General features: G+C 38.3%; 2 protein-coding genes across 2 annotated transcripts; both read left to right on the top strand.

The window, feature by feature from the left end:
• The first annotated feature begins 29,713 nt into the window (after positions 1-29,713).
• On the top strand, positions 29,714-53,779 carry LOC583692 (solute carrier organic anion transporter family member 2A1). The gene is made up of 11 exons (XM_783591.5): positions 29,714-29,935; positions 40,208-40,792; positions 44,201-44,359; positions 45,479-45,892; positions 46,930-47,094; positions 47,888-48,116; positions 49,124-49,274; positions 50,998-51,227; positions 51,849-51,913; positions 52,319-52,527; positions 53,647-53,779. Exons 2-11 carry the CDS (start codon positions 40,225-40,227, stop codon positions 53,719-53,721), a joined length of 2,265 nt encoding a protein of 754 aa, XP_788684.4. The 5' UTR covers positions 29,714-29,935; positions 40,208-40,224; the 3' UTR covers positions 53,722-53,779.
• A 9,051-nt stretch (positions 53,780-62,830) lies between these two features.
• LOC100888482 lies at positions 62,831-69,249 on the top strand. Its single transcript, XM_011669096.2, has 4 exons — positions 62,831-62,916; positions 65,694-66,340; positions 66,706-66,927; positions 67,554-69,249. Exons 2-4 carry the CDS (start codon positions 65,770-65,772, stop codon positions 69,083-69,085), a joined length of 2,325 nt encoding a protein of 774 aa, XP_011667398.2. The 5' UTR covers positions 62,831-62,916; positions 65,694-65,769; the 3' UTR covers positions 69,086-69,249.
• Positions 69,250-106,285: the final 37,036 nt, after the last annotated feature.

Genomic DNA, 106,285 nt, shown 5'->3' with positions numbered 1-106,285 from the left:
AAATTGTTAACCAAAACGCACGAATCCAGTTTCAAAAATCCAAAAAAATGTCAGCTTCAGAGGGGGGCACATCACCCATCAGACTCCCTCTAAAAGTATTAACCGAATCGCACGAATCTAGGTATAAAAAAAAATCAGCTTCAGAGCTAGAGAGGAACCCCCCCCCCCCCCCCACACACACACACACCCTGTGCGCGCCAGCGTGAAATTAACGCTGGCGCTAATGCGTAAGCAGGGGCGGAGGAGCTATTTCCAAAGTGGAAAGCACCAACAAAAAGGGCACCTACAAAGCGAAATCTCAAAGCGAAAATATACATTTTTTTAGACATTGGTATATACCCTTTCATTGTGATCCCATTATCAGGGACGATTTCAATATTTGTTTTTCTTTATATATCATACAAGTTATTGCTTAAGCATCACACTTTCGGCTAAGTGTGATTGTCTGAATATTCATTTGCGAGCGAGCAAAGCGAGCGAGAAAAAATGTAAGATCTGTGAGGTCGTAGAGTAAAAAATTACATCTTATAAAGAGGGGGGGGGAATCATGATGGGGTTATAAGCATCACGGAAGACTAAAAAACATTTGTTTTAAAGTGACATAATTATAATTGTATCATCTATAAATGCGAGCGAGCGAGCGAGCTATAGGGGAAATTACTCTTAGTCGCTTTAAATTTGGTGCAAGACTAATGATGAGCAGGTTATGGGGGCACGTGCCCCCCCCCCCCCCCGATGATGAGAGGTTAAGGGGACACATATCGAAAGGGATAAAGACACTTATTAGAAAAGAAAAGGAGCATGTGTCAAGGTACAAAGAGTAATTATCAAAGGTTCAAACTGGGCACTTCTTACACCTGAAAGGAGGCACTCACCAGAAATGAGATAGGGCACTTATGAGTATGGGAAATGGGCATTTGTCGACGGAAAAGAGGCATCCATCAGAAATTGATTTATCAGAGGTGAAAAGGGGCATTTATGAGAAGGGGATAGGTCCCTATATAGAAAGGAAAAGGGGCACGATTCAAAATTAAAGGGCAGTTAGCAAAGGTGAAAATGGGCACCCATCATAGATGAAAAGAGTACTTATCAGGAGGGGAAGGGGTACTTTTCAAGGTAAAATGAGCATCTCTCAGATTCGAATAGGGGCAATTATCGGAGGTGAAGAGCGCACTGAAGTGAAACGAATTAACTTCATATATATGAAAATGGTCATTTACCAGAGATGAAAAGGGACACTTTTTATTTATGAAGGGCCTCATTTTTTTAAATAGCCCTTATCAGATAGGAAAGGGGGCACATGTGTTGATGAAATGTGCGCTTATCCGAGTTAAAAAGGGGAAGGGGCACTTCTTTACAAAGTAAAAGTGGCCCTTTTAGGGGGGGGGGGGTACTTGAAGAGTGGGGCGAACTTTGCCCCCTACCCCTGCCACCCGCCCCATCATCTGAAAATCCAAAATGATGTTGTAGGGGCCGGGCGCGGCTTTATCATGAGTGCTTTTATGTGAACCTCTTTTTTTATAAATATATTATGCTGGATTCTGACCCAGATTGCACACTCTAAAATGATAGTATGATCATCCCCAATACGCTTGTAGTTCACGTATGCACCCCTTCCTCCTAATTCGTCGTTACCGTCACTGCCATTTACGTATGGCCGGTGTGACCGCGTAGAATGTAACCCGCACCGATCGTCCGACTATTAGAGATCGATCGAGAGCGGACGATCGGTGCGGATTTTATCCGCGCAGAATGTCCGTGTCGGACATTCCGTGTGCGCCTCAAATGTCTGACGGACAATCCATGCGGAAGAGGTCTCGCACCAATAGTCCGCCTGCCGCACCGAATGTCCGTACTCTAGTCCACACATATACATAGTCAATATAGTGGAGGCTGTTAGGGCTAAATAGGGGTTGTTTGGTGCAGATTCTTCTAAAAGCACCAAATTTGCCCCAGAGGTAGATTATACCATACTTTTACGATTTCTTCCGGACGCCAAGAAGGGTACCCTCTGGGTATGCCATATTAGGCAAATTCAAAATGGCCGCCATCTGAGTTAAAGGTCAAGCGTAGTTCGGAAAAGCGGTTGTATGATAATAGTTTATATATTTATGGGGTTTTGGGGGTCAGAGAATCTGATTATGATATTTTTTTATCAATTTAAGATCTCCTTGGGGCTGCCATACTGGTCATATTGGTCAAATCCAAAATGGCCGCCATCTGATAGTTACAGGTCAAGTGTAGTTACGAAAGAAAATGGGCTAGTATGATAAAAGTTTATATATTTATGGGGTTTTCGGGGTCAGAGAATCTGATTATGATATTCTTTCATCGATTTGAGATCTCCTCGGGTCATACTGGTAATATTGGTCAAATCCAAAATGGCCGCCATTTGATAGTTCCAGATCAATAGTAGTTCCAAAAGGAAAAGAGCTAAAATGATAAAAAAAAAAATTATATAGTAAGGGGGTTTTCTGGGTCAGAGAATCTGATTATGATGTTGCTTGTATCAATATTGCAGGTCTCCTTGGGGCTGTCATGCTGGCCATATTGGCCAAATAAAAAATGGCCGCCATCCGAGTTAAAGGTAAAGCGTAGTTTCAAAAGGAAAAGGACCAGTATGATAAAAGTTGATGAATTCATGGGGTTTCCGGGGTCGGATAATCTGATTATGATGTTCTTTTATCAATTTTATTTCACCATCCTGTCCTAAGGCTACAATGAAGTCCATTTCCTAGTTGAAGAAGATGAGTGAAGATGCGCCAAATTCACACTTGAGTGGGTTTAAATCTTGGCCTGCGCCCATATGTTTCATCAATATGCAAACTTTCCTCTGTGAAATGCATAATACATTCGTTTTCGAGGATTGGCAAGGAAAAAAGATAAACAGTAAAAACAGACCATGAATAAAGAAATAAACAGCTTGTTCGATTTGTTTTGAAGCATTATATTCAAAGACCCGGACAGCTTTATCTTTATTATCCATATAAATAACGTCTCTAATCACTGTCAGACGGGAGATAATACCAATACGAAATGCATTAAGCAACGTCTAGACATAACGGTCGAATCTCAACTTTAGTTTTCTCATTCTTCTTTACATTTCGAAGCGTTACATGGGATCTTAATCCTTAATCTTAATTTAAGCATGCTTTGAATCTGGTCACGCTTCGAAAAGTTCGTGGCCTAGCATTTTGCTTCTGTTGATGATCAAATAGAGAAAGCACCCTTTATAGATCAAGGAGAGATTGAACAAAGCACGAAGTAGGAGCAGTGCAATTTAAATATCAAGGGATGGATTAGAGTTTATTTCTAAAATGAAATGAAAGGGCTATTTTATTTTCATGAGTCCTTTCACTTCATTGAAGAAATAACCTCTCTTTATATCTTAGAGACACTTTCTCTTAAAAAGTCAAATAAACTCGAGAGCATCCTAGGGCTCCGCCCTGGAACCCCTGGTAGGGGCTCTTCCAGGCCCCTAAAGCTGTGCCATAGTGTACGGATCCATTAGAAAGCAAAATAAGCCCAATAAATAATTTGTATATATATATATATATATATATATATATATATATATATAGTTCTCCTATGCAAACTTCCTCTGTGAAATGCATACTAAATTCGTTTTCGAGGGTTGGCAATGAAAATAGATAAACAGTAGAAACAGACCATGAATAAAGAAATAAATAGCTTGTTCGATTTGTTTTGACGCATTATCTTTAAAAACCCGGACAGCTTTATCTTTATTATCCTTAAAAAATAACTTCTATAATCACTCTGAGATGGAATAAAATACCAAAACGAATTGCCATATGCAACGTCTAGACATAAAGGTTGAATCTCAACTTTATTTTTCTTATTCTTCTTTTAAATTTCGAAGCGTTGCATGGGATCTTAATCCTGTTTTTTTTTTCTACATACATTAATGCCCCCATTTAAGCATACTTGGAATCTGGTCACGCTTCGAAAAGTTCGTGGCCTAGCCTTTCGCTTCTGTTGATGATCAAATAAAGAAAGCAGTCTTTATAGATCAGGGAGAGTGTGAAAAAGCACACAGTAGGAGTAGTGCAGTTTAAATATCAAAGGATGGATTAGAGTTTATTTCTAAAATGAATTAATAATAATAATAATAATATGACAAATTTATATAGCGCTTGTGACAAAAGTTTCAAAGCGCTGTACATGTACACAAATCAAAATTACTTCAAACAAAATCGATATTACTAATGGAATTAACATTACTCAAATTACCAAGAAAACAAAATACTACCTACATAACAACTAATTATCATTACTTATATTAACAAGAAAATCAAATATTTCTATCATAACTTAACAAATTGACATTACTCAAATTACCAAGAAGATCAAACATTACTAATATTACTAAAGAAATTAACAAAACATGTAAATTCCTTGGAAATTAACACATTATATCAGTAATAGTAATAATTTGAAAAGACATAATGAAGGCATGGTAATATTTATTCGAACTTATTTTAGAGTTATTTGGGTTGCTTTTGGAATAGATGAGTTTTTAGATTCTTTTTGAAAATGTCAATGGTGGGTGAGTCCTGGATATGGGCGGGGAGAATGTTCCAAAGAGTGGGGGCACAGACTGAGAAGGCCCTGTTACCATAGCGGTTGTGGGTGCGAGGACCAAGTGCGAGCTGGGGTCTGGATGATGATCTAAGGTTCATGCCGGTAGTCTGTTTGGGTGAGATCAGTTCAATCAGGTATGATGGTGCGTGTTGATGGATGATGTGGAACGTGAGAAGAAGAATCTTGAATTGGATACGTTGGGGAATTAAGAGCCAATGTAGGGTGCGGATGACTGGAGTGATGTGATCGTGCTTTCTGGTGCGAAATGAAACTGAAAGGGCTATTTTATTTTCAAAAGTCCTTTCACTTCATTTAAGAAATAATCACTCTGAAATGGAATTAAAATACCAAAACGAATTGCATTGTGCAACGTCTAGACATAAAGGTGAAATCTCAACTTTATTTTTCTTATTCTTCTTTTAAATTTCGAAGCGTTGCATGGGATCTTAATCCTGTTTTTTCTACATACATCAATACCCCCATTTAAGCATACTTATAATCTGGTCACGCTTCGAAAAGTTCGTGGCCTAGCATTTTGCTTCTGTTGATGATCAAATAGAGAAAACACCCTTTATAGAACAGGGAGAGTGTGAACAAAGCACGAAGTAGGAGCAGTGCAATTTAAATATCAATTTAAAAACCCAGACAGCTTTATCTTTATTATCCTTAAAAAATAACGTCTATAATCACTCTGAGATGGAATAAAATACCAATACGAATTGCATTATGCAACGTCTAGACATAAGTCGAGTCCCTGGGGACTTGGATCACGATAATGCCGATAATACTTTACCGATGACCAGATTTCAAGTAAAGTTTACTATAAAGAACCAATTCCGACATTCAGAAATGATTTTCGGTGACTGATGTGTCAGATGTGATCATTCACAAAGGAAAGGCCAGCACACAAAAACAAATTACATTTCCTCTCTCAGCTCTCTTTATGTTCATGTAATCTTTGTAAAAGTTCGTTCCCGATTTTGGCGCATGCGGAGTGTGCAATTACGAACTCGCTAATGGATAAAAGAACATCATAATCAGATTATCCGACCCCGAAAACCCAATGAATTCATCAACTTTTATCATACTAGCCCATTTCCTTTCATAACTATACTTGACCTGTAACTCAGATGGCGGCCATTTTGGATTTGACCAATATGACGAGTAAGGCAGCCCCAAGGAGACCTCAAATCAATGAAAGAACATCAAAATCAGATTCTCTGACCCCCAAAACCCTATAAATATATAAACTATAATCATACAAGCGCTTTTCCTTTTGGAACTACGCTTGACCTTTAACTCAGATAGTGGCCATTTTGGATTTGCCCAAGATGGCAGTCCCAGAGAGCGCCCTTCTTGGCGTCCGGCAGAAATCGTAATAGTATGGTGTAATCTACCTCTGGGGCAAATTTGGTGCTTTTAGAAGAATCTGCACCAAAATATCCCTAACAGCCCCCACTAATACAAGTATAATTATACTTAATGAATGAAACGACTGGATAACCCATATTCAGCTTTGCCAGCTAGCTAGGGACTACACTACAGGTCTTCCCGGCGCGGGTCCATGGGGGAGGGGGGGGGGGGGGGGGGCGGGAGAGGGTCTTGACCCCAAACCGCCAAAAAAAAAAAAGAAGAGAGAGAGGGAGAGAGAGAGAGTCAGAGAGAGAGAGAAGGTAAAGCGGAGAGTAAGGGAAAGGAAGAAGAGGAAGAAGAAAAGAAAAGGGGGAAAAGAAGGAGATCGGGGGCGAAAGGCCTTTGCCACCCCCTCCCCCCTCCCCTCAGCAAAAGAGAGAGAGAGAGAGAGAGAGAGAGAGAGAGAGAGAGAGAGAAGAGAGAGAAAGAAGGAAGGAAAAATAAAGGAAAGGGAAAGAAGAGACAAAGGGAAAGGAAGAAGACAAGAAAAGGGGAAAGAAGGAGATCGGGGAGCCGCCGAAAGGGCTTTGCTTCCCAGGTTGTTGCCCCCCCCCCCCAAGCAAAAAGAAAGAGAGAAGGAAGAGAAGGAAAAGAAAAAAGGGAAAAGAGGAGATAAAGGGAAAGAAAGAAAAGAAGGGGATATCAGTTGCAGTTTTCCCGCCAACAAGTTGGGGATCGGGGGGAGGGCAAATGGCCCTTGTCCCCCCCCCCCCCCTTCTACAGCAAACTTAAAAGAGAGAGGAAGGAAGAGAAGGGAAAGGGAAAGAAAAGAAAGGTACGGGAGATCAATTGTGATTTTTCCCATCACGCGGTGTGGATCGGGGGCGAAAGGCCTTCGCCTGCCCTCCCCTGGCAAACAAAGAGAGAGAGAGAGAAGGAAGGAAAAGAAGGGAAAGGGAAAGAAGAGAGAAGAGGAAAGGAAGAAGAAAAGAAAAAGGGGAAAAGAAGGAGATCGGGGGGCGGAAGGGCCTTGCCGCCCATGCTGTTGCCTCACCCCCCCCCCCCCCCGCAAAACAAGAGAGAAGGAAGGAAAGGGTAAGAAACAAAAGAAGAAAAGAAAAGAAGGGATATCATTATCAGTTGGGAAAGAGGAGAGCTAAAATGGAACACAAAAGAGGAAGAAGAAAAGAAAAGGGTGAAAAGAAGCAAAGATCAGTTGCGATTAATCCCACCAAATTCGTGTGGATCGGGGGAGGGGGCGAAAGGCCCCTGCCTCCCTCAGCAAACTTAAATGTGTGAGAGAGAGAGAGAGAGAGAGAGAGAGAGTAAGGGAAGGGAAAGGGGGAAAAAAGAGGAAGAAGAAAGGTAGGGAGATCAGTTGCAATTTGTCCCGATTTATACCCCTCCCCCCCCCTTAGCAAAGAGAGAGAGAGAAGGAAGGAAAAGAAGGGAAAGGGAAATAAGAGAAAAAGAAGAAGAGAAGAAAAAAGCAAAAAAGAAGGAGATTTGGGGCCGGAAGGGCCTTGCCGCCCATGCTGTTGTCCCCCCCCCCCCGCGCCAAACAAGAGAGAAGGAAGGAAAGGGAAAGAAACAAAAGAGGAAAAGAAAAGAAGGAATATCAGTTGCAATTTTTCTGCAAACAAGATGTGGATCGCGGAGAAAGGCCTTTGTCTCTGCCCCTCCCCTCCCCGACCACCCCACCCCCTCCCCGCCAAAAAAAAGAGAGAAAGAAGGGAAAGGGAAAGAGGAGAGCTAAAATGAAACACAAAAGAGGAAGAAGAAAAGAAAAGGGTGAAAAGAAGCAGAGATCAGTTGCGATTAATCCCACCAAAATCGCGTGGATCGGGGGGAGGGGCGAAGGGCCCCTGCCACCAGGGCTCAAATTAATTTTTTGTCCACGGGGGCTCTTCCCCCCCCCCCCCAAAAAAAAGAGCCCCCGTGAGCCTTCTCACGGGGGCTCTTTTAGTACTGACGGGGGCTCTTTTTTATACAAATATCCATTGAATTGGTACCTATGATACTCCTCAATTATTTGCTATTTCATCATTATCATTCCAATCAGCATTTTCCCTCTTACAAATTTACAAGCTACATAGCTGTTACTGGCCTGTGTATATAATATATACGCATACAACACTGATCTTTATGATGTCTTTAACGTGACATATCTTCTTCTCCCCTTGCAAACGAGAAAGAAAACAAGGTCATTAAAAGGGATTAAGCGACAAATAATGATTGTGATTCAAATTGATGCGAATATTTGTTTGAATAAGCACTGCTATTCACCCGAATCTTCTTTGTAAAAACAACTTTTACAAATCTCAGTCATGCTTACTGAGTTGAGACGTTCCATTCAATGTAAAATACTCATTAAAGAATACACTTCTCCTAATCTGAAAGTGATCTTACAACACAGTGGCAGATTTGCATGGCTGAGATTTGTAAAAGTCGTTTTTACAAAGAAGATTCTGGTGAAAAGCATTGCTTATTCAAAAAAAATCCTTGCATCAATTTGAATCACAATGATTATTTGTCGCATGATCCTTTTATTAAATAACCTTGTTTTCTTTTTTGTTTGCAGGGGGAAAAGAAGCTATGTCACGTTAAGAAATCATAAAGATCAGTTGTATTATGCGTATATACATTATGATACCAGAACAAATGTTGATTATCAGAATGTCATTTTGGAATACCTCTAAACAAATACCACATTGTCTTTAGCCCGTATCAGTATTAGTATCATGCAATATAAAGCTATTATTCTTTATTTAATTCAGTATAATGCTTTTCCTCAAAAATAGTTTTGCCATTTTGTTAGGGTTGAGACGCTAAGAAATGGTTTCAAATGTACATTACACGAACCCTGAACCATTGCAAAATGATGGTGGTTCTCTCTCTCTCTCTTTACTTTAATCATGCATTATCAACTACATATAAAGCAGCAACCAAAAACTTAGGGTTATCTGAGATAGGTGAAAGTAAGAGTTAAAAAGAAAGTCATGCTAAAACGGCGCTTCACTCCCCCCCCCCCATGAAACAAATAAAATAGATTAGTAGTCCTCCTCTCCAGCACCCCCCCCCCCCCCCGCTTTAATATCACATTTTCACTTGGCAGCCCAAGGGGGCCGGGGTGGGAGGAGGGGGTTAAACCCCTAACCCCCCCCCCGTAGATCTGCCCATGTTACCATATCATTCCACGACATCTTGGTCTTCCTCTTCTTCTCAATAGGGACTTTTAGATTTGCGTGGACGTGGACGTGTTACGTCCTTTTAAGGCACTGGCAGTCACATGTCACGTCCTTTTAAGCACTGGCACTGCCTTAAAAGGAGGTCACACGTTTCAGTCCACGTTCCCATCGTGCAAATCTAAAGGTCCCTAATATTGATTTACTGGTCGAGGTTCATTATTTGCTAGTCATTTGAAATCACCAGATTTCAGCGGGTTAACGCTTTCACAACGAAAAACTTCTCCATGACCATGTTTCTGCCCTTGCGCGAGCGCAGTAGGCCTATAACCACTGCTGACGGCGGCACTGCACTGTGAGCTGAATCGGTAATAATAGGCCTACTCATAAAACAAGAAATCTTGCACGCTAATCTAAGTTCCATTTCATTTGAAAATTGAAACTCAATATCGTGTTAAAGTTATACCAGAAAAGAAAATCTTTATATTATAATTCCACGGGGGCGATTTTTAATTTTGCAATCGCCCCCGTGAGCAACCTGACGGGGGCGATTATGTAGCTCACGGGGGCGAATCGCCCACCGCCCCCGTGTATTTTGAGCGCTGCCTGCCACCCTCAGCAAACTTAAATGAGAGAGAGAGAGAGAGAGAGAGAGAGAGAGAGTAAGGGAAGTGAAAGGGAAAGAGGAGAGAAAGGGACAGAAAACAAAGAGGAAGAAAAGAAAAGTAATTAGGGAAGATCAGTTGCGATTTTCATTGGTTCTTCTATCATCAATTTGCAATTATCATTGTACAAATGTATTTATATATTCATTTATTTATTCTTGTTTGATAACAAAAATATGAATATAAACTCATAAACTCATAACAGCAACAAAATTAAATGTAGAAGGAAACTATCTTGCTGGGAGCAAGAAGTGCAAAAATTATCATGCATTTGCATGTACATGTCAGTGTATCATTAATATAATTCATATTGTTTAATTACATCTTGTGAAATAGTATGCATTCAAGCTTTGGGGATTTTTTGTTGGTGTATTTGTTTGAAAGAAAGCGTTTGGAGCTTATAATGCACATGTTGCAATTTCAGGTGCAACTTAGTGTTCAAATATGGAACACGCACGGCCAGGCACTAGTGTAGGAAATCTTCAAATGTTAATCAGGTATATGACTAAATTACTTGTCTGTTGCCTTACGAAAAAGTTTATATTTAGTCAGGCCTGAATTGAGTCGCAAAACAATTATTATGTTAAAAGGAAAAAAAACATATGTGATGACATTCGAAATTCCCCAATAACCAATACGATTGGAGAGCGAGTACTCGTTTTTGTTTTTCTTCAAAACTTACTCAACTATAAATAGCTGGCCCGGATACTTGAGCCTCTCACAAAACGCAAGTATAGGCCTGATGTGTCGTCAGTGGCGTCGCTAGTCCTTTTTCAGTGGGGGGGGGGGGGGGGATAGAGGTCAACGATTCCCGACAAAACAAGCCACCAATTAATTACCGACAAAATCAAATGTTCCAATATCTACAAATTTAACCCTATAAACCCGGGGCCAAAGGCTAAATTGTTATGCGCAAATGGTCATTGTCGTCGACGACATCAATATACAAATTATTTCGTCAACTTAGTAAGCATCATGGCTATATATTTTAATGCAGGCGCGTAGCTAGGATCTTATTTCAGGGATGGGCGGTATTGAGCAAGCGAATCACTTAAAGAGTGCGCAAAGCGCTCCCTAGGTGGGGGAGGGGATGGGTGAAAGGCATCCCGCGCGAAGCGCAGTAGCTTAGACGTTCCATTAAATTATTATGAAAAGAAGACGATTTGTTGTACCGTTCTCGACTCTTAATCCTTGTCTGAATTCAGTTTCCCCATCCCACACGAAGCGCGGAGGCTTAGACGTTTCATTAAATTATTATAGAAAGAAAACAATTTGTTGTATACCGTTCTCTACTCTTAAGCCTAATTGTCTGAATTCAGTTTCTCCCCCTCTCGTGCGAAGCCCGGGAGCTTCGACGTTTCATTAAATTATTAGAAAAAGAAGACGATTCATTGAACCGACTCTAAATCATTGTCTGAAGTTTCAAAAATGTTTCTTTGTCCGATAAAAAGTCACAGCTTTAAGGGGAACAAATTGCTGGCCGACCGACATAAAAAATACCACCGACTTCAACCCCACACCCCCCCCCCCCCTTTAGCGACGCCCCTGAATGTAGAGTGGCCTGAGCAGGTAGGCACAGGGCGTGGTTCTAAACTTACAGAGACACTTCGATGAAGACACCTTTATTTCATGATTGCGTGTGTTGAACTGCCATGGGCTTTACAACTTTAAACCTCCATGGTTTATTTTGCATATATAGGGATTTACATGATCATTTATATAATAAAAGGAAATAATGAATATTCAAATATCATAGGTAGCAAATAAAGGATGACTAACAGAGGAATGAAAACAAACAGATAGGAGAGGATGATCAAGCATAATGATGTGCACCAATCTATACATGTGAATTACTAAGTAGCCTGTTCACACTACAGCTCTACAATAACAAAGCATTTGTAGCCTTACTTTTAAGCAGTTGAAGAAATTAATAAAAGTAGGCCTACTTGAAGAAATCGTTGAATTATAAGATATTCAGTTTATTTTATTAAGTATGACAAAACACACATTTAACACCTTTGGAAAAAATAATACCCCAGGAACGTGAAAAACAAAACTTTTATTGTCACACATGCCTATAATCGGACATATTTAAAAACGGAAATGTGGCACTTTGTCTTTGTCTTTAATTTGCACCTGAAAATAAATTCTTTGTTCCTCGTCTATGTCATCGCGGCGAAAATTTCAGACTTTTCTTCTTTTCATGCAGCCTCAGACAAATGTGCCAAAGAAGTTCTGTCTTCTTGTATTCCTGAAAACAAAGTTTGGGCAATAGTTTTCAAGTTCAGTTTATCTTTACGAGATTTCGTGTAATATTAAGCTTTGGTTGAGATTTCTTTGGGTCATTGTACTTATCGGAGAAGTTTTGATCCGTTTCAAGACAGAGAATGTTCTCTCGCAAGTTGCCGTTGTAACCGGGATTGTAAGGTAAATGAGAAGAAGGATGTGCACCTCTGAGAATGATCTCTGATAGATTGGACTGTTGTTGAAAATCTCACAGATTGTTTTAATGTATATTTGATAGGTTTACTCTCATCGTCGCACACGTCTTGGAGGCTTGTTAGCTGCCGAGTTAATGCTACAAAGTCAATATCTCCGGCATACACTTCCCTCAACTCATCAGCACGAACAAAATATTGGGGAGGGGGCTCATGATAACCGAGCCCGGCTGAAATATATATATATATATATATATATATTTTTTTTTTTTTTTTGGGGGGGGGGTGGTTCAATGATATCCGGGCCCCTCAAAAATATTGGGGGGCTCCGTGATGTTATCCGAGCCCCCCACAAATATCGGGGGGCTCCGTGATTTTATCCGAGCCCCACCAAAAATACTTGAGGGGGGGGGGGGCTTATGATATCTGAGCCCCACCAACATATGGGGGGGGGGGCTCAATGATATCAGAGTCCCTCCAAAATATTTGGGGGTTTAAATGATATCCGAGATCTACCAAATATATTTTTGGGGTCAATGATAAGCGAGATCCGATGTCTGAGCCCCCCTCTCTCCTCCCTAAATAAATATTTATAAAATGTTTATATTTGAATGGTACGTCTGTAGATTATAGGTATACATGAGTTTCATGCCTAGAATATAATCATTGGGGAGGAGGGGGTTCATGATATCCGAGCCCCGCAATAAGTCTCGGGGGCGGCTCAATGATATCTGAGCCCCACTTAAAATATTGGGGGCTCAATGGTATCTTAGCCCCTAAGGACTCAATGATATCTAAGCCCCACCAAAAGATTGGGGGCTCAATTAATGATATCTATATGCCCCGCCAAAAATATTGGGGGGGGGGGGCTCAATGATCTCTGAGCCCCCCCCCCCCCAATATTTTTTTTCTGCGCCCCCCAATCCCCCTCCCCCCGATTCCTAAGCCTAATTACAGTTCAATGAAGTCTATTTTTTAAACTTAAAGGGATTGGGTAACTTTGTTTTAGGTTCTGAATCAAAAAATCCTGGAATGATAGTTAGGGCTAGTTCTGATCGGAAAACGACCCAAATATCGGAGTATGGCAAGCTGCCCCAGGGCCTTTTCCTATATACGGATCAGAGAAAAAATACTTTAAACATTTCGGGGGTTACTTTTTTGACTTTCGGGGCTCTTTTTGGCATTTCGGGGGCTAATTCACCCCGAGCCCCCGTGTATTTTTCCTCCTGATACGGATAAGTGAGTGCCCTGATGGGTCTACTTCTAACTCGTGTTTTTAGCCCTTCTTTCTTCACTTTTTCCTTTCCTTTCTCTTTTCTTTCCTTTCATTTCTTATTTTTTCAAAGAGGGGGGGGGGGGGGCGGGTCCATCGCCCCCCGTATATCCGCGCCTGAGTGACACCCACACAACTAACCTTATTTATTACCGAATAAAAAAATGAAGAAAGAGCCCCTCGACACCATAGGTGTAAGTATTCAGCCAGTTCCTACCCCCCCCCCCCCCCACCAATATAAACTTTAAAAGTGATTATTTTTTTCTAATTTGATACCAGTGATATACAGATGTTGCTGAATACTTTTTATGCGTTTGTTGGAGAATGACATATATCACAATTTACAGTCAGGCAAAAAATGTGCTTATTTACTATTTAGAGGCCGACATGTCAGGTCCCGCGGAACGGCGGGCTTGGGGGGTTCAAGCCCCCCCCCCCCTCCCACCCCCACACTTTTGAAAAAGTATATTAAAGAGAATTAAATAGAAAGAAATAGAAAAGAAAGTATGCTCATGTAACCGTAATTAAATGCCAATACCCCTGAGCTAATTCCGGAGGCTCTGCCCCCTGGACCCCATCTTGGGCCCTAAGGCTGGCCCCTGGATGCTAATCTGACCTTAATTGTAATGTCTAAAACCCCTGCGCTTCCGGGGGCTCCGCCCCTTGGACCATCCGCCAATTAGTGACCTGCCAGTGTCATGAATATGGTATTAAAATATGCTCATCTGACCGTAAGTACGAAGCCACGTACAATCGATTACAACAGTAATTGTGGGGCCAATATCACGAGTATGCCTTCATAGAATAAATGTTTTAAAGAAAATATTCACTTCTACTTTCAAAAGGACTGGCCCATTTGCTTTAAAAAATTGTAAAGAGTTATTATTATGTAATTTCTAGAAAAAATGCCAACCACATGATTTACAATGAGTCTAAATACATTGATTTGCCAAATTTCTTCCTTTTTATCAAATATACACGTAAAGCAATGGGGGGACAGACTGCGCGGATAGCAATCCGCACGGATCGTCCCTCGGACGATCCGTGCGAGCAGAAAACCCGCATATTATGTCCGACGGACAAACGGCGCGGTCACACCGGCCGGCGTATTTTTTATTTACACGCTAGCGAGGGGAATTTCTCGATTAATTCCAATGAAACCGCTTAAAATTCCAATTTACATCCAGGAGAAAGTTTGCTTAACTTTTTCTTGAAACACTTGAACGGTTATGGAAACTGTTTGTGTTTCTAATCTTCAAATATTAATATTATTCTGCATCAAATATAAAACATTGATTTCTACTGTGATATGTAAAGGCACGAACTTACGTTAATACATACACATATTTTTTTTGTAACCAAGAAGGTGCACCATGGTAATACATTTAACAAACACATCAACATGTTACCTAGACAACTCATCACCATAGCCATTGTAAAACCATATATTAATGATACATGTAAAATATAGATTGAAGCAATTCTCGTCGATTGGCTGTATCCTGAGTGTGATTTATATAATGGATTTTGAGTAACATTTGCATCTACCTGTAGTTGAAGAAAAGATACAGTGTATAACATCAATTAAGTTGGAGTTCAATTAGAAGGAAGTAACGAGGAATATTGAAGCAAGGGAGACTGGGAGATGAGGAAAGCAGGAAGTTAGAAATTGAGAGATTACTCGCGTGATAGCCTTGCATTAATGAATCCTTTATATAATGTTGTCTTGAGAGAAAGTAGACGATTTTTTTTTTAAATTGGAGATTAGTGCAAGTATTAGATATATTGGAAATAGAATTAATGAGAAAGTTATTTTTATCGAGATCAATACATGGGGGGGGGGGGCACCATCAAAATAGGGCACTTTCTGGAATATAAGGTGCACCTACAAAGGGAAACATCAAAATGTAAATCTACCATATTAAGACATTGATAGACGTACGCGTAACGCATGTCACACACAGAAAAATGAGAAGAAAAGAAAGAATTTTTTTTTTTAAAGAAGATAGAGGAAAAGGAGAGAGACAGAGAGAGGAAAGAAAGAAAGAAAGAAAGAAAGAAAAAAGGAAGAACATGAAACTTAACTTTACACTTAGGCCTACATATTATTACATTTCCGACTGAGTTGGCTCGACATGTGCTTAAGTAGTCTGCGGACGAAAGTACAACAATACGAAAACAGAAGTTATATGAAATTGTCTTTAAGAGAGAAAGAGAGGTTAAATTCTAAAATGAAATGAAAGGGGTTATGTGACTTTCAAGGAGGAAATTACAATTTCTATCGCTCATGACGACTATTTGGAATTTCCTAATTTTTTTTAAAGTTCAAGAACTTCCTGGGGCTCCGCCCCATGCAAGACTCTCGGCAACAGCAAATTATTTACACAATTTCTTGCTGTCTGCTGCCTCGAGATCACTGGAGCGAAGAAAGGTAACATATAGCAAGAATCCCTATTCAGTGAAGGATTTATCCCTTTTATTATTAAAGACTCCCGACAAAGGCTCTCCCCCTGCAAAATTGGAGAGAGTTTTATGTAGTTTAAGCTTCTAACAACCACGCCCGTGGACCTTTTATTAGTTACACAAAGGTAAAAGTGTATAGCAAGAATCCCTATTTAGTGAAGGATTCATCCTTTTTATGCAGATGCTTCTTCTACCATTCTTGACCAGAAGTGCGTTTCAAACTCAATGATATGGGCATCATCCCATTGAATGTTGTGTCCAGTGTTACGGGTTTGTTTTGCTACTTGCTGCCTAATCTGAGGGCTCTGTTGTGCTCTTTAAAAAGATGACACAATAGGGGCGGCGCAATTTAAATATCAAGGAATGTATTAGAGTTTATTTCTAAAATTAAATGAAAGGGCTATTTGACTCTCAATAAAAACTCTAATCCATCCCTTGAAATTTAAATTGCACTGCCCCCATTCAGTGTGCCATTTTCAAAGAGCACAAAAAGGCTTCAGATTGAAGATTCCATCTCATAAAATCGTCTATAAGAGAGAAAGAGAGTTTATTTCGAGAGAAAAAATGAAATGAAAGGGCTATTTGACAAGAGCCCTTTCATTTCATTTTAGAAATAACCTCTCTTCCTCTCTTATGCTATGGTCACATTACCCAAAAGTAGCCTGCTCGGCGGCCGAGCGGCGAGTTTTTAACCAATTCTGCCCGGCGGCTGCCCGGCCACCGAGCGGGGACCGGCCAGTCACCGCTCGTTGTTAGGGCATCGCTCGGTCGCCGCTGAAGTTTTAGCGCGGAGTTAAAATTTGGGCGGCGCCTGCCCACTTTTCACCCGCCGCCCAAAATACGCTCGGTGCCTGGGCGGTCGCCGCCCGGGCACCGAACTAATCGCTGGGCGATGCCTAATTCCAGCAGCGACCGAGCAGGCTACTGATCGGTCGGTCGCTGCTCTAATTTGTGACCATAGCTTTATAGACAATTTTCTCTCTTGAAAGTCAATAACCCTTTCATTTCATTTTAGAAATAACCTCTTTTTTCTCCTAAAGACAATTTCTCTCTTGAAAAGGCTCTGCCATGTTGTATGGATCCATTAGAAAGCAAAATAAGCCCACTCAATAATTGATATAAATTATATTAAAACGTCATAGCCAGGGCTCAAATTAATTTTTTGTCCACGGGGGCTCTTCCCCCCCCCCCAAAAAGAGCCCCCGTGAGCCTTCTCACGGGGGCTCTTTTAGTACTGACGGGGGCTCTTTTTTATACAAATATCCATTGAATTGGTACCTATGATACTCCTCAATTATTTGCTATTTCATCATTATCATTCCAATCAGCATTTTCCCTCTTACAAATTTACAAGCTACATAGCTGTTACTGGCCTGTGTATATAATATATACGCATACAACACTGATCTTTATGATGTCTTTAACGTGACATATCTTCTTCTCCCCTTGCAAACGAGAAAGAAAACAAGGTCATTAAAAGGGATTAAGCGACAAATAATGATTGTGATTCAAATTGATGCGAATATTTGTTTGAATAAGCACTGCTATTCACCCGAATCTTCTTTGTAAAAACAACTTTTACAAATCTCAGTCATGCTTACTGAGTTGAGACGTTCCATTCAATGTAAAATACTCATTAAAGAATACACTTCTCCTAATCTGAAAGTGATCTTACAACACAGTGGCAGATTTGCATGGCTGAGATTTGTAAAAGTCGTTTTTACAAAGAAGATTCTGGTGAAAAGCATTGCTTATTCAAAAAAAATCCTTGCATCAATTTGAATCACAATGATTATTTGTCGCATGATCCTTTTATTAAATAACCTTGTTTTCTTTTTTGTTTGCAGGGGGAAAAGAAGCTATGTCACGTTAAGAAATCATAAAGATCAGTTGTATTATGCGTATATACATTATGATACCAGAACAAATGTTGATTATCAGAATGTCATTTTGGAATACCTCTAAACAAATACCACATTGTCTTTAGCCCGTATCAGTATTAGTATCATGCAATATAAAGCTATTATTCTTTATTTAATTCAGTATAATGCTTTTCCTCAAAAATAGTTTTGCCATTTTGTTAGGGTTGAGACGCTAAGAAATGGTTTCAAATGTACATTACACGAACCCTGAACCATTGCAAAATGATGGTGGTTCTCTCTCTCTCTCTTTACTTTAATCATGCATTATCAACTACATATAAAGCAGCAACCAAAAACTTAGGGTTATCTGAGATAGGTGAAAGTAAGAGTTAAAAAGAAAGTCATGCTAAAACGGCGCTTCACTCCCCCCCCCCCATGAAACAAATAAAATAGATTAGTAGTCCTCCTCTCCAGCACCCCCCCCCCCCCCCGCTTTAATATCACATTTTCACTTGGCAGCCCAAGGGGGCCGGGGTGGGAGGAGGGGGTTAAACCCCTAACCCCCCCCCCGTAGATCTGCCCATGTTACCATATCATTCCACGACATCTTGGTCTTCCTCTTCTTCTCAATAGGGACTTTTAGATTTGCGTGGACGTGGACGTGTTACGTCCTTTTAAGGCACTGGCAGTCACATGTCACGTCCTTTTAAGCACTGGCACTGCCTTAAAAGGAGGTCACACGTTTCAGTCCACGTTCCCATCGTGCAAATCTAAAGGTCCCTAATATTGATTTACTGGTCGAGGTTCATTATTTGCTAGTCATTTGAAATCACCAGATTTCAGCGGGTTAACGCTTTCACAACGAAAAACTTCTCCATGACCATGTTTCTGCCCTTGCGCGAGCGCAGTAGGCCTATAACCACTGCTGACGGCGGCACTGCACTGTGAGCTGAATCGGTAATAATAGGCCTACTCATAAAACAAGAAATCTTGCACGCTAATCTAAGTTCCATTTCATTTGAAAATTGAAACTCAATATCGTGTTAAAGTTATACCAGAAAAGAAAATCTTTATATTATAATTCCACGGGGGCGATTTTTAATTTTGCAATCGCCCCCGTGAGCAACCTGACGGGGGCGATTATGTAGCTCACGGGGGCGAATCGCCCACCGCCCCCGTGTATTTTGAGCGCTGGTTCATAGCGATTCATCCAAATAAGAAATCCAAGTAAGAGGCATTTTGAAAGTTTTAAGAAAATTCTTTCAAATTCCAGGATATTGGGTGTTCTTTTTCAGGAAACTCTATTTAAACGAGTGGAAGCACTGGCGGTTCTGTTTTTTTAAACTGTAACAATTCTCCTTGGATCAGATATAGACCAAAAACAAGCCTCATTATCTTCAGTATACAAGTGTCATTTCGGACCTTACAGCTTTCATAGAAATCGCTTCTGGACCGTCAAAGAAAAAGTTTGAGAACCCCTAGTCTACGCATTATACACATCAGGACCAACTTGACAAAAATTTGAGGGGGGTTCGACCCCCCTCCCCCCTCCCCCCTCCCCCTCCCCCCTCCACCCCTGCGTATACGCGCCTGCATGTGCATCCCTTCCTCCTTATTCCCTTATCCATCGTTACAGTCACTACCATTTGAGTAGGGCCGGCCCCCTCCTTAATAACGACTCCAAAGCCATCAAGAATGACCCCATAATTTATAGATTACCATTCTGCCGTTCTTTGGAGGGGCCGGGCGCGGCCTTTTCAGAAGTGTTTCTACACTAACCTTTTCATGCACTCCGGCTTAACATAAACAAGCATGCTAAGATTGTTTTGAAAAGAAGCATAATTTCGACTCAGTTTCGCATAACCTAAAAATAAGAATACGGCCAGTCACCCCTTCCCCCCCCCCCCTCTCCTCAATGCATCCGCCTTCACGCACCCCCTTCCCTTTGTCTTTCCCTTATTCGTCGTTACTGCCATTGTCACTAATTTTTAGTGCCATTTCGTTGTCTTTCTTTCTCCCCGGCTCCTCTCTTCTTTTTCTTTCCTCTTTTTTGAACTCTCTCTTTCTTTTCTTTACTTTTTTGTTCTCTTTTCTTTTATCTTCTTCTTTTCCCCCCTTTTTTTCCTTCTTTTTTTCTTTCTCTTTTTTCCTTCTCAATTTTTTTTGCTTCGCCAATAGGGGGGGGGGGGCCGCGGCCGTTTCGGCCCACCCCTGGATCCGCCACTGTCATGAAAACACCACTTTCGTAAGGTTGACACATCAATATATATTGTGCACACATGTAACAATGTGACAATATTTTTTCTTGGGGGGGGGGGGGGGGGAACGGGAGGAGGGCAATCCAAAAAGGGACTGATATGTGAACATTAATATTGATAGGTCGCTTCACAAAAGGAGCATACATAGTCCTTTTTTGTGGATAGTTTTTTGAGCAAAACACAAAATAGGTGGAAGGACGGGGTACACGTCTTCCTTCAATTTTCTGAGGGGGATCGTCCCCCATGGATAATTTGAAAAAGTGCACACCAACAAAATGTATAGCAAATACTGACTAAAGACTGCAACACGCTTTAAGGCTCTGGTGGGCCCAAGAGTACAGCGTTTAGACTAATAGAAATGCTAACATCTTCTCGCTCGGTCGCTACGCTCCTTCGCATAATATACTAAAAATATACAAGTAAATATTGAAGAAAATATGTATTCTGTTGGTATCACGTATGTACAAATTACACTGTATGTTAACAAGATTAAAAGTTATAGAAATAGATCAGTGTTCCAAAAATGAATATTCAGCTTGCTCTTTTAAGAAGTCCCTTCCTGCTCAGTCAAACTAAAATTTACCTAGTAAATATTTACAACCCTTCGGACTGCACACTAGATATCGGCAAAGTAAAAGTGAAGCGTGAAAAAAAGTATATTGCTTGTTTTTATGCTGTAGTTTTGCTATAGAATGTAATTTTGTAACACAACAAGACTTCAAAAACCTGTGAGGGGTTTACATATAAGACTTATCATACAGCTTTATGGGTTAGTCCCTTCCGTCACCTCCGCCTCTTTCACTGGCGTACTGATGGATGGGGGGGGGGGGCAGTAACCCCCACCCCCCCCCCATACAATTTAAACGTGGGTTATTTTTAATTTGATACCAGTGATTTACAAGTATTGCTAAAATGGCAGTATTTTTCCATGAGCTCCCGGGGGCTCTACCCCCTGGAACCCACCAAGGGCCCTAAGGCGGCCCCTGTTTGCTCATCTTGCCGTAATTAAATGCCTAAAGTCCTTGAGCTTTCGGGGGCTCTGCCCTCTGGACTCAACCAAGGGGCCTAAGGCGGGTCCCTAGATGCGTAATTTGGTGCCTAAAAGCCCTTCCGTTATGTATTTCTTATGTATTTCTTTGTCTTTCTTTCTCCATATCCTCTGCACTCTCCTTATGTATTTTTTTTGTTTTCCCTTTTCTATTACCTTCTCTTCACTGGGTATACGTGCTTGCACATGTACTATATATGGCTAAACAGTTTTGTAAAAAAAAATATGCGCGAACGGTCAAGGAGTAAGAAGAAGGCAAAAAGAGAACAAAGACGGCATCCATTGAAGCCATGTAAGAGTGTCCACTTTTTTCGCTTTTACTTTCACCCTTGCATTCTTTCCTGAATCAGAGTTTTCTCACACCTTGTAGACTCGTGCAGGTTATGATCTTGTGTGTGTGTGTGTGTGTGCGTGTGCGTGTGTGTGTGTGTGTGCGTGCGTGTGGGTGTGTGTGTGCGTGGGTGTGTGTGCGTGTGTTTGTGTGTGTTCGTGTAACGAAATGACGTATACAATAGCTTGGCAATTCTCATGGTTATGAGATACAATGTGAAAGGAAATGAGAGAATAATGGTCGCGTAGCTTAAATCAAAGTTCCCCATTGCAGTCATCTCTTTTTGGATATTTTTGCATTTTGTTTTTGTAAGAGTTGTAGCGCCAGAAGAAAGAAGAGGAAGAAGAAAAGAAACGGGTGAAGAAGGAGATCGGTGGGGGGGGGGGAGCGAAAGGGCCTTGCCTCCCAGGCTGTTGCACCCCCCCCCCCCCCCACTAAAATAAAAAAAATAAGAGAGAAGGAAGGAAAGGGAAAGGGTAAGAGGAGATAAAGGGAAGGAAAAAGAAGAAAAGAAAAGAAAGGGGATATCATTTGCAATTTTCCCGCCGGTGGATCGAGGAGGGGCAAAAGGCCCTTACCTCCCCCCGCCCCCGCTATAACAAAGAGAGAAAGAAGGAAAAGGGAAAGAGGAGAGGAAGAAGAAAAGAAAAGGGTGAAAAGAACGGGAGATCAGTTCCGGTTAATCCCGCCAACAACGTGTGGATCGGGGTGGGGGCCGAAAGGCCCTTGCCCCCCCCCCCCCCACCCCCTCGGCAAACCTTAAGGAGGAGAGAAAGGGAAAGAAGAAAAAAGAGAAAGAAGAAAAGGGGGGCACTGGCGTACTGATAAGGGGGGGGGGGGTTGGGGGAATTCAAATTCAAATGTGGTTTATTTCTAATTCCATAACGGTGGTTTACAAATAATGCTGAATTCTTTCCGAGATTTTTCCTCAGTTTTTAGTAAATTATACTTTTGTATGCGTTTGTTGGAAAATGACAAATTCCTAAATTTACAGCCAGGCAAGAAATATGATTCTTGAGAAAAGTTAGGGCCCGGGGATCGGCAAGCCTCGAGCTCCCCCCCCCCCCTCCACTTTTTTTGGAAAAGGTATAGTAAAGAGAAATAGAAATAAAGAGAGCAAGAAAGAAAGAATAGTTAACTAGCTGCTCATCTGACCGAAATTAAACGCCTAAAAACCCCTGAGCTTCCGGGGTTCCGTCCCTTGCACCCCGCCTAGGGCCCTAGACTCCCCTGGATGCTAATCTGACGGAAATGTAATGCCTAAAAGCCCTGTTTTCTGGGGGCTTCGCCCGCTGGACCTCACGCCAATTAGTGTCCTGCCAGTGTCACAAATAAGGTATAAAAATATGTTCATCTGACCGTAATCAAATGCCTAAAACCCCTGAGCTTCTCGGGTCGGACAAGGTATCAAAATTTGTTTATCTGACCGCAGGCGCGTAGCCAGGGGGAGGGGGGATAGAACAAAAATAGAGAGGAGAGGAAAGGAAGAGGAAGTAGGGAGAAAAAGGAGCAGACAAAAAACATCTTTGAAATTCAGACAAGAATTAAGAGTATAGAGAACGGTGCAACGGATCGTCTTCTATCTCTAATAATTTAATGAAACGTCAAAGCTTCCGCGCTTCGCGGAGGGGGGGGGGGGACTGAATTAAGACAAGGATTAAGAGTATAAAGAACGGTACAACGAATCGTCTTCTATCTCTAATAATTTAATGAAACGTCAAAGCTTCCGCGCTTCGCGGAGGGGGGGGCTGAATTAAGACAAGGATTAAGAGTCGAGAACGATACAACGAATCGTTTTCTTTCTCCAATGATTTAATGAAACGTAAAAGCTTCCGTGCTTCGCGCGAGACGGGGGGGGGGGGGCTGAATTAAGACAAGGATTAAGAGTCGAGAACGGTACAACGAATCGTTTTCTTTCGTCAATGATTTAATGAAACGTAAAAAGTTTCCGCGCTTCGCACGGGAGGGGAAAATTGCATTTAAACGAGGATAATTTTCGAGAACGCTATAACGAATCGTCTTCTTTCAATAATAGTTTAATGAAACGTCAAAGCGTCCGCGCTGCGCGGAGGGGGGGGGGGCTGAATTAAGAGAAGGATTAAGAGTCGAGAACGGTACAACGAATTGTCTTCTTTCTCTAATACTTTAATGAAACGTCATATATAGCTTCCGCGCTTTGCAGAGGAGGGAGGGGGAAACTCGCCCCTCCCTACATCCCCCTGCATTACGTCACTGCTGGTCACCATTACGTACCAATATTTGGCTCGCATAATTTCAAATTTGGCCCCCCCCCCCCTAAGAAATCCTGGATCCGCGCCTGCTGGGTTATGAAACAAAATTTTGACCTTTCTTTCTATTTTTTTTTCTTTTTTCTTTCTTGCTTTCGTTCATTCTTTAGGTTCTTTTTTCTTCTTTATGTTATTTTTTCTCTTCAGTTTCCTTTTCTCTGTCTTGTAGATTTTATATTTAAATGTTTTAATCTTTTTAAATTCTCGATAATGTCTTTCTTTCAAAAGATACCCGCAATGTTATTAAATATCTTTGTAAATATTTTAGATTTGTAAATAAAGCAAATATTCAAGATGTTCATAATGCAGTGTAGTACTAATAATCAAACATGTTACAAAGCGCTTGTGACATAAAAGTTTCAAAGCGCTGTACACAAATCAAGATTACTTCGAAAAGAAAAAAAAAATGTTCTTATATTGTACATCTCCCCCCCCCCCCCTTTTTTATGTCTTTTAATTGTACCGTACTATTTTTATTTTAAGTAAATTTGAGCTTGACAAATAGAAATGCTTCTTCTTCCAATAATTTTTCCAAGTTCTTCTTCTTCTTCCAACCCTTCTCCATCTCTTCCTCTCCTACATTCTTCGTCTATTCTCCCCAGTTCCTTCTGCTGCTTCTTCTTCTTCTTCTTCTTCTTCTTCTTCTTCTTCTTCTTCTTCTTCTTCTTCTTCCGCTTCTTCTCCTATTTTTTCATCTTCCTCTTCTCCTCCTCCTTCTTCTCATTCTTCTTCGCCGAGAGAGGGGTAAGGGGGGGGGGGGGACGCATCTCCTTGAGCTTTTAAATTGCCAGTATTTTGGCAATACAACATTTAGGCACAATATCGCCATCCAATATTTCGGGCAACCAACAAATCATTTGCAGATTGTTTATTAGTTTGTAAACTGAACAGATGTTTATTTGTAAACTGAATGGTTTGTTCCGCTTTTTGACATGTTGAAAAATTGAAAGTTTTACAATGTTATAAAGATGAGAAATATGTTGTATGTCTATCTGGAATGAAAAGACATTTTGCTGTAAAGTGGCAGTTGCTATTGTTGTAGAAAGATTATTTTGAATGTGTTTAAACATGCACATAGTTATAATTGATTTGTTTATTTTTGTGAAGATATTTCAATGAATAGCATGTATAGTACTCAACAATTGGAGAACAAAACACATATCATTTGCAGGGACTCGAAATTATGTTATTTTTATTATGAAGTTTTACATCTTATCTCGTGTATTCATTATTTATTTATTTAGTTATTCCGTTTTATTTAAACAGGGTAGCCCCGTCAGTAAGCAAACCACTGTTTCCATGGGGCCCTGTAAATAAATGCAACATATATGAAGATACAAACTACTTGAACAATATATATAATATAAACTTCATCGACTGACATCAAAATATAGTTACATATAACAGAAAATAAGTAAAGAATAAGAGTGGATAATGAACTAAGCAGGAGTGAGAATGATAAATTTCAATGAGAAATTTCAAATCGATGAAAATAACAAATACTCTGATTATTATCAATGATCTGTTCAGATTATAGCATATTATCATAATGAGAAATTTATGTGGATATTCACGAAAGAAAGAAAGAAAGAAAGGCAAATCTATCTTTAACATCTCTGCTTAAAATCGAGGGAACAAAATATATGATCATTGTGATCATATATTAAACAGTCTCATGATCATTTCCTTATTCCTCCCTTTGAAATGAAATTATTCATATACAAATAAATATATATAATAAATATAATGAGAAAATTGATTTAGTACAGTGTTTTAGGTCAATCGCAGGATCTAGTGCTCTTGTGCAGGCCTTTATAGTACAATTTTTACCATTTTTAAAGAAATTAATCATTTGGAAGAATAATCAAAGTCAAAGTTCTGATAAGCATTTATTTCTTGAGTGTAGATTTGGAATACTAAAACTGATCAAATGTAATCGTATAGGTGACTTGAAAATATATGATGATAAATTTTAGTTTTCTTTAGAAAAGAGCAAGAGGGGACAAAACAAATAACCAACCAAAACATTTTACATCATCTCGACAACTGGTTACTCCTTGATGTTAACAGTATTTCGGGTGAACTAATCATTCATTTTGTATTTTGAGGTTCAGGAAATATTGCTGTGTGGTCTCCACTGTCTAGACAAATAACAGAAAACGAAAAACTGAACTACACCTTGTGAATTTTGACCTCCGATGATCGAGGTCAATGTATCCCAGCTGCCTTCAGAGGAGATTGATCTTCTAGCCTTCAACAAATACTTTTATTTATGAATGTTATTAGTCACCTTTCTTGTTAATATTTGTATTTTACTATTTCGAAAAAGGGGCATCGAAATTTTCATTCATTTCCTTTGAAGTAGATGATATAGAGACCTAGTATTAAACATGAAGGAATAGTGGGGGCTGTTAGGGATATTTTGGTGCAGATTCTTCCAAAAGCACCACATTTGGCACAGAGGTAGATTATACCTTACTATTACGATTTCTGCCGGACGCCAAGAAGGGCGCTCTCTGGGACTGCCATATTGGGCAAATCCAAAATGGCCGCCATCTGAGTTAAAGGTCAAGCGTAGTTCCAAAAGGAAAAGCGCTTTAATGATAATAGTTTATATATTTATAGGGTTTTGGGGGTCAGAGAATCTGATTATGATGTTCTTTCATTGATTTCAGTTCTCCTTGGGGCTGCCTTACTGTTCATATTGGTCAAATCCAAAATGACCGCCATCTGAGTTACAGGTCAAGTGTAGTTATGAAAGGAAATGGGCTAGTATGATAAAAGTTTATATATTTCTGGGGATTTCTGGGTCAGAGAATCTGATTATGATGTTCTTTCATCGATTTGAGGTCTCCTTGGGGCTGCCATACTGATCATATTGGTCAAATCCAAAATAGCCGCCATCTGAAAGTTACAGGTCATGTGTAGTTTCGAAAGGAAATGGGGTTGTATGATAAAAGTTTATATATTAAGGGGGTTTTCGGGGTCAGAGAATCTGATTATGATGTGCTTGTATCGATTTGAGGTCTCCCTGGGGCTGTCATGCTGGTCATATTGGCCAAATAAAAAATTGCCGCCATCCGAGTTAAAGGTCAAGCGTAGTTTCAAACGGAAAAGGACCAGTATGATAAAAGTCGATGGGGTTTCCGGGGTCGGATGATCTGATTATGATTTTCTGTTATCAATAACCGAGTTCGTAATTGCACACTCCGCATGCGCCAAAATCGGGAACGAACTTTTACAAAGGTCACATGAACATAAAGAGAGCTGAGAGAGGAACTGTAATTTGTTTGTGTGCTGGCCTTTCCTTTGTGAATGATCACATCTGACACATCAGTCACCGAAAATCATTTCTGAATGTCGATATTGGTTCTTTGTAATAAACTTTACTTGGAATCTGGTCATCGGTAAAGTATTATCGGCATTATCCAAGTCCCCAGGGACCCGACCTTTATGTCTAGACGTTGCATAATGCAATTCATATTGGTATTTTATTCCATCTCAGAGTGATTATAGACGTTATTTGTTAAGGATTATAAAGATAAAGCTGTCCGGGTTTTTAAAGATAATGCTTTAAAACAAATCGAACAAGCTGTTTATTTCTTTATTCATGGTCTGTTTCTACTGTTAATCTTTTTTCATTGCCAACCCTCGAAAACTAATTTATTATGCATTTCACAGAGGAAGTTTGCATAGGAGAACTATGTATGTATACATATATATATATATATATATATATACAAATTATTTATTGTGCTTATTTTGCATTCTTATGGATCCGTACAATATGGCACAGCTTTAGGGGCCTGGAAGAGCCCCTACCGGGGATTCCGGGGCGGATACCCAGGATGCTCTCGACTTTATTTGACTTTCAAGAGAAAGTGTCTCTAAGATATAAAGAGAGGTTATTTCTTAAATGAAGTGAAAGCCCCTTACTATATACACTTTTATCATACGAGCCCTTTTCCTTTTGGAACTACACTTGACCTTTTACTCAAAGGTGGCAGCCATTTCAGATTTGACCAATATGACCAGCATGACAGCCCCAAGTAATCCTCAAATTGGTAAAAGAACATGATATCCAGATTCTCTGACCCCGAAAACTCCATAAATACATAAACTGTTATCATTTTAGCTCTTTTCCTTTTGGAACTACTATTGACCTGTAACTATCAGATGGCGGCCATTTTGAATTTGACCAATATGACCAGTATGGCAGCCCCTAGGAGACCTCAAATCGATGAAAGAACATCAAAATCAGATTCTCTGACCTTCAAAACCCCATAAATATATAAACTATTATCATACAAGCGCTTTTTCTTTTGAAACTACGCTTAACCTTGAACTCAGATGGCGGCCATTTTGGATTTGCCCTTCTTGGCGTCCGGCTGAAATCGTAAAAGTATGGTATAATCTACCTCTGGGCCAAATTTGGTGCTTTTAGAAGAATCTGCACCAAACAACCCCTATTTAGCCCTAGCAGCCCCCACTAGAATTTGTCCCTTTAAAGTTGTTATTTTTTTTCAGAAAAAAAGGAAAATTATACTGATATCTTTCAAATTATGTGTCATTTTGTTTCATAAAATAAAAAAATAAGAAATTGTAATTTCAGTTTTATTTCATTGTTGATTCAGGCATACCATGGAAAAAGTGAAAGTAATCAATTTTTGGTGCATATTTATCAAGGCACAACGTGAAGGAATATTCCATGCAGAAATAGACAACTTTGGTCATAAAGATTGAATTGGTTCTAAAATTGTGGTCCATTTGACATTTCAAAGGGGAAGTAACGCAACTATATTTTCACATATAAACGTGTACAAACATGGGTCGATTGATATAAATGCTTTTAAATATAATAAACAACTACTTGAATTCTAAATGTTGTTATGGCAAAAGATAATACTTAATGTAATTTAGAACTGTATAACCATTTTTTAATGTGTGGTCCGGTGGATAATCTTTGCTAAAAGCATAACAAAGGAAACATTGTGAGAGTAATAGAGAGTAGAGAAGATTGGAGCAGACAATCCATTTGCATGAGTGGCTGCTGAACTTTCTGTTAATTTACACGTTAAACCACAAAAATTGATACTGCGGTGATTTGTGGGGTTTTAATGGGTTTGCCTCGAAAGTTTAAAGTTTCCAGCCATTGGAATGTCAATCTCAAAACGACTGTTGGTCTTTTGAAAGCCACTTCCTTACTGACAAGTATAGGTCATCAACCTTTCCTGGGCTAAAACACTAAAGAACTAAATCACACATATCACTTAAAATTGAGCTCTTTGTACGATGTTTCTTTACGTTTTTCTAGTCTGTACGCTCCTTGCGTTATACGGTTATTCTTTATCTGATCGAGTTTCGTATATATATATATATATATATATATATATATATATATTTATGCATTGCCATATTTCCATAACTGATTGAAATAAGTAAGTGTACGTATTCCATTGTCATATACTTTCTTGTTTTAATTATCTTAGTAACTAATCAGTCTATGTAATTATCCCACAAAAGTCTGTTACATTGCTTTTGGATTAGCGCATAGAGAGGGCAACGTAGTATATAATATATAAGCATGCATAAATGTTTGTATTATTGTTTACGTTTGTATTATTATATTCTGAACAGGCTGTACGTTTCATGGAGCGTGCAAGAAATCCTTGCTCGCAGATCGAGGCCGCTGGCAAACGGAAACACTCCGCCCACGCAGTGTTTTTAAATAAATAAACAAAACAATGCAATATGGCTTAAGCCTCGAACTTTTGGCGAGTTAACACAAACTTTCAATTGACAAAAGGCCTTCTCAACTTTGCACGCGATTAGTACTACATGTAGTACCATCGGCCAATTTTGCTGTTTCATAATTTCCATTGTTGAAAATTGAACCAAGGTACTTCTCGCACAGACAAAAGCGTCTCCCAGGCGAGTCAATCGCTGGAGCAGAAAGTTTTGTCTCGTATAGAAATGAATCCTGTTCCCAGCTTGTTCACCTCCTTACAAGTCACTTTGCACAAGGCCAGTGTGCACTGGAGTTTTATATAATATTGAGTTCTGCTACAGTTTGCAGTGTGCAGGAGAGACTCGGCCGGTGAATCAGGGAATTTGGTGATCACTGTTTAGCGAAACCATCAACCTTGGGAACGCTCGATCTCCTATAGGCGTGAGTATACATATTTTTATGAGTTCGATAACTATATCAAATTTGATTAGGGACTCGTTAAATATCCATGATTAAATATTATAAACTGAGCTGTAATTGCATCGCATGTAGATTTGAGATATTGTGATTTTCAAGTATCATGCAAGGGTATACTATAGACATTTAGTCGAATTAGATCATTATTCATAATATAATGTACTCGGAATAATAGCGTGTCAGTGTAATTATAATTCAGTCAGGCTCCCGTTTTAGCCATCAACTATATATATATACTGGTTTTATATACAAACTCCCGTTTTCAAACACTAACCAAATTCAACACTATACGAACCCTGAACCAAGGCAATCTCTACCACCGGCATGGACCACTGGTCAACCTACCTGTGGAGTAGGGGCCGGGATGCTAATTGGGGGCAGTCCCCCTCCTCATAATTAAGAAGCTTCGATCATTACCCCAAAATGGACTTTTTAACCATTATATTAAACACCATAAACAAAAGAATCCCATTTTACTTCTTTATTTCTTCCTTTCAATGTTAATTTTTTTATTGATTTATTTTTGTCCTTTGTCTTTTCCACTGGGAAAGACAGAGGACGAAAAAGCTTCACGATAACAAAAATTACAGAAAGGGTATATAAATGGCATATACCCTTTCTGTAATTTTTGTTATCGTGAAGCTTCTTCGTATGGGGTGTATGGGGAGGAGGGAGGGGCGGGGTGGGCTGTAGCTCCCAGATACCAGTAATGCTCTCCTGTGTATTAACGTCAATCCAATACTTCATACTTTGGGCCTTGCAATTACGAATTGCGATATAGGCCTACATAATGAAATGGTATATTATATGTGTTACTTATGTGTTTCAGCAACGCGCGGTCAATATATTACCCACTCATATTTGATGTAGATTTTTGTGAGTGCAATATTGCATGTGATTGTATTATTTGTATAAGATTCCGCGTCACTTGTGTCATAACAATCAACAGTACAGTGAGAAACGATTCACAACAATGTCTCCATCGGGGTCTCCATTGAATCCCCGACATACTGTGAGCTACTTAGCTAGTTGTGTCCCTTTTTGGATAGCTATTCAACTATACCAAGGGCCGACCCTGGCCCAGTTTTCATGTCAGACGTGATCCATTTGTACGAGAATAGTTTCAGTGGTTTTTATATTGTGTTGGGCAAAATGGTTGACTCATGGTTGACTTTTTTTTCAAATTATTTCTCGTTCGCTTATTTTTTTCCTCCAAAGAGGATAGTGGTAGCCAGGTATGCATCGCTTTAAAAATGCAAATAATTTCTTGGTCTAGTCACCATGGTAACCGGATAGACCTTTCAAACACCTTTCACATTACTGGTTATAACTTTGACAACTTTGTATCTACTGCATGGTCCGGTTGACCGAAACAGCGGCTGTCTCTCTTCTTCTGCCCTATTAATTTAATTAACACTTTGGATTTTTTAAAGACGGACTGTACTTTATGTTCTAGATCACCTTTTATTTTTCTTCCAAATTATTAATTCTTCAAAAGTGGACCTTAATATAGTAAAGGGCCTGCTCAAGACGGAGAATTTCGTTATTTTGTATCATTAATATTGTATTCATTAATTTATTTACTTATTCATTCATTTATATATTTAGTTTTACTAACTTTTACCCACTTATTTGTACGCACAATATCTTTCAAAAAAAGGCTTGTCGGTTCCAAGGTACTTAAGTTTGGTGCAATAGCTTATTGTCTCGGTACCGAAATGGCGACTTTCATTGCAAATTAACGATTCTGTCGGATGATTGGAGAAAAAAACCCGCATGAACAAAAACAAGGATTACAACTTTAAAAACAAAAATAACAACCCTGGAACATGTCAACGGACAGAATGCCACATTCATCTATCACGTGTTTTTAAAAGTAAAATCAGAAGAAGAAAAAGCCATCACAAGAATAAAGAGAAGAATTTTATGCGGAGTATATATATATATATATTTATAAAATGGCTCTAGTATTTTAAGCATCGTGATTGGTCAATACGCGTCACATGACATTGAAAAAAATTTGATGCAAGCACGATTTTGCAGAAATGAGTGCAGAAAAAGCGCAGTAAAAAGTTATATTGCACGGTGCGTACGCGTGACCATGGAGATCCAGTGCGCGCGCGTACGTGTAGTACGCGCTCCCTCGAGTTGCATTGCAATTATTGTAGGCTACGCGTAGCTAATATTGTACGCTCCACCATGATCCCCAGCGCAACGTACGCGTAGCTAGCTAGCTAGAGCGGCCAGCGGGGTATTATTAAAAAGCAAATTTTTATTTTACTTTTGCCTCGGATTTAGGCCTGTTTTGACTTTTGGATTTTACAATGAAGCCAGGAATTTCAGCTGTCTGATGTAGACTCGTCTCTAGACCCACTGTATGGATTTTATTTTTAATCAAGGCAATGAATCCCATTGACTTTTTGGTAAGCCTGCAAGGTCTTAGTCTAATTAGAAGTAGAACCAACATAACTCGATCTAGATCTAACTGTTAGATCTAGATCGAACTCTCGTAGACTCTAACTTATTAGATCTAAAGTTTCGTTTTTGATATTTGTGTCGCTATTTTATAAAACAAATAACGCACTTGACCCTGTTGTGCAAAACGTAAATGCAGTAAACGCTCGGTTTCTTCAGATGGTTCGCACTGTCAACTCGCCGCAAGCGGCTCGTTGCACAGAGCGGCACCAATCTAAAGAAACCTCGCGCGTACTGCATTCACCGCTATTGCACTCTGGGACGTGCGTTATTTGTATAATATATATATATATATATAAGAAAGCCAAAACGAGGATAGACTAAAAGAAAACTATTTTAAGATAACGCGCGTTACACCTGAAAAGCAAGCGATAGCAAGAGTAATTCAGCCAAACCTCAGAGATGAAAACACTTTTCTTTATCAAGAATTTGAAGAAAAGTTTAAAGTTAAAGGTCTTCATTTTTTACACCTTAATGTGAGGTCCATTCTAAACAAGATATCGGAACTTAGAATTCTTTTTAAAAGAAAAAGGCTGTCTATTATTGCTTTCACTGAAACATGGTTAAACAATTCCATAAATGATGAAGAAATTGAAATAGACGGATATAAAATCATACGCCATGATCGATCCTCTGGCTCTGGAGGTGGTGTATGTTTCTATATCAGAAATGATATTGCATTTAATATTATGGATGCTATAAGTACTGGAGATACGGAATCCCTGTGGATAAATTTGCTTATACCAAGATCAAAACCAATTGTTGTTGGTGTTCTGTATCGACCTCCGAAAAACAATTTGTTTATCCAGAAATTGTCCAATATTCTTGATACATTAAAGAAGGATGACGAAATAATTCTTTTAGGAGACATGAATATTTGTCTTCTTCGCAAATCGCCACTGGCTAAAAAATATATTGACTTGTTGAGTCTTCATGGGTTTAGTCAACTCATTAAAGAGGCAACACGCGTTACACCTACATGTTCTTCTCTATTGGATCATGTTGGTTGTACCAAAGAAAATAAAATAAGTCAAAGTGGTGTCATTGATCTAGGTATTAGCGACCATTATTTTACTTTCTGTACACGGAAAAATGTTAGACTGGCTATAGGTCATCACAGGACTAATGATATCAGATCCATGAAAAAATATACAGAAGAGTCTTTCAATCTTCAACTATCTGTTGTTGATTGGTCACGAATAACTGACTGTACAGATGTAAATGAGGCATGGTCAATATTTCAACATGTTTTTATCTCAAATTTGAATATGATAGCGCCACTGAAACGGATAAGAATAAAACAAAGATCAGAAACTTGGGTGACTAAAGATATTCTTTCCCTAATTCAAGAGAGAAATATAGTATACAAAAAATGGAGGAAAAGAGCAAAAGATGAGAAGCTCTATAAAAGATACAGAGTATTAAGAAATATGGTCCAAAGAGAGGTGAAAAAGGCTAAACTCGATTACTTACAAAACAAGATAGAAGAAAATAAACAAGATTCGAAAAAACTTTGGCAGAATCTAAAAAGCTTAGGATTGAAAAATAAGAAGCGAAAAGAACAAGAATCTGTCATTAAAATTGATGGGGAATTATGTCATGATAAGATGGCCATCGCTGATGAATTCAATTCTCATTTCACAAATGTGGCTGCCAAATTAGTAGACAAACTCCCCCCTTCCAAAGACTTTTTCAGCGCAGACAATGATTGTATTCGTGACTTTTACGAAAGAAAAGGTGTACGTGAAAACAGCTTCGAGTTATTACCAATCAGTGAACAATTTGTTTTCAAAGAGTTACGTAAGTTGAATGTATCAAAAAGTACTGGGTTAGACTTGATTCCAGCTAAATTTCTAAAAGATGGTGCGAAGGTTTTATTTAAGCCTCTAAGTTACTTAATGAACCTATCTATCTTGACGAGTACTTTTCCAGAAGATATGAAAATAGCAAAAGTGACTCCACTTTATAAAAAGAAAGATAAAACTGATGTTAGCAACTATAGACCTATTAGTGTTTTAAGCGTAGCATCAAAGATTCTAGAAAAATCGGTCTGTGTTCAAATTGAAAGATACTTCAAAGAAAATGATATAATTTATGAATTTCAATCTGGTTTTCGACATGATTATTCGACTGAAACATGTCTAATTCATTTGACTGATTATTTGAGGAGAGAAACTTCCCAAGGACGCTTTGTTGGTATGGTGCTCCTTGATCTGCAAAAAGCTTTTGATACAGTTAATCATTGCGTCTTATTGAAGAAGTTACAACTAATGGGTTTTGATAAGGCAAGTTTAGATTGGTTCAGATCCTACTTATCTAATCGGCACCAAGTAGTGGCCATTCATGATATTCGTTCCAAACTAATGCCTATAACATGCGGTGTTCCTCAGGGAAGTATTTTAGGCCCAATTCTATTTTCAAGTTATATAAATGATATGTGTATTTGTATAAAAGACTTCAAACTATTATTGTACGCAGATGACAGCGTACTACTCTATTCAAATCCTGATCCTAAATATATTGAGGAAAAGCTCAGTGAACAGCTGTCTACGTGTGTCGATTGGATGACTGATAATAAGCTTTCTTTACACTTGGGAAAAACAGAAAGCATTTTATTTTGTTCTAAAAGTAGTTCTAAAAAGTCATTTGAATTCAAAGTGACACACAATAATCAAGCAATCAAGAGAAAAGAGTCTGTGAAGTATTTAGGCATTGAGTTGGCTAGCGCAATTTCATTTTCATCTTTAGTAGAATCAGTTGTAAAAAAAGCAAATTCTCGTCTGAAATTTTTGTACAGATATCAAAGTTGTATGGATTTAAAAGCAAGACGTACACTCTGTTTTGCTCTTATTCAATGTTTATTTGACTATGCTAACCCTGCATGGTACAGTAACATAAACAAGTCAGATCAAAAGAAGTTGAAGATTATACAGAACAAAATGGTGAGATTTATCAACTGTTCTGGTCCAAGAACTCATGTTGGCTATAGCGAACTTTCTAAAGCTGGTTTTCTTGAAGTCGACCAAAGATCAAAACAACTCGCATTGCATCACGTGCATAAAATATATCATACTAGGGCGAATCATTATATTCGATCCAACTTCGATCTTGTTACTGACGTACATGATTATAATACAAGAAATAGACGATTCAACTTTAACTTACCAGAAAGAGTAGGTAGTATTGGAAATTCGTTTTATTACAATGCCATAAAACATTGGAATTCCCTTCCCAATGGTGTAAAAGAAATAGGAAACTATGATCATTTTAAGAGGAAATTAAAGGAATACCTAATACTTGACAGTCAGAGAAGAGAAGTGAATGACATGTTATATGATTGAAATTGTTATTCTTCTGTCGGTTCATACTTTTTCATGTTGTATATACTTATGTTTTCGTACGTTATAGAAATTCTACAAATTCATCATTATTTTCCTCTTCTTCCTTCTCCTCTTTTTCTTCTTCTCCTTCTTCTTTTTCTTCTTGTACTTAATATCATTTCTATCATCAGTTTAATGTTGTTATTATTATCTTTAATAAGTAGTTCTTTTAATTTTCTTATCTGTCTGTAAATATTACTATTTTAATTTATTAATTGTATACATGTCTGTAAGGGACCCCACTGGAAATAAGCTCTCGAGCTTTCGTGGGTTATCCTGTTCAAGCTGACTTATTTTTGATCTGTTATTATTGTATATTGTTGTATATTGGAAGCTTGTCGAATAAAAATCAATCAATATTATACAGTTATTGACTGGTAGGGGGTGTAATATAACATTCTTTGGACCTGAAGGGAGTTATATTTCCCAAGTGGTTATATTTTCCCGAAGCGCGCAGCGCTGAGGGAAAATATGGTCACGAGGGAAATATAACTCCCTTCAGGTCCAAAGAATGTTATATACCTCCTGCCAGTCAATAACTGTTATATTAGATAGCCCTTTTTTGTGGGGGGGGGGGGGGGGGGGGGTCCAAAAATAATTTGCCCGAAAAAAAATATTCCCCTTTTTTTCGGAAATTACGGCAAAATAATCTGTCAAGATAGTTCAAGAAAGAAAAAAAAACCTTAAAAAAAAAAAAAATTATAAACAAATTTTGGGGAAAAAAAAAAAAAAAAAAAAATCGAAAAAATAAAATTCTTACCCAAAAAAGCATTTTTCGAGAAAAAAAAAAAAAATTACCCAAAAAAGCATTTTTTGGGGAAAAAAAGAAAATCTGGAAAAAATAATTTCAAGGGAAAAAAAATTCATGAAAAAAAAAAATTGAAAAAATTAAATGACCTCGGTAATGGTGTAATGTGTGTAATTGGTGACATACAGTCCTCAAGAGGGCGACATGCATTGATTAAAAATATATTCATTTCACCAGCTGGTTAATATAACACCGAAAAGTGACCGGCCAGGAAAATATAACAATTTGGATCCTCACAATTGATATCACGTGACGAGCTCTGGACCAATCACATCTCGGTATCTGTCTAAGCTATCTAATATATATATATATATATATAGGCGATACAAATACCGAAGTTGCGAAAGGAGATTATGGAAATTATTCTTTGGATCTCTGACGTAAAAGAGAATAAGGGGGTGGGGGGGGGGGGTGGTAGAAATTGTGAAAGATCATTCACCCGTCAGATGCCCTTGCAACTGCATCTGCTACCAGATCTCATCCACTGTTTACTCGGGGAATAACTAAGTCAACAGACAACATATTCAATATTATTTCTTAGCGTTGTAATAATGTTCATTTGTATGAAAGCAGAAAAAGTAAGAGAAATAGAATGCTGAAGATGATCTATAGGCCTATGAAAGTTTGAAAAATGAGATCACTCAATCATTATGAATCTCAAATTGGTAATTTGGTTAGTGGATTGTGACAGACAACTCTCCCGTATTAAACTTGTCATTTACTTAAGTTCCTTTTTTCTCCTAAGTACCTTATCCATTGGGGCACTATTCAAAGTATATGTATATTCTGGAGAGCAAATTATTGTTCTCTAAAAGGAAAGACCCTCCTGAGTAAGACATTGTGAAATATTTTTATTTTGGTGATTACGTGTGTTGACAAAAAGGGAAAGTTGTCCGACTCTACGTCACAGCAGTAACTTTACTGATTGTTTCTGTCCGATTTCGTTCATACTTTCACTTTTGCATCTTTTTCGTATTTAATTATATATATCTTATGTCATTTATGAATATTGTATATAGTTAAGTATTACAAAATCAACTAATAAGGAGAGCCTCCTACAGAAACTCAGTTTATGTTGGTAATCCTCAGGTATTAGTTGATGGCCTTTTTTCCTGTTATTATATTTAATATTGTAATTCGTTTTCTTGTGTTCTTCGTTATTGTTATACGCCTTTATGTTCCTGGAAATGAAATAAAATGAAATAGATAAATAATAAAATTGTCTGCTCCTCATCATGGCCCCGTCTTATGTAATATTGCGATTGATCCAAATTAATCACAAGTCCTCCAAACAATCCGAACTTTGCTCTCCTATCTTTTATATAAATGCAGTGGCGTAATGAACAAAACATGTTTATGTTTTTGGAGGGATAAAACAAAATCCGCATCACAACCACTCTTACATGTTAAATACAGGCTCCGCGGATCGTTTTTCAAAGCTAAAATATTTATGATAAGGTAGAGCGAAGCAAGTGGAGCGTAAATTGGCGTGGGATCCATGGGAAATTAAGCTCAGGGGTTTTAGGCATTCAATAACGGTCAGATGAACCGTCAGGGGCCCGCCTAATTAGGGCCCCTGGAAGCTCAAGGCTTTTAGACATATTTATTTACAGTCAGATCACTCAGATTTTTGATACCTTATTTGTGACACTGGCAGGTTACTAATAGAGTGAGGTCCAGGGGCGGAGCCCCCAGTTGCTCAGGCGTTTAAGGCATTACATTACGATCAGATGAACAGTCAGAGGCCCGCCTTAGGGGCCTTGGTGGGGTCCAGGGGGCAGAGTCTCCGGAATGTAAGGGGTTTTATGCATTTCATTACCGTCAGATGAGCAGTCAGGGGCCCGCCTAAGGGTCCTTGTTGGGTACCAGGGGTGGAGCCCCCGGAAGCTCAGGTAGAAATCATGCCATTTCAGCAACATTTGTAAATCACTGGTATCGCATTAGAAATAAACCACGTTTGAATTTTATTTGGGAGGTCAACTGCCCCCCCCCCCTCCCCCGACCATCAGTACGCCAGTGTACCCAACGTACATAATTGCGATTGGTGTCAATCGCAAATAAGTTACGATTACTAGACGGGGCCATCATAAGGTCTCATTTCCCTGCTTTCTTTTATTGAAGTTTACTTTCAAGTCTTGATCTTCTTTCAAGAAGAATTGGACCTTGTAGTGACTAGTACCGTGTTTTTGTTGTATTCGCACGCCATGGACGTCAGTGATGTTTTCAAACAATGACACGCAGAAGTCTCATAAGGCAGTGATTTGAATCACAAGTTCAAAGTCCCACTAGACCCTTGTTTGGCGATGTTCAATACCTTCAATCACTAGACCTGTTTATTGCCCATTCTTAAAATTGCCTTCATTCGTCTCGAACTATGCATCCTTATCCACGTTTCAATGGGAGGCTAATCCTATTATTGTAAAGTTTTCTACTGAATAGATCACTTTAGTACAAGGTTATACTTCAGTCATGTTTTGCCCCGCTGCGTGTATATAATCAAAGAATTATTTCATATCGATCGTCATTCTGGTTATGACCACAAAAACAAGTTTTCCGGTCATTGATGCAGTCATGTATTGCAGCCGGGTCCTGAAGCATGTCAAATAGAAAGTTCAAATGCAGGGTTAACTATATAACGCTGCTTGTGATGTAGGTCTACATTTACATTGGTCCGTTTCCATAATGTTAAAATGTTGTTAAAATGGGTACCCGGTAGGATGCGACCGTCATTGTTGGTTTCCACAATGCCTGTAGGCCTTACTGTTCTTGGCACATCATTTTACTCTGACATAATGAAGCATGCAGTAAAAAAATAATGTAGAGATAACATTTTTGTCATCTCATTCTCCTCTCTTTCTACTTTTCTTTTTCTACTCTGCCCTTCTTTATCCCTCTCCTCCAATCTTTCGTATAGTCTCTGATCAAATGTTCTTTCTTTCTTCTTCTTCCTTCTATTCCTCTTGCTAGTTCCATCTTTCTCCCTCCCTCTCTCTCTCTCTCCTTTTTGTTGGTAACCTTTGATTGCACATTATTTTGTTTAATGTTTTTAATATTTGTAATATATTTAGATTCTGATGTAATATTTGAGTTTCATTTTATTTCATTATGCATGATTTATGGTTGTACATTTTAGTCACTCATATTTTGATCGTTTATCATTGTGTTGTACATTGACTTTGTTAATTGAGCAATTTCAGCTTCCCAACTGCATGTTCTATTATTGCAATAAACCGAATTAAATCAAATCAAATCAAATGTTTTAAAAGGGTTTATTGATAAATAATCATTTGCAGCACTAATGGCCGAACAGCAGATTCTTTTACAATCCTGATAATGTCATTGACCATGAAGTAGCCTAGGAGAGTAACCCAAGAGTAATATTCCTTGAATCATAATTGGTTTATCTAAGAGTGTGTATGTGTGTGCGTGCGTGTGTGTGCGTGTGTGTTTGGAGGGGGGGGGGCGAGTGCAAAACAAACCCCGGTTAATTGCCTCCCCCTCCCCGATTCTACTGCTCAAGTCATACATCCTGAATCAATTTATAGCTAGTAATTTGTTATCTTTTTAATTTAGTTCAACTAGGTGCAGACATGACTGATTCCAACATCAATAATAACCGGAGCAGTAAGGCGAGGTCAGGGCGTGGTCAAGATGTTCACAAAGATCTCGACAGTATCCCTGAAGAGGACACTCTATGTTGCTGTCCTCCCACCTGTGCCCCATCCTGGTCCCAACGCCTTGCCAACCCAAAGGTCTTCACCGTTCACATGATGATCACTACCTCCTTCGCCATGATGTCTTACGTCTACATCGGAGCCGTCTTGACCACCATCGAGCGCAACTTCCGGTTGGACAGCGCCCAATCCGGAGCCATCACCATAGCAGCGGATATCGTCAGCACGCTCTTTGTGATCCCCCTCAGTCACTACGGCCAGATGGGACATCGACCCCGTTGGATTGGCACTGGGATGATGTTGACTGCTGTGGGCACCATGCTCTGTTCGTTACCTCACTTCGTGACGGATCCAATCAACCCAAAGACCATCCTGACGGGATCTCTGGACGAGGTTGAAGACCTATGCAGTGTGGGCGAAGAAGGTCTACACAAGTATGAAGCTACAGAATCTTGGACAAATGCATCGACTGGTCATGATGGAGGTGCGTATTTAATCCATTATAATCATGGCAAAACATTCTTTACCATAACGTTTAATTATCCCTTTTTTTTAATACAGCTGGTAGAAAAAAAAACTACTAGAAATATATGGAAATATTTTGGATGTACTATTAGAAAGGTTATTTAAGAAGATGATATGAGAATCATTCATAATCACTAACACGGTTATTAATATAAATCAATACTGTTTTGCTGTTATAGATATCTCGTTCATCAAAGTTCATTCTCTATGCGTATAGTGTTAAATAGTTTTCATTTATAAATATGCATAAAGACAGTCAAATAATATACTTTGAGGAAACGAAACAAACCATAACCAAACGAAAATCAATATTATGTATGATTATTATTTTGTCACCACCAAAATATAACCAATATATCATATCCTATTTATGTTCTTGGTTAACTTTGTTTGAGCCTTCATATGGAAACGTTTGCTTGTATTTGTCTCATAAAAGAATTTGACCACGAACTGACTCCCACACGGTGTTGAGTGCTCAGGGGTCACAGGCCACTGGCTTCATCGGGCAGGTAGTTCCATTATGTGAATGGGTAAATTAACTATTACAAAATGAGGAGACACATTACATTGTACAATAGGGACACACATTGTTTTTATTGTGCAGAACATATTCTTTTATTGACTTACTTATTGCATGAAACTATAAAAACCAAAATGCATTTTGCGTTCTGGCAATTGGAGTACAAAGAATGATAGCAGGTGAATGAAATGCTTCAACAGCAACACAAACACCTGGGAAGCTAGGAAGCATCCATGAATTTGAATAATTTAGTTGATAAACGACTCCGCATGTGGACATTTTTTTTGGAGCAGAAAGCAGTGGATTCTTAATAACACGAACCCATTTAACAGAATGTCGGAACGTAAATTAAATTTGGCGCGGTTGGAAAATGCATCTTTCTACCCTGCGACTTTAATGGTACGATCCAGTAAATTAAAACAGTAAAATGGCTCTTATTTAAAATTACTCATTAAATAAAATCCAAAACTTCCGTGATATCAGAAAAAATATGTTATATCTTACTAATAATTAAAAAAAGATGTATAAACATTGTGAAAGTTATTGGTCGAGCCTCTTTGTTTCCTTTATTCCGACAAAATTATACAATCAATCAAAACAAGTTTGATATCAGAAGAAAGCTAACGATTAGTATTTTCATTATCCGCTTGCCCCAAACTCTCGTGACCACAGTGAAACGAGTGAGAGCTTGCGAGAGCGGCCAAAGTGTGATTGAAACTCGCTATTTGCTCTTCTCCAACGCAAAAAGAGACGACATTGTGCTGGATAAATGTATTTTTTCCGACAAAAGTACAGAAAATTTGCATATGTTGTTTTTATATTATACTTTATGAAATGTTACCCGAGCGACTTCCGGGCGCCCCAATGCTGGAAAGAAACGTACATTTTAGAAAACTTCACTCTTTCATGGAAAAATGCTTATGCACGCAAGTCAGAATGAGCGGATGATACAACGTTTCCATATGTATTTTACATGTGAGCGAAACATATTTCCACGTCGAACATACATTGGGCAAATTAATCCATTGAATGAATATAGAATATAGAATTTTCACAAACAAACTGATCTGTAATTAGGGCCCGGTCGCATTTATATCGATATCAATAACAAACTAGAATACATATTATAAGCTACTGGAATCGTTGCATTTGATTGGCTGAGAGCAAAATTGTGATGGAGGTTTATCACTGGATACTAAAAAAGAAGTTTTTAATGAAACAGGATCCAGGGGCCTGTTTCATAAAACATGTTATCTATAACAAATGCTAAATATCTATGACAAATTTGCTCTCAGCCAATCAAATGCCGTGATTTCAGTAGGTTATAACAGTAGCTTGTAACTTGTTATTGACATCAAGTTTTATGAAACAGGATCTAGGAGGGTAGTGCTTGAGCACATAATAGTAATCGCTGAGATTGGTCGATAAATGATGCCGGATCTAAAGCCAATGTTGCAAAACCGGAGTAATTTGGAGGTTGATGTAGACGTAAAGCTATTATTAACTTTTCACATGCCACTCAAATCATATCCTTGTTTTACATTGTATTTACAATTTAAAAGCATAAACAGGATGTACAATTACTAAACAATAGTAATTGGGTTTATTATCGTTAAAGCCAATTAGCATGAAAAGACGATGATTTTGGGGTAACAGTACAATTTCCCTGTTTAATGGTGCATCACTTTTGTGATGATTGCCATATCTAGAACTCATAGCAAGTAAAAATAAGTTAATGTTAATGAAACCAACCAAAGTAATTTACTCACATTTTCCATGTTTCTTCCTTAAAATCACCTAATTTGACACTGTTTATATTACTGCCATGTTTTTTTGTAATGTTGATCGAGTAATATATTAAATTGAACCATTGAGCCATATACGGATTGCCGGATCTGTAGCCGGGCTTATATGTGGAAATGTCCGAGGCACTATGGAAACGTATACATGGGTATGTAAGATATTCGTCATACTATCATATGCAACTCAAATGATATCCCTGTTCTTATTATCTCGTAAGTGGGGTTTACCAAAGGTTTTGAGATTAATCAAAAAACTAAACATAGTGTGTAAGACTAAGAATTAAAAAATGACAAGAGGGTCATCATTATAGTCAACTTAGACGGAACAAATTAAACGATGATTTTGACTGATGCAATTCTGCTGTTTAAAAAACGGTGCTTATTATTTGTGGTGATGGTCATTCATTCCTGGCACGCCAGCGAACGAACGTGCTGATCGGCTCTGAAATAGAGGATTATTACAATCAGGGTTTACAAATCGATTTAATCTCTTTACGGATATATCATTATCCCGGTCATTGGATTCAAGCTTGCCCAAACACATTGCATTCACATTCTCCACTCCCTGGGGGGGGGGGCACCCCAGGCAGGCGCAAATTATACAGACTCGCAGTGCCGAGCAAACTACTCTCTAAAAAAAAATCGAGTGATCACGGACGTCACTCCTCTGGAGAGTGAAAATGTAGTGAAAATAGAGTGAACATTCACTCTTTTCTTCTTAGAGAGCACTCTAAAATCAATCGATTTTCACTCCTAAACAAGTGATCACGGGCGTCACTCCCAAGAAAGTGAAAATAGAGTGAAAATTCACTCTTTTTTAAAAGAGAGTACAATACTTCTCGCATCCTTCCTATTTAACACCCGAGTGGAGAGTGGCAAAAGTGGATTGATGTCTTACCAAAGGACTTTGGGGCCGGGCTGGGATTCGAACCCTCAACTCTTGAATTGAGAGTCAAGTGAATATTAACCACTATACCACGACACCTAATGTAATGACACGACACCAAAACAAATTGTTAAATATTCTTCTTTTTGTCCACTTTAGGTGACCTCCACCAAGGGTCATCGAAGGGGGATCTTCGGACTGTTTGGTGGATCATTCTTGGTCAGCTCATAAGTGGTATTGGGAACGCCCCTTTCGTCGCTCTTGTCATTACGTACATCGATGACAGCGTCACGAAGCACGATCTCACTGCTTATACAGGTAAAGGCCGTTGCACACGAAGCGTCATTCGCCTGGCGTAAAACTCAAATCGCAACCCTAACACTAACCCTAATCCCATATCTTTGACAAAAACAAGTCCGCAGAAAATGTTAATGGAGCCTTGTCGTATCATACATGTAATAAAAAGACAGTTTTGTATGAATGATGTAGCCAAAAAGGGATGCAAATCAATTAAGCTACCTTGCGAAATATTTCAGTACTACTATTGTTTTCTTATTTATTGTTTGCTGAGAGTCAGGGGGTACTGTTTCTTTATACATTTATCATTTCGTTATCATATTTTTACGAATTAAAGATCAGTGACCATTGTGATGTAGTGTCTTACTCTCTCTCGATCCTCAGTTTGTTTTTTACCAACTGATTAGGGACACGTGCTCCCATGCACCCGTATAGCTACTCCACTCTAGGGTCACGGTTGATACCTTCAAACCAAAAAGATGTTGTATTGTCCTTTAGGTGCCAAAATATGGGTCGATCGGTCGGAAATCTTTTTTTTCTTTTTTAAAACTTTTTCTTTCTTTGGGCTGATATTTCTCGGTTTAAAAAATGCCTTCATTTTTCTCTCTCTATAAAACGGTAAGAAAAAGAAAGAAACTTTTCTAAAAAGCCGACCGTGGATTTCAAGCTTTTGGGGTCGGCTGCAAAGGGCAATACAACATTCTTTTTTAGGCCTGAGTGTGTTGTATTTTGTCACGGTGGCAAAGACCTTACCATCAGGTTTGGATTACGTATATATAATCGTCATTGCAATGTTCGAATATTGAAAAGAATAGGTGATTGACATGGCTATTGACATTTCCTCAGGTTGATTTTTGAAAGTCGTTGCGAATGTGAACTTGAAGGCTTAACTCTTACAGGGGAAAACCTGTTTCACAGTAGGCCGAAGCAACTATCTTTTGTGGTTTATCAATACCTTAAAGAACTAGAGCTCGATCTAGACCACTTTTATCAGGTAAAATAGGTGAAAATATTTATTGGTTACCGCGCTTTTACAATTTTTTTAAAAACATCATCCTTTAGAATTGCCTACGGTCTTTTATTTGAACTCAATTAAGGAAACATTTTTAGTAAGAAAGTTTTTCCTCCTATTTTTGACAGCTGTTCTGTTCTTGGCGTTTACCTTTGGTCCCAGCGGCGGCTTTCTCTTCGCTGCTTTCACAACGACCCTATACGTCGACTTCGATCGTGTGCCGAGCGACCAGATTCCCATGATCAGCCAAAACGATCCTCGCTGGATTGGGGCGTGGTGGCTGGGCTTCGTCATTCTGAGCACCATCATGGTCTTCTTGAGTATTCCAATCTTCTTCTACCCGCGGACGATGCCCTCGGCGATCAGGAAGTGGAAGGAAGAGAAGGAAGAGGCCGAGACGGAGGAAGGGAAGCAGTTGAATAGACCGCCTGTGGTGGCGATGGATGCAGATGAGGAGGAGGAGGACAATGATTTGAGGGAGAGACGTGGGTCGATATACGCACATCTTGATGGTGGCATCGTCGTTGAAAAGGTCATCAAAGGTACGGAAGGAGTGAGTGTCCCTGCTGGAAAGAACATACTCATTCACACTCATTCACAGTGTGAATCACACTGTGTTTCACACTGTGAATCACAGTGTGCTCCACAATGTTAAATTGGGGCGTTTTCACATTGTGGTCGATTCGTTTCACACTGTGGTTCACAGTATGGATAACCGGTAAAGGAAAGAACACACTCATTCACACTCATTCACAATGTGAATCACACCGTGTTTCACACTGTGTTCACAATGTGAACTGTGATTTCACACTGTGATTTACACTGTGATTCACACTGGGAATGAGTGTGAATGAGTGTGTTCTTTCCAGCAGGGGTGTAGGATCTCAAACTGTCAGGGTCAATGACAATCCCTTCACTATCGCTAAAACAAACAATTAAATGTCAAAACAAAAGAAAGAAACATAACTGTTTTGTACCTATCGACAGAGTACTGCAGACATGACGCGCACAATCCTAGTTGTGCAACAGGGAATCACATATATGGAAATAAAACGTCTATTTATGGATGCTTTCATATATTTGATGTATTACTTGTACTTTACGTATCGATCGTCAGAGAGTTAGTAAAATGTGATGCCCCACCCCATATGGCTACTGCGCTGTTGACTCTAATATGCTAAAGCAAAGAACATATTTGATTAGTCCCCCTGTCTGTGTCTCAAGTTGCTACCTTGTTATCCTGTTCAAGCTGACTTAATTTTGATCTGTTATTCTTGTATATTGTTGTATGTTAGAAGCTTGTCAAATAAAAATCAATCATCAAGCACTATCTAAAGGAATGCTGCGGACATTTTCCCTTTACATTTTATATGTTGCATTTTGAAGATTCGATATTAGATGCAGAAGCTTCATCGGATACCTAACAAAAGTAACCAAATAAAACTTATTCTACGAACTCAAGATGTTTGCTGAAATCTAATTTGAAATATTTTTTTTAACCAATTTACAAATATACAAGTTTGCTTTCTAAAGGAATGACTAGTATATGTCTTTATTTGCATTCTAACTTCGCAATTAGGACCCATCCTTGCTTTGAAACGTATCGTCTGCAATCCTACCAACATGTGTCTTGTTGTCGATGAAACAGCCTTCATATCCATCATCGCCATCTTCGCAGCCTTTGGGGTGAAGTACATCGAAACGCAGTTCTCACTCAGTCCGTCACAAGCAGCACTAGTTATAGGTGAGGTTTGGAATTATAATTATAGTGGGTTTTCTTTTAATTATAGCGCTCATGTCTGTAAGAATTGACAATTGATTACTTAAATTACAGACAGTACCCAAATATTACCCATACCGAAGGAAAAGGAATGTCTTTGTCTTTTTGAAGGAAAAAAAGACAAACATTAATAAAGGGGGAGGGGAGGGGCAGGGGGGGGGGGTAAATGGCATGAAAGAGCTATAGAGTGGTGAAGTGTGACGTCATCAAAAATCTATTTTTAGAATTTCTCAATTTTTTTTTCTTCATTTTCCAAAAGAGCATCAAAAATAATGTCCAAAGGTCGAAAAACCAATTGAATATGTTAAGTATTGGCTGAGATATGACCATCTGAATAAATATATGTCCTATAGGAACTCAGTGCTATATGCTCTGGATCCTAATGTTATCATCTGACAGGTTCAATTGGTTTGTCTCTTACTAGTACTGCCTCTTTAATAAACCATTTGCAGCCACTGGTCTTGGTCTGTCGAAAAATTTCAGTCGAATACCATCATTCAGTAACATCTTTACTTCTTTGTTTGCCAAAGATGCAAGTGGTTTATCCTTTCGTGCCTTCTCTTAAACTCTTTCGAAAATAGTCGAGTACCAACAGTAACAAATTCTTTGTTCGCTAAAGATGCAATTAGAAAATCCTTTCGTGCCTTCTCTTAAAACTCTTTCAAAAATAGTCGAATACCAAAAGTAACAAATTCTCTGTTTGCTATAAAAATGCAATTGGTTTATCCTTTCGTGCCTTCTCTTAAAACTCTTTCAGCCATAGTTCTTGGTCCATCAAATATCATCAGTAACATCTTCTCTGCCTACATTTGTCGACGATTTAAATTCAACTCTAAGCAGTGTGGTCTCTTCGTACTGGTATGTGGCATCATTGGATTCGTCCTGTACCCCATGGGTATGTTACTGGGGTGTAATAATGTTCCTGTTGCTGGTGTGACGACCTCCTATGATGGACTGACGACTCCATCCGACACTAATCCGATCAGGTAAGTTAAACAGATCGACAAAATAATTATAACAAAAATAATAATAATAACAACAACAACAACAACAACAATGATAATAATAATAATAATAATAATAATGATAAATATGGATGTATGTAGCGCTTAAAACGGAATACCGCCTCTAAGCACTTTACAGATATCTTTATTACCCTGGTTATCGGATTCATTTACTCACAAGTCGTAGTGTGCACAATTCCACTCCCTGGGAGTATTCCTACCACAACTTGGTTACCGTGAGGGCATACTTTATGGCAATTTCTATCACAAATGCTTTCGTCATATTCTAAAAGGTAACCTTTTTACTCATGAAGAGTGACTTCCAAGTGAGCGTCCTCCAATAGGGTGCTGCCATAAGGGGAATAGATCGAGGAACGCCTTATTCACTTTCTCGGCTGTCTCCAACCTCGTGGGATGAACGTTTCATTCCACTCTTTTCCCATCATTTGCTATTTGTCTTTTTCTTCTTTCTTTCTTTCTAGTTTCGACCCCCTCCCCTTTTTTCTCTTCTCTCACGCTCATTGTTTCTGTTCTCCTTTTCTTTTTCTAAGAATTTCTTGTCCTTTTTTTTGTTTTGTCATTCTCGTGCATATTTTCTTTCGCATATTCCCACTCTTCCCCCCCCCCCCCCCATTTTTCTAACAAACTTATCATCTTTGTTTTCTGAACTGAGCGCACGTCGTAACAGTTGCACCTCATTTCAAGTTTTGAAGAACACTGGTTTCAATAATGTTATCATTGTATATACTTGACAAAGGCTTGGAGCCGAAAATTCGTATATTTTGGATCTCCTATTTGTTTTGTTATTTCTTCTTTACTTATAGGCCAAACTGACTTATTTCTATATATGTGCATATATAAATATATATGCATTGCTCAAAATGTGCCATGCATGTTTTACCGTGGTTTTCCGACAATTGCGTACTGAGTATGGAACCGCAATCCACTAAATATCTTATTCTCTTTCCACTAATGTTGCTATATTTCAGCGACGGATGTAACATGCACTGCGCATGCTCAGATGAAATCTTTCAACCAGTCTGTGGGTCAAACGGTTTGACCTTTATTTCACCATGTCATGCAGGATGTAACCAGGAGGTTTCACCTTACAATGACACGACAACCATTCTTAATCCGTTCGTAAGTATTTACAGCTTATCCTGTATTATGCATGCGCGTCACATACCCAACGGTCTCCGGCCGACTTTGTGGTTCGCCAGAAAGTCGCCGAATGTCAAACCCGCCAGGGAGTTGAGCGTATCGTTCTCTTAAAATCTACCCTGTCACATATTGGACGGGGCTCGGGAGGTGCCCTTTGAAAACTAGTGATCAGAAGTCACCCGGCGTCCGTCAGTAAACAACCGGGAGTCGGGCGAATCTCAAAATACAGGGGATATAATATACCCCAGGGGCCAAATTCCTGAAATCACAGGAGGAGCCCAGCCGGGGCCCGTAGAAGTCGACCGACGGCACGCCGCGGCGCGCCGCGGCGGGCCTACACAAGCACGGAGCGCGCTCAGAGCACGCCTGACATTGTAGGCCTACAAGTCGGGCGGGACATGGAAGGGGGTCGTTCCCCGGCCCCCTCACCCCCCCCCCCCCCCCCCACTCAGTAGGGCGCTTTAGCAACGAGACGGAAAGCACAGGAGACGGAGTTTTTAACCAACTGTGACGTACGGGTCTCGCACTCTTGTACCGTCGTGATATTCAAGCGCTTTCGCTTTCTGCTAAAGGCGACGGGGACGCAAAGTCCGTATTTAATCCCCGCGCTGAACTGCACACCTGCTGCCTGTTGGTGCTTGTGCTCTAGGGCCTTGAGGCTTGGCCGGAGCGCCAGGGGCAATGGACCCGGCGGTGGGCTGTAGTGCGCAGCGTGCAGGCACGTCATGCATAACGATGAAAAAGAGCCCCCAGAGTAGGCCTAAACGGCCAAACCATCAATTTATTGTAGATTGAGGTATAGATACCGAACAGACATTGGAAACACGAGTAGATTCCCTGTTATTATCTTCAGTAGTCACAGTAGTGCCCTGCATTGTTAGATCTAGATACAAATTATTTGTCAGCTCTCTCTCTTATGTCGTGTTTAGGGAACGAACGCTATGTTGGCCGAGTACCGTTCCGAAAATCGACGGGACGGAGAGATTTCAGGTTCGCGCATGCACAGTTTGTTTTTTTTCGCTAGCGTTACCGTCTCCTGTGCGTACCGTCTAGTTGCTAAAGTGCCCTAGTGTTATTTAGGGTACGCATATGCGTGTTCCCAGCGACCCCCCCCCCCCCCCCTTTTTCAGCAAAAGTCCGGTGTGTAAAGTCAATACGGGTAGACCTTTTTCTTTTGTTACGAGCCGGAGAGTTTGGGAACACGCATGGTATCCCTCCGTTCACGAAGTGGGGGGAGGGGGGAGGGGGAGGGGGGGGGGGTCGTTTGAGTATTGTAGGGAGCCCGTGTGGCGGCCGTGCAGCTCTGCCGAAATCTGTCCGAATTCTAAAGCCAAAAATCGTCGAATATTTTGCCGATGCCCCGCAATCTATGGGCGACCTACGTCGGAGCCCGTAGTGATTGAGCGGACACCGTCCATATTTCTGCCGAAAAAGCCCTATTTGAGCTCTCAGAGAAGTCGGGCGGGCTCCGTTTTGGATATTGTGACGACCCCTATATGAATACAAACAATATTTTAGATGACGGTTATTGGACAGTATGTTTTGCCCAACGTTGTAACTTTCGACCAAGGTGTTTTGTTTGTGGAGGTATAATAATAATCACAGGGCCCACAGCTAGAAGAGTAATAGTATTAGCCTGGGTAAATAACATTAAACTATAATCATATTATTATTTTCGTGTTTATCACCCTCATCGTTTCAGTCCAACCAATACGATTATAGAGGATGTAGCTGCATCAGCAATTCCAGTAGTATGACCAACAGCTCGACAACGAATCTCTTCGGCTCGTCAACGTCAGATGATGTTGATGCTTCATCGGGACAGTGCCCCGACCCCAGCTGTCAGGGGGCCATCCCTGTGGCGATCTTGATCACAGCGATTTTCTTTCTTCAGTCGGCCACATCCAACCCGATGACCTTTGTCGCTCTACGGTAAGTTTGATGAGACGATTCATAAAGATCAAAATATTTTGTGGACCTTCTCTTCTCATTATTTAAATATTAATTGGGAACAAGTATCAAATAGAACCGTTCTCTTTAAATAATTGTTAAATTTGACGAATAGTATCTACAAATGTTTTGAAAAAGCTTTCATGCCACACGTGTTTATCATATCCAATGTTGTGTGCAGTGCACGTCATTTTCAGAAAGAGTGAGTAAATTTCTTGTCATTTTGATGAATCTAAAACCTCATATAATTCATCGATTACTCTGTACTTACTCTGTAAAAAAAAAACATTTTGCCGACTGCTTCAATCCAGTATCTTTTCCAATGTAATTGCTTGACCATTTCTTATCATCATCTTGGTGGGAACATGACATGCATATTTTTTAAGCGGATATATAGGGGGCGGGGGTGGGGGGGGGGGAGGGGTGCTAGGCCGGTTGGATGTCGTGATAATTCTAGATCCTAGATACAAAAGGTATAACATAGTAACTGTTGACAAATGATAAATATTCAACTAAAACCCGACACTGGCCTTTATGTCAAATGTTTTCACCTTTTTATTCGAAGAGGATAAAGTTTTATCTTTTTTCTTCTTCACTTTTTAGATGTGTCAGAGAGGAGGATAGATCGATAGCAATAGCTTTAAGATCAGTATCTGCACATTTCCTCGGTAAGTAGATGTGGAAGACAATTGGTTAACTAGCCCCCCCCCCCCCGCTCTCTCTTTCTCTGTATCTCTCCCCTCTCTCAATAATTAATACCCCCCCCCCCCTCATTCACCCATCTCTTTCTTCGTATATTTCTTTCTTTCTTTTTAAGGTTCTTCTCCCTTTGTCTCTCACACACTTTCGGTCCCTTGCTGCATTCGTTCTGATTTTATAAAAGATTCATTAACTTGTAGAAACCATGCCAAGGTAAATGTAAGAGCTACCAATTCATTACAAATTGAGCAAAAATCATCGGAGTTTGACTTCTTGATTACCCAAACCTTGTTTGGACAGACCAATTGCGCAATTCTTTATCTTAGTATTTTTTGTTTTTCACAGTGTAATGTCTTCGTCTCGTATCCACACAGGTTTCATCCCTGCCCCAATCTATTTCGGCAGCATTATCAATTCAGTGTGCATACATTGGCAGAGGACATCGGACGGAGGGAGGGGTTCCTGCTGGCTGTATGACAACAAACGCTATAGGTTTGCCTACTTTGGTAACGCCATGGTACTCCAGGGCGTGGCAGTTCTCGCTGTAATCTGTATGTTTTTCTCGATCAAGGAAAAGCTACTGGTAAGAATAAAGGGCGGGACCAGGGCCCCGTTGCATAAAACTTACCATTGATGGTATCTTTGCCATCAATATATGGTAACTACCATGGAAACCTTGATGTTGATTGGCTGTTGAGCCCTGTTACCATGGTAGTAGTTGCCATTGATGGCAAAGTTACCACCAATGGTAAGTTTTATGCAACGGGGCCCGGGATTTTGTTAATGAAGGGTACCATAACCCCCCCCCCCCCCAAGTTTATTATTCTTAATAGGAATTTGCTCAAACTTTCACTGACCTATTCCGCTCATTTTTCTGCTTCTAATAAAATCAATTTAAAGCTAGGATTGACTTTCACTTTGATGGGTTGTTCGGCGCTCATAGGGTATGGGATTTGTTTTCTTTAGATTGGAGAAGGGTAGTAATAACATATTATGTTATGCAGGGCCCGCTGGAAGAACAGTTTCATAACTGAAGTGGCTACCCTGGGTAAATAAGAGTTATTATATTATTATTATTATTTATTCTTTAAGGTGTGAGGGGGGCACGAACTGGCTGTAACTCCCTATATCGACCAATGGGTTAAAAACAGTTGGAAAACTAAAGGGCGATTCTAGTTAGAGAAAGCCAAATATAAATGTTTAGAAGTTTATAAACCTTTAGCTGCCAAAACCGTTCTTATCTCGCATTGGTGGTAAAGCTGTACGTGGATTGACTGTACGGAATGGTTGTGTATTTACATGCATGCATGGCGGATTCTATATTTCTATATCCCGTACATCAGTCCGTTGCTTTAGCACTTCGTTACATTAAATTTTTGGCAGCTTGGGAGATATTTTACGTCAAGTTTTCTTTTTTTGTTTGGTACAGAACATCCAGCAGATTAAAACGATTCAGGGTTAAAGCAGTGACAGATCCGGTACAGTACAGGAGGAATAGTCCTCGATAAGTGGTCATCCTGCTTTCAAATAGTAATCATTCTTTGTTTCCAAGAGAAACTAAATCACAAGCAGGGACTATCGGATGGAAGATGCATGTGTCTTAAATACCACAGTGAACTTTCTTTCAATAAGGCCTGTAATCATCAACATTAATATTCTCGATGATTCATAGTATTTTTGTTTAAACATTTGTTTCTTTCAGAACAAAAAAAGGAAGGGTGATCAGTACGACAACCTCGAGAAAAACGATATGAAATTGGAAGAGGAGAGATCTTAAATCATGTCAATCAGGCTACGAACATGACTTGGATTGCTGATGATTCTTGAAGAACGATGTAATTGAGACTGTTTATAGCAAATGTTTTGTCCTGCCTTTTTGACAATCATAAGAACCTAGGGTCGAATAAGTCTATATGGGTATTTACTAAAACCAAAAATTCAATGCACAATCATTATAATTAGTGCTGTACTGTAAAGTGCGGATCATACCTCATCAATATTAAGGTACACCATACAGTAGGCACGAGCATGCAATATAGTAGGGTCTATCTTTAATAGAAATGTCTTTCTCTTTGTTGATCAAACCAGTATTTAACAAGGGATTTCTTTTTACATTCCTTTATTTTTCGTTCATACAAAATGAGAATCATAAAAATGATTTCCTAACAATCGCGGATCATGTAGACTTGAACATTGACATCTTCTCCAAAGTCGGGAAAAGTTAATCTGTCACCTCGTTGGTATTCTAGATTATCATTTTATCCAGCCAGCATTGCGGATAATATAGCATGCAAAATATTAGTCTCGCATGCACTATCTAGAGTTCAGCGGCCTATGTAGAATGTTCCGAGTGCTGTTAAGTTTCTGGTTCCAGCGAGGCCTCCGAGGTTGAAATATAACTGAGGCATAATTTTTTAATTCTAGATACTTAGTCTTACACAGTAAAAACGCTGCTTAAAAAAAGTGATGTTCACTTACAGTTGTACACTATCTTAAACAACAGTTGAACAAATTGTAAACAATGTTGCTCGAAACGAAAGCAATTTTGTTAAACATTCGCTGTTTAAAATTTAATGACTGCTATATTTACTACACGAGAGCTTTTAGACAGTGTTGTTTACATATGACGTCATGTGTCACGTGCCAGTAAAGTGCGCGTTGGCTAAAACCTTTGTTTCACATCATGGCCGACCAAGCTGTAGAGGTATCGTGGATGAGTGGAAACGTCGCCGGACTGTCGATCACAAGGTCCACGGTTCGAGTCCCGCCGCGGCACTAATGTCCTTTGGCAGCCTAGCATAGCCGGGTAATGTTGGAGCGCCTTGAGGACCTTGCAAGGTCGGTACGTGCGCTATATAAGAATCCAATAGTATTATTATTATTTAACAACAGCTCCTTTTTAAACAACTTTCTTTAAACAACCCAGTTGGTGTAAACAACCCCCACTGAACAACAGCTCCTTATTAAACAACTTTCTTTAAACAACCCAGTTGGTGTAAACAAGCCCCACTGAACAACAGCTCCGTTTTAAACAACTTTCTTTCAACAACCCAGTTGGTGTAAACAACCCCCATGCACTGAACAACAGCTCCGTTTTAAACAACCGTCTTTAAACAACACCGGTTGTTTAAATTGTGATTTTAAACAAGTTGTTCAAAATGTTGATCAACTAGGAGGCTGTTCACACCGCAATGAGATAGCGCGGTCTATCGTAGCACCCCCTTTTTTCTAGCGCGCGCTAGACCGCGCTATCTCTCGTGGACCACCCCCAAGGGGTGCTCCAGTGGCACGCCGTTTTGGCTCGCCGTGGCTCGCTGTTGGGCGGACCGAAACGACGTTGTACCTTCCAAACCGCAGAGATAGCGCGGTCTAGCGCGCGCTATCTCTGCGGTGTGGAAGGTACAACGTCGTTTCGGTCCGCCCAACAGCGAGCCACGGCGAGCCAAAACGGCGTGCCAGTACTGGAGCACCTCTTGGGGGTGGTCCACGAGAGATAGCGCGGCCTAGCGCGCGATAGAGCGCGCGCTAGACCGCGCTATCTCTGCCGGTGTGAACAGCCTCAAAGTGTTTAAACTTTAAACAACTCGAGTTGCTTAACATTTTAAACAGCTCTTAGATCAGGTCACCCGTTAATCCAAAGTTGTTTAAACTTTTAAACAACATGTTCACTAAAATTTTAACTGTGTATGTATGACTTCCTCCGCTGTAAATACCATTGCTTTATTTCTGAACTATATCAATTCAATTCAGAACTTTATTTCAGACTCATCTACACAAGGCAGAGGTCCATATAACATGTTACATAGATATACAGGGAGTATAAACATGATGAGTATAATAACAACAAATCTTACAAAGAGTATAACTAAACTATACTACGTACAAACAATCTAAACTCTAAGAGTAACATGTAACCTGCATCTGTAAGGTTGGTAACAGCATAACAATCTAACTCTAAGCTGTACTTGTAACTGTAAGATTAAAATAAGTACATGTATAACAATCTATTGAAGTTGTATCTTGTAACAATCTGTCTCTGCTCAACTAACCAGAACAATGAACTAATAATAAATAACTATTATACAAATATTAAAAAAAGGATACTGGAGTCCTTGGTAACAGGAACATATATATTTTAAATATAAAGCAAGATGTATATACTTTAGATAATACAGGATAAGAATCTTACAAAGAGTATAACTAAACTATACTACGTACAAACAATCTAAACTCTAAGAGTAACATGTAACCTGCATCTGTAAGGTTGGTAACAGCATAACAATCTAACTCTAAGCTGTACTTGTAACTGTAAGATTAAAATAAGTACATGTATAACAATCTATTGAAGTTGTATCTTGTAACAATCTGTCTCTGCTCAACTAACCAGAACAATGAACTAATAATAAATAACTATTATACAAATATTAAAAAAAGGATACTGGAGTCCTTGGTAACAGGAACATATATATTTTAAATATAAAGCAAGATGTATATACTTTAGATAATACAGGATAAGAAGAAATGTGATGATCAGAGAGGGAGAGGGAGGAGGTGGAAGGAAGGAAGAAGAAGAAGAAGAAGAAGAAGAAGAAGAAGAAGAAGAAGAAGAAAAAGAAAAAGATGAAGAAGAAGAAGAAGAAGAAGAAGAAGAAGAAGAAGAAGAAGATGAAGAAGAAGAAGAAGAAGAAGAAGAAGAAGAAGAAGAAGAAGAGAAAGGAGGCAGGGGAGGAGAAGGAGGACAAGAAGAAGGAAAAAGAAGAAGAAGAGGAGGAAGAGAACGAAAACAATAGTTGAATGATAGGACCGAGGAGACGACGAGGAAGAAAAAGAGAACGATAAAAGAAAAAAAGAAAAAGAAAAAATAACAAAAAGATGATTCAGGAGTTTAGGAAATAATATTCACATCATATATCTCAAGCATTAGATATTTTTGACGTATAACCTTTTAGCCAAAATGCATTAATTTGATATGCATATTAAACTTTTATTGTGTATATAGTAATTACGTATTAATCTTTGGTATCAATAATTTTAATCACTTACATTGGATTATGCCTTTATGCCTTTATGCTTATAGATGTATATTGTTTCAAAATGGGAGAACTCGCTACGCTATTTTGATGTACAAGAATAAATATATATTTATATAATGGTTTATAATAACAAATACATAGCTTATTATAACTTTCGAGATAAATTCTGTTTGGTGACTGTAATTTGAGATAGCAAGTGATTAGCAGGGAGTTGATCCCGATCGGATAAGGTTGATGTTGAGAGAGAGAGAGAGAGAGAGAGAAATTGGTTAAAAGAAAACATGGGGTCTGAATGTTGAGAAAGATACGTTTATGAAAAATGTACCTCTTAAATGTAACAAAACCAACCTTACATGATCTACGTAATGCCTTTTCGTAGATTTTCTTGACATGATCGTGACGTCACATCCCGTGTCAACTTGATCCAATAAAACAACCTAGCCCTCTACCAAATAATTATTGCGCGCGCATGGACTTACGTAAAAACGAATGTTCGGTAAAAATGCATTAAAGTGACTCCGTAACATTGTTAAAGGTTGATGAAAAATTGCTAAATTTTTGCATAAAATGTAATCTATTATATTCCTTTTACTGTACTAATCCTCTAACATGCAAAAAATCCTGGAAAAAAAAATCTTAAACCACTGAAAGATATCTATGGTTTTCTTTGAAGGCGTCACTATGCAACACCCTCTAACAGTGATTAACAGTAAATTCTCCCAACCATTTTTGAATTTTCCCAAACGTTTTCCATGAAAAACAAACAAAAAACAGGCTATCAAAAATGTATGAACACTTAAATGTCTGGAATGGTATTTAGAGCTGATTTATTGCTTTGTGACGATTTACATTCACCTAAAATGTAAATAAATTGTAATAATATAGTTGGGAGAGTTGAGGAATCTATCAGATCAGTTTTTCCAAATTTTTAGCATTATGGTCCGTTTTCACTCAAATTTTCAGATTATCTTTAAGTACATCTTGCATTGAAGTCACTACCTTAGCACCACTTTCTCTCATATGAACAAACTTTGAGTTTACATTAAACAACGCATGTACTACAAGAGTTTCATTCTTTATGAACTCTGCCTTCATATCGGAATGAGAATGGCTCACCCATTTTAAATGGTAAACGACAATATTATATTTCTCCCGACTTCCGTAGAGAATGGGAGAGTATACAAGAAAACGTTGATGTTTCTTTTCAGTACGAAGAGTGCGAAACTATTTTGTCTCGATCCTTTCTAATATTGTTCTGGAACTGAAAGACTGATGAGAGAGAGAGAGAGAGAGAGAGAGAGAGAGAGAGAGAGAGAGAGGGAGAGAGAGAGAGGGCGGAGAAAGAGAGAAAGAAAGAGAAAGACAGAGAGGATAGAGAGAGAGAGAGAGAGGGGAGAGAAAGAGAGAGAGAGAGAACGATAGAGAGAGAGAACGATAGAGAGAGAGAGAGGGGGAGAGGAAGAGAGAGAGAGGGGGGGGAGAGGAAGAGAGAGAGAGGGGAGAGAAAGAGAGAAAGACAGAGAGAGAGAGGGGGAATAACATGAGACATATATGTCTCTTGACAAGGGGCGGTACCACAAGAGGGGGTCAGGGGGGCACCCTATCATTTTCAAAAAGAAGGAAGAGGAAGAGAAGGAGGAAGAGGAAAATGAGAAGGAAAAGGAAAGGAACGTCTGTCTGCCTTCATTTCTGATTTAAACAGAGATATTCATAATATGAATATAAACAAAGTGATTGACGCATTTGCCCGGAAACATCCCCGTAAATTGGAGTTCCTTTTGACAGAAGAAAATCAAAAGTAGTGCATGTTTGTGATGCTGTGATTAGCATTTCCCATCTCTAAAGGTAAGCCAGTCTACATTTAAGCTCGTTCTTGTTAGCTGAACTTTAAACAAATCTTCAACTTCCTGACTTCAAAACTTCCACTTCAACAACCCCTGCGTCGCGCCAGCTCGACGATGGCGCTGGTGTGCTTATTCGCCGCCCTCTAACAAAATAACCTGGCGCCACCCCTGCCCCTGACGGTGAAAGGCTTAGGATGGAGGCCCTTCTCTTAATCTTCCTTCTTTTGTTTTGCTTTAGATTGTCTCTTTTCCATTTTTCCTATTCCTTTTTAAAATTATCTTAAAGGAGAAGGGGAGAGGCGGAGACTGCAGTTAGCCTCCCACAAGTATAGGCCGCTAGTCTTTTTCAATTTCAATTTATTTATGTTTCCTTTATGGCCCCTATAAGCCTGTGTCTCTTATCACTGTTGTTGGTGATGGACCATACAAGGAGGAGACTGGCCCTGGTAGCTTCATGCATGTAGAAATAGCATGCTAAGTGAGGGGTCAACCACGTGTGAGACTAGGCAAGCATCCTGGTCTACCTTCTCGTGGTGGGGGTTGTTAACCCATTGATTTCAATGGGGACGAACAGACCAGGGTGAGGCAGAAGGTAACGGGAACCCACTGTCGTAAATCTTCCCGAGAATACCACATGATGCACAGATTGAATAAGAGAAACGAGCCTTTTCAGGTGGAAGTTGAGACCCCCAGGGTGCCCACCCGTAATGCTACTGGGGAAGAGGAGGCGACAGCGGCAAGATATGCCCATGACGGTGGTACCCCAAACTCCGCCTCGGAAAGGATATCATCTGATGGCAGGACGTCAACCCCGTCTGTTGTTAACCTATGCAAGAAGAAGCAAGTACTACGTACGTTTAGGCACCTGGAATGTGAGAACAATGAACCAGCTAGGAAAACTGGAACTACTGATAAAGGAACTAAAGAGTATGAAATTAAACATAGTTGGACTAAGCGAAACCAGATGGAAAGGAGAAGGAGTACTCAAACCAAACAAAGACACCACTATTGTCTTCTGAATTTGAATTTGAATTTGAATTTGAATTTATTAACAACAACACATCACAATAATGACAGTACATATGAACAATCATACAATGCAAAAAATAATACTGATACATGTATACATAACATAAGAGTAATGTCGATTGAACAGTAATGGTTTTAAAACGATATTTTTTAGACATACATCTGCATACTATTAAATGTACAAAAGATATATACGTAAATATGTATATTACTATGTTTAGGTGAAGTTGTTAATGGGAACTAGAAGTTAGCACAAGTGCTAGTCGAGCCTAGTTCCATTCTTTGGCAAGATTTGTTTCTGTTAATTTGTTTTTACATATGAATGTAAAACTTGTTTGTTTTGTATTTACATATATACAACAAAATAATACATTATCATGTAACTTTTTTTCTTTACTAAAATGAAAAAATAAAAATAAAAAAGCTTAAGCGTTAAAGCATTATAATGAAAGAAAACAAATCTTTGCAGAAATAAAAATCATCAATGTGTTCATAAAAATGAAAAGGATGTCTTAATAAAAATAATCATACACATGTACGTACATGCACAAATCCTGTAAAAGCTTAAGGCCGCTATAATCGTTAACAAGGAAGTGCATACATGTATAAAAGGAAGACAAGTAATATAAAAGGAAAAAAACGAAGGGGGATGGGATTGAGCCCACGTCATTTACATAGAAGGTAGGTGGAAAGAAGTCTCCGAAAAGATAACCTCGATGTTTTTAATCTAATTTCATCTGGGAGATCATTCCACAGCTTTGTTCCTACAAATGAAAAACAAAATTGCCCTTGCGTTGTCTAACATTTTGGTTGATAGAGTAAGCCACTTTCTTTTCTCCTAGTTGCATATCTGTGCTGTATCATCTGACAATAATCCACTAAAGAGTGTGGTAAAAAACTTTTTACCAAATCGTTCATAAATGTTGATACAAGAAGTTCATGAAGTTGAAAAATATTTAAAATGTTTAGACTTTGAAAAGGAGCTTTGGAGTCTGTCCTAAGTGGACTGAATGTAATTGCTCTCATTGCCATTTTTTTACTTAAATATATACAATCTAGATTACTTTTGTAAGTGCTCCCCATACTTCTACTCCATAAGAGAGGTGAGGCTGTATAAAAGCCTTATATAATAACACAAGAATATTCTTTGGAACAAAATGTCTAAGTTTAAACAGAATACCTACTTTCTTTCTTAATTTGTTTATTGTCTGAATTTGTTCTTTCCATGAAAGATGACAATCAATTTCAATTCCTACAAATGATGCAACAGATACCTCTTTAATATCTGATCTTGATATACTCACAGATACTTTTTTGTCTATTGATCTACCTTTGGATTTCATAATCATATAGTTTGTTTTCTGTAGGTTAATTGTGACTTCATTTGCATTACACCATTCCTGCACCTTCATTAAATTTTCACTTACAATTTCTAAATCAATTTCTTTTTGTCTAGGATTAAAAGTATGAAAAAGATTTGAGTCATCAGCAAATAATCTGAAATTGAAAAAGTTTGTGGAGTTAGGTAAGTCATTTATATATATATATATATATATATATATATATATATATATATATATATATATAGTAAAAAATAATGTTTGGTCCAAGAACGGAGCCTTGAGGGACACCACATGTTATATTCAATTTCAAAGACATTTTGTCTTTATATTGTATAAACTGTGATCGTTTACACAAATAATCTTCAAACCATTGCAAGGGGAGGGGGGGTGGTAAGCCGGGCATCTACTGTATATGATTGCACTTTACGTCTGGGCTATCATGCCTTGCAAATATAACGAAAAATTATTCTGAAGTTTATGAAGTGCTTGTTTGCGCACGTCGCGCAACTACTCTTAATGATCGTGACATAATACGTGTAGGCTATACAGTTATACATACATACAAAAATAACTCATTTCTCATGCATTATGCTGAAATTGAAACAATCACATTTTTTTGTCTTCTTCTTCTTCCTTTTTTTTTCTAATCTCAGGGGGGGGGGGGGATATTTGTACAGGCCATCCCCCTCCCCCTCCCTAAGAGGGGGGGGGGGATGCACCCCCCCCCCGGATTTACGCCCCTAGTTGGAAGCTTGTCGAATAAAAATCAATCAATCAATCAATCTGTCGCGGATGTTTGTTTTTTTTTTTTCAATGATATTTTATTTTCTCCATTGCTTTTCACAAACAATAACAAAAATTATAATAACAAACAATAACAAAATCAATACATAAAATAATCTGCATTTTAATTAATATTATTATATAGAATATGGTTTTACATTCACAGCTAAATAATACAGAACTTTTACTATTTACATCAAATAAAGCATGAAACATGCTAAATATGGAAGGCATGAACATAAAAAGGCATTAAAAAAAAATATTTTAAAAAACTATTTGCCTCATATTTTGTCCATGTAATCTCTTTTTTTTTTTTCATGGGATGCATTATGGACAACTCCCGGGACAACTCAGATGAATATGAAATACAAACTCATTTGATCACAAGTTTATTCTAAATAAAAACTAAATGTGAACCTATGTAATTCATGTATACACGGTATAAACATTACATACAATATACTACGCAATAACTAAACTAAACTTTTGAGAACTTAAAAGTTGCATCGGTTTGCGACTTTAAAATATTGTAACAGAAAAGACCAATGGCAATGAGTGTTGAAGATATTCCTATAATGTTTTAAACAAAAGATAGCGCTAGACCACATTTGACAATTTTTTTTTCCTTTCTTTCTCTCCAATGATATTTCATTTTCTCCATTGCTTTTCACAAACAATAACAAAATCAATACATAAAATAATCTGCATGTTAATATTATTATATAGAATATGATTTTTCATTCACATCTAAATAATACAAATTAACTTTTGCTATTTACATCAAATAAAGCATGAAACATGCATGCATGGATGTACTAGCATCTAGCATGCGCTGGAGAACCATCTGACAACAGATGGCGGCAGATTTGTAATGAATTGGCATTGGTTGAACTCTTGAACTCGAGTTGAAGAATACGACAATAGATACATCAAAAGGAAGGTACAAATTGACAGATGTTCTTTATTTTTGATGCATTTATAAACTTGAGCTAAAATATGATTTCCAATTAGAGTTGTTAAGAGTTGTGTAAAGGCGCTGGTGAGGATTTCTTGAGTAATATTGTGTTATCGTGGGTAGAGTCTATATCTGTCTCGATATATTTCCTTGGTCCCACTTGTTCATATTTTTGATGTAGACTAGAATGAAGATAAGGATAACTTAATGGAAAAGTTAGATCTGTGGTTGGCGTTGCGTCACGCGTAAAACATAGCAGCGTTACTCACCTGGCTGTGTATAAAGTTGGGCGACATTCTATTGCAGTATGTTCACGTAGGCCTCTATGTAGCACTACATTCTGACTTATGGATCCTGCTGAGCTGAGTATCGTCGTAGAACTAGAAGTGTAGATCTAGTACAGTAGTAGTAGACCTCTAGTCTGTATTGGCACTCCAGCAAGGCATAGAGAGTCGATGCTAATGCGTATTGACCTCTAGGCTAGCACTGCATGCTTGCTGTTACTGTTAGGAAGGTATTTTTAGACCCGTACACAAATACACACACCACACAATATTGCATAGACTCTACACAATCATGTCGATGCAGCTGTAAGCAAAGTTTGACACTAGACTTGATCTACAATTTGAATTTTTAAATTATTCTTTTTATTAAACATCAGTAAGTTTAAAAAAATGTATTTTACTGCTATTTAGGTGGTATCAATTGTCACTAAAGTACCGATTTTGAGTGAAATTAGTTGAGTTTTGTACAGTGGTGTTTGAAATGTTGAGAATCAAAAGCACAGCTTTTACTACACAGCCAGGATAGTGATGCTCCTATGTGTGTGTATTGGTGGGTCAGCAAAATGTCTGTTTGAGTTTGGACACATCCACGCTAACTTTATGATAGCCTAGCTACTCTCCAACGCAATGGTTTGAATTAAATTAAAAAACAGTTTAGACCTCTAATGGAATAATGAATCAATGACAATGTTGATGACAAAATAATTAACAAATGGAACTTACAAGTTTCGTTTTTGAAAATTTCCATCGTTTTGCAGATATTTCAGCATTTAGGCGATTTGGTCAACCGCATTCAGCAGTTACGTTTTGCCTTTTTCTAATTTAAATGACGTTTTTGTCAAAATGAAGGGAAATCTCTATGCCCGATTACATTGCTTGTTTATCATTGCTGTCGAACATGATCGGTTATTAAATACTAAAGGTAAAGACCATTATTGGAAATGCCCCAATTTCAAAAAATTAATTGGAAGCTCTCATAACCAATCATGTGAAAGAATATGTTTTGACTAATACATGATGATAAAAAATTTGCTGGGAAACCGCCTACTAATTCATATATTTGGTAAATTTGTTTCTCTCATGGTCTGTGAGAGATATAGGGTAGTCCCATATACATGTACATCTTTCTGTGTATAGTGCTTGTAACTTTACGAAGAATGGGCCAAATTTCTTATCATTTTGATGATTCCAGAACCTTGCAGATGCTAGATGCTAGATGATCAACCTTTTCTGATCGATTCCACAACGTTTCTTTCACAATGCAATGGCATGACCATAACTGGTCTTTACCTTTAACACAGTTAGGTAGTTGCTTTGCTATGAAACTGCCGGCGAAACACACAGGAATGTGAGAAAAATTAATGATTTTTGGTTGGAGTGTAAATGCACCTCAAGATGGTAAATTGAATGACAGTGATAGTGATGGATGAAAATAAGCATTCATGATGGGAATAAGGCTTGCTTGCATGAAAATAACATTCTTTAATTTGTTTTGCATTGAACTCTAAGCAGATTTTTGGGGCTCTTTTATGACTTTCAGGATCTCTTTTGGGCATTTTGAGGGTTAATTCGCTCAGAGCCCCCGTGTATTTTTTTCACTGATTTCTATTCTTCTGAAATGACTGATTACCATCCTGATGACTTCACTTCTTCAGTATTTGAATTTCTCTGGTCATCATATCATTTCTCTAAACCTAAGAGGATTTGGGAATAATTATGGATAAACAAATATTCCATTTCATGCATTCATGTATGCTGAGCGGCCAACTTTAAAGAGAAGGTTGAGTTCTGGGAAGAGGTGAAAAATAATTTGCGAGCGTTATCATTCTTATTATGCAAGTGTGGAAGAACATCAGATAAGACATGTTCTCTGAAAAGCATGGCTCTTCAAATGCCTTCATATTCTAAATATGTCGTGTAACATCGTAAAAATCCAGGGTAGGATTTTTACGCCACGTGTTCGTGTAGTCCCATCTTTCTGTTTACAGTGTTTGTAACTTTACCAAGACTGGGCCAAATTTCTTATCATTTTGTTGATTCCAGAACCTTGCAATACACACAAATTCTTATATATGCTAGATGAACAACCTTTTCTGGTCGATTCCACACCGTTTCTTTCACAATGCAATCGCAAGACCAGAACTCAACTTTATCTTTAATGATTGTAAGCTCATTGTAAATATAGGTATGGTTGATGAGCATTATCTGTGCCTATTTTTTTTGTTTTTTTTGTTGAAATTTCTATAAGATTTTTATTTTTATGGAGGGAGGGGGTAACCAGTGGTTCAAATTGATTTATTTCTCTTCTACAATCAACATTTAACAAAGCAGGTCATGTAATGTACTTTTTAAAGCTGGGTAGGGCTGTTATATTTGATTACATGTTGTCATTTTGATTAATCAGAGCTCTGTTATTTAGAATATTTCAGGCCTTCTTGTCAATAATTTTTTATCTATATTTTCCTTTATGTTTTACAGGACAATATTCCAATGAGGATCCTTGTTGTGAGCCATTTCTCGTAAATCTCCAAACAATAATTACATCTGAAAGGCGATGCCGCAGAGGGCTCGCCTGTTCTCCTGTAGATTCTGTCACCACCCGTTCTACAGCCAGCACAGATTGGAGACCCACGAACGCATCCACACAGGCAATAAGCCCCATCAATGCCCTCTCTGTTACAGGGCCTTCACCCAAGCAATGTACCTCCGATTTCACCTAGAACAGATCCACGGTGGCTCACAGGAGCAGGCCGAAGTCATGGTCCATTCGGTGTCAAGTCTACAAACCAGTACAGTCCTCGATGCTGTTGTTGGTGCCGAAAACGAGAGGACTCAACATTTTAACAGAAGTATTGATTTACAGCATGAGACTTCCTGTGGTATGGAAGAGGAGAGTATGACTCTTCCCCTCGACCGGAGGATCAAGCAAGAATCATCTCCTGAACCCGTAGCAGATATAATGGACTTTGCCCCACTCTTCCTTGTTGAGGACTTATCTGTCGATGCAATGAACCAGCCAGTGACTTCCATTGATGTCAGCACCAGCTATGAAACCAGCTCACAGCGTTCACTACAATCCAGCTTCTCTTCACGTGACAACTCTGGCCTACCCCTTAAAGATAAAGGTGAGTTCTGGTCATGCGATTGCATTGTGAAAGAAAGGTGTGGAATGGATCAGAAAAGTTGATCATGTAGCATGTAAGTATTGATGTGCACTGCAAGGTTCTGGAGTCATCAAAATCATAATAAATTTGGCCCAGTCTCGGTAAAGTATACAGCACTGTACATACACAGAAAGATGTATATGAGACTTCACAAATGGTGTCAGGGCTAGCTTACCTTGATTTCCTTATCTTTCTATGCTCATTACTCAGCCAGTATACATTTTCTTCCAAAATTGTTTGGCCCATGACATTTATTTGTAATCTTGAATATTCAGTGTAAGTTTCGTTTGATTTTGTGAAAATTCATTTTTTTTTTTTTTAACCAGAACTCAAGGTTATCTTTAAGTCCAAGGACATCACTGGCTCAGATCATCAGCCCTCTGACGCTGAAGATACATGTAGAGCTGACTCGGACCATCTGCCCTCTGCTAGCAAAGCTAAAGCTGACTTAGATGATGTAGAGTTTCCCATTCCAAGAAAGATCAGGAAGCAACAGACGCCCCAGAAGACCATCCTTGATGACGAAGGGATGGAGACAGGTGTCACAGGTACATAGTTTATCTTAAGAGGAGGGGGTTGGGAGGGTGTTATAATCAGGATTGGATTGGATTTTACGATTCAACACAAAGTCAAGGGAAAAAAGGGCTTAAAGCAACCAGTTCTGTATGTTGGCAAGACTAAACAATTTCATAATTGTGTGTCCCATATCTGAAGTGTATTGGAAAATTGATCACTGTCAACTCTAAAGTATCTTATTTCATTTATATTTTCACTGATTCAAGGTATTACATATATGTAGGGGTTTCTACTTGTATGATTCTCAGGTAATCTTTAATGTAATTGGTAACATCTAAATACTTTGTCTCCATTAGTTGAGAATTAATGGTACACCAATGGTATACTACTTGTTATTAGAATTGGGATTAGATAATCAGAAACATGCATTTTGAACATATTAAAATCAATAATGATGGATTACCTCATAAGCTGGAGCATTCCTAGATACCCAAAAATATCATGACATATCCCAAATATGATGGAGCCTCGATTGCCTTTAAGCTTTGCCAACAGAGCCTTGTAGTTGTTACTATTCCAGAAAGCAGTTGAGTAATTTAGTTCTATGACTGAGTATCGATTCTTAGTTCTGTAATGCAATGTTTTATCTTTGATGTAGGTTTCATGGCCCTTTGCAGCGAGTCTCCACCTTGCCTGATACCCAGTGAGACACATGAGAAGAAACAGGGATCCCCCAGCCCTAAAGACCACTCAAACGCTGCTTCTTGCCAAGCAACATCTTTTGAAGACGATGCCAATCATGGAACTTCATCGGCTGATCAGGTTTTTGAAAAGACTGGTAACACATCTCAATCTTGCCAATCTATTGTACATGATACCCAAATTCATTCACATAAACATAAGTCAGGTGCTGTCATGCTAGGCACTCCCAATCTTGTGGAGAGTAATTGTGATGACGTTGGTTTTTCTATCTTGCCTGAAGTCCCACGAAAGAGAAAGATATTGACGTGTGACCTCTGCGATGAAACGTTTACGGGTACCTTGTTCCTCAGATCCCATTTCCGAGTTGTACATGGGGCAGAGATTATAGGAATTGACAGTGATGATGATTGCGCTACAGATCAAGAAAAGGCAGAGGAAACATGTGAGAGTAATGGTGCAGTTAAATTTCCAATGCCCAAGAAAGCAAAAAAATGTGATGTAGTTTCTAAGCGAGGAAAAAAGGGACGAGGAAGACCCAAAGGGTCTAAAAATAAGCCTCAAGGTTCCAAAGAAAGCGCTTCATTGCATATTGGCAACAACAAGGCAAAGGTGAGAGTAAAAACAGAATACACCTCGGAATCCAGTAATTCTTCCACCGTTCCAAGGGCAGGTCAAAAAATAGGAAGACCTCCCAAGTATAAAATTCAGTTAAATTCAATCCATGTGGAGCCATCAAAAACTGGCTCCGTGCAGCCAAATTTGCCCTATGCGCCATCCCCCCAGTCAATCACAAACTCTGTCATTGGCACCCTTATGATTCAACCTTTGAAGTTTTCCAATGAGGAGTTGGAGCCATTTATAGAGAACAACCTTGAAAAGGAAAGAAAGAACCCAGGTAACATGTCCGGAGCTTTCAAATGTGAAATATGTACAAAAGAGTTTGTCCGAAAGGATGATCTCCGACGCCACATCCGCTCGCACACAGGGGAGCAACCCTATGCCTGTTCCACCTGTGGTAGAAAATTTGGGGATTTCGCTCACCTACGGGACCACGAAAGACTACATTCTGCTTCTAAAGAGTATGTTTGTAAAGTATGTGGCATGAGATTTGCCCAATCAAGCGGGCTTTATTCACATTCTCGGACACATGAAAAAAGACAGTATGGTTGCAGGGTGTGCTCTAAGAAATTCACACGCAAGAGCGATGTGCAGCGCCATCTGCGAACCCACACCGACCTCAAACAGTTTCGCTGTGATATTTGCCATCAGAGCTTTGATTTGGAGCGATTGCTGGAAGACCATGCCAAACTACATTCTGAAGAGAGGAGACACGTCTGCTCAGAATGTGGGATGAGGTTTGCAGGACGGAATGGTTTGCACTCTCATTTCAAGATCCATGTCGACAAGAAATACGAGTGTGGTGTTTGCTGTAAGAAGTTTGCTCGAAATTCAGACTGGCATCGACACATGAAAACCCATAAATGTTGATAATATCCAAGTAGACATGTTAAATGATTAATTTGTTTTCATGAACACCATTGTGAGTATTTTGACAAAATTAATATTGAGGTACAATAAATTGAACTTTAATAATGACCATACACCATATATGTAAGGGGGATATCACAAACATGTCTGTATGTCCTACAAACCTACAAACAAAAATAAGGATAGACAAAATTGAAACGAGAGATACAGTAAGACTGAGATATGTTGAGCATATTTTTCCAGTCAAGTGTTTGGTAGGAGAAACCTCCCAAAATAGAGAAATAGGATGTAGAAATATATGTAAATGATAGAAAAAATAACAAGGATATTGAATATAAATGTTTATACAAGTGTTTGATCTCAGATCTCTAATTATACATAAAACTCAAATTTGTGAATTAAACATTTGATTATTAAGTAGTTGGGTACGCCTTTCTAATTTGATGTGCACTAGCTAGAACAGACTTTGTTTCCTTTTCTCTTTAGAGTACTGTATCCTTAGATGATGCAATATATAAATTCAATGGTTTATTAGTAAATATTACCCTCAAATTGTGATTGTCATGTCAGTATGTCAAATCATAAATTTGGTATTTCCCCTATAATGTAACAATTTAAGTTGAGACAAAATCACAGCTTGTGTATAGTTCTCCTGATATTTTCAAACTATAGGAGTGCAAATACATGTTGATTTATTATGAATGTTAATTTCAGATTTCTTTTTTGTACAGTAAACATGTAAATATTGTTTGTCATTTTTCATTATCTAAATACTTAAATGTTCAGTATTTTTACAGTGTAGTTTTTACTTTCAATGTGTACTTTTGTAGCTTTTATTTCCATTGTGTATTTTAGTATTGTTATGGTTTATACAGTATTAGAATTCAATTTCATTTTTCATTGCTGGGACCCATTGCAGAAAACTTACCATTGATGGCGACTTTGCCATCAATATCAAGTACTTAACAGTCAATCAAAACAAAGTTTCCATGGACATTACCATCAATTGTAAATTTTGTTTTTCAACAGGCCCTGGATACAGACTGCAAGAGCAACAGATATTGTACCTATTATTGATCATGTCAATTGATGAAATCCTCTAAAAAGCAGCAACTCATATTTCACTGATGATGTGTGTCACTATACATAATCATTTAATCACTCCAGTGATATCATTTGTTTAATTCATAGTATACATTTTAGATTTTTTAAATATTAGTGCTACCCCATACTTCAATTCATAATGTAATGGCAGACTGTGACGTAAAATCAAAATTGTCTTTTTGTCTGATTGTACTAAACATACTGATAGCATATTTTAACAGAGTATTTTTCAATTTAGCTCGCAAAAAGGAGTCCTTGTCTGGAGAAGACAGGTTGAATAAAAAAACCTTTCATGATTAAAGGCCTTCAACTAATATTCCCTGAAAGAGGACTAGTGAGGATAGTGATCTACATGTATTACCATTCGCAGATAGCTGTCATTGTGATGGGGAATGAACAGGCTTTCTATGTAACCAGAGCAAAATGTGTGACATTTTATTTCCGCAAAACATCATTGTTGAGGAGGAAACACTCCTGGACAATAGCAATTCATTCTGAAGGACTTTACTTGTTAATGTTCCCATCATTGACATAATTACCAACTGTCCTTTGTAGGAGGAATTATGCCTATTCTGATCTTCAAACAAATCTAACAAACCCTACATGTAGATTCCTCTCATTTTCTTTTTCTCTTTTAAAAATGTACAAATAGACGATTTTCCTAATTTTCTCTCAAGAGACTTGCTCAAGAGATTTTTGCTGTGAAACGTTGGCAGATATATGTACACATGTATTTAGCCTGTCTATTGATGACCGGTATAACCAAACTTCTGTAATACTATCACTTTGTACTCACGTCCTTTGGTAAAAACGCTAAAGGGGAAGTCTACCCTGATACGAAGCAGAAAATGAAAGGAACAAATGGGCAACATTGTGACATATCTTGCGAGGTCCTCTCCAATTTGCTCTACATATAATTTCATAAATTTTCATTAACTTCGTTATTGATGACAGAATAATTTTTTCCCTTCCATACAGGGATGGTTTATAAAACCACATTTGCAATAACTGTAATAAGGGTGCATGTATGATCTTATCAAAAATCATTTAGGGAAAATGTTAATTTCTGATTTGTTTTAGTACAGAGCAAATGGGAGAAGAGCTGGCAAGATACGTCATAGAGTTGCCAATTTGTGTTTGATTGACCGCAACTCACAAAAACTCATAACTTTCTTTTTTTAAATCAGAATTTGCTCAAACTTTCGTCGACCTGTTCTTCTCATATTTCTGCTTTTATCATATAAACAATCTTAATATCAGGGTGGACTTCCCCTGATATCTGCATACATGTATATGCCAAACTCAACCCAGATGAAATGGGTACATGTACCGGGTAGAAACATCTTGTCAGTGTGACTGCTGTGAGATCAACAATTCAGAAGTTATTTATCTTGTGGCTTTCGATATGCCTTTTATTCTGTTTCATTTAAATAATTTGAAATATAAAATGGTGGTAGACAATCATATGGTTTCACCTTTCACCTTTCACCTTTCACCTTTCACCTTTGTTATTAAAACATGCACAGTAAAATATGGTGAAAAAGTACCTGTAGCACTCCCAGTATTCCACGTTCATTGGACATTTCACAAAATATGCTTAGAAAAACAAATTTAAAGGACCTACATGTAACAGGGCATATTGACACATATTTATTGTATCCGATTATTTATTTTACATGTATTTTTCTTCACATGAGTAAATAGTTACCTTTATCATAAATAGTCTACCTACATCTATGTCATTGGTGAATATGTTATTATCATGAGTGAATAGTTTACCTCAATTCCTTATTTATGGCAGACTGCACCAAGTTTTTTGTGACGTAAAATCTAAATTATCTGATTGTACCAAATGTACTGATAACATGTTTTAAAAGAGTATTTTTTTTTCAATTTAGCTCGCAAAATAGAGTCCTGTCATGAATAGTCTACGTACATCTATGTCATTTGTGAATTCTCTATTTTCTATTCTCTAGGCATTTTTTGCCTAGGAGACCACTAGGTGATGTATAGGCTTCTAATTATTCCGCACCCATAGCGCAAGAAATCATTCATTGTTCAAAGATGAATGGCATATTTGCCACGGTGAAAATAAAGGTGGTAAGAATAGAATAGAAAAATTATAGCACCATGTATACAAAACAGCACGGGAGCTTTGCAATGTCATGTTGAAAATACTGCAAGTATTAGCATATAATACATGTATATATTTGTAGATTGGTAGAAATCAGCTGCATTTCTGATTAGAAAGAGCAGTTTACAAAGCGCCAAACAATCAGTAGACAATAATGCTTGAGGTTATTTCTTTTTTTCAGGAAAACTTAATTTAAAGATGAGTACTTGGGTTTCTACGCCTCCTTGAAATTCATAACTCATTCATGACTGTGTAAATAAGGTTTAGTGTTTCAGAACTTACAATGTTACATTTTCCTGACAACTTTAGTCAATTAATTTAGAATTTGAATGTTTTGTTGAGATAAAGTCTGATTTTATGTTATTCAGTTAAGTTGCCAGGTACATGTATGGGAGGTGTAGTAAGAAAGACTTTAGCAAACTCCAGAGAATCACCAAACAAGCAGGGAAGATCACAAGTGAAATTCAGAATTTGAATGAAGCATGCGAGTCCAAAATAATTCTCGAAGTAAAACAAATTGTAAAAAACGAAAATCATCCACTCTTCCAATTCCATACTATGTTTGTATGCATTCTGGTAAACGACTACGTTCAATGAACCTGTCGCACTCAACGCTTTCTAAATTCCTTAGTTCCTTTCTCGATCCGCAAATACAACCAAAATGCTACCTGAATTTTAGTTCTTCTTTATTTGTGTAATGTTATTTTTGTAACATTTTCGGGCCATCCCGTTCACTTGAACATTTAAATTAATTCACTTATTTTGTTAAACTTTCTGTTAAGCAATATTCTGAAGAATTTCTACATGTATATGATGTTTTACATGTAAACTTATTTTGATTCTTTGTACGTTTGTAAATTGTGAGCAAAACAAATTCCCAATATTGGACAATAAATTGAAGTTGAATTTACATATTGTACTGTATAAGTTACAAAGATTTACGATTGGTCGCATTGGTCGAAGGTCGTCGAATCAATCGCACTCTTGGTCTTTAGTAGCAAGGTGCGTTCAAATTAATCAGTCGCAACTCCTTTCAAGACAGGGCCCAGGTCAGGCAAACCTCAGACAAGTATTTGTGATTGTCAGGAGTAACCTTTATCTGGAAAGCATGCATTAACACTTTCATAAATTGCATGCGGCTTGTTAATACTCGTGGTAGATTGTAGATAAATGAGGCTATGGAATGGACCATACAAGAAAAAAATGGAAACGATGTAAAAAAAAATTGTATTCTTTAAAACATGGACAGTAGTTGTATTCACATAGATACTCATATGGTGCTGTTTGAAATAAACAATTTAGTATGAATATCAAAGTTTCTTTGGTTTAATTTGTGTTCCCCTTTTTAAAATTTTAATTTAGATCTCTGCAACACACTAGACTTTCGCTCTTTCTATCCTATCCGTCTGCCTTTCTGTGTCCTTTTTTTTTGGGGGGGGGGGGGTAGTCAATAGGGGCCTTATGATAGCTCTATTGAGATAACCAATGACCGGAATCAGTCGAAAAGGATTCAATCTGCAAGGAGTAAAGTGTAAAAGTCTGTTTCTTTGGCATTATTATAAAGGTAATTTTGGAATGGAACTATTCACATTCAGTTCCTGTCTGCACAGAATATTTTTTTAGAAACCTCTCTCAACTTTCCCTGTCTTGTACTTTCGAAATCAAACAACCAGTGCTTTCCAGTTATCGGGGGGTGTACACCCTTTCAATATATAATTTTCAAAATGTATTCATGTTTAAATTTTTATTTATACACGATACCTAGCGACGGGTTATTAAAATTCACCTGCTATATAATATTGTATCTCGGTAGTCATGAAATTTAGATTGCAAGTTGCATACACTATTTGTTGGGAGGTCGGATAATATTAATACCTGTCAAGCTACCTAGAAACACGTAATGTATGGAAATTGCATTTTGAATTTCGAAGCACAATGAGGAACGGTATAACTCCTAACGAGGCACTTGACAAAGATGTGTGCATGAAATTTGATTATAGGACGAAAATGCCATATCTGACCAGATGTGTGCACCCTTATCTTACCAGGGGGTGTTTCACAAAGATCCTAAGTAGAACTTAACACTAAGTTGGACTTAAAAATTATGGACAGCCATTGGAGCCTTGAAATGAAATATATTCAAAAGCAGAAATTCAAGTATTTTAGACTTTTTTATAATTCCACATCAAGAACATGAAATCTCCTTGGTGATAGAAAATATGAATGATTTGAATCAACATTTCATGCCTTTTTAAAATAACTTTTACAAAATATTTTCAAAGGTGCTAACGGCTTTCCATAATTTTTAAGTCCAACTTAGAGATAAGTTCAACTTAGAATCTTTGTGAAACACCCCCCTGATGTTTGCACCCTTAACTGTTTAGTTTGAAGTTTGGAACTCCATACTCATGATTTTGCTCATCATACATTTTAAAGACCGTCAACACTACTAGGCCAGAAGGGATTAGACCTTACAGCGGGGTTACTGACAGGTGGCTATCTCATTAACTCAGCTCTCAACTAACATAAGAATGGGGGACCAACAGGCACCGATTGGGAAAGTTTTCTATATAGAGGGAGCAAGTAGCTACAAGTAGGACAGTGGGGCTTAAAGTTCAATTTTGGTCAACAAAACTTTGTTTACATAAAAAGATAGCAATATCACGCATCAAAATTAGTCTTTCGCGTAATCGATGTTGATTTGTATGACCTTGTTGATATGAATTCCGCACATTTCACAAACAATCAAACCTCCTCCATAATACAATAAACTTTTGTTGACATATATTTGGATGATATATTAACTAGTCTGTTTACCTTTCAATCAAGCCTACATGTATCCGGAGTATGCATCCCAGCTGTTTTTCTGCCGCTCCTTTGTCCGTGGGTTGCATATAAATTCCTGATGTATGGCTTTCAATTAGGAATAGAAACAACATTTTGATAAAATTGCCCGTGCGGAACAGCGGCGTCTATGAAAAAAAAAGAAAGAAAGCCAGAAAAAGGTGTTTTTGCAAATATTGAAAGAACTTTATTTTCAGGACGGGGTACGATGGTCTTTTGTCAGTTCTCGAAATACCATCGTTCCACATCCCACGTATTGAATTGTTGATTTTTGTTTTTGTTAGGGGGACACAAAAACCCTGCAAAGAGCACTTACCGAATGTCAGATTAAAGGGATTTCACTAGAGCACCACAAAGATATTACCTTACGTTTCCTCCCAGATTTTTTAAAAATTACGACGCTTCTGATTTCCACGCTTTTACCTCGTAATTAAAAAAGAAGATGGCACAGGATTCCATTTTGAAGTAAAGAACTCAAAACACAATTATGGGTAAAATAATTCTTGGTACTATAAGGTTAACGAACTTGTTATAAGCGAACATTGAGTAGTTTCGAATTCTGCCCCCGGTGCCCATGCAGGGGAACTTTCAAAACGGCTGCCATATTGTACATTTGTTTGAATTACTGGTCCTAGATTATGTACTGTATAGAACTATCAAATGATTAAGTGAAATGTGTCATACTAAATTTATTTGGAAACTTTAATGGCCTCGCCCATCATGAAAGGTTGCCTGGGTGCCCCCTTTTGAGTAAAAGCCACCATTAAAATAATCAAACTTTTGGTATGATATGAAATGGTGCGATGTTATAGATGTACATGTCTTATTTATGAGGGCATGTTACTCTCACAAAAAAGTTGGTCTGTCAGATATTATATATTGGGTTGTCAATTATTCGTGATATATTTCGTAGAGGTGTTGTGGTCTGGTGGTGAAGTCGCCGGAATGCGAAACACAGGGTACGGGGTTCGAATCCTTGCCATACAACCAACGTCCTTTGGCAAGACATTAATCTACGTTTGCCCCACTCGACCCAAGTGAGGTAAATGGGTACCTGGCAGGAATTAATTCCTGAAAATGCTAGAGCACTAATATTTATGGCAGCCATGGTACAGCCTGGGGGGAAAAATAGATTGTGGAGCACCAGGAGTGTCAATTCGGTAGAGATGAGCGCTATGCGAGAACCAACTATCATATTGTTATTTAATAGTGTGATCCATTAGCTAAATTGCACGCTATAAAGTCATATGGCAATGATGCCAATTTTGACAAAAGGGCAAGACCCAATTATATACAACATATTCTAAAACATGATATTCTAAAACATTATATTACTTGCGTTGAAGCTCGCCCCCCCCCCCCCACCACTCCGAGAACAGACGGACCCCATGCGTGTTACCAAAATGTCCTTTTCGTAACAAAAGAAAAAGGTCGACCCGTATTGACTTTACACACCGGACTTTTGCTGAAAAAGGGGGGGGGGTCGCTTGGAACACGCATATGCGTACCCTAAATAACACTGAGTGGGGGGGGGGGGGGGGGCGGGCGTTGAAGTTGTCACACACACATACCCACACACGCGCACACGCACACAAGCACACACACACAAGCACAGACACACATACGCATACAATCAGAGAGGAAAATGGGAAAGTCATGCTCTATGCCCATCAATTCGGATCATTAATTCACTAAGCTTTCATGTTCAGTGTTATGATCGCATGTTTGTTATAACAAAAAAATTGTTCACAATTATCTTCCTTCACAAAGAAGTCCATACGTACAGTCCAAGGCCACTTCCCGACTAGGTTGGCGTCTATAGCCAGTGTGCCAGTGTTTGTCTTCGGAATGACAGGCTGACGTTGCACAACAAAATGTGCATCCAAAAATTGTGGGCGCAATCAATTGTTTACTGAACAATCATGTATAGTGCCCATATAATTTAGGACTATACAAGGTCAATAGACGTACTAGGATTTGTTATGAAACATTGATTTTTGCTATATTTGCACTCCTATTGGGCCCCCTAGATCAATGTCCCTGCATCAAGACACATGCACGACTCATTGAATATTAAACCCATGATAGTTTACAATAAAGCCCTTATCACCTTTTTTCTCCAGTTTTAATTAAACTATTGCTTATTATAAGAATGTATACACGCGTTGCCTTTTATCTATACATATATAAATATATATGAAACGCATACAAACCAATTCAAAAACTCTATTCTGATGGTCGTATAATAAGAAATGTTTCAACCAACTTATTGTTTGTTTTCATTTTGGAAGAAGAAATATATCAGCTATATTAACGAAACAAAAACCAACAACTCTTGTTTACAGTTGAAAAACCACAGAGATCTGGGGGGGGGGGGGGCGTTTCACAGAATTGTCATCAGTGAAAAATGACAGTTTTTGTTATAAGCTACTGAAATCCTTGCTTCTGATTGGTTATCAGCAGATTTGTCACTGATTTTTGTCATTTGTCATTGAAAAAGGCTTTGTGAAACGGGACCCAGGTCTTCAAGAGCAATTCTGATTTAGGGCTTACAACACCAACATGTCAGTCTTGTGGGAAATCTGACAATTTTCATGAGGGTTCAAGAGACCTACATTGTTGGTCTTGTGGGCTGTCGGTATATTGGGATATTCCAGCTAAATCAGAAGCAGGGTTTCTTAAGAACCCTTTCTTACATTATATGTTAAAATATTTTGTTTTGCCATGGTAAGATTAAAGCGAGCAGTCAGATAAGGAGGGAGGATTTGCTACAACTGTTCACTGAAAAGAGATACAACCCTCTCCTTCAGGCAAATCACTTTTCTTGTGCATCGGCAAATTCCTGAAAAGATAGTAAACCTCCCAGATTTCGATATCCGAACATATTTTATATATTTTTGGAGATAATATTCATTTTTTTGAAAAGTTTTCATAAAAATTAAAGATTCTTAAACTTGAAATAGTGAGGTTATAATTGATTCACATCACATCGGATTCAAAATGTAAATAGTTTAATAATCTTTCATATGGTATTAAACCCGTGGTGGTTTGAGGGTTCTTTCGAATATTATTAGCGAAATAATGTCATTGAAAAAGGCCGCCAGTTTGGACGCCTCCTCCGAATTAGGAGGGGGGGGGGCGCTACAAATAAGAAAAACACCTCTGAAATATTTGTATTATAATAACATCTCTCGAATAAACAAGGACTTTTAGATTCGCACGAAGACAATGGGGATTGCTACGATCGACGTCCTTTTAACGCACTGCCTTGAATGGACGTCACACGTATCACGCAAATCTAAAAGTCCCTAAGAAAAACCTGTGCAAAGGTCATTGGTTGAAAAGTCCTTGTTTTCATGGTTAGTGCACATGTTTGATATTGTTTTGTCCTCCGTCATGACATCATCAGGGAACCCACTATAACCATACAAAAGTAAACAAAAGTCAGATCATTGTATGATGCATTAGTTTGCCTCTTCACAGAACTATACGAAATTGTAATACTGCAAAATTGTGTCTTCTAAATGAAAACAAACCATATAGCCAACCCCTGGATAGAGAGAATCGTCTGTTCCTTCGCTTTGGCGCTTCTTGACAAAGGCCCAAATCTATGATTATTCGAGGGAGCTTATAGCGACCAAGAGAGAAAATTTCGATTTTGGAATGATGACAATTTAAAGCAATCATTAAAGGATCGGCTATTTCTTGTATTATAATCGTGTACGTCAGAACAAGATCGAAGTTGGATCGAATATAATGATTCGACCTAGTATGATATATTTTATGCACGTGATGCAATAAGAGTTGTTTTGATCTTTGGTCGACTTCAAGAAAACCAGCTTTAGAAAGTTCGCTGTAGCCAACATGAGTTCTTGGACCAGAACAGTTGATAAATCTCACCATTTTGTTCTGTATAATCTTCAACTTTTTTTTATCTGACTTGTTTATGTTACTATACCATGCAGGGTTAGCATAGTCAAATAAAACATTGAATAAGAGCAAAACAGAGTGTACGTCTTGCTTTTAAATCCATACAACTTTAATATCTGTACAAAAATTTCAGACGAGAATTTGCTTTTTTTTACAACTGATTCTACTATAGATGAAAATGAAATTGCGCTAGCCAACTCAATGCCTAAATACGTCACATACTCTTTTCTCTTGATTGCTTGATTATTGTGTGTCACTTTAAATTCAAATGACTTTTTAGAACTACTTTTAGAACAAAATAAAATGCTTTCTGTTTTTCCCAAGTGTAAAGAAAGCTTATTATCAGTCATCCAATCGACACACGTAGACAGCTGTTCACTGAGCTTTTCCTCAATATATTTAGGATCAGGATTTGAATAGAGTAGTACGCTGTCATCTGCGTACAATAATAGTTTGAAGTTTTTTTGTATACAAATACACATATCACTTATATAACTTAAAAAATAGAATTGGGCCTAAAATGCTTCCCTGAGGAACACCGCAGGTTATAGGCATTAGTTTGGAACGAATATCATGAATGGCCACTACTTGGTGTCGATTAGATAAGTAGGATCTGAACCAATCTAAACTTGCCTTATCGAAACCCATTAGTTGTAATTTCTTCAATAAGACGCAATGATTAACTGTATCAAAAGCTTTTTGCAGATCAAGGAGCACCATACCAACAAAGCGCCCTTGGGAAGTCCTCTAACAATCAGTCAAATGAATTAGACATGTTTCGAAAACCAGATTGAAATTCATTAATTATATCATTTTCTTTGAAGTATCTTTCAATTTGAACACAGACAGATTTTTTTATAGAATCTTTGATGCTAAGCTTAAAACACTAATAGGTCTATAGTTGCTAAGATCAGTTTTATCTTTCGTCACTCTCGAAGTCGTCACATCGGATAAGAAGTCACAGTTCGTAGGGAAAAAATTGTCGGCCGACCGACAATATACATCTCACCGACTTCAAACTTCTGCATTGATATAGTACACGAGGATCGAGCAAGAATACCGACACAGCTGACCCGACACAGCAACATATTTACCCGTGTCTTTCTTGCTCCCTCGACGAGACGACTCCACCCAACAACCCCCTTCTCTCTTTTACCCCCACTCCTCCTCTCTCAGGCTCTCACCTCTCCTCTCTCTACTCTCTTTCACCCCCCCCCCGTTTCTTTTGTTTCCCTTTCACTCTTTTTTCTTCTTTTTTCCTTTTCATTCTTTTCTTTCTATTCCTTTCTTTCCTCTCCTCCATCTTTTTCTTTTTTCTCTTTCTTTCTTCTCTTTTCGTTCCTTTCTTTTCCTTTCTTTCCTTTCTTTTCCTTTCTTTCTTTTCTTTTCCTTTTCTTTTTTACTTTTCTTTCCCTTTCCCTCTCTTTTTTCCCTCTCTTTTTTACCCTCTCTTTTTTTCCCTCCCCCTTTTCTCTTTTTCCCGACGGCAGCGCAATTTTACCGACAATATCCTGACAGGGGGGGTCGTACCCCCCCCCCCCCCCGTGTCGCACCGACGCCCCTGCATATGCCTAACAAAAACATACACAACAGTTAGGCGAGGTATAGCACGAGTTTAACAAACAACAACTTCATACAAATATACACGCACTCAATATGATTTCATTCCGATGCCTTACAATTCATTTAGTGAAAGGGTCACAAAGGTCACACGTGATCAGCGATTTCGATTCAACTTTGTATATATTAATCTCGGTGTATATTCCATGGCATTTTTCATTATTGAAAGACGTGCATAACCTGCCCTGATGGCGAACAAATCGGATACTTTAAGGAGGTGGCTCATACTTGTTGGACTATCCTTAACCATCTTCCTTGAAGTAGGTGTCCTGAAATCTTATGGTGTTTTTGTTGATGATATCACCAGAGACCTACAGACAAGTACAGGACTGGTGGGACTCGTGACAGGGCTAGCTCAAGGACTGACATATGTCTTAGGTAGGTCAATTAATATTGATAATTTTGATAATAATAATGATAACATCAATGATAATTAGAATAACATAAATAGATCAAGACGTAACATTTCATTAAAAGCGTGCTTTTCTTGCGTTACAAAGCGCGTAATCTAAAACATATAAATACAGAAGAATATAGTAGTATACAACAACAATTACATCACCAAAATAAAAGAAAATGACCAGAACGATGCGTCTTCGGAAATATATTAGGGACTTTTAGATTTACGTGGACTGATACGTGTGACGCCCATTCAAGGCAGTGTATTAAAATGACGTCGATCGTAGCAATTCACGTTGTCTTCGTGCAAATCTAAAAGTCCCTATTAACATGGTCGACAACACCTTAAGATAAAAAGCAATGATGTGATATTTGACAATTATATGTCATGTATCGAACATGTATCTAGCATATCAAAGTCTGTAAGATATCTACTGCGGAACCTTGGGTTCATACGAAAATCTTTGACTAAAAAAGCATGTGAACAATTAATCCATGCATTAATCTCATCTCGCTTAGATTTTTGTATTTGTATTTGGTATTTCATACCAAAAGACGTTAAAAAGATGGGAGTTGTTGCTACCTTGTTTGGCGTTCAACAATAAGGGATAGAGCAACGTCGATCTGGCGCTGCTCAGTGGCTGCCGGGCTCACGATCAATTGAGCAAAAAGAATTTCCGTTTCGGTTTAATAAAATTTGGAGTGGACTATTAAGCTATTATTATTATTATTACTATTTGGACTCGCCAAACAGCAGCATAACAATCCCTCCAAAATTCAAGTGCAAGACTCCTTACTCCCACACCAAGAATGTCCTCTATAGATTACGCTCTCTTCACCGGCTACCAAAAAAGGGTCCACTTAAAAATGATGTTACTTGTTTATCGGGCTCTCCATGGAATTTCGCCACGATATATCACAGACTCACTACAGCCCTACAATCCAACTCGTACCTTAAGATCCAGAGTTGATAATTTGCTGCAAATTCCCCGTACTCATAATTCGTTGGGAGACCATGCTTTTTCGTATGCAGCAGCCAAACTATGGAATAAGCTTCCCCGCGGTTCGAGTCCCGCCGCGGCACTAAAATTGCCCAAAACCAAAGCCCATGTAACGAAGATTTCTTGTGTGAATGGTAATTAACATTTTTGAATATTTTAGGAAATATGTCTGTTCAGGTCTTGAATAAGGGTTTGAGTGGTGGAGAAATGTCAACATCTCAAAGACAAACAGTGATAAGTGATAACTCCGATTGAAAAAGGAGGCAAAGACAGATTGGAGACCCATATCATTTGTAGATTAAGAAATTGCATCCAAAGTTTTATTATTGAGGCTAGAGAAGAATAGTTCAAAACAATTCATCTCGACCGAGCTGGTTTTGTTAAAGGAAGGTATATAGGGGAATCTGTGAGAACAATTTTAGATATTATAGATTACACCAAACTTAAACATATATCGGGTATTTTGCTTTTTGTGGATATTGAATATATGATATATGATTGCAGGGCCCTCAGGGAGAACAGTATGAATACTGATGAGGCTACCCTAGGTAAACAAGACATATTATTGTTATCATTATCATTATTATTATTATTATTATTATTATTATTATTATTATTATTATCATTATTATTATTGTTATTATTATTATTATTATTATTATTATTATTATTATCATTATTATTATTATTATTATTATTATTATTATTATTATTATTATTATCATTATTATTATTATTATTATTATTATTATTATTATTATTATTATCATTATTATTATTATTATTATTATTATTATTATTATTATCATTATTATTATTATTATTATTATTATTATTATTATTATTATCATTATTATTTTTATTATTAGTATTATTATCATTATTATTATTATTATTATTATTATTATTATTATTATTGAAAAGGCATTAAATTCACTAGACTGCATATTTTCTGATTTGGAGAAGGGTTTATTTAATTTGGCAGTCGGAACATTAGCTTGGTCTATTCGAGATAACGATAGTGTAAAAGGTATATATATGTTAATAATGCCGAGGTAAAGATTATTCAATATGGATACGAAACAAAAAATTTCTTAGATGGTATAGAAGCTGATAACAAGTTTTGTTATTACATAATTTTGATAAGATATCGGGTTTGAAATTGAATGTAAAAAAGACACAAGCTTTGTGGCTAGGTTCAAATAGGTATAGTTATAAGACACCACTTGGTTAAGTGGCCAACAGAGCCAATGAAGGCTTATGAGTCTGTTTTTCATATAACAAAGATTTAGCTGAGAAAGTTAACTTTGAAAACAGAATCAGAAAAATCAAGACAATTATTTTTTAATTTGTGGAAATGCAGAAATTTAAGGTAAAATAAAAAAAAGTTGCCCGGTCAAAGTTCATTTACATAGCTTCAGTACTAGATATCCCAGGATATGTCATTCAATGTGTACAAAACATGACATTCGACTTCTTTATGGAGGGGAGGTAAAGGTATTATTAACAAAAAACTATCCTAGGTGATTTAGAAAAGGGTTTCTCAAGATAGTCGACCTTTAAAAAAAAAATTGCAGCTCAAAAGTTGAAATGAATAGATATGTATAGTACAACTAGTAATGTGGCTGTTTATTTCTTTATCCATGGTCTGTTTCTACTGTTTATCTATTTTCCTTGCCAATCCTCGAAAACGAATTTATTATGCATTTCACAGAGGAAAGTTTGCATATTGATGAAACATATGGGCGCAGGCCAAGATTTATACCCACTCAAGTGTGAACTTGGCGCATCTTCCCTCATCTTCTTCAACCAGGAAATGGACTTCATTGTAGCCTTAGGACAGGATGGTGACATAAAATTGATAAAAGAACATCATAATCAGATTATCTGACCCCGGAAACCCCAAGAATTCATCAAATTTTATCATACTGGTCCTTTTCCTTTCGAAACTACACATGACCTGTAACTATCAGATGGCGGCTATTTTGGATTTGACCAATATGACCAGTATGGCAGCCCCAAGGAGACCTCAAATCGATACAAGCACATCATAACCAGATTCTCTGACCCCGAAAACCCCCTTAATATATAAACTTTTATCATACTAGCCCATTTCCTTTCGAAACTACACATGACCTGTAACTATCAGATGGCGGCTATTTTGGATTTGACCAAAATGACCAGTATGGCAGCCCCAAGGAGACCTCAAATCGATGAAAGAACATCATAATCAGATTCTCTGACCCACAAAACCCTATAAATATATAAACTATTATAATATGAGCGCTTTTCCTTTTGGAACTACGGTTGACCTTTACCTCAGATGGCGGCCATTTTGGATTTGACCAATATGACCAGTAAGGCAGCCCCAAGGAGACCTCAAATCAATGAAAGAACATTATAATCAGATTCTCTGACCCCCAAAACCCCATAAATATGTAACATTTTATCATATAAGCGCTTTTCCTTTTGGAACTACGCTTGAACTTTAACTCAGATGGCGGCCATTTTGGATTTGCCCAATATGGCAGTTCCAGAGAGCGCCCTTCTTGGCGTCCGGCAGAAATCGTAAAAGTATGGTATAATCTACCTCTGGGCCAAATTTGGTGCTTTTAGAAGAATCTGCACCAAAATATCCCTAACAGCCCCCCACTAATACGTTAAATGTTAATGCTTTAGAAGATTAATATACAATTTAACTGTTACGACAATTTAAAAAATTGTGTTCTTCTTTTTTCTTCTTTCATTTTCTGCGAGATTGTAAAATTGTATTTTTCTGTTTATGTTTGTGTAATAATGAATTTTATTATGTCCCGAAGTGAGGGGAAAATAAAGAACCTCCTTTTGGGACGTTAAAATTCAAACCTAATTAAAATATATTCAATGGGCGTTGGCTTCATTGCCTCGTAACATAATTGTGCCTAATATTTGAGCGTATACTTTCTACACGCTCAATATCTTGTTGCCAAAAGATTTGCAAGGTCTTTTCTCGCAGAAAAGATTACCCTGTACCCCTCCCCACTTGCTCCGTAACCAAGCCCTCCTGAGGTGCTAAAATCCTTCAAGGAATCATTTCCTACAAGGTGCCAATTTATAACACCGGGGTTGACAGCGGCAAATGCAGATCAATAACTTGCCAATTTAAATTGGCACGATATTGCACAATAGTAATAAAAACATCTAACTTTTGAATATATTTCAAACATGAACACACAAGTCAATGGAAGTGATTTAAATCACTAATATTTTAAAAATCCGGGTGATTTAATCGCGCCAACGCCAAAATAATGAAAAGGAGTAAATCACCAAGAGGCATATAACAAAAATAAAGATATATAGAAGTCGAGCATGATTATAAATTGTTCAACAAATGAAAGTATATAAAATGAGGTTTAGATTGCTTTAATCTCTTTTCGCAGGAGGCGATTTTTTTTTTTTTTTTTAATGTTTAAATTACCTGGGTTTAATAACAACATCAAATCAAAAATCACACAGACCATCATAAGGCATGTATCAGGTCTTTCAGACTCTGGATAATTTAGAATTAAAGCTAACATTTCTATTATCTTAAATAGCAGATAAATGTTTTCTCGTTCATTACCATTGGATGTTAAACTGGACAGCTACACAGCATTTGAAGCTATCAACATTTGGATATTGAACCTTTGAATATCAATATTTGAATACCGTTATTTAGACATCATCTTGTTCATTTTCATTTAAAATCAACTTTTGTCTTGATCACCTGGAATGTTAATAATTTGGATCTCCATCGAGTTTAAGTTCTACGTCTATGGACCTTGCCTAGCAAACCCTTCGGGAATCTGTAAATATATCTGTAAAGCGCATTGAGAGGGCCTGCGGTCCTGAAATGCGCTATATAAGGACGAACTATTATTATTATTATTAATCTCTTTCAGGACAAATACTGCAAGCAAACTCGTATGAGACTTGGAAATAAATATTTACACACACTGTGGATCTCACTGCTCTCGTATCTAATCACTCAGTCTATATCTTGCTCTTAACCATTCATTCAGGGGCGGCGGAGCGTCTTTCAAAGTGGGGGGACAACCAAAAAGGGCACTTCTGTAAAAAAAAAAAAAAAAAAGGGGAACCTACAAAGGGAAATCTTAAAGTGAAAATATATTATTTTTAAACATTGGTATATTACCCTATATTGTAATAATATTAACAGGGATGATTTCAATGTTTGTTTCTATCTGTACATGGTCCCCAAAACTTCTTAAGCATCATACTTTGCAGTTGGGTGTTATGATCTGAATATTTATTTGCACGAGCGACCAACATTTCAAAGGTTTGTGAGGTCGCAGTGAGAATCACTTCATCTTATAAAGAGGATAGATCAATCCAGATGGGATTTATTCATTATCTCTTTTATTACGAAGAATTAGGACGATCAATATTTGAATTTGAGTAATTGTGCTTTCTAAACTTTGCATTGACTATAATTTATATATATTTTTAAACAGTTGCAAATTTGGATGGCGATAGCAAAGACTAGAGAAGAAGTTTCTCATTGCTTTTTGATATCTCGGCTTTTAATAGGGAGCTGTACTTACTGTTTTCGAGCAGGCTGACCTACGGGGAAGGATACAACCTGACCTTGAGCTCGAGCAGAGGCTGACCTCGAACTGAGGAGAAAGTCTGACCTCCGCTCGGAGACAGTCGGAGGGCCGAGACTGTCCTTTCAGACAAGGACAGACTAGTCCACTGTCTGGACCTTTTTTTTGGGGGGGGGGGGTCGCGCTATCTTTGTGGGTTGCCCGGATGCGTGTAAGGGAGGAGAATAAGTGAAGGATACAAGAAAATACATAAAACAAAACGGACAGAATCTGGACTAGGACAGACCTTGGACCTACTAGGTTCATGGACAGACCCTCTTGACGAGCGACTCCTTCGATCTACGCAATGGAATTCCTGAATTGCTCGAGGAAGAAAAACAACCTCAGCGAAGAACGTACGCGTACGCGTAGGCATGACTGCTGAAAAACAAATTTGTTTATCTAGTCAAGGACTATGGAGTTTGACATGCACGACAAAGCAACAATAATATTTATACGGAAATGACAATGAACTATGAAAGTATGTGTACTTAAATTGACGTCTCACAATACAAATATTCCATCGTCGGGATGTCTATAGATAAAAGGGCATGATAGGTGTACTCAACCTGGAAGTCGCTGTAAATTAAAGGTTATGCACATGCTGTTTTCCGAATATTTATCGGCATTCGGCTTTCCAAGGTTTTTTCTGACTGCCTGTTAAAAAATTACATGAACTAGTTGCACTGTTCATGTTGGGCACGTCAGTGACCAAGTCAATCTTTGACGTATTCCTCAGTCAACAAATGAGTCCGTGTGCTACGGAAATTACGAACATAAGCAGTGGCCTGGCGTATGACCATCAATGAAGGGGGCTCTGGCCCCCTCTGGCCGAAGGGGTCCTGGGCCCCATTTCACAAAACTTGTCATCAGTGAAAAATGACAGTTTTTGTTCTAAGCTACTGAAATCCTTGCTTTTGATTGGTTATCAGCAGATTTGTCACTGATTTTTGTCATTTGTCATTGGAAAAAGACTTTGTGAAACGGGTCCCTGGTCTTACTAGAAAAATTAAATCTAAAAGTACCAGGCTATTGATTATGTGTGGGTGCGGGATGTGGCCCAATAACTCTTTACTCCCCTTTCCCCTTAATTCTCCCCTTTCTATATTCTGCCCCCCCCCCCCCAGTCAAAAATATGGGGGGGGGGCAAAACGCATTTTTGCCCCCAAAAACGCCCCCCTCCAAAAAAAAAAAAAAAAAAAGAGTAAAGGAGTAAACATGGTTTGTATTTTTAATCCAGAAGAACGTAACAATAATACAAACCTGAATTAATCCACAAATACAATTCCATTCAAAGAAAAGTAAAGTTCACAGGAATTATATTTCATAAACATTGCGCATGCCACCTATACGGTATTTATCAATGGAGGTCTCATAATAGCGATACGCGCATATCGTTGACATATTGTGCGAGAATGGGAAAGCGTGTCCGTTTTTTTGTTATAGGGGTGAGAAGACATGAGCCCCTGTACGCTGGCGTACTGATGGAGGGGGGGGGGAGGTTATGTATTTCTTATTCGAAACAAGTGATTTACAAATGTTGATGTTGTGACATGATTTTCCGGCATTTTTTCTCCATTTTTTTTTTGTAAGTCATACCTTTTTATGCGTTTGTTGAAAAATAAGAAATTCCCAAATTACAGTCAGGCGAAATACGCTAATTTAAAAGCCTTTATGTCATGGTCTGCAAAGTGGCTGGGCTCGAGCCCCCCTCCTTTTCGAAAAAGTATGTTAAAGAGAAGATAAAAAGAAAGACGGAGAAAAATAGGTGACCTACCAATGTCACAAATAGGGTATAAAAAATGCTCATCTGACCGTAATTAAATGCTTAAAACCCCAGAGCTTACGGGAGCTCCGCCCCCGGACCCCACCAAGGAACTTAAGGCAGGCCCCTGGATGCTCATTTGACCATAATTAAATACCTAAAACCCCAGAGCTTCCAGGGGCTCTGCCCCCTGCACCCCAACAAGGGCTCAAAGGCGGGCCCCTGGATGCTCATCTGACCGTAATTGAATACCTAAAACCCCCAAGCTTCCGGGGGCTCTGCCCCCTAGACCCCACCAAGGGCCCTAAGGCGGGCCCCTGGATGCTCATCTGACCGTAATTAAATACCTAAAACCCCTGAGCTTCCGGGGGCTCTGCCCCCTGGACCACACCAAGGGCCCTAAGATGGCTCCTGGATGCTCATCTGACCGTAGTTAAATATTAAAACCTCTGAGCTTCTGGGGGCTCTCCCCCCCCCCCCCTTGGAACACGTCAATTGCCTTACAGAGGGCCCCTGGATGCTCATCTAACCGTTTATTAAATACCTAAAACCCCTTTTCGAAAAAGTATGTTAAAGAGAAGAAAAAAAGAAAGACGGAGAAAAATAGGTGACCTGCCAATGTCACAAATAGGCATGCTCATCTGACCGTAATTAAATGCTTAAAACCCCAGAGCTTACGGGAGCTCCGCCCCCGGACCCTACCAAGGAACTTAAGGCGGGCCCCTGGATGCTCATCTGACCGTAATTAAATACCTAAAACCCCAGAGCTTCCAAGGGGCTCTGCCCCCTGGACCCCAACAAGGGCTCAAAGGCGGGCCCCTGGATGCTCATCTGACCGTAATTGAATACCTAAAACCCCCAAGCTTCCGGGGGCTCTGCCCCCTGGACCCCACCAAGGGCCCTAAGGCGGGCCCCTGGATGCTCATCTGACCGTAATTAAATACCTAAAACCCCTGAGCTTCCGGGGGCTCTGCCCCCTGGACCACACCAAGGGCCCTAAGATGGCTCCTGGATGCTCATCTGACCGTAGTTAAATATTAAAACCTCTGAGCTTCTGGGGGCTCTCCCCCCCCCCCCCCCTTGGAACACGTCAATTGCCTTACAGAGGGCCCCTGGATGCTCATCTTACCGTTTATTAAATACCTAAAACCCCTTTTCGAAAAAGTATGTTAAAGAGAAGAAAAAAAGAAAGACGGAGAAAAATAGGTGACCTGCCAATGTCACAAATAGGCATGCTCATCTGACCGTAATTAAATGCTTAAAACCCCAGAGCTTACGAGAGCTCCGCCCCCGGACCCTACCAAGGAACTTAAGGCGGGCCCCTGGATGCTCATCTGACCGTAATTAAATACCTAAAACCCCAGAGCTTCCAGGGGCTCTGCCCCCTGGACCCCAACAAGGGCTCAAAGGCGGGCCCCTGGATGCTCATCTGACCGTAATTGAATACCTAAAACCCCCAAGCTTCCGGGGGCTCTGCCCCCTGGACCCCACCAAGGGCCCTAAGGCGGGCCCCTGGATGCTCATCTGACCGTAATTAAATACCTAAAACCCCTGAGCTTCCGGGGGCTCTGCCCCCTGGACCACACCAAGGGCCCTAAGATGGCTCCTGGATGCTCATCTGACCGTAGTTAAATATTAAAACCTCTGAGCTTCTGGGGGCTCTCCCCCCTTGGAACACGTCAATTGCTTTACAGAGGGCCCCTGGATGCTCATCTAACTGTAATTAAATACCTAAAACCCCTGAGCTTCCAGGGGCTCAGCCCCTTGACCCCTGCAGAGGCTCATGCCCTAGACCCCACGCCAATTTATGCTCTACCTGATCGATAATACTCCACTTTGTAAAACGTTCCGCGGGACCTGCATGTAACGTGTAAAACTGGTGGTGATGCAGATTTTTCGTCTGCCCCCCCCCCCTTCCAAATTTTTTTCTCATTACGTCACTGCCCCTGGAATGTGAGCCCCCTGGAATGTTTGCCCCCCCCCCCCCCCCCAGTCCCAAACTGCTTCCGGTGTGCCTGGCGACAAGTACATGGACGGCATGTTCTGTTGCCTTTGGGATAAGGTAATGAAGAGATTTAATGTAGAAACGATTCGTTATTTCAATTGCTAACTAACCCGACAGTTGCTCCAGCGCATGCTCATCGATCTGTTTTGTCAAAGCTAGACGAATACGGTTGCAATTCGGATTTTAGGTTACCTTTCGTTGTTTCTCCGAAAGAATATAAATATAAATTAGCATATCCTTATAAAGTCCGCAACCATTTCTATTAAAACTGCATAAATAATGTTTGAATAACATTTCCTGACCTTAAAGGTGACACAAAGTTTTGGGAAATTTTGAAAATTGGGTGGATAGTTATTCTTTACAATTTTGATATGTTTGGATGCCCCTGTGGATGTAAACTCAGAATATGTAGTTGTGATAATTTCCAAACGGGAGTAGCTCATCGGTCGATTTTAGTCAAGAAACATTGTTTTATCGCTTAATTAATATCTTGAGAGGGAGCTATACAACATAAAGAGTTTATTATTTAAAATTTCATAACTATAAGACTCGATTTCAACCGCCACAAAGATCACTGAATATTGTAGGATTGCATATGCTTCCAATATGTTCATTTGAACTAAATTTATGACCATATATCAAAAACTTTGTTTTACCTTAAATGTAAATTTAGCAATGATTAAATCAAGAATCATAACATGCATTGTTTTCAAAGACCATGCATTTTGAATATGATACAAAGAGAATACATTCCGTGCACTAATGTAAGTGTATACCTCTTTCCTGAACAACCTCTCAAGTTAATTTTGATTCCCGTTAGATTGATGCCAGTAACAAAAAGTATATTGTCAGTTGCGTAGAATCACCAGCGAAAAGTTTTTACATGATGATGTTAAGCAATTTTCATAGATTTTCTGAGAATGGTAATGACAAGATACGTGTTTCGTATTTGTTCCTTATCTTATAAAATACACAATTTTTGAAGAATAGATTGAAGTAATAAAGGCTGTCGTTATCTTGATTGTTTTGTAAACTATAACACTCATGACGTGATTGCTGGAAATATAAGAAGTAAGTATTAATGTAGGGTTTATCATCTTTCTGTGGTTTACCAGCGATAATATCAAGAGAAAGAAGGTAGGTTATATAGAAGTATACCAAAGCGCTGTTTAACTCCCCAATTGTGCATGAGCTCATTCCTGTTTTGGGCATCATATGTAATAATAATAATAATAATAATAATAAAAACGTTACTTATAAAGCGCTTACCACCGAAGTCTCTAAGCGCTATACACACAAAATAGACTGATATTCAATTACATCTTATATAAAACTAAAAATGCAAATAGACATACAAATTACAATACATATGGAATACACGTCAAAGTGAACAGAGTTAATCATCGAACGCAATTTTGAATAAATGTGTCTTGAGACTAGTTTTGAATAGGTTAACGGTTCGACAGTTTTTTACATTTAAAGGTAATCTGTTCCAAAGTTCAGCAGAAGCTTTTCAAAAGGAGCGATTACAATAAGAAAGAGTTGACACAGAAGTAGATCAAAAAACTGTACAGGTGGCAGAATTGTGCAGTTCTGCCATTTTTCTCGTATATGCAGGTGGCACAAATACCTTGTAATATCACATCTTAACACGCACATGCTAGCTGCGCGCACCCACACACATGATGTACACGCACAAACCCATTAACGCACATATGCATTTTGAACTTATACAGAAAGATATAGAGTCGGGGAAATGGCGAAAATTCATATTCGCACCTCACTTGCCCTATTCCCATCATCAGAATGCTCTCCCACATATGGGAAAAGGGTTTAACAATGATTTTCCTGCAACAGGAATTATAAAGACTCCCTATAATAACAAACAAATCTTTTCATAGTTCAAGTGTCATTTCTCTCAAGGATCTGCAACGTGCAGGGGTAGGCATTTGCTTTTTGCAAGCTTGTGACGTATAAAGCAGCTGATATAATATGACGTACATTAATATACTTTTAACAAAGGTCATGTGACGCCTTCTAGAAAAGCTTGATCATCTAATCGTATCAGATTTGCACCGATATGCTCTCTAATAATCATCTTTTATTGTACCACCTTCCAATTTGCTCTATCTTTTCTATTCTTTATCCTTCAGCCCCGATAAACAGATTGCTGTTGAAACATTTCTCTACCCGCCAAGTTGTTATTACAGGATCGATTATCGGAAGCACGTCCTACATGATGGCTTCTTTTACACGATCACTTCCACAATTCGCAATCGCATTAACCATATCAGGTATGTAGGCCTACGTTGATTGAAATATTGAGGAGAATGGGATTAACTGGAACGGGGAGAAGTAGAATAAAATAGGACTTAAAACTGATCAAATGTTTATCAATCAACTTAAATCATGTGGAAGGTATAAAGTTACTATCAATGTTCACGAGAGATTCCATACTTTCCCATGATCTTGCACGTACGTATAAACTTGACTTCTTAAAGTTTACTTACAAATAGATCTACATATGAAATACATGTGCCTAAAAGGCCAGGCGCGTAGCCACGGGGGGGGGGGGGGGGGCACGGGGGGCACGTGCCCCCCCCTAAAATTTCCAAGATCGGTTGAATTTTTTTAGACCCCCTTTTTTGACCTCGATCGATTACATGTATGTGCCCCCTCAAACATCAAAGTCTGGCTACGCGCCTGTAAAAGGCCCCGTGTCCAATAGAATTTTAGACAATGGTAAAATGTAAACAAATCTAAATAATTTGCTAATAAATTTCAATTGCCAATATAAAATGTAAAGCAGTTTTATAACCCTTGTGTGTTTCCTCTTTAATGACAAGATAACCATTGTTACTACGGTGACACGATCGTAAATTTTGTAACAATTATGATAGTCCATAGTTCGTCATTGTTCTTGTTAATTATTGCAATTTTATGTCATATCATAATGGAAACATAGTTTTGAAACCCGACAACGAGACCAACAATCCAATAAGGGAGTTTACAGATAGCACATGGTACAAATGACCCCAAATATCCACAGATCTTTTACACATGGAGAAGTTCCACTTTGAGCATCTTAGAATAATAATTGCCAAAGTCCTAGATGTGCTTCATGAATACGTTTTGTTTGGAAAAGAATACTTCCACCTGCGTATCATAGAATGTACCGTTGGTGCGTAAATGAATAATGTTACATGACTTTTATTAAAGCAAATCCAGTATTCATCTCTGTTGGTTTCACCATTTTGGTACAAATGACCTTTATCTGCCCATGCGCAGATTGTATCTGTAAACTCCCTTATAGACCGATACCAGGAAAGACTTTTCTCGTGGACCCTAAAAACCCTCAGATAATTTTTTAAGAAGACTCAAGAGACCGACATTTCTCTCTGTTGGGCTGTCCGTCTCAAAAATTATCCGGCTATGAAACGTTTCCTCAAAAGTTTTGACATATACTATTCACCTGACCAATATTTTCACCTGCAGGTTTAGGTTACAGCTTGGTGACCTTTTCAGCGCACGCCCTGCCCGTGCAGTACTTTCCAGACCAATTTGAATTAGTATCTAGCATCATCATGACAGCCGGGGGGCTAGGAATGATGGTTATCCCAGTCATAGCTGAACAACTCTCCTTAATCTATGGATGGCGACAAACCATGATGCTCCTCGGTGCATTCAGCCTACACAATATCCCAATTGGTGCCTTGTTGAAATCAATAGGATTACGTTTTGTGGAGGTCAAAGTTCCACGGAAGGATACATACGATATAGAAAACCCTGCCGAAGAATCTTGTTCTGCAGATGAAACGGAATGTCTTCTAGATTTTACGTCTATCAGCCGAGAAGATTTGCAACTTGAAGAGTCTCCGAGTGGTATAATGAACATTACTCCTGATAATGTTTCATATAAGGAAGCACTCAATATGCATAGAAAAAGCCTTACAGAATCATACTGTTCTGCAGATGAAATGAAAGGCATTCTGGAGTCTCCGTCAGTAAGCAGAGCAGACTCAGATATCCAACCAATGGAATCAACGAATGTTGTTGCCTCCGACACTGATATTGCTGACGAGACATTATCTGAATCTATATGGGGATCCTTCAAAATAATGATAGGGTTTGACATAGTGCAAAAGAAGCCTGATGTTTTGAGTGTCATATTCGCAATGTTCATGTTAGGTTTCTCCTACAGTGCTTGGATAATATTTCTTGTACCAAACAGCATCGTGAAAGGACACCCGATTGAAACTTCAGTAATTCTTGCAACGATTGGAGGAGCTGCTAATATTTGTGGACGTTTCTCAATAGGGTTTGTAAGCAAATGGCAACTTTTCTCGAACCACAAGATATTTATAATGTTATCCCTTTTGTCCGCTGTCGCGTACGCAATGAATAACATTTCAACCGGATTTTGGGCCTTAAGCGTTCTGGCGATCTTAAATGGTAGCACCTTAGGCGCTATGACAGCAATGATAAATGTTCTGTCCAGAGATATAGCACCAGACGGCGACGTAGCGGGTGTTATATCCCTTCTTCTCATGGCCACCGGTGCAGGTCTTCCTGTCGGTGGATTCGTAGTGGGTAATGTATTTTGTTACAAGTCGTTTTTCTTAAATTTCATAATTCCGAAGGTTCGTTATTCCAAAGGTTCTTAAAGGTTTCTAATAATAGGGTTCGTAAATCCGAAAATAAAACAGGGTGCATATTTCTGAAAGTTCATTATGATTCTGAAAATTACACAGCACCAATGCATTTTTCTTCTTCTTGAAATAATGAACCTTGGGGATAAATCAACCCTATTTCACTTGTGGAATCTTTTTGTCTATAGGAATTACGAACCTTGGGCAAAGGAACTTTCGGGAAACCGAGTGCCTACCACATATTTCTCCCCTTCTACGTATACACTAAGCAAAACGAGAAAGAAAGTGGAAATCCTTTATTGTTCAAACTTTTTTTTTTTTTTTTTTTTTTGGGGGGGGGGGGTATAAAACGTCAATAAAACACAATAAAATATACATCAAATGAATACTCTACCATCATCAAGTAAGGTCAGGTTTGAACTTCCACGAACGGATGGGCGCACTCGTTTCATCGTTAAGGCCTGAGTAAGACAAAATGAAAAAATACAGCAAGTAGCCTTTTTAATCTCAATAAACATGTGGATCTCTAATTCATGCTTTTTCCACAGTCCAAAAAAAAGACAGAGACGTTATGTATAATACTTGCAAAATCTATTGATGTTCATGTTTGAGTAAATTGCAGATTGATTTCGGTCCGTAACATACATGTATTTAGAGTTTTGTCATGTCTACTGGGGTTCACCTATATAGTCTCAGTAGGTTTTCATGTACGTGAAGCTTAGTTTCCTGTTCCTTTCTTTAAAAAAATAAATGAAAAAAAATACATTTTAAAGGGAGTGTATCATGACGAGACAATATATCTTTCCCGTGGCCCTACTTGGGGTCATTCGGGTATAATACGATTACGGACGACGTGACCGCAGCATTCACGTGCGTGCAACATACGCGAAACCGAAGCGTGAGGAGAACTTCGGTCTGTTTCGCGAACGCTAGCGCGCGCTAACCCAGTTTAGCGCGCACTGATCAAGTCCTTTCGTGTACGTGCAGTTGTCCAAAAGAAGACGTAGATGGCGTTAACCAATATTTCCCATGATACACTCCCTTTAATATTTTTACTCAGTCCACTCTCCTTCAACCTTCTTTTTACTAACAACTATAGTAAGTGCTAACAAACAAAGATCGAGGTTGACACTCAGCGCTCCACATGTTGAAGGCAGGGTGTTCTACCGTCACTACTTCAGATTTAGGTGTGCTGCCATCTGCTGCTCACAATGTCCCAAAGTGTCGACAGGCATGTCCCACAATACTTCGCCAACTGATGACGCGCGCATGATGATGCTTTTGTATAGGAACCGGAAATCGCTCTATATACATCTTCACCGAAAGATGGCGCAATTGAAAAACACATATACGCAGTTGGAGAGCTATCGGTAAAATACTCTGCCTTTAGGTCAATTTTGATATAGTCTTTTTATTATTTTGGGGTTTGGGTCAACATTGTGTAGCTATTTAATTTAATGTTTGAACAATAAAGATGTAATGGAGAAAATTCTTTTCTTTTCGTAAAGGTACATGGTCGTGGTTACAGCTTCTTTTCTCGTCGTTTTACAACATGTGTTTTTCTGTGTTTTTGCAGGATGCTTTTTTGATTGGTCCAAATCATATGACGGAGCCTTTACTCTACTTGGGTTAACCAACGTGCTCTCCGCTATCTTCATCATCATCCCTAAAGCGTACCGTTATGTGTACCAGTTGATGACACAAAAGGCAACCGCCTTGGAATGAAATTATTCACTAATGATATGGGTTGTTACGGCTACTACTACTACTACTACTACTACTACTACTATTACCACCACTACTATTACTACTAGACTACTACCATTACTACTACTACTACTACTACTACTACTACTACTCTTTCTACCACCACCACTACCACTACCACTACAACTACTACTACTACTACTACTACTACTACTACTAGACTACTACTATTACTACTGCTACTACTACTACTACTACTACTACTACTGTTGCTGCTACTACTACTACTACTACTACTATTACTCTTACTATAGCTTTTCTCGTCCATTTTAATACGTTTGTCATTGGATTTCATACATGTTTCACTCAACTTCGACCGAATACTTTGTACTCTTGCACATCTCAGTGTCAATTTCGTCTTGATTATTCCTTTTCGAACTTTCGATTTCACAATTTTGCATTCAATGTCGTCAAAGTCAAATCAAGTTCGTCATCCTCGGCTGCCAACGTAAGAATCGATTTCGTCAAAGCATCATTCAAATTTGTCACTCATACGTTGTAAGTTCTTGTCAATACGATGAATGTCAATGTCAATGCGATTGCACAAAGACGAATTTCATTATCCTATTCTGCAGCCGACCGCCTAGAGAGATGAATTAGAATGAAATCGGCTGACCAAAATTAATAGACACATGTTCACAGTAATTGACCATTCGACTAACCTGAATGAAAAATGACTTAATTAACTTTGACATTTGCACAATCCCGGATTCCAAGGACGAAATTGATGTACAAATAGATGAATTTGAATGAAAACAATTTGAAGTGGACGGGGAAGGCGTAATACAGAATAGTATTTGAATCCATGAGTGACCGTGATAATATAGGTTTTCCCGCCCAATTTCATCAACGTTGCATTTGATTTAACCATGTGATTATTCGATTCGAGCGAATTTGAATGATCACCAATTAGATCAACATAAAATAAGCTGACTAGTTCATTCAATTTAATTGTATTAGCATGTCATTTCGTGATTTTCTTACATACACGGGTAAAAAGCGCGTTCAAATAAAAACAATGCACGCAATGCATTCATATTCAAACCTGCAACGACCTGATGAACGTTAAGGTATTCAAATTCACGAATAGGCAAGCATTTATACCTTTTGGGCAGTCTTTTTTTAATATATTTTTTTTAATACTGTTTATGTTCATTGAAACCTGCATTTGTTTGAATAAATTATGCATACTTTATGTACCTTGAAATGAGATCTTTTCCTTATTTTGAAATATCTCATTCCTCTGACAAACCGTCATTGAGGCAAAAGTATTTTTGGGGTTTTTATAACCATTCTAGAAGAAACTGGAAGAGAAGATCAGAAAGAAAGAAATTTATAAAATATGATTTAAAATATCATTTATGAAACTTTGAAAATGAAAATGAAATCTACCATGGTTAATGTTTGTTCTTTGAGCCTCCAATTTCGTTTTATATAATTCCTTTTAAATTTTATTTCATTCCATTTAGAGAGAAAACCCTTCAATTTTGCGCCAGCTGGATAGACGTTCAATTTCGTCCTTAATACCAATTTTATCTATAGGCACCCACCTTCGCACTTTAAACGTTCGAATTAAATCAACGTAAACAAGTTATGTAGTTCAATGTAATTCTTACAGCAATCTTTTACGTCATATTGACTTTTTTCACTGTTTTTTAATTATTACATTTTATTTTCATTTTTAAAGTTTCATAAATGTTATCAAAGTTGACGAAAATCGTTCGAACTTGAACGCCTATTCTTCAATTCGAATACAACTCTGATGAAATCGGGCAGGAAAACATATAATACTGTAAGCTCTTCGGTCATTTAATGGTATGGTTTGTTATATAAGAAACCAATATAGTTTCCGACAACAGACAGGATACTGATTGCTTCATAAGAAAGCCATGGGAATATTTATATAATCTGCAATACTAATTTCTGTCTTGAATAAAAGGCTTTGTGAAACGGATCCCAGAACACTTTTTGCCAATTACATTTTCGCTTTTACCGTAGGGAAACTAGAATTCCCTTTCTCCAATCTACCTTAACTGAAAACTATACATTCCTTTAAACACAAGCTAATGAGAACATTTCTTGTTAGTCATGCATGATGTTATCTCAGCCTATTAACCGTATACACCTCAGCTCACATTTTCTTTTGGAAAAGAGCATTTTAAAAATATTTTGTGTCTCCTTTTTTGTATAGTACATCATCTATTCCCTTAATTATGTGCTGATCGACCAGGAAGAAATAGACATGCCAGTCCATCCACGCCCCAATTGAATGTTAATGGAGTACAACAGAGCACTTGTGTGCATTTACTGAACTTTGCGTAATAAGATACAGAAATGTTAAAGGGAGTGTAGCATGGCGAGACTATGCATCTTGACTCGGGGCGACCGCAGCAATCACGTGGTGTAACATACGCGAAACCGAAGAGTAGGGAGAACTTCGATTTGTTTCACGAACACTAGCTCGCGCTGACCATGTAGAGATTAAGTCGCTGACTACCGTTAATCAAGTCCACATTCGTTTACATGCAGTTGTCTAAAAGAAGACGTAGATAGCGTTAACCAGTATTTATCAAGCTACACTCCCGTTAAAGGGATAGTTGAGTTCTGTTTTTAGACCGCAAATGCCTTCAAATTGCATGTTTATTGCTCTTATCCTTATCTATGACATTTCTAGTGCCCTTTTAGAACCTAAAATTGCTATGAAGGTAATTTTAGCCCCCAAAATGTTTGAAATTTTGCCAATACGAGCATACCAATTTAGCTCCACTTAACAAAAAAACACGGTGACCGTTAATTAATGATTTAATAATAAATAACAATACATGGGCTGGCTGGTTGTGCGTAATATAAGCAACACGAAAATGCCAACAAAAAAAGCCAACATCAGCATTGGCTGAAATACGACGTAAATAGCGTTATTTTGTTTTTTCAACGGTTATTTTCAAATTTTTTAAAATACCTAATATTTGTAGTGGTACACAAATATTAGAAATCGTTATATTTCAGCCGACTCTGAACCGATTTTGATCAAACAAAGATGATTTTGTCATTAGAATATTATGTTCTTTCAAATTTGACACTCAGTTTTTCATTATCTCACAAGAAAATTATTTTGTGGAGCACCCTCTGCAACAGAACTCAACTATCATTTTCGATTCATCATTAAAAAGGAAACCGTCAGGGATTCTCGTGTAATATCCGAACGAGCCTCTAATTAATTTCTTGCCCTCCTCTACGATTTCTCTCCTTTTCCAGGTACATTTGGTGGAACTGAATAGCCTGGCATTTTTTACTTTTAGATGCAATATATTTAAGAGTTTTATTCAGTTATCATGTAGGATTTATATATTTTATCACCGGTTTGCTGCATTAGTGACAATTTTAATTCCATTGTAGTGATAATAATTGATTGTTAAAGATAAACTTGAGTTCTGGTAAAAAAAGGAAAAAAGAAAATGAATTCTCACAGAATCAAACGAAACTTACACTGAATGTTCAAGATTACAAATAAATGTCATTTGCCAAACAATTTTGGTAGAAAATGTATACTGGCTGAGTAATGAGCATAGAAAGATAAGGAAATCAAGGTATAGGTAACCCCGACACCATTTTGTGTAGTCCCATAATCATCTTTCTGTGTAAAGTGCTTGTAACTTTACCAAGACTGGGCCACATTTCTTATTATTTTGATGATTCCAGAACCTTGCAGTACACACCAATACTTATATGCTAGATGATCAACCTTTTCTGATCACAATTCTTTCACAATGCAATCGCATGACCAGTACTCAACTTTATCTTTAATGTTGATATTTATGTATTTCATACGTTTTGTTATGTACATTAGAGAATTATAATCCTTGGGCTGCATTTACTGTATGTTTTATTACGATAAAGAGATACAATTACAATCGACAGGTATTACAATTTCTGAGAAATATTTGCATCATTTATCTTTTATTTTCTTTTTCGGGGACGCACTGTACAAGATATTGCTTCTTTTAATTCAACTTGCATTATGCCTGCATGGCTGCAATCCCGTTTATGAAGCTATGGAATGGGAGTGAGAATATCAGTAAACATAGCAAATATGCCAAGCAGAGTGAATCGAATGTTGAATGATTGCGAACAATTTGGGATTCAATTTATACTACTAATAATTATTATTAACTAAATCAGCGTCAAGGTAGTAGATTAAAATGAATATCAGTGTTGAGAATCGTGCGTGTATGCGGGCGTGTAGGACTTTGAAAATGATAATGAATATGATAATGGAAAATGCTGCTGCTGCTGCTGCTGCTGATGATGATGATATAATGATGGTAATGATGATGATAATGATAGTAATGATGATGATGATGATGACAGGCGCGTACGCAGGATTTTTTCAAGGGGGGGGGGGTTAACATTTAGAAATCGGCCCAAAAAAATCGCAACGACTCAGCCGACTCAGCAATCCACATTGTCTTCGTGCAAATCTAAAAGTCCCTATTTGAGATCGAGTGACATCATATATGCTAAGTTACTGCAAAATGATCGTTATTGCAAATTGCCTTAAATTTAATACGTGCACTTGTGCATATGTACTAATCAACTCTTTGGCATGACGTTAATTTACATGTGCCATACTCCACCCAGGTAAGAGGGTTATTATTTCTTTATATGCACTGTACGCTGATAACGACTGCCATAGCTAAAGTTAGGGTGACGAATTTCCAAAGCTCTTAGGAAGCGCATAGGGACGTTATATCATAATGTGTTATTCGCTATACAAGTACGGATTATTATTATTTATACATGTTACATGCCAAACAAAATTGCCTCTGAGTCTCTATGTCACATTATATTAATCATGCACTGCAAAAACAAGGGTGTTAAATTCAACACCATGGGTGTTAATTTTATGCACGATACGACGGCATATCATATGACAACTGTCGTCCAATGATTTTGGTCGAATCCACTAACTTATGCGGATGCGCAAGTTCAACACCATAACACCAAGACTCGGAACATCAACCTGTAATTAAATATTTCGACACTCTGTTGGTGTTGAACGGACGTGAACGGACGTGAAATCAACACCAAGGGTGTTATTTTATTCTATTCCGTGCTGGTGTTAGAAATTTAACACCCTGGTTTTTGCAGTGTGGGATAGATATGCCTAAGGCTTCTAGGTGATTTAACTGTTTCCAATGCAAACATCTTTACTGGGGTTAAAAGGGTTGTCATGGACCTAATCAAGACCTGAAAATGTTATTTTTTAAAGCCATTGTGTTGCGAAAAGTTTCCTCGATTGGTGTTTGTTGTTTTATGCAAAATTGCACGTATGGCTAACGAGTCTCTGTGTAGGAGGTAAAGAAAGCAATCGAATTATTAACTTCATAACGGTCATAATGCTATTGTCTCCTATTAGTATTCTAATTAAGCGCCGATGCATTGCCTATATTATTTTGCGCCACTGAAGAACTTAATTTGCAGGAATAACGTCATTAATTACCTTCGAATGAGAATAGTGTGGAATAAAACGTTGATTTTTATACTGAATGCTTCAAATTTATAAAACAATTCTAACGGCAGGCATAAATCATGTACATAACATAGCGTGATCAATTCAAAGCGTAGAAACTCATTAAAAAATGAGGTTAGTTTATGCCATTTTACAGTAGGTTTAGTGCATGGCCTTCAGCTGACAGAAAGACTGTTACCTCGTATTCTTTGTTAGAGAGGAAGTGGTCGAGAAAAGGGGAGTTTGAATTCGACGACGCTCAATTAAACGCATGTTTGCCAAAATGAGATTCGCAATATTGTATTACCAAATGCTATATTTAGAGAAAGGGAGGCAATTGGGAATCATGACCAACTTCATCCAGGCATATTTACTTCATTCTTGAATGATCTTTGAGTCGAAAATTTAATTTTGAATCGTGGTACATTGAGACGAGAGGAGTGCTGACAATTTCCTGGCAGTATTGTGATGTGGATCTGGGGTTGAAATACCCAGAGGTAGGTTTTTACTTTTATTTATTAATCAGGATACAAAAGGCAAAGAGTCAAACATTAGCGACCGACTTCAAAATGAACTACACAAAATCGTTTGTTAATATAACTTCTTCATTGCTCCTGCTATAAAATGAATAAGAATCGTTTTTATTCCTCCTTTGGCGCACCTGTAATAGAGAGCCTTCAAATTTGCCATAAGATATCATCAAGAACGGTCGATCTTGGAGGATAAGGAAGGAATGGTTATCAGAACAAGAAAGAATTTGTTTGACAAAATATCAGACTGCGGGGTTTTATTATTATTATTATTATTGTTTTACATGCCAGGTTCTGCTGTGACTAGAGAAAGATGACGACTTAAGATTGTGGGGTTCACAAGAGAGAGAGAGAGAGGGGGGTGGTTGAAGAGATCGCCATGAGGTGACAGGCCTCTTTTGGCTATGTGTTCAGACTTTTGATCATTGATGGTTTAGGAGATTCGGAGAAGAAAGAAGAGGAGAGAGGAAGGAGGGAGAGAAAGAGAGGGGAGAGAGAGAGAGAGAGAGAGAGAAAGAGGTGAAGGTGAGGGGGAGCGCATGTGAGAATCTGCCTTACCTACCTCGAAAACTGTTTTGAATTTAATGTTATCTTTGCTCATTTTACAGATGGAGCTACCATTATTAGTCGTTCTCTTCGTTGTAATCAGCCGACATTTCTCATACACAAATCAACATGAGGGTAAACATATTCTCTTCTCTACCCGCGTACCTAAATAAAATACTACCAAGTTGAAGTAATTGATAGTCGGGAAATAAATATCACAAATATTAGCAGTAGTAGAGGTAGTTGTATCACGGGTACTTGGATGAGAAAACGTGATTGGTGAAGTCATAGCATGTCGTGGAAGTAACTATAATCAAGTAGTATGAGTAGTATTAGTATTATTACTATTATAGATTTTAGTATTAACACTATAATACAATAGTAATAGTAGTAGTAGTAGCAAAGGTACCATAGTATTAGCAGTAGTAGTATTAGCAGAAGTAGTAAAATTAGTAGTAGTACTAGTTATCATGGTTGTAGTAGTAAAGGAATAAATGATATTAATTTATGCGAAACTGTGGCATAGTTTGTAAATTTGACAAATCGCATTTCATTATTCCTAATAGAAAAATCATGTTATGACAGATCTCACTCCGACTCATTATAATTAAATATCATATTATCCTTTCTCTACCCGCCCCCCCCCCCCCTTCCCGGTAGCATGTGATTCAAATCTCACCGAACACGACGGGTCATGCTATCACTTCTCTCAAACTAAATCCGATTTTACCACGTCCAAATCATCCTGTGAAAGCCTTGGAATGCACCTTGTCTACATAGAATCTCGACCAGAAAAAGAATTCCTGGTTGATAACACGCAACACAACGATGGTTCTTGGATAGGACTGTCCAGTTTCTCCTGGCTAGATGGGTCAGAATTGACCTATAGTAACTTTGGAGGAAGTAGTGCCTTCAATGAGAAGAGCCTTTGTTTCAGGATTCAGAAATGGGATAATTCCAGATGGAACGATAGAAGCTGTTCTACAATGTTCTCGTATGTCTGTGAAAAACAAGGTGGTGAGTGGACTCGAAATTATTCGAATACGATCTTGATGATGGCGATGGTGATGATGACGATGGTGGTGATGGTGGTGATGATGAAGATTATTGTGATGATGACGATGATGACAAAGATAAAGATGATGGCGATTATAATGGCGATGATGATGATGATGAGGATGAATTAGATGACCCTTTGAAGTAGGGGACAAAACCCCTTTTTTCGAGAGCAATATAGGATGTTGTAAGAGGTTGTTCGGTATTAAAGTGTTCAGGGGACCTGCCTGCAGAAAATCTCTAGGTAGACTACCTTGAAAACATATTGCTGCTGAAAAAAATTGCAGCCAAGTAGTTACCGTTAAACTATTTTGGAGATAACATTTAACAAGTCACATTGTTGCTAAAAATTGTTATGCAAGGCATCCCCAAATCTATTGACTGTAATAGAACCTTGTAGGGAATTTAGTTTTCTGTCATATGACACCTCACGCTCTCTCTCTCTCTCTCTCTCTCTTACGCACACTCCCTGAAACAGCCTGTGATGATCCGACTGACACGGAACATGACGGTTCTTGCTACCACGTCTCTCAGAGCCATTCCAACTTCAGCTCGTCAAAATCTTCCTGCGAGGATCTTGGAATGCACCTGGTGTACATAGAGTCTCAACAGGAACAATACTTCCTGGCCACTCACCTAGTAGAAAATGAAGATTGTTGGATAGGACTCTTACATATGACCTGGCTAGATGGGTCAATCGCCACTTACAACAACATTCCCATTGAGAACCATGAATTCAATGATGGAACAAGTTGTTTCCAAATGGCATGGAGTTTCGGATGGGAAGACATTAGCTGCATCAACATGCATTATTACATTTGCGAGAAAGAAGGAGGTATGTAGTGTGCCTTACAATAAACTTTTTGGTTTAAAGGTACTATGTCCCATTTGTAGGCCAACAAAAATGAAAAAGTTTAATTCCAACTGCATTTGAAAGATAATACTTATTTAGAACTTTCCTAAAAAAGGTGGGGCTTGGAAATGTCTTCAAGTGGGAAAATAATGACTATTAGTTGTCAAATCGACTTTAGGGCTATAGAGCCCAAAAGTAATAGTCTTGATTTTCAGACAATTGTACCGAATGGTCATACGTTTAATGCTGCGCAAAGATTCAATCAGTTTAATCTTGGCCACCACAAGAAGTGGGTTATTGATGTAGACAAATGCTCATGTACCCTTTACAACTGAGGACACTGCTAACGTTTAAATTTCACAGATAGGACATACATGACATATTCATAATTCCTGCAAAGTTCTACAGAATTTGAGGTTGGCTGCAAAAGGGACATAGTATCTTTAAAATGAAATAGACTTCTGATAGTTTATCCTATTTCACTCAACACATACGTCGCTTTTAAGTCAAACGTGGCCAGGTACAATTTCTGTGCGTAATTATATGGACAAATATGTAGCAAAAATTAATACCGTACCGGTTTACATTGCGTTGAGAACCCCTTTTTGAATAGATTCGGTACATTTTTAAGTCGTCCTATGAAAATAATTGTTGCTAACCCAAGTGGATAATTGCATACGATAGTCACTCGTTTGTAACGCGTGCGGATCGGCCCGAAACTAAAGACATCAATAAACAGAAGGATTGATTTTGTGCAAGACAAAACTTTAACAAATACAAATCTCTTTTAACACATGTATAGATTTTACGCTGGATAATTAAATAATTTATAATAATTTAAAATGCAATTTGAATAATTTCCT

Source organism: Strongylocentrotus purpuratus, unplaced genomic scaffold (assembly GCF_000002235.5).
Source record: "Strongylocentrotus purpuratus isolate Spur 01 unplaced genomic scaffold, Spur_5.0 spur5_scaffold_1, whole genome shotgun sequence".
Lineage (NCBI taxonomy): Eukaryota > Metazoa > Echinodermata > Echinoidea > Camarodonta > Strongylocentrotidae > Strongylocentrotus > Strongylocentrotus purpuratus.
Note: the sequence above shows the minus strand (reverse complement) of the source record. Positions and strands in the feature narration are given on the sequence as shown.

Bases quoted from the DNA above. Each gene is read 5' to 3' on its own strand.
- LOC583692 (XM_783591.5), top strand. From the start codon at position 40,225: ATGACTGATTCCAACATCAATAATAACCGGAGCAGTAAGGCGAGGTCA. The intron at 40,793-44,200 runs GTGCGTATTTAA...TGTCCACTTTAG, and splicing joins ATCGACTGGTCATGATGGAG to GTGACCTCCACCAAGGGTCA. The intron at 51,228-51,848 runs GTAAGTTTGATG...TTCACTTTTTAG, and splicing joins ATGACCTTTGTCGCTCTACG to ATGTGTCAGAGAGGAGGATA.
- LOC100888482 (XM_011669096.2), top strand. From the start codon at position 65,770: ATGCCGCAGAGGGCTCGCCTGTTCTCCTGTAGATTCTGTCACCACCCG. The intron at 66,341-66,705 runs GTGAGTTCTGGT...TTTTTTAACCAG, and splicing joins CCTACCCCTTAAAGATAAAG to AACTCAAGGTTATCTTTAAG. The intron at 66,928-67,553 runs GTACATAGTTTA...TCTTTGATGTAG, and splicing joins GATGGAGACAGGTGTCACAG to GTTTCATGGCCCTTTGCAGC.